General features: G+C 38.5%; 1 protein-coding gene, 1 non-coding gene and 1 pseudogene across 9 annotated transcripts; all 3 read left to right on the top strand.

Annotated features, from left to right (window-relative positions):
- The first annotated feature begins 8,532 nt into the window (after positions 1-8,532).
- BTBD8 (BTB domain containing 8) lies at positions 8,533-102,206 on the top strand. 8 transcript variants are annotated; one of them, XM_019957061.2, is made up of 18 exons: positions 8,533-8,898; positions 16,461-16,655; positions 32,685-32,920; positions 39,144-39,261; positions 51,377-51,466; positions 62,239-62,319; positions 63,681-63,777; positions 70,792-70,880; positions 71,317-71,419; positions 83,206-83,388; positions 84,039-84,176; positions 85,076-85,205; positions 87,588-87,649; positions 94,895-95,600; positions 95,820-95,907; positions 96,340-96,479; positions 97,747-100,068; positions 101,345-102,206. In XM_019957061.2, exons 1-18 carry the CDS (start codon positions 8,750-8,752, stop codon positions 101,812-101,814), a joined length of 5,397 nt encoding a protein of 1,798 aa, XP_019812620.2. In that variant the 5' UTR covers positions 8,533-8,749; the 3' UTR covers positions 101,815-102,206. The 8 variants fall into 8 exon arrangements, with proteins under 8 accessions (XP_019812620.2, XP_019812622.2, XP_019812621.2 ...); XM_070786118.1 differs by lacking the exon at positions 8,533-8,898 and adding an exon at positions 12,388-12,449; XM_019957063.2 differs by lacking the exon at positions 16,461-16,655.
- A 151-nt stretch (positions 102,207-102,357) lies between these two features.
- LOC139182195 (small ribosomal subunit protein uS10-like) lies at positions 102,358-111,787 on the top strand (annotated as a pseudogene).
- Positions 102,613-102,684, top strand: TRNAE-UUC (transfer RNA glutamic acid (anticodon UUC)). The gene has a single exon. It is a non-coding gene; the product is annotated as a tRNA-Glu (tRNA).
- Positions 111,788-117,643: the final 5,856 nt, after the last annotated feature.

Genomic DNA, 117,643 nt, shown 5'->3' with positions numbered 1-117,643 from the left:
CTTCCTATATACCTTGCCTCTTTCCACTGGATGCTTACTTGTATTTTTTATCACATCCTTTTATAATAAACAGGCAAACAGTAAGAAAACTATTCCCCTGGGTTCTGTGAGCTGCTCTAGCAGATTAATTGACCCCAAGAAGAGGATTATGGGAACCTTCTATTTCTAGGTGATTGGTCCGAATCACAGCAACAACCTGGACTTGCAATTGGCATCTGAAGGAGGGAGCAGTCTTGTGGGACTGAACCTTTAACCTGTTGGATCTGATGCTACCTCCACATAGTGTCAGAGTTGAGTTAAATTGTCTGGCATCCAGCTGGTATCACAGAATTGGTTGGTGTGTGTAAAACGCTCCACACATTTGGTGTCAGCAATGTTGCGAATGTGGTGGTAGTGTGAGAGTAAAGGAGAGACACACAAGAAGAGAAGAGTGAATATCTTCTAAACATATGTCTGCTTGGTTAGGCCATGGTACCCATATATCAGTATTTGGTCAGTCATTATTCTAGATGTAAAGGTATTTTTTTAGATGAGATTAACATTTAAGTGAGTAGATTTTGAGTAAAGCATATGACTTTCTATAATATGAGTAGGTCTTTCAGAAAGGATAATTTACATAAGATAATTAAACATTTATTCTGCCTTGGCAGTATGAAATGTATATCTGAATATCCAGTATTTCTAATAGATGAGGGAGAATTCTTCTTTACAAGATTTCCAGCAAATTTCTATCAAATAAATGTAGAAAGAGTGATAGAATTATAAAATGATTTTACTCCACAGTTAACTGATTAGAGTGAGTCTTCAACAGATAAAACTATCAGGTGAAAATTAATGATATATTTTAGCAACATTAAACTGGGGATAACTAAAAATTATGTGCCTTCTGATTTGATTCAAAATGAATTACTTCTTGTAGAAGGCAGAATAATGCCTGCTCCCTCTGCCCCGAAAGATGTCCATGTTCCTAATTCTAGCATCTGTGAATGTGTTAGGTTACATGGCAAAGGGGAATTAAGGTTGCAGATGGAATTAAGGTTGCTAGTTAGGTGGCCTTAAAACAAGGAGATTCTCCTGGATTATCTACTTGGTCCCCAGTAATCACAGCAGTCCTCAAAAGAGGGAGCAGGAAGGAGAAGAAGACTTCAGGATGATGCAATGTAAGGACTCAGCGGGTTAGCTTTGATGATGGAGAAGCAAAGCCAAGCACTGAGGAACATAGGCAGCCTTGAGAAGCTGGAAAAGGCAAGGAAACTCTGCCCTAGGGCCCTCAGTAAAGGATGCAGCCTGGCCCAAGCTGGATTTTAGCCCAGTGAGATCCAAGTGGGACTTCCAACTTATAGTAAAAAATATGTATTGTTTTTAAGCCACAAAGTCCATGGTGATTTGTTAAAGCAGCAATAGAAAACTAATATATCACTTATAAAATTGTTTTTGCTAAAAAGTTGAACTTGAATATAATGAACCAGAGATCAAATTATCAACATTCGCTGGATCATGGACAAAGTGAAAGAGTTCCAGAAAAGTATCTACCTCTGCTTCATTGACTACCTAAAGCCTTTGGCTGTGTGGATCACAACAAACTGTGGAAAATTCTTAAAGACATGGGAATACCAGGCCACCTTACCTGCCTCCTGAGAAACCTATATGCAGGTCATAAGCAACAGTTAGAAGTAGACATGGAACAACTGATTGGTTAAAAATTGGGAAAGGAGTACATCAAGGCAGTATACTATCACCCTGCTTATTTAACTTATATGCAGAGTGCACTCTCCTGCGTACTCAGTCGGTCAGTCATATCTGACTCTTTGTGATGCTGTGGACTGTAGCCTGCCAGGCTCCTCTGTCCATGGGATTCTCCAGGCAAGAATACTGGAGTGGGTTGTGATGACCTCTTCAGGGGGATCTTCCCAACTCAGAGATCAAACCTGATTCTCTTATGTCTCCTGCATTGGCAGGGGGGTTCTTTACTGCTAGCGCCACCGGGAAGCCTGTATATGCAGAGTACATCATGTGAAATGCCAGGTTGGATGAGTCAACCATAAGCTGAAATCAAGATTGCTGGGAGAAATATCAACAACCTCATATGCAGATGATATACCACTCTAAATGCAGAAAGTGAAGAGGAACTAAAGAAACTCTTGATGAGAGTGAAAGAGGAGAGTGAAAAGGCTGGCTTGAAACTCAACATTAAAAAACTAAGATCATGGCATCTGGTCCCATCACATTATGTCAAATAGAAGAGGGAAAAGTGGAAGCAGTGACAGATTTTATTTTCTTGGCTCTAAAATCATTGCGGATGAGGATGGCAACCATGAAATTCAAAGATGCTTGCTCCTTGAAAAGAAAGATATAAAAACCTAGACAGCATATTAAAAAGCAAAGGCATTACTTGGCTGACAAAGGTTCGAATAGTCAAAGCTATGGTTTTTCCTGTAGTCAGGTATGAATGTGAGAGTTGAACCATAAAGACGGCTGAGCGCCAAAGAATTGATGCTTTCAAATCATAGTGCTGGAGAAGACTCTTGAGAGTAGAGTCCCTTGGACTGCAAGGAGATGAAACCAGTCCATCCTAAAGGAAATCAGTCCTGAATATTCATTGGAAGAACTGATGCTAAAGCTGAAGCTCCAATACTTTGACCACCTAATGGGAAAAACTGACTTATTGGTAAAGTCCCTGATTCTGGGAAACACTGAAGGCAAAAGGAAAAGGGGCAGCAGAAGATGAGATGGTTAAATAATATCATGGACTCAATGGACACGAATCTGAGAAAACTGGGAGACAGTGGAGAACAGAGGAGCCTGGCATGCTACAGTCCATGGGGTTGGAAAGAAGAGACACAACTTAGCAACTGAACAACAACAACAAAAAATAAGCCTCTTATTCATTTTTTACAATTTCCATTTACAGGAAATATATGGGATAAATGAGCATACCAAATGATGCTTGCAGAAAGCAGTCAAATGTAAAATGTGGCATACTCTACAGCTCAAATTGCTTAGGCTTCTGCCACAATGTCAATGTCATGAGGGAAAATACAGGAGAGGGAACTCTTTTAAATTAGAAGAAACTCAGGAGACAAAAGAACCAAATAAAACCCTGTATCTTGTTTGAAAACTGATCCAAACAAATCAACTGTAAAATATAGTTTGTACAATAGTTGGGAAAATTTTACAATGGGCTATATTGTAAATGGAATTATTGTCAATTAATAAGGAATACCATTAGTGGTTTGGTAATATAAGGCAATGGCAACCCACTCCAGTACTCTTGCTTGGAAAATCCCATGGACAGAGGAGCCTGATAGGCTGCAGTCCATGGGGTCTCTAAGAGTCAGATACAACTGAGCGACTTCACTTTCAATTTTCACTTTCATGCATTGGAGAAGGAAATGGCAACCCACTCCAGTGTTCTTGCCTGGAGAATCCCAGGGATGGGGGATCCTGGTGGGGTGCCGTCTATGGGGTTGCATAGGATCAGACACGACTGAAGCAACTTAGCAGCAGCAGTTATACAAGAAAATGTACAGATTTTTTTAAGAGATGCAAACTGAAGTATATAGGAGTAAAATGAAATGATGTTGGGTTTTTACTTGGAAAATTTTTAGAAGAAAGGGAAGAAAGACGGAGAAAGAATGGAAAGAAGAAAGGGACTGAAGGAGAAGGGAGAAGGAGGGAGGAAGGAAAAAAGGAAGGAAGCAATAAAAGATGAAAAAGGAAAGAAAAATTGGTACAGCATATATACCCAAATCTTCATAATTGCTGATTTCTATTTATTTGTTAATAATAGCCACAGCCTTGTCTAACTCAATGAAACTATGAGCCATGCCGTGCAATCCAAGTCTCTGCCCCAACCAGTAATGCTGAAAAAGCTGAAGTTGAACAGTTCTATGAAGACCTACAAGATCTTCTAGAACTAACACCTAAAAAAGATGTCTTTTTCATTATATGGGACTGGAATGCAAAAGTAGGATGTCAAGAGATACCTGGTGTAACAGGTAAATTTGGCCTTGAGTTACAAAATGAAGCAGGTCAAAGGCTAACAGAGTTTTGCCAAGAGAACGCACCGGTCATTCCAACAACACAAGAAAAGGCTCTACATATGGACATCACCAGATTGTCAATACCAAAATCAGATTGATTATATTCTTTGCAGCCAAAGATGGAGAAGCTCTACACAGTCAGCAAAAACAAGACTGGGAGCTGACTGTGGCTCAGATCATGAAGTCCTTATTGCAAAATTCAGACTTAAATTGAAGACAGTAGGGAAAACCACTAGACCATTCAGGTATGAAGTGAAGTGAAGTTGCTCAGTCGTGTCCGACTCTTTGCAACCCCATGGACTGTAGCCTACCAGGCTCCTCCTCCCATGGGATTTTCCAGGCAATAGTACTGGAGTGGGGTGCCATTTCCTTCTCCAGGAGATCTTCCCGACCCAGGGATCAAACTTGGGTCTCCCACATTGTAGACAGATGCTTTACCATCTGAGCCACCAGGGATGCCCTAAATCAAATCCCTTAGGATTATACAGTGGAAGTGACAGATTCCAGGGATTAGATCTGATAGAGTACCTGAAGAGCTATGGATGGAGATTCGTGACACTGTACAGGAGGCAGTGATCAAGACCATCCCCAAGAAAAAGAAATGGCAAAAGGCAAGATGGGTGTCTGAGGAGGCCTTATAAATAGCTGTGAAAAGAAGAGATGCCAAAGACAAAGGAGAAAAGAAAAGATACACCCATTTGAATGCAGAGTTCCAAAGAATAGCAAGGAGAGACAAGAAAGCCTTCCTCAGTGATAAATGCAAAGAAATAGAGGAAAACAATAGAATGGGAAAGACTAGAGATCTCTTCAAGAAAATCAGAGATAACAAGGGAAAATTTCGTGCAAAGATGGGCACAATAAAGGACAGAAATGGTATGGACCTAAGAGAAGCAGAAGATATTAAGGAGAGGTAGCAAGAATACATAGAAGAACTATACAAAAACCTTTATGACTCAGATAACCACAATGATGTGATCACTCACCTAGAGCCAGACATCCTGCAATGTGAAGTCAAGTGAGCCTTAGGAAGCATCACTACAAACAAAGCTAGTGGAAGTGATGGAATTCCAGTTGAGCTATTTCAAATCCTAAAAGATGATGTTGTGAAAGCGCTGCACTCATTATGCCAGCAAATTTGGAAAACTCAGCAGTGGCCACAGGACTGGAAAAGGTCAGTTTTCATTCCAACCCCAAAGAAGGGCAATGCCAAAGAATGTTCAAACTACCACACAGTTGCACTCATCTCACACGCTAGCAAAGTAATGCTCAAAATTCTCCAAGCCAGGCTTCAACAGTCCATGAACTGTGAACTTCCAGATATTCAAGCTAGATTTAGAAAAGGCAGAGGAACGAGAGATCAAACTGCCAACATCCATTGGATCATCAAAAAAGCAAGAGAGTTCCAGAAAAACATCTACTTCTGCTTTACTGACTATGCCAAAGCCTTTGACTGTGTGGATCACAACAAACTGTGGAAAATTCTTCAAGAGATGGGAATACCAGATCACCTGACCTGCCTCCTGAGAAATCTGTATGCAGGACAGGAAGCAACAGTTAGAACTGAACATGGAACAACAGACTGGTTCCAAATAGGAAAAGGAGTACATCAAGGCTGTATACTGTCACCCTGCTTATTTAACTTATATGCAGAGTACATCATGCGAAATGCTGGGCTGGATGAAGCACAAGCTGGAATCAAGATTGCCGGGAGAAATATCAATAACCTCAGATATGCAGATGATACCACCCTTAGGGCCGAAAGTGAAGAACTAAAGAGCCTCTCTAAAGAGTCTCTTGATGAAAGTGAAACAGGAAAGTGAAAAGTTGGCTTAAAACTCAACATTCAGAAAACTAAGATCATGGCATCCATGATGGGCGGTCGATCCCAAGTGATCTGATGGACGATCTGAAGTGATTGTCCCATCACTTCTTGGTAAATAGATGGGGAAATAATGGAAACAGTGAGAGACTTTTTTTGAGGGGATCCCCAAAATCACTGCAGATGGTGACTGCAGCCATGAAATTAAAAGACGCTTGCTCCTTGGAAGAAAAGCTATGAGCAAGCTAGACAGTGTATTAAAAAGCAGAGACATTACTTTGCCAACAAAGGTCAGTGTAGTAAAGGTTATGGTTTTTCCAGTAGTCATGTATGGATGTGAGAGTTGGACTAAAGAAAGCTGAGCACCAAAGAATTGATGCTTTTGAACTGTGGTGTTAGAGAAGACTCTTGAGAGTCCCTTGGACAGCAAGGAAATCCAACCAGTCCATCCTAAAGGAAATCAGTCCTGAATATTCATTGGAAGGACTGACGTTGAAGGTGAATACTTTGGCCACCTGATGGGAAGAACTGACTCACTGGAAAAGACCGTGATGCTGGAAAAGATTTAAGGCAGGAGGAAACGGGACAAAAGAGGATGAGATGGTTGGATGGCATCACCAACTCAATGGACATGAATTTAAGTAAGCTCTGGGAGTTGGTGATGGACCAGGAACCCTGTCGTGCTGCAGTCGATGGGGCCGCAAGTAGTTGGACGTGACTGAGCAACTGAACTGAACTGAACTGAACTGATTTGTTTGTTTGAAATACTTCATATGAAAACATTTTTAAAGAAAGAAAAAACACTTTCAAGAGAATCGCTTTTCATGAAATCATAGTGCTTGGAGTGCTTTTTTGCCTTCCAAGGCAATTTTACCACATGAGGATCACAATTAAGGCCAACCCTAAATAAAATTATGAGTTTAGTACTGTTTACACTCATAGCTCCTGTTACAGTAGGACTTTCTAGTGTTCCTGATCATAAAGCCTCTGAGGGAAAAATTTTGATAATTTCACTCCTATTAAGATATGAATGACTACATATGTAAATATATTAAAATAAGAATAATATTTTAAATAAAAAATTTCAGATTGTGGAATACATAGCACCATTAACACTATTTTTGTTTTGTTTTGAAAGAGGGTACTTTTTCTTGAATTACTTCACAAACTTGACTAAGCTGCCTAAGGCAGTTTAAGAGAATTAAATTTACATGGACCAGAAACCATGTGTTTATCCATTCCCAACCAGAGAGTAGACTAATTTTAGCTTCATCAGCATATAAAGGGGCATGGTAGAGATGTTAGGGGACTTTGAACAGAAAGGATCTGATGCTGAACTGCCTGGTTTTAATACCTGTACCACCCATACTGGCTGTGTGACCTGGGCTAAGTTACTTAGCATCTCATGCCTCAACTTCCTCATTCCATCTGTAATGGGGCTCATAGCAGTACCAACATAAACAATGGTTGTAAAAATTAGTTGAGTTAATACATAGAAAGCAGGTAGAGCAGTCTTCTCACCTAAAAAGCACTCAATAAACATCAACCTATTATCTCTGACACTCCTTTCTACAGGAATAATTAAGAATCAATTAGCCACTATGTTTTTCAGAAATAAGGTGTCTGAATAATTTAGGTCATTATTCTGAGAAATGGCTACTTCTTGGCTAATATTACGGTACAAGATCCATGTATTTTCCAAGCAATTAGTACCAACTTGTTATTACTTGTTACCTTGTGCAGTTTCTGAATGAAGCACAAAGATTGAAGCTTCTTCCTTAGGAAGAAGTAATCAAATAAAAAAATACCAAAAGACTTTTAAAGTGATTTCGATTTAGCTCTCTTCTTCACTCCAAAATATTCAAAACTCTGTAGCTCATCAATCCACCCACTTCCCCGCGAAATTCAAGGCTCTGCTCCTACAATCTTACTTCCTTTTCCCACCTCATACAATTTTACAGGTTTATACGCAAACCTCTGCAATATTACTGACCATTGCTCAGCTAAAGTTCAAGGGCAGTTATATGAGCCACTCCCTGGATTAGAAGGGAAAGGAGTCTTCTAGAAGCTGTATACACCCTTTGCAGGGAGCTCAGGAGTGTTGTAACTCCTGTTGATTTTACGAAGTTCCTTCCTCAACACACTTGTGACCCCGTGGACGGTAGCCCGCCAGGCTCCTCTGTTCATGGAATTCTCCAGGCAAGAATATTGGAGTGGGTTGCCATTTCCTTTTCCAAGGGATCTTCCCAACCCAGGGATCGAACCCTAGGTCTCCTACATTGCAGGCAGACTCTTTACCGACTAAGCCACCAGGGAAGGCTTCCTCAACACTCACACCCCCAATTTTTCTTGCCCAAAGCGGGTAAATGACGGAGTGTGACTCGCCGCAGGAAACGGCCAGTGAACTTGTCTTTCCTGGGGGAAAAAAGCGCTGACACATCCAGGAAGATAAAGTGCTGAGAGACTGCACTGGCTGATTTTAACGCTGCTCTCAATAAAGCATTCATTTACCCGACTGGTTAGCACCAACCAGAAAGCAGAGGGACAGGGATAAACAGCAGAACCGGCGAGTCCCGAAGCACAGTTCCCTCCCTGGGCAATAGGGGTCGGACTGCCTGCTGGCGGAGGTAAACAGAGCTACCGCGCCTGCGCACACCCTCCCAGGTCACGTGCCGGCTCCGGCCCGGCGTCAAACATTCTCCGGTATTGAGGTCTGGCGGCCCTAAGGGACCGTCGACAAACAGACGAGAGGCCGTCAACCTTTTCTTTTAGGGGGCGGATTCCGGGTAGGAGCCGAGCGTTCGGTTGGAAACGCCCCCTTCTTCTTGAGGCTGGGAAGTGAGACCTTGTCCTGGGCCTGCGGGGTGCCGCCGTGCTTCTCTGGGACATGGCCCGCTGTGGGGAGGATAGCGCGTCCCCCGGGGTACCTCTGGGATCCCCCGGAGTTTGTAGTAAGGGGTTGCAAAGGAAGGGACCCTGTGAGCGGCGCCGGCTGAAGGCGATGGTGTCGGAGCAGCTCAGCCAGGATCTGCTCAGGTAGGAGGAGGCGGGAACTCAGGCTCCTTCAGTTCTAAACGCTCCCCTCTCTGGACCAGAAACCGTGGCTCCTTCTCTGTTTCTCCATCCCTTCCTTCTTTGTTCTCCTCGCCTCGGGCCACCGAGGGAGGCTCTCTTGTCTCTTCACTAACTGGCGGGTTCGCTCCCCCTGTATAACCAATCTGGAGACCATGTACCAGGTTCAAGAGGAAAACCAAAGTTACTATCATAGTTCTGTGCGGCATCAGTTGATGCCAAAATACTCCGAACACGGGCAGACTTAGGTCTTGAAAGGCTTTCGTTAATGTCGGGGTGGACCCAGGTTTCGGGGTCCTGAAACACAACTTTATATAAGCTTAAACGGTTCTAAGAAAAAATGATGAAATTAGGTAGAAGGGTGAGTATTTACAATGAGTAAAAACGGGACAACTCACCTGAGCGTTGGAGGTATCTTTCTTCTTAGCTTTCTTTAAACGGTTTAGCAGAAATGCTTACATAGAAATACTTCCTGATTCGAACCTGACTTCCCCTCTCCTCCTAGAGGCTCCCGGCAACTCCCAGCTCCCGTGAGGACTTAAGCAAATGCAGAGTTGTTGTGAAGCTTAACTCAGGCTGTGATGAATCTCGGGAGAGTCATCCCTGTTTTTAAAGAAAATGAAGCTCAGAAATATTCCCTAGTTTCCATTTCTACCAAAATATTGATTCTTGAACGTTAGTGTGCATCAGAATCACCTGGAGGGCTTAGCTATTCTGGGGCCCAGACCCTTGTTCTGGTACAGTTGGTCTGGGATGGGGCCTGAGATTTTTAAATGTCTAACAAGGTCCTAGGTGACTTTTGCATTTTTAACAAGGTCCCATAGGGTTGCAAAAGTCGGACATGACTGAAGCAACTTAGCAGGCACGCACCCCAGCTAATGCTGATGCTGCTGGCCTGGGTCTCTGGTTGAGAACTACTCAACCAATGTACACCTAATTACTGTCAATACTAATAACTAACAGTTGTGCAACATTTAAAAGTACTTACTGTGGCTCACAGTTAAAGCTCCAGAAGCTATTAATATAAACTGAACTTTATAAAGTTAGGGAAAAAAAAGTCCTTTTAATGTGGGCATTTCCCTGAGAGATTCTGCCTTGTCTCCATCACTGGGGGAATTGATGTAAAAGACAGAAAGAAAAAAAAAAAAAAAGAGTGATTCATCTGCTTCTAGGATGAATCTCTTAAGGATGAGGCATGCCTTTTCTTAAGTGGCTTTATTCTTCTGGCTTTATTGTTAGCCTTGACGTTGTCATGAATTTAAGGAAAGTAATACTCCTAATTTATATAAAAATGAAGTTAAAAGTATAGCAGGTGATGGATATTGCCCTAGAGTTACTATAGCATTTATGGAGACTTAGTTGTACTTCCCAATAGATAGGAACTGACTCCAACAATAAATTTGATAATAAAGAAAGTATAGCAGATGAACAATTTATCCTCATACAGCAAATAAGGATAGGATCCTGAACTCCCAAGTTCTTGTTACAAGCAAAGGTTTTGTTTTAAAAACAATAAAAAATTTTCATATGCTCACCCAGCCACCTTGAATGCTATGTTAAATTCGTCTTCAAGCACAGCAATATCATTGATTTATTCTACAAATATTAATGAAGTAGCAAGCACCCATGTACTTAACACTGTATTACGTTTTAAAGAATCAAAGGTTAGTAAGATATGACTTTGACATTATGCTTGCACTCTAGTGAGAGAGATAATAGCCAAAGAAAAGGAATGGGGAAGGGGGTGACTTGGGTGAGGCTTTATAGGTGATGGTTGAGTGATCTCTTGGGGATTGATTAAAATTTTATTAGGTAGAAATTAGGAAAGGAGAAGTTGGAGAGTATCTAAGGGAGGAGAATGGCTTTTATAAGGGCATAGAGATTTGGAAGAGCTTGATTTATTTTGGGAAAGCAAGTTATATTGGATTGTACCAAACAGCAAGGAACAGAGACACCTCTGGGTTACTCAAGGCAATAGGATATATGGAGAAGTGAGGAAAAATGGGAAACAGTTTCAGTTGTCAAAAAGCTAGATTTGATGTAGAATTGAAAAGTTGCTTGGGGTATGACAACAATTCTCTTATAAGACTTCATTGAGATATGGATGATTGTTCAAGACAATTGTAATAAAAATACCTAATACTTATTACCATCCTACTGGACACTGGGCTGACATGCAATGTTTTATTTATTCCAGTGTGAGGTAAATCTTGTTGCTGGTCCCATTTAACAGATAAGGAAACTAAGCATCAGGTTCAGTTCAGTTCAGTCGCTCAGTCATGTCCAACTCTTTGAGACCCTATGGATTGCAGCACACCAGGCTTCCCTGTCCATCACTAACTCCCGGAACTTACTCAAGCTCATGTCCATCAAGTCAGTGATGCCAACCAACCATCTCATCCTCTGTCATCCCCATCTCCTCCCACCTTCAATCTTTCCCAGCATCAAGGTCTTTTCCAATGAGTCTGTTCTTCACATCAGGTGGCCAAAGTATTGGAGCTTCCGCTTCAGCATCAGTCCTTCCAATGAATATTCAGGACTGATTTCCTTTAGGATTTACTGGTCTGATCTCCTTGCAGTCCAAGGGACTCTCAAGAGTCTTCTCCAACACCACAGTGCAAAAGCATCAATTCTTCAGCACTCAGCTTTCTTTATAGTCCAACTCTCACATCCGTACATGACTACTGGGAAAACCATAGCTTTGACTAGACGGACCTTTGTTGGCAAAGTAATGCCTCTGCTTTTCAATATGCTGTCTAGGTTGGTCATAACTTTTCTTCCAAGGAGTAAGCGTCTTTTTATTTCATGGCTGCAGTCACCATCTGCAGTGATTTTGGAGCCCAAAAAATAAAGTCTGCCACTGTTTCCACTGTTTCTCCATCTATTTGCAATGAAGTGATGGGACTGGAGGCCATGATCTTAATTTTTTGAGTGTTGAGTTTTAAGCCAACTTTTTCACTCTCCTCTTTCACTTTCATCAAGAGGCTCTTTAGTTCCTTTTCACATTCTGCCATTAGGGTGGTGTCATCTGCATATCTGAGGTTATTGATATTTCTCCCGGCAATCTTGATTCCAGCTTGTGCTTCATCCAGCCCGGCATTTTGCATGATGTACTCAGCATATAAGTTAAATAAGCAGGGTGACAATATACAGCCTTGACGGACTCCTTTTCCTATTTGGAACCAGTCTGTTGTTTCATGTCCAGTTCTAACTGTTGTTTCCTGACCTGCATACAGATTTCTCAGGAGGCAGGTCAGGTGATCTGGTATTCCCATCTCTTGAAGAATTTTCCACAGTTTGTTGTGATCCACACAGTAAAGACTTTGGCATAGTCAATAAAGCAAAATTAGATGTTTTTCTGGAGCTCTCTTTGCTTTTTCCATGATCCAGCGGATGTTGGCAATTTGATCTCTGGTTCCTCTGCCTTTTCTAAAACCAGCTTGAACATCTGGAAGTTCATCTGGAATATGCCAGCAAATTTGGAAAACTCAGCAGTTGCCACAGGACTGGAAAAGGTCAGTTTTCATTCCAATCCCAAAGAAAGGCAATGCCAGAGAATGCTCAAACTACTACACAATTGCACTCATCTCACACACTAGCAAAGTAATGGTCAAAATTCTCCAAGCCAGGCTTCAATAATATGTGAACTGTGAACTTCCAGATGTTCAAGCTGGTTTTAGAAAAGGCAGAGGAAGCAAAGCATCAAGAGAAGTGGTTAAGTTTGAATAAGAACCTTGGCAGTCTGGTTCCAGGACATTAAAGTGATTTGCCCAAGGTCTCACGGCCAGAATACAGATCCAGTCAGTGTTCTTTCTCTGAAGTATGGTAGTTATGTGAAATGATCTTCCAGTACCTTTATTCCTTCATTTCTGCTTCTCTCCTTACCCATTCCCTTTTCTTACTATACCTTGGATTTTCTTTAAAACTCCCTTAAGAGTTCCATCAGTTGGCTCTTGATTATTATAGAATATCTCTGCTAGAGTTCACTTGTTTAACTACCACATTGGCTAGTGGTTAACCTTGGCTCAGTTGCTTATCCATTCAGAGGTGACTAAGAGCTTCAGGGGCATGTGGCACAATTTGGTAGCTTTATTTGGGAGGGGACTGTGGGTATGGCAAGCAAAGTGACAGTACATGAGGGTGAATGGGTAAAACTAAGACTAGATCATAGAGACCTTTGTTCAGTGAAGAATTTGGAATGTATTCTGGAAGCAGTGGAGAATCATTGATATTTTAAAAATACAGGATTCGCATAATTAGATCTTGAATTGAGGAAAGAAATTGGAAAAAAATAAAAGGAAACCAACTAGATTTTTGTGATAGTCAGGGGATACATAACTGCAGTGAAAAAGGAAAAGATAAAATGGATTTCTGTGTGCAGTTCATGGACGTGGTGACCAATTACATGTGGAAACACAGAGAAAGAGAAACAGAAGATGGTGCTGAATCCTAGGACCTTCAAAAGGAAGGAGGATGGTGAATGTTCAGGAAACCTTATCCAGGGGACAATTGAAAATATGTCTGGAGTTTAGGAGGGAAGTTGGCATAGAAGATAAAATGGCTGGTGACATCACCAGCCCCCAGCTGTCTAAGCTAACTATGAGAGAGATCCTAGGTTATTTCCTTGCCTTCACCTTCTGCATCCAGTTACCAACTCCTGTGGCACCCCACTCCAGTACTCTTGCCTGGAAAATCCCGTGGGCAGAGGAGCCTGGTAGGCTACAGTCCATGGAGTCGCTAAGAGTGGGACACAACTGAGGGACTTCACTTTCACTTTTCACTTTCATGCATTGGAGAAGGAAATGGCAACCCACTCCAGTGTCCCAGGGACAGGGGAGCCTGGTGGGCTGCCATCTATGGGGTCACACAGAGTCGGACATGACTGAAGTGACTTAGCAGCAGCAGCAGCAGCCATTGTATTACCTAAATATATTTTAAGTTAATCCCTCATTTTCTATCACTGTTGTTTCTCTCCTGGCTCAAGCCATGTACATCATTCATTTGTGTTGGGCAGTAGTTTTTCTCCCTCCAGTCTCATTTTCCCTTAATTCCTTTTCTACACAATAATAGATAATATTTTGAAAAATAAAATTGCCCATGTTTTGAACTATTTGGTCATTCCCCATCAGCTGTGAGATAGAGTTAAGCTCTTTGCCTCTTACCCATCTTTATCCCTGCAGCTTCATCTGTCACTTCTTATCTCTCAGTACTCTATTGACCAATTTGTAGCTCCACACTCACACAAACCTTTGTGAGGAACATGGAGGCAGGAATCCCTCCTACTTTGCATTGCTTTCTTGACCAACTCTTACTCAGTCTTTAAAATTCCATATGGTTTTCCTATCCTCTATAAGGTCTTCTCTTATAACTGTCCCTGAAAAAATTTTACTAGTTTGTCCTATTGAATATTTCATACTTTTTATTTTTCAGACCTGGTCTCCATCTCTTCTATAAACTCCTTGAGGGCAGATACTATATTTTAGTCATCTTTCTGTCCCCAGTGCTTAGTTCATATTACATGCTCAATAAATTTTTAGTGAGAAATTTGGTTTGATCAGTGGACTAAAATGCTTTTGATAGGTGAGTACAGTACTTGACAGAGAAATAAGATGCAAGAAAGCTGGGTCTGGACACCACTGAGCCTTTCCTCCAACCTGTCCTTCCACTAGGGTTTATTATTAGATGAACCATAAACCTCCCCTTAGTCAGATACTGTTACTTTTAACGGATAACAGGGGCTTCCCTGGTGGCTCAGTGGTAAAGAATCCTACTGGTAATGCAGGATTTGATCAAACTCAGTTTGATCCCTGGGTCAGGAGGATCCCCTGGAGAAGGAAATGACAATGCACTCCAGTACTCTTGCCTGGGAGATCCTATGGACAGAGGAACCTGATGGGCTACAGTCCATGGGGTCGCAAAAGAGTCAGACCCAACTTAGCAACTAAACAACAGCAACAGATAACAGGATTTACTTGTAATTGATCCAAGTGGTTTTATAAAATAAAAAGCACTGCATTTTCACATTAACATTTTTAAAAACACATTGACTTTTTTATTTGACAAATACTCCTGAGCATCTATTATAAACAAGACAGATTCCCCAGTGAGCTGTATGGCTGTCAGCTCCCCCAAGTAAATGCTTGTTTATTTATTTGGAGAGGAGCAGGGGAAGGGTAGAAGATGGGTGGGAAGGAGAATAAATGGAGTATTTGTACAATTTGAGTTTTTGTTAATGTTTGGAAAATCAATACATTTTTGTGTAAATTTAACAATCACTTATGAAAATAACTTATTAAAATATTAACTAAAATGCGTCTTGTTTGGTCACTGTTTCCAAGGTTCTAAAAGCTTTGTGCTCTGAAACATTTGTTTTGTTTAGCATAAAATATAACAAAATCCAAAAAGCAGAGATTGAGCTATCTAATGAAGATACACAGTTTTTGCCTTTAGGGAGTTCATTATCTGGCAGGGAGAAAGATATATAAAAATAATAATGATGCGATGACAAAAGTGCTATGAACAGAGGTATGTACTGAGGGACCAGAGGAAAGAGCCGTTAACTGAGTCTTGGGGGGTGTGTCAGTGGCAGCATTCTAACCTTTCACTGTAATGAGGACTTTATCCATACTTGTACCTCCTGTAGTGTTTTAGTGTGATCACCAGTTATATCCTGCAATTCACAAGTCCTCTGAGAATGCATACCTTGCTGATGATAATGTTATGTAATCTGAAGTATTATTTAATGTTGCAGAGTAAAAATACAGAGTTAGCACACAGAAAAAGAGATTGTATGACAGTTTTCTCTTATGATGCTGATTTCTGTTCTTCTGTCACTTTACATGACAGCTTTACCATAACTATGTCTGCACGTTAGTTCTGTCCACATTGAATGGGCTTTCCACATGAGTCCATCATTTTGATAATAGAGATTAGGGCATGATTAGTTCTTGTTTTTTGGGGGGGGTGGTTGATGGAAAGGGGCTTAAATGTCACAGTCTTGACAGCTAAGCCTGCAATTCAGACTTGTATTTAACAATAGAACACAATAGTGTACCAGTTTCTGGTCTGAATTGTCTATTATAACCACATCTGGTTTGCTGTTTACTTTTTTGGCTTCGGTTTTAGTAAGATTTTTAAAAGTTGATTCAGTAGTCAATGAACACATTACTTTGTGTTCTCTTTCCAAAATAAATCTAAAGTATGTACATTTTAAAGGAAAATCAATCTATGTAGAAGATAACTTTATTGTTAGAAGGAATTAAAAAGAAAAGATATTTTTTGAAAAGTATTCTTTCTCTTTCAGTGTAATTACCCTTGTTTTCATTATAAATTTTAGAAAATTGCATTCTAAACCAACATTAAACAATGTTCTTTGAATGAGTTGAGAATAAGCTCATTTTCATATTATTTTGTTATCTGTATTTTTAGTGTATGTGTTATGTTAAAAATTTATTTTATAAAAATGAGTGTATTGTATGTTTCTAAGCATCACTAATTAAACTGTGGTTCCTTTTTATTCCTTATAGGCTTCTAAGAGAAGAAGTACACACAGATGTTACTTTCTCTATAGGTTGTACTTTGTTCAAAGCACACAAAGCAGTCCTTTTAGCAAGGGTTCCTGATTTCTATTTTCATACTGTTGGACATACAGATAACTTAAAAAATCAGGAACATGTCACTGTGGAGAACTTTGAAGCTTCAGAATTTAGAACATTTTTACAGTAAGTGCTTTCTTTATCTTTTTTCTCTTATTTAAATCTAGTATGTATTTGTTTATTTTTTAAACATATGTATGTGTTTATTTCATGTATTTTCATAGCTGTTTTATAGCCTTCTAAGAAATCCATTCATTTAAATTCCATATTATCTTAATAATTAGTGTTAGTAGAGTCTAAGTATTAGTATTAAGAGTTTTTAGAGGATTAGTATTCAGAAAGGCTAATTTTTCATTTGAGATTGATCCTGAGAGAGGAGAAACGGTACTGTTGTCCAGTAGTTTGAATGAATTACTCTATGCTGAGGTTTCTTAACCCTGGCACTATTAAGTTGGATAATTCTTTGTTGGGTGGGAGCTGTACTGTGCATTTTAGGATGTTTAGCAGCATCTCTGGCCTTCAGCCACTAGCTGTCATTGGCACTTCTTCTCCCTAGCCTTCCTGAGCCCTGACCCCAAGTTGTAAATATCAAAATGTCTTCAGATCAGATCAGATCAGATCAGTCGCTCAGTCATGTCCGACTCTTTGCAACCCCATGAATCGCAGCACGCCAGGCCTCCCTGTCCATCACCAACTCCCGGAGTTCACTCAGACTCACGTCCATCGAGTCAGTGATGCCATCCAGCCATCTCATCCTCTGTTGTCCCCTTCTACCCCTGCCCCCAATCCCTCCCAGCATCAGAGTCTTTTCCAATGAGTCAACTCTTCACATGAGGTGGCCAAAATACTGGAGATTCAGCTATAGCATCATTCCTTCCAAAGAAATCCCAGGGCTGATCTCCTTCAGAATGGACTGGTTGGATCTCCTTGCAGTTCAAGGGACTCTCAAGAGTCTTCTCCAACACCACAGTTCAAAAGCATCAGTTCCTTCGGCGCTCAGCCTTCTTCACAGTCCAACTCTCACATCCATACATGACCACAGGAAAAACCATAGCCTTGACTAGACGAACCTTTGTTGGCAAAGTAATGTCTCTGCTTTTGAATATGCTATCTAGGCTGGTCATAACTTTCCTTCCAAGGAGTAAGTGTCTTTTAATTTCATGGCTGCAGTCACCATCTGCAGTGATTTTGGAGCCCAGAAAAATAAAGTCTGACACTGTTTCCCCATCTATTTCCCATGAAGTGATGGGACTGGATGCCATGATCTTCATTTTCTGAATGTTGAGCTTTAAGCCAACTTTTTCACTCTCCACTTTCACCTTCATCAAGAGGCTTTTTAGTTCCTCTTCACTTTCTGCCATAAGGGTGGTGTCATCTGCATATCTGAGGTTATTGATATTTCTCCCGGCAATCTTGATTCCAGCTTGTGTTTCTTCCAGGCCAGCGTTTCTCATGATGTACTCTGCATAGATGTTAAATAAACAGGGTGACAATATACAGCCTTAACGGACTCCTTTTCCTATTTGGAACCAGTCTGTTGTTCCATGTCCAGTTCTAACTGTTGCTTCCTGACCTGCATACAAATTTCTCAAGAGGCAGATCAGGTGGTCTGGTATTCCCATCTCTTTCAGAATTTTCCACAGTTTATTGTGATCCACACAGTCAAAGGCTTTGGCATAGTCAATAAAGCAGAAATAGATGTTTTTCTGGAACTCTCTTGCTTTTTTGATGATCCAGCGGATGTTGGCAATTTGATCTCTGGTTCCTCTGCCTTTTCTAAAACCAGCTTGAACATCAGGAAGTTCACGGTTCACATATTGCTGAAGCCTGTCTTGGAGAATTTTAAGCATTACTTTACTAGCGTGTGAGATGAGTGCAATTGTGCAGTAGTTTGAGCATTCTTTGGCATTGCCCTTCTTTGGGATTGGAATGAAAACTGACCTTTTCCAGTCCTGTGGCCACCTGCTGAGTTTTCCAAATTTGCTGGCATATTGAGTTCAACACTTTCACAGCATCATCTTTCAGGATTTGGAATAGCTCAACTGGAATTCTATCACCTCCACTAGCTTTGTTCATAGTGATGCTTTCTAAGGTCCACTTGACTTCACATTCCAGGATGTCTGGCTCTAGGACAGTGATCACACCATCGTGATTATCTGGGTCATGAAGATCTTATTTGTACAGTTCTTCTGTGTATTCTTGCCATCTCTTCTTAATATCTTCTGCTTCTGTTAGGTCCATACCATTTCTGTCCTTTATTGAGCCCATCTTTGCATGAAATGTTCCTTTGGTATCTCTGATTTTCTTGAAGAGATCTCTAGTCTTTCCCATTCTGTTGTTTTCCTCTATTTCTTTGCATTGATTGCTGAGGAAGACTTTCTTATCTCTTCTTGCTATTCTTTGGAACTCCGCATTCAGATGTTTATATCTTTCCTTTTCTAGATTGCCAGATGCCCTCTGAGAGGTAGAATTGCCCCCTGTGGAGAACCATTGCAACATACTGACTTCTGTATTATTGTTATGTAAAGCATTAAATTCGGAGAAGGCAATGGCACATAATCTAGTACTCTTGCCTGGAGAATCCCATGGACGGAGGAGCCTGGTAGGCTGAAGTCAATGGGGTCACTAAGAGTCGGACACAACTGAGCGACTTCACTTTCACTTTTCCCTTTCATGCATTGGAGAAGGAAATGGCAACCCACTCCAGTGTTCTTGCCTGGAGAATCCCAGGGATGGGGGAGCCTGGCGGGCTGCTGTCTATGGGGTCACACAGAGTCGGACATGACTGAAGCGACTTAGCAGCAGCAGCAGCAGCAAAGCATTAAATTAAATATGTTTACAAAAATATGAGGTCATAACTTTTTAATCTTCTGGCTTGTGTGTGGTCAAAATTTTTGAAGAGGACATCCATCGAACTTCTTAGTAATTTGGGGTACTCATGTTTGGTGAGTTGTCATTAGCTAAATCATGGGAGACACTAAATTAATCCCTGTTCTAATTAAATAGAATTCCATTTTAATGCTTTACTGTTTTCTTCATAGATGTGTAATGATTTGACCCTCATTTTTGCCAAATGTATCCATAAGGGAAATACGTTCTAAGGTAGTTCTTCAGAATTACATCTCTTTTTAAAAAAAAATCTATTTCAGTTACTTTAGAGGGGACTTTTAACACTTTAGAGTTTAAGAACATGTACTGTAGAGCTAGATTGCCTGGATTCAGATTCCCTGCTCTGCTCTTTGGTAGCTGTGTGCCTCAGACTTCATCCCTCTTGCCTAGAGTTTCCTCATCTGTAAAATGCCTGGCACACAATAAGCACCATAAAAATTGTTAACTAAGTTTTTGCACTTGTGAAGTTTAAGGTGCTTATCTGTACCTCATTTCAGTTATTTAATTCCTGCCCTCTCACAATTTCTTACCTTTCTCCAATATATGAAAGGTAGTATTGTTCTAATGATATTCTAAGTTTTTCTGTCACATCCCCATCACATACACTTATTCAGCAGATATTTATTTGGCCCTGTTTGTGAGGTCTAAGTATGTATTGATTAGTGATTCTTGATTTTAGTGTTTAATAATGGTGTTGTGTAAATGTGGAACTAAGTTTTGAAGCCAGTACTGGCAGTTGTGTCATTGTATAGTACTATAGGTTTGTCAATTACTGGTTTTTAAAAGCATCTTTATTGAGGTATAATTCATATAGCTCAGATGTTTCACTTGTATAATTCAGTGATTTTAGTATTTACACAGAGTTATAATCACAATTTAATTTTGGAGCATTTTCAGTATCCCCAAAAGAAACCCCTTATCCGTTAGCTATCACTCTACACTCTCTCACCTCTTGCCCTAGGTAACACTAATCTATTTTCCGTGAGTGTTCTGGACTTTTCACATAAAGGAAATCATGCAATTTATGGAGTTTGAGCCTGGCTTATTTCATTAAGCATAATGTTTTCTGGGTTTATCCATATTGCTACATATATCTACTTCATTTCTTCTTATTGCCAAATAATATTTCATTGTATGGCAGTGCCACATTTTATATGTCCATTCTTCTGTTGATGGACATTTATGTTGTTTCTACTTTTGGTTAATGTTTCTATGCATATGCCTATGCAATTTGTGTGTGTGTGTGTGTGTGTGTGTGTGTGTGTGTTGTGTGTGTGTGTGTGTGTGTTGTGTGTGTGTGTGTGAACCCGTTTTCATTTCTCTTGAGTATATACCTAGGAGTGGAATTGCTGGATCATATGGTGCTATGATGGCTTCCCTGGTAGCTCAGCTGGTAAAGAATCTGCCTGTAATGCAGAAGACCCCAGTTTGATTCCCAGGTTGGGAAGATCTCCTGGAGAAGGGATAGGCTACCCACTCCAATATTCTTGGGCTTCCGTGGTGGATCAGACAGTAAAGAATCTGCCTGCAAAGCGGGAGACCTGGGTTCTATCCCTGAGTTAGGAAGATCCCCTGGAGGAGGGCATGGCAACCCACTCCAGTATTCTTGCCTGGAGAATCCCCATGGACAGAGAAGCCTGGTGGGCTACAGTACATGAGGTCACAAAGAGTAGGACACAACTGAGCACTAAGCATAGCACAGCACATTGTGCTATGAACATTCCTATGCAGTGTGTGTGTGTGTGTGTGTGTGTGTGTGAACCTATGTTTTCATTTCTCTTGGGTCAGTATACCTAGGAGTGGAATTGCTGGATCATATGGTAATTCTATGTTTAACTCTTTGAAGAAATGCCAAACTCTTTTTCCAAAGAGGCTATACCATTTTACATGCCTTCAAACAATGTATGAAGGTTTCATTTTCTCTACATCCTTGTAACACATGCTGTTATTTTCTGTCATTTTTATTATAGCCATCCTAGTGTATGTGAAGTGATATCTCATTGAGGTTCATTTGTGCTTCCCCAGTAGCTAATGATCTGGGCATATTTTCTTGTGCTTGTTATTTGTGTCTGCTTTGGAGAACTGTTTATTCACATCCTTTGTCCATTTTTCAATTGGATTATTTGTCTTTATATCATTGAGTTGTAAGACAGTTCATGTATTCTAGATACTAGGCTCATATCAGACATGATTTGCAAATATTTTCCTCCATTCAGTGGGTTGTCTTGATGGTGTCATTTACAACACAAAAGTTTTAGGTTTTTAATGTAGCCTAGTTTATCTAATTTTCTTTTGTCACTTTTGCTGCTGGTATTATTGATAAGAAACCATTGCCTATTCTAGGGTCACAGAAGATTTATTCTTACACTTTTTTCTACAAATTTTTTGGGTTTATGCTTTTAGCTCTTACATTCAGGTCTATGATCCATTTTGAGTTAACTTTTGTATATAGTATAAGGAAGGGGACCGACTTTATTCTTTTGTATGTTGAATATCTAGTTGTCCCAGTACTATTTTTGAAGAGACTGTTCTTTCCCCGTTGGATTGTCAATATATCCTGTTGAAAATCAGTTGCCTATTGCTGTGGACTGAGTTGTTTCCCCTGAAAATTCATGTATTGAGGCTCTACTGCCTAATGTGATGGTATTTGGAGACTGTGCCTCTGGGAGGTATATTAAGATTAGATGAGACCTCATGATAAGAACCAGAGAAGGCAATGGCACCCCACTCCAGTACTCTTGCCTGGAAAACCCCATGGACGGAGGAGCCTGACAGGCAGCAGTCCATGGGGTCGCAAAGAGTCGGACACGACTGAGTGACTTCACTTTCACTTTTCACTTTCATGCATTGGAGAAGGAAATGGCAACCTACTCCAGTGTTCTTGCCTGGAGAATCCCAGGGACAGGGGAGCCTGGTGGGCTGCCGTCTCTGGGGTCACACAGAGTTGGACACCACTGAAGTGACTTAGCAGCAGCAGCATGATAAGAACAGTACCATTATAACAAGAGACACCAGAGAGAGAGTTGTTCTCTCTTTGTTTATGCCATGTAAGGATACAGTGAAAAGGTGACTAACTGCAAGCCATAGAGAGTTCTCACCAGAACCCCGCATGGTGGCACCTGATCTTGATGTCTAGCCTCCAGAACTGTGAGGAATAAAGTTCTGTTTAAGTCACCAGTCTGTGATTTTTGTTATGGCAGCCCAAGGTGACTAATACATAGACATTAGGGTTTATTTCTGATCTCTCAATTCATTTCCTTTGGTCTGTATGTCTATCCTTAATACTAATACCAATTATAAGTTTAACTTTTATGAGAAATCAGAGTTGGATTTTTGTGTTGTTATGTCCTGAGTCCTAGGTATTTTTTAGATGCTAGTCTTTTAGTTATTTGCTAACACACTTTTTGCCTATAATAAAAATCATGTTGACTTTAGTGTAGAAAATTCTTTTGGATAATTAAACTTTAAATATATGTGTGTGATTTGGCTTATTTTTCTTCATTTTATGGTCTGACAGTTTCTTGAATAATCTGTTTTTATTATTTCAGTTTTTTCATATGAAGCTACAATAAGCATAAACAGAAAATTGTCTAACTTTGGCTTTCTGTTTGTAAGAACAGTATGATATGCTGTAATTTAAACAGATACTTTAAGTGTAATTTAGAAAATCATTATCATTTTCTAGTATAGATCATTGGTTCATTGTTGAGTTCCAACCATCAATTTAAAAATACTGTATACACTTTTGTGTTTCTAGTAGGTGGTGGTGTAGTGGCTTTGTTGTAGAGTAGGCGCTGTGGTAAGCAGGTCTACCATTTCTAACTGTGTGAATGTGGATCACACTAATTGCTTCTCATTAGTTTTATCGCCTTAATAAAATGGATATAATGACAATACCTACCTCATAATGTTGTTGGGAAGGTTAAATTAGATGCTTTTAAAGCACTTAGCACAGTGACCTGGCATATAGTAAGCACTGAATACATTTTAGTAAGTATTATTCCTAGTAATAGCCGTATGAAATTATACATTTCTCCAGCTACTGAGTGTATGTTTAGAAGAAGATGCTTGGGAAAGGTCAAATTTTGTATACTAGAGAAAGAGAAATTATATTAATGCTACCCTTTATTTATTATCATTGAAGTGTTAGGGAAAAAAGATCAAATGAGAGACAATATGGTAGAGTAGAGGAAGCACTGAGTCTGGCAACAAGACAGAGCTGCCTTTTGCCTCTGCATTACCTTATTTTATGATTTCTTTGAGTCTCGGTTTTCTCATATTTAGAATAATAAAGTTGGAGTACATGACTTTGTGCGTCCTAGCACTTCACAACCCTCTATTTTAAGTGTTAGATTTCTGTTTCGTGTTAGATTAGTGATGTATGTCTGAAGTATGTTAGGTAAGGTCCTTGAGATTAAATCTGCCCATCAATGTGAACATTGCTAATGATATCTCATCAGATCAGATCAGATCAGATCAGTTGCTCAGTCGTGTCTGACTCTTTGCGACCCCATGAATCACAGCACACCAGGCCTCCCTGTCCATCACCAACTCCCGGAGTTCACTCAGACTCACGTCCATTGAGTCAGTGATGCCATCCAGCCATCTCATCCTCTGTCGTCCCCTTCTCCTCTTGCCCCCAATCCCTCCCAGCATCAGAGTCTTTTCCTGAGTCAACTCTTCGCGTGAGGTGGCCAAAGTACTGGAGTTTCAGCTTTAGCATCATTCCTTCCAAAGAAATCCCAGGGCTGATCTCCTTCAGAACGGACTGGTTGGATCTCCTTGCAGTCCAAGGGACTCTCAAGAGTCTTCTCCAACACCACAGTTCAAAAGCATCAATTCTTCGGCGCTCAGCCTTGTCTTGCGTATACAAAGTTCTTGTAACATGCCTCCTCCCCCTTTTTTAAAAATTTATTTTTTTATTGAAGGATAATTGCTTTGAAGAATTTTGTTGTTTTCTGTCAAACCTCAATGTGAATCAGCCATAGGTATACATATGTCCCCTCCCTTTTGAACCTCCCTCCCATCTTCCTCCCTATCTCACCCCTCTAGGTTGATACAGAGCCCCTCTTTGAGTTTCCTGAACCACACAGCAAATTCCCGTTGGCTATCTCTTTTACATATGGTAATGTAAGGTTCCATGTTACTCTTTCCATACATCTCACCCTCTACTCCTCTCTCCCTATGTCCATAAGTCTATTCTCTATGTTTATTTCTCCACTACTGCCCTGTAAATAAGTACCATTTTTCAGTACCATCTTCAGTACCATTTTTCTAGATTCCGTATATATGCATTAGAATATGATATTTCTCTTTCTCTTTCTGACTTACTTCACTCCGTATAATAGGTTCTGGGTTCATCCTACCTCATTAGGACTGACTCAAATGCGTACCTTTTTACAGCTGAGTAGTATTCCATTGTGTATATGTACCAAAACTTCTTTATCCTTTTATCTGTCAATGGACATCTAGGTTGCTTCCATGTTCTAGCGATGGTAGTTAGTGCTGCAATGAACAATGGGATACATGTGTCTCTTTCAGTTTTGGTTTCCTCAGGGTAAATGCCTAGGAGTGGGATTGCTGGATCATATGGTGGTTTTATTTGTAGTTTTTTAAGGAATCTCCATACCATCTTCCATAGTGGCTGTATCAATTTACATTCCCACCAACAGTTCAGGAGCGTTCCCTTTTCTCCACACCCTCTCCAGCATTTATTGTTTGTAGACCTTTTGATGATGGCCATTCTGACCAGTGTGAAGTGATATCTCATTGTAGTTTTGATTTGTATTTCTCTAATAATGAGCTGTGTTGCGCATCTTTTCATGTGTTTGTTAGCCATCTGTATTTCTTCTTTGGACAAATGTCTGTTTAGGTCTTTTTCCCACTTTTGATTGGGTGGTTTGTTTTTCTGGTATTGAGTTGTATGAACTGCTTGTATATTTCGGAAATTAATCCTTTGTCAGTTGTTTCATTTGCTATTATTTTCTCCCATTATGAAGGTTGTCTTTTCACCTTGCTTATAGTTTCCTTTGCTGTGCAAAAGCTTTTAAGTTTAATCAGGTCCCACTTGTTTACTTTTGTTTTTATTTGTGTTACTCTAGGAGGTGGGTCATAGGGGATCTGCTTTGAATTATGTCATTGAGTGTTCTATGTTTTCCTCTAAGAGTTTTATAGCTTCTGGTCTTACATTTAGATCTTTAGTCCATTTTGAGTTTATCTTTGGTGTTAGGAAGTGTTCTAATTTCATTCTTTTACATGTAGCTGTCCAGTTTTCCCAGCACCATTTAATGAAGAGGCTGTCTTTGTCCCATTGTATATTCTTGCCTTCTTTGTCAAAAATAAGGTACCCATAGCTGCATGGGTTTATATCTGGGCTTTCTATCTTGTTCCATTGGTTTATATTTCTGTTTTTGTGCCAGTATCATACTGTCTTGATGACTGTAACTTTGTAGTATAATCTGAAGTCAGGAAGGTTGATTCCTCCAGCTCCATTCTTCTTTCTCAAGACTGCTTTGGCTGTTCAGGGTCTTTTGTGTTTCCATATGAATTGTGAAATTTTTTGTTCTAGTTCTGTGAAAAATGCCATTAGTAATTTGATAGGAATCACATTGAATCTATAGATTGCACTTGTTAGTATAGTCATTTTCATAATATTAATTCTTCCTACCCAGGAACATGGAATATTTCTCCATCTGTTTATGTCATCTTTGATTTCTTTCATTAGTGTCTTATAATTTTCTGTGTATAGTTCTTTTGTCCCCTGAGGTAAGTTTATTCCTAAATATTTAATTCTTTTTGTTGCAATGATAAATGGGATTTATTCCTTAATTTCTCTTTCTGATTTTTCATTGTTAGGAGGATATAGAAATGCCAGTGACTTCTGTGTATTGATTTTGTATCCTGCAACTTTGCTAAATTCACTGATTAGCTCTAGTAATACCTCCTCCCCTTTTAAAAAGAAGATTGTATTGAAATTTGTCTGTGTTAATATAAAGCTTAAGGAGAGGAATATAAAGTATTGAGATTATGATTTTTTAGTAAAAATTCTGATCAAAGAGTCTTTGAAAAAAAATTTTATATATAGCAACTTCAGATACGGCTCAAATGATTGGCAGTGGAAAGTACTGATAGTTTTTTCTTTATGACCTCGTGATAAAAATCTTTGATTTCTTAAGACTTACCACACTATAGTTGTCTGAAAATGTGTGTTCATGTTTTTGTGTGGGTAAAAAGGGAAGACCTTTAAATTTTCAGTTTAACATCAATGCTAGGATAAAATGTCAACCAAGTAAACACATAGAACATCAGCACAGCATGAACGATTCCATTTCCCCTACAGCTTTCTCAAATCCCTTATACTAGTAGGGCTGAAGTGGGTGAAACAGGTACCTTGTAATATTAACTATGTGTATAGACAGCATGGCAGTCCACTCCAGTATTCTTGCCTGGAGAATCCCATGAACAGAGGAATTTAGTGGGCTGCAGTCCACGGAGTAGCAAAGAATTGCACACGACTGAAGCGGCTGAGCACAACAGAGCACATATATATAACTTGGACCCTCACTGACTGGGGAAAGACTGCCCCTCCCAGAGTTAGCTAATTCCCATAGTGTGCCTTTGATATGCAAACCAAGTAATCCTGAATCCATTCCTACACCCACTTTTCCCTCTGGTTCTTACACTCTAGAAGGCAACACTCCTCTGCCCTAATCATCCCAGAGCCAGATACCAGACAACCAGAGACCACCTTTATAGCTCAGAGCCCCCTCATACCCAAATTATTCAAACTCTTTAGTCCTAAACTTGCTCACTTGCTTACTTTGCCTCACTCATTCCTTCCTCCCAAAACCACTTTTGCTCCCTCCTTTTGCCTCCAAATCGATCCTGTTGCTCAGTTCTACCTGTTGAGTACTTTGCTTCTGACACTTCCGGTCACCAGATTTGTAGTTTTTTCCCCCTCGCCAAGCAATTCTCAGGTTCTCCAGATATCAGTTGGGTGTCCTACAGATTTAATTCAATTCTGACACTGTCTACCTGGAGATTATTACCTGTGCTTCTGACCATCTGAATGCAGATTCTTAGGCCCCTCCCTCAGGTTCACCTCATTTGCTGGAGCAGCTCCTAGGACTCATGAAAATATTTTACTTGACATATTATTGGTAAAAACTCAGAAACAGCCAGATGGAGGTGATGCATAGGGCACGGGTTATGGGAAGGAGCTTCCATGCCCTCTCAGGGTTCACTACTCTCCCAGTACCTCCATGTGTCCACCAACCCAGAGGCTCACTGAAACCCATCTAAAGATGCAGGCTTCATTACATAGGCATGATTGATTAGTGTGTGTTAATAGCTCTGCTGCTGCTGCTGCTGCTAAGTCGCTTCAGTCATGTCTGACTCTGTGTGACCCCATAGACTGCAGCTCACGAGGCTCCCCCATCCCTGGGATTCTCCAGGCAAGAACACTGGAATGGGTTGCCATTTCCTTCTCCAATGCATGAAAGTGAAAAGTGAAAGGGAAGTCGCTAAGTCGTGTCTGACTCTTAGCGACCCCATGGACTGCAGCCTTCCAGGCTCCTCTGCCCATGGGATTTTCCAGGCAAGAGTACTGGAGTGGGGTGCCGTTGCCTTCTCCGGGTTAATAGCTCAGTCGTGTCCAAATCTTTGTGACCCCATGGACTGTAGCCTGCCCAGTTCCCATGGAATTCTCCAGAGAAGAATACTGAAGTGGGTTGTCATTTCCTTCTCCAGGGGATCTTCCTGACCCAGGGATCGAATTGGGGTCCCCCACATTGCAGGTAGATTCTGTACCGTCTGAACCACCAGGGAAGCCCAATCATTGGTCGTTGGTGGTTAATTTAGCCTCTCCCCTCTCCAGAGGTGGAGGGAAGAGCTTAGTTCCAACCTTCAAAGCACTTGGTTGGTTTTCCTGGATTCCAGTTCCCATCCTTATGGGCTTTCTAAAAGTCACCTACCTCCCTAATGTAAACTCTGATGTGGTTTAAAGGGGCTTGCTATATAACTAAAGACATACATTTCATTTTTATCCTTCTGGAGATATTTCAGGAACTGGGAGTAAAATTAAGTGCTGTAATAAAGTCCATGCCCCAACCAGTAATGCTGAAGAAGCTAAAGTTGAATGGTTCTATGAAGGCCTACAAGACCTTCTGGAACTAACACCCAAAAAAATGTCCTTTTCATTACAGGGGACTGAAATGCAAAAGTAGGAAGTCAAGAAATACCTGGAGTAACATGCAACTTTGGCCTTAAAGTACAAAATGAAGCAGGGCAAAGGCTAACAAGAGTTTTGCCAAGAGAACACACTGGTCATAGCAAACACCCTCTTGCAACAATGCAAGAGAAGGCTCTACACATGGTCAATACTGAAATCAGATTGATTATATTCTTTGCAGCCAAAGATGGAGAACCTCTATACTGTCAGCAAAAACAAGACTAGGAGCTGACTGTGGCTCAGATCATGAAGTCCTTATTGCAAAATTCAGACTAAAATTGAAGACTGTTGGGAAAACCACTAGACTATTCTGGTATGACCTAAGTCAAATCCCTTACGATTATACAGTAGAAGTGATAAATAGATTCCAGGGATTAGATCTGATAGACAGAGTCCCTGAAGAACTATGGATGGAGATTCTGACATTGTACAGGAGGCAGTGATCAAGACCATCCCCAAGAAAAAGAAATGCAAAAAAGCAAAATGGTTGTCAGAGGAGGCCTTACAAATGGCTGATAAAAGAAGAGAAGCAAAAGGCAAAGGCAAAGGAGAAAAGAAAAGATATACCCATTTGAATGCAGAGTTCCAAGAATAGCAAGGAGAGACAAGAAAGCCTTCCTCAGTGATCAATGCAAAGAAATAGAGGAAGACAATAGAATGGGAAAGAAAATTAGAGATACCAAGGGAACATTTCATACAAAGATGGGCATAATAAAGGACAGAAATAGTATGGACCTAACAGAAGCAGAAGATATTAAGGAGAGGTGGCAAGAATACACAGAAGAATGATACAAAAAAAGATCTTCACGACCCAGATAATCACGATGGTGTGATCACTGTCCTAGAGCCAGACATCCTGGAATGTGAAGTCAAGTGGGCCTTAGAAAGCATCACTATGAACAAAGCTAGTGGCGGTGATGGAATTCCAGTTGAGCTATTTCAAATCCTGAAAGATGATCCTGTGAAAGTGCTGCACTCAATATGCCAGCAAATTTGGAAAACTCAGCAGTGGCCACAGGACTGGAAAAGGGCAGTTTTCATTCCAATCCCAAAGAAAGGTAATGCCAAAGAATGTTCAAACTACCACACAATTGCACTCATCTCACATACTAGCAAAGTAATGCTCAACATTTTCCAAGCCAGGCTTCAATAGTACATGAACCGTGAACTTCCAGATGTTCAAGATGGATTTAGAAAGGCCAGAGGACCCAGAGATCAAATTGCCAACATCCATTGGATCATTGAAAAAGCAAGAGAGTTCCAGAAAAGCATCTACTTCTGCTTTATTGACTATGCCAAAGCCTTTGACTGTGTGGATTACAACAAACTGGAAAATTCCAGACCACCTGACCTGCCTCCTGAGAAATCGGTATGCAGGAGCTGACTGTGGAAGCAGCAGTTAGAACTGGACATGGAACAGACTGATTCCAAATCAGGAAAGGAGTACGTCAAGTCTGTATATTGTCACCCAGCTTATTTAACTTATATGCAGAGTACATCATGCAAAATGCCGGGCTGGATGAAGCACAAGCTGGAATCAAGATTGCTGGGAGAAATATCAGTAACCTCAGATATGCAGATGACACCACCCTTATGGCAGAATGTGAAAAGGAACTAAAGAGCCTCTTGATGAAAGTGAAAGAGGAGAGTGAAAAAGTTGGCTTAAAACTCAACACTCAAAAAACTAAGATCATGGCATCCAGTCCCATCACTTCATTGCAAATAGATGGGGAAACAATGGAAACAGTGACAGACTTTATTTGGGGGGGCTCCAGTATCACTGCAAATGGTGACTGCAGCCATGAAATTAAAAGACGCTTGCTCCTTGGAAGAAAATTTATGACCAGCATATTGAAAAGCAGAGACATTACTTTGCCAACAAAGGTCCGTCTAGTCAAAGCTATGGTTTTCCCAGTAGTCATGTATAGATGTGAGAGTTGGACTATAAAGAAAGCTGAGTGCCGAAGAATTGATGCTTTTGCACTGTGGTGTTGGAGAAGACTCTTGAGAGTCCCTTGGACTGCAAGGAGATCAGACCAGTAAATCCTAAAGGAAATCAGTCCTGAATATTCATTGGAAGGACTGATGCTGAAGCTGAAGCTCCAATACTTTGGCCACCTGATGTGAAGAACGGACTCATTGGAAAAGACCTTGATGCTGGGAAAGATTGAAGGTGGGAGGAGATGGGGATGACAGAGGATGAGATGGTTGGTTGGCATCACTGACTTGATGGACATGAGCTTGAGCAAGCTCCGGGAGTTGGTGATGGACAGGGAAGCCTGTCCTGCTATGGTCCATGGGGTTGCAAAGAGTCAGAAATGACTGAGCAACTGAACTGAACTGAACTAAACTGTAATAAAGATAGCCTATGGCTTTTACATAGGAAGTTAGAAGGGTTTTGGAATCTATGTGCTGGGAATGGTGTACAAAGTTCATATTATAAATCACAATGTCACAACACCCCTGTCAAAAATCAGTTGCCTATAAATGTATGTTCTAGACACTCAGTCCGGTTCCATTGATCCATACATCTGTCCTTATGCCAGTACCACACAGTATTGATGGCTGTAGCTTTGTAGGAAGCTAAGAATTCAGAAAATGTGAATCTTCTAAATTTCTTCTGTTTAAAGATTGTTTTGGCTATCCTAGCATTTCTATTTGAGGATTGGTTTGTCAATTTCTGCAGAAAACTAGCTGAATTTTGATAGGTGTTGCACTGAATCCATAGATTAATTTAAAGAGTATTGCCATTTAAAAATATTAGATTATCAGTGGAATGTATTTCCATTTAATTGCTTTCAGCATTGTTTTGTAGCTTTCAGCATATAAGACTTGTGCTTTTTGTGAAATATCAAGATATTCCTAAGTATTTTATTTTCTTGTTGCTGTTGTAAATGGAGTTGTTTTCTAATTTAATTTTGGATTGTTTGTTGTTTGTGATTTTTGCATATTGATCTTCTCTTTTGCAACTTTGCTGAATTTGTTTAGCAAACAAATTCATTAGGGATGAATTTCCAAGGATTTTCTATGTATATGTTTGCTATTTGTAGTTGAAGATAGCTTTACTTATTCTTTTCTAATCCAGCTATTTATTTTTCTTGCTTAATTGCTCTGGCTGGAATCTATTTAAATGTTGAACAGAAGTGGTAAGAGCAGACAGACATCCTTGCTGATCTTAGGAAGAAAGTATTCAATTGTTTACTGTTAAGTCTGATGTTAGCTGTGGGTTTTTCATAGGTATGCTTTATCAGGTTGAGAATGTTTCCCTCCATTCCTAGTTTGTTGAATGTTTTATGACAGGGTGTTGGATTTTGTCAATATATGATTTTAGGGGACATAAACGTTCACACTAGAGCATATGGTATATAACTTTGATTTTCATGTGTTTAATTACCCTTGAATTCCTAAAATAAAACCCAGTTGATCATGATGCATAATTCTTTTTATATGTTGTTGGATTCACTTTGCTATTATTTTGTTGAAGATTTTTTTCTCTACATTAATAAGAGATATTGGTCTGTAGTTTTCTTGTGATGTCTTTGTCTCCTTTTGATCCAACATAATACTGGCTTCACATAATGAGTTAAGTGTTATGTCTTATATTTTTGGAAAAGTTTGTAAAGGATTGCCATTAATTAATTTTCTTTCATTTGGTAATGTTCACTAGGGAGGCCACCTGGTCCTGTGTCCTTCTTTGTGAGAAGTTTTTGAATACTAATTCAATCTCTTTACTTGTTATTTGTCTATTCAGATACTCTTTCTTCTTAAATCAAGTTTCGTAGTGTGTGTCCTTCCTAGGAATTGTCCATTTCATGTAGGTTATATAATTTGTTGGCAATTACACATTCCTTTTTAACATTGTTTCTTTATACACTACTTTTCAAACTTCCTGCTATTTTAGATGGACCTTTCTTTAGTGTAGATTAAGAAGATTTTCCAACTATGTGGCTGTTATCTATGAAAGCCACACATTGGGAAATGAGGTTTTAAGAATAACCAACATTATTTTTATTAATATTTTGCATTTTGTCTTTTAGGATTGTATACTCATCAAACAGAAATATAAAAAGCTACGAAGAAGAAATTCTTAGGAAAAAGATAGTGGAAAGTGGAGTACCACAAAAGAAATGTGACTTCAGTGTTGGAAATTGTACTGACCATGATAGAAGGTTATCTGTAGAGTTCTTAAGTAAAAGATCATCTGATCATTCTCTTCTGAAACATGAAATTCCAAAAGATATCAACAGCAAAGAGGAAAATGTAATTTCCACTGGTGAGGTATTTTTTGTGGATTTTTATAAACTTTTATAGCCATGAAAGTAATTATATTCTAAACACTTAGAGAAAAACATACTTCAAAAATCAGCTCTGTTGAACATTTTTTTATAAGTAGATGAAAGTCAGTATAAATGAAAGTATATAATTTATGAGTGAATGGAAATAATAATATGGCCTACTCCCAGTTTTCCCAAGTAATTAGAGATGGAGTTATTATTAATAAATACAGACATAATTCACAATTTTCCTTTTAAGCTTCTATATATTTTCACTCTTATTCTAATCTACACAAGCAAAAGCTTTAGCACACTGTAGAATCAGTTCTAACACAATGTATACGTTCCTTAAAAAACTCCATGCAACACAAAAATCACCAATACATTTTGTCGTGACACATTTTTAAAAGATCGGAACCTAAAAAAACTAGGAACATAGTTTTATCCATGTTAAATGATTCAGCAATACATAAATACTACAATAAATATGGCATTTGACCTTGAAAAAGAGGTCTAGTTTGTTTGTAGAAGTGGGTGTCAAAAGGGTTGCAGCTTGTGAATTGCTGTGAATTGGTGGAAGGAGTATTTTAAGGATGTAGATATAGATACAGTAGATATTCCAACAGGAGACTCAAGAGCCTTGGATAAGAGAACAAACTGTTTATTACTTATAGAGCGTCTCAGAACCACTTCTCAACCCTCAGTCCCCATGAGGGCTTAATGTTACCTGCTGTTCACATGCAATGGAGTTGCACCATAGGAGGGGAACCCCAACTTTATGAGACTTTTACAGGCTGCCGGCAGACCTGCTCATCCTCCTCCACAGAGGGAGAGACCTTTACTTTGGAAGGTAGATAAATCTTGTCTGGTGAGGGGAAGGTAGGAATGTAAGGAAATGATTTTGAGGAGAGGATAGTCTCTGAATCTTTCTGGAGCATCTCATTATCTCTAACTTCCAAGATGTATTTGTTGTTTAATCACCCTTGATCCAAATTTGCCAGTGCTCTGCTCAGAAAGGACAGACCATACAAAAACAAAAATATTCATAGAAAATGGTCTCCCAGCAGCTGTTATCTGAAATCAGATGGAAATTTGTAACACCAGAAATGAGTAGGCATGGGTGAACTGAGGTTTCTGGTAGGTGTCTTAGGTATTTATGTTTTATGTATATTCTTTCATGGCTCAGTCCAACTGGATACAGTTCCTTGCATTGACTTAGTATTTCTTATGGATTACCTTGCACCTAAGGAAAGGAAAAATTCCCGTTATGCAAAAATTGTTCCCTAATATGTCAGTTGTGTTGGATCAAACTCATGTTTTCAAAACATGTGTTACAGTTGAATTGACTGTACATGATAGTATCTGTTAACTAAAAGATTTTTATTACTGATGTTTAGTGCAGCAACAATAAAAACAAACTGATTTAAGCTCAGTTAGGTTTCTTTTGTATATGTTCACCATATTGTATTATGGTAAATGAATGCATGCATGCATGCATGCCTCTTTTAGGCTTGAGATAGATCTGTTCATTTTTTAAACTATCTCATTTAGTCTCAGCCCTACAAAGAAAGTGGTTACAGACTGATTTTATAGATGAGGACAGTAAGGCTCAGAGAGTATAAGGGACTTTCTAAGGCCACACAGATGGGGCAGTTGACCGAGCTGATATTCGATACCCATTTTTCTTGCCTCTAGCCTAGAACTCTGCCATGGGCCCACAATAGCCGATTAAAGTGGCCAAACAGATTTTTAGTGTAGATGGAAAGAGTTCATTTACCCCTCAACCCCTTGCCTTTATCTATTTTCTCCTCCATCACTCCATGGAAATCCCACCCCGCCCCGCCCCACGTTGATCAGTTTAATAGACACTTGTTTGCCGCATCTTATAAAGTCCTTTGCCATCCTCCATACTGTCCGTGCCACCCTCCTTGAAACTTCCTCTGTCTTCTTGACTCTGTGCTATCTGGATTTTCCCTCTCAGTCACTGCTCAGTCTCCTTCACCAGCACTTCCTCTTCAATTTTTTTTTTTTGAGGTTCATATCCGACCACTGACCAGACATATCTGTCTAAATATACCTCTAAATATAAATATCTCAAAATTTAACCTGTGTCAGACAGATCTAATCACCTGCCTTTCCCAGCCTGCTCTTCTTTTAAATACTGCATAATGTGAATTATATTAATTATATTACTATCTTTCTTTCTTCCTTTTTTTTATACACTCTTTTATTTCTTTATTTTAGACCTCACCATGTGACATTCGGGATCTTTGTTCCCAGCCCAGGGATCAAATTCATGTGTTATATTGTTTCCCACACTTCTACCAACCCAAATTTTGTGTTAGAAAATTGTATATAAAATATTTGTTAATGTTGCAGGCTTTATGGTCATATCTTTTTGCCTTGTCATGCTGTTCATGGTGTTCTCAAGGCAAGAATGCTGAAGTGGTTTGCCATTCCCTTCTCCAGGACATCATATACCTTCCAGTTATATTCATTTATTGATGCTTTGGCTTATAGGACTAAAAGTTAGTAAACAAGACTGATAATGGCATTGGAACTTTAATAATTCCTTCCTGTTATTGCACTATAAGTATTAAAGGGGGGTAGATTCTGCCCCCACGATTATGTGTCTTTGGCATAAGGTTTATCATGCACCCTGCAGTGGAATCATGGAGTCCTAGCCACTGGACTGCCAGGGAATTCCCTATATTAACTATCTTTCTTCTCAGTTACTCTTTTATCCTTCATTCAATTCATGAGCATGTCTGTTGATTTGCCTCCTAAATATTCTTAAATACTTCTCTCCTTTATCCTCCTGCCATTTCTTTATTTCAGTAAGTTGCTATTTTCTTTGAGAATTTGAACCTCAACTGGTCACCTGACTTCTTGTGCCACCTTCCATTTCTATTGTATAGAACAAAATTTGTTCATTGCAAGCCTGACCATGGCACTTGCCTTATTAAAACTCTTTAGTAGTCTCCCACAGCCTTAGTATAAATCCCAGCTTCTTTCCCATGGTATAAGGGGATTTGGGGAACTGACTGCCACCTAGTACTCTGCTGCCTCCTATCTTCACAACCCCTCACACCCCCTGAGCTCTGCTCTTACTGACTTGGCATTTCATCTGAAAGAACAGTATTTTGTTACTTCTGTGCTTTTATACTTGCTATTTGTTCCTGGAATGCCCTTCTAATCAGCACATTATTCAAATACAAACTTTTGAAGATTTGATACAAAGATTGAACAAAAGATTTGATACAAGATTGAACAAAACAGATAGTGTTACTGTCTTGCAGTTTAGAGAAGGTATAATCAGGTTGGTTATGTACCAAGTGTGTTAAGGACTCAAATAGGGCACATTAACCTAGACGTAGGCCTTCAGAAAAAACTACATGGAAGGAATAATAGGCCTTCAGAGAAAGCTGTGTGGAAGGAATAATATCTGAACTGAATCCTGAAGAAAAAGCAGATGTTGACCAGACATAGAGAGTTTAGGGAAGAAGTAGTCCAGGCAAAGGAAACGACACTCCTGGAGGCAAAGAACCAGGCACATAGCAAATTTGGAACACCATGCATGGTTTGTTGTGGGTCTAGAGTAAAGGAGGGGATAAGAATAGTCACAGTAAGGGATGAACCTGGATATATAAGCAGAAGACAGACAATGAAGAGCCTTATTATATAAAGGATGACTTTATATTTTGTGGTCCAAACAAGGATTCTTTTGAAAGAGTAAAAAATGAAAAATTATCATTGCTGTTGAATGTTATTCTAGGGGAACAGGCATTAACTGGACTGCCCCCAGGCAAACCAAGAGATGTGGTGGCCTTATTCATAAGGCATTTAAGTGGTACTATTTTGCAGGCTTAAAGAGTATGAACAGAGCAAGTTTAAGGTAGAATGGAATGATGACTTCAGGTTGAGGAACAGTTTTGGGTTTCTGTAATTGTGTGTTGTTGTTTTCTTTTCTGGGTACCACTTCTGACTCCAAATGTGTGTGGGTTTTTTTTTTTCCCCCACACAACCAATTCTCCTAACACCAGCTGGGCATCCAACAGTTCAATTCTAATGGTAACTATCCAGAGTTAGCAACAGATAAATGCCACAGGTTAAGGGCTTAGTGCTGCAATATTCTCCCCACTTCAGATGGTAAACGCAAGTCGGGTGCCTAGGCTACTGTCGGGGAGGAAAGAGTTCTTTCTACCCTCTTAGGTTCTGTGACTGGCCTAAGAATTAAATTGAAATAAGACAGATTAACAGGAGGGGGGAGAATGGTTTTCATCACTTATTTTTGCACCAGGAGTTTCACCAAAAAAAGGAGATTCAAGAAGATGGCTAGATAATCGAGGGTTATTTATCATCTTGACTTTCCCTGGTGGCTCAGCAGTAAAGAATCCTACTGCATGAATCCACCTGCAATGCAGGAGACGTGGGTTCAATCCCTGAGTCAGGAAGATCCCCTGGAGAAGGAAATTGCAACCCACTCCAGTATTCTTATCCTGGAAATCCCATGGACAAAGGAACTTGGTGGGCTACAGTCCACAGGGTTACAGAAAGAACTGGATGCAATTTATCGACTAAACAACAAAATATTATCTTAGGCTAAGTGAAAGAAAGGCATTCTGGGCTACTAGATGGTGGAGGCAAGTTATGGGAAGGTGAGAGGAGAAAATGTATGGTAAATAAGGGTTGTCTTGTTATACAGATAATAGTCAAGTGAAGAGAATAGTTTCTTCCTAAGAAGGAGATAGCTTTGCACATGGAAATTTCCTTTACAAAAGGAAAATTTTTTACTTTTATTTTTAGGCAGTTGGGGGATGTAAATAGCTTTCCCTGCATCTGCTCCCTCTCAAGTACCTTTAGCTCAAAATAATCCTCATGCCAGAGTGGCATGTTTTGGGGTGACATATCCCCATTACTACCCACTCTTGTGCCCAGCGACTACAAATTCCAGAGTTCCCATGACCACCCTCCTACAAAGTTCAATAATTTTCTAGAATGACTCACAGAACTCAGGAACACATTTCACTTATATTTACCTATTTGTTATAAAAGATATAATTTAGGAACAGCCAAATGAAAAAGATACAGGGCTAGGTATGCGGGTTGGGTAGAGAAGGGAAGGTATACAGAACAAATATCCATGCCCTCTCAAGGTGTGCTATCTTTTCAAAAGTCGGTATGTTCACCAACCCAGTAGTTCCCTGAATCTTATTGTTCAAGAATTTTTATAATTCAGTCTATAGCTCCCTTTCCCTCCCTAGAGGTCTGGGGAAGGGCCTGAAACTTCCCCCTCCCTGATGACATATTTGTCCTTTCTGGTGACCAGCCCCCATCCTGAAGCTCTTTAGGGGCCTTAACCCAGAGTCACCTCATTAGCATTCTGGTTTCTAAATATATACATTTGTAAATTGGTTACTGGGAATCTGTTCCCAGGGACCCATCCTCAACAGTTATACTAACAAAAATTTCCAGACTGATAGAGCTATAATATACAATGTAGTATTTTTCTTTTTAAATATATATACATGTTTTATATTTCACTTCCCAAAGCCTAAATTATGAATCTTTTGAAGTAGAGGTAGTTCTTAAAATATTTTCTATAACTCTTTATACTGTATATGGTACTAGACTCATAATAAGTGCTCTATAAGTCCCATTGATTTTAGTTGAATTTCTGTTGGTTCACAGATCATCCTAGCCATAAATCCATGAACAGAAACAGGAAGAAACTAAGTGATGAAAAAGAATATCAAACTTGGGAAATTTTTTAACTTTTTAAGTCAGATGTTTGTGAAGTGGCTTCAATTTTGGTGTATAATTTATAATAGTATTACTATATTTAAATGTGTATCTATATTTAAAGGTATATCTACATTTAAGTATAAGTAGAAATATATATTTCAGAGCAGAAGGAATTGATGATTTTAAAGTTTCATTTAACTTTGAATTTACCACTTAAAGATTTCACTCACTGTTACTTTCTTTCAGTAACTAATCAAGATAACCATGTGGAAAAACATTTTGCTAGTTTTAGAATACAATGGACATGAGTTTGAGCTAACTCTGGGAGATAGTGAAGGACAGCCTGGCGTGCTGCAGTCCATGGGGTTGCAAAGAGTTGGACACAACTGAGTGACTGAGCAACAACAAGAATACAAAATTTTGAAATATATATACTATTAAAGAAACTATTTTTTGTCTTGTTTTTCTCTTTTAAAGATATTTATGACTTGGAACCTGCATCTGAATTAGGAGAAGATTTACTGAAGCTTTATGTGAAACACTGTTGCCCAGATATTGATATTTATGTTGACGGAAAAAGTTTTAAAGCTCACAGGTAAATAGGCATGTGATTAATTTGGTATTCTGGTTGTGACAGTAAAGTGTCAGGGTGGCTGTCTTTTTCTAACACAGTGGTTTTCAAGATCTGATTCACATAGGCTGCAGAGGTTCCATGGAGATGCCTCAGGAGGTCTCTGACGGGAATTGTTTGGACCATAGACAGAATTTTCTATCTGCAGTTTCACACATGCACAGATGACCCACTGAGACATGTGCACATGCTCAGCTAGAGCAGATCTGTGCTGTGCATTGGGCATGAACCTAAGATTTCATTAGAAGAAAATATACTGTTGCCTAAAATGGATTTGAAAGCCACTGAAAATGTCATTAAATGCAGTTTTTAATTTCATAGTCATTATGGTATTGAAAATGATTATTGCTACATGAATGACATTTTCTCTGAATGCATTTTGGCTCAAAGTCTTTAATTCTAAATAGATGATTCTCATGAATAGCATTGATTAGGAGGTTTAATTTTTCAGTGTACTTTTTAAAAACCATTATTCTGTAGAATTGGGTTGCTTAGGCATTCCAGGCTTTTAGAGTTTAAATTAAAGCCTGCTGCCTGTTTAGGTCAGGCTCTTTTTTTGTAAGTAACTAAAATCTGCTTAAAGAAAGAAAAGATGTTAATAAGAAATAGAGATTTTTTTTTCTTGGAACTCAAGGGAAAGAGGTACAGCTGGGCCTCACAACAGACTAGAATTGGAAAGCTGAGGAACCCAGAGTTATCCTCCCTGCCTCTTTATGTTTCAAATAGAATGTTAAGTTATTCTGGTACTGCGGAAGAGGAAGAAACAGACTATTTTTGCAGAGGCTAGAAGCAGTCTTGTAGGTTCAAGGGTGCACAGCCCTTAATGAAGTTAGCAGTGGGTTTAGATTACAGAAATCCAAGCCAAACAGTAGCAATGTTTGTACTCTCATACTGGTTTTGCCACTTAATTGACTGAAGTACATTGCTAAACTCTTAAGACTGCCAGTTTCCATCAGACTGCCATCCAAAGTTTGAATTCTTCTTTCTGAGAACACATATTTTTAAAATATATATACACATTTTCCTATTTTTTATGAAATCCCCATTATGTATAGTAAAATACAGAGTGTGATAGAGATTTATTTATATATTTTCCATATTATGGATCTGTATTTTCCATATGTGGGAATATAAATATACATATTCCCAAATGGTATGTGTGCATGCCTTTCTTTCTTCTTGGTTAGTGTAGAGCGACAACACAATTTTACTTTTAAAATTAATTTGCTTTGAGTTTGTTTTATGCCAGATTTTTCTTGAAACTTATGGAACCCTAGGACTATTGTTGTCATACTGGGAAAGCAGGACTCTGTGACCATTTGCATTATGTTTTCCAACACTGTCTATATTTGGCTTCTCCCTGTGTACTGCCTGACAGTGGACTGTTTTAATAGCTGCATCTAGAATATTAGGACAGCTCTTGCTACATTTCTGGCTTATTTTGTTCACCTAGTGATAAAAAAGAAATTTATATTAACTAGAAAGGCAATTTCCTGAGGATATGTTTCAAGAAGATCTGGCTTAAGTTCTCTTACTTGGTTGGCACCCTTATATGAGTTAAAGTGACAGATTCTAAATCCTAAGATTACCTTCCTATTCCAAACTTGAACGTTTTTCTGTTTGTACCTAAAATTTTATTATTCAGTTCAAAGATTATTATATCAGTAGTTCAGAAAACACAGGCATACTTTGTTTTCCTTTATTGCACTTTGCAGATAATTGTGTTTTTTATGACTTGAAGATATGTGGCAGCTCTGCATTGAGCAAGGCTGTCAGCACTATTTTTCCAACAGCATTGGCTCACTTCATGACTCTGTGTCACCATTTTAGTAATTCTCACAACATTTCAGACTTTTGCTTGATCCACAGCCCAATACCTGGAGTCCTTTATTTGCTGCAAGATGATCTGATGCCAGTCACTTGCTTGTGGTGGCACAACTAAGCTAAAGAAGTCATTTATAACTGGGTAATTACGAGTGTGTGTTCTGTGTTGGAACCTGTCTGCCTGGGTTTGAATTCCAGCCTCACCATCTTTAGCTGTATGAATTTGGGGAAGTTATTTAATCATTCTGTGTTTTAGCATCCTCAGCAAAGATGGAGATTATAATAGTACCCATCTTAGAGAGTTATTACTGGGTTTCCCTGATGGCTCAGTGGTAAAGAATCTGCCTGCCAGTGCAGGAGACTCAGGTTCAATCCCTGGATCAGAAAGATCCCCAAGAGAAGGAAATGGCAACCCACTCCAGTATTCTTGCTTGGGACATCCCATGAACAGAGGACCCTGGTGGGCTGTAGTCCATGGGGTCACAAAAGAGTTGGACATGACTTAGCAACTAAACAACAATGTATAGGGTCATTATGGTGATTAAATTACTAAAAGCATTTAAAGTACTTTGAACAATGCCTGGCACGTAGTAAGTACCATGTAAGTGTTTGCTGTCATCATCCAGGTAATAGGCCTTTGATATGAGCTTTTGTATAGATAGTAGCAACAGCTTGAGTGTCCTTTATTTATGTGGGACATGCAGAGAAAGGTGATTTGAATCACTTGCATTTCTCCCCAACCCAAGGAGCAAAGGGATAGCAGTAGACTTCCTACACTGTTCTGTCTCTACACAGGCCTTACCCTCATCACAGTGTTACTTCTCCACTCTTCCCACATCTTAGTTCTTGCTTATCTCCAAAGGAGATAAGAGAGCTTTTTTCTCCTGCTCAAAGGAGAAAAAGAGAGCTCTGTTTATTTGCAGGCAGAGAGATTATAGTAAAAGGACTCATTAGAGTTCATGGATCCCATTTGTTAGTTACTGCTTTTCTGAGTGTTGCTTCCTGGAGTACTACAACACATTACTCCTGTTGTGGATTTCTGTGACATCACTTTTCTGCCTGAATTGCTGTCAATCACCAGATGAATACCATCTGTATACTTGGCATTTCTCTCTACTTGTATTTCCTCCTGTCATCTTTCAGTTCAGTTCAGTTCAGTAGCTCAGTGGTGTCCAACTCTTTGCGACCCCATGAATCGCAGCACGCCAGGCCTCCCTGTCCACCACCAACTCCTGGAGTTTACCCAAACTCATGTCCATCGAGTTGGTGATGCCATCCAGCCATCTCATCCTCTGTCGTCCCCTTCTCCTCCTGCCCCCAATCCCTCCCAACATCAGGGTCTTTTCCAATGAGTCAACTCTTCGCATGAGGTGGCCAGAGTATTGGAGTTTCAGCTTCAGCATCAGTCCTTCCAATGAACACCCAGGACTGATTTCCTTTAGGGTTTAGCCTACCTCAAATTATCCACCTGATCTCTCATTTTATCGTGTCAATTATTATCCTATTATTTTCTTAATGAAATTTAATCTATATTTTTAAACTCATTTATTTGTTGTACTTCATTATTCCATAATTAAGATTCTCTCATATTACTTTATTGAAAAAGCAGGGCAGTGATTTCCTAATTTTAACTTTCTAACACTTAAGATCCTATATCCCTTCCAAATACCTTTTTTATTTTTTTCTTCAGTGCCTGATATTATACCATCAGACTTTCATTCATGGGGTTAAGATGCTATCAAATCTCCCTTTAAAATGTAGATTCTCTAAGGCTTCTCTGGTGGGTCAGTGTTGAAGGGTCCACCTGCCAATGCAGGGGACACGGGTTTGATCCTTGGTCCAGAAAGATCCCACATGCCATGGAGCAGCTGAGTCCATACACCACAATTGTTGAGCTTGTGCTCTGGAGCCTGGAGCTGCAACTACTGAGCCCATGTGCCACAACTACTGAAGTCCCTGTGTCTGAGAGCCCGTGCTCCACAAGAGAAGCCACCACAATGAGAAGCCAGCACACTGCAGCTGGAGAGTAGCCTGCTCACCACAGCTAGAGAAAAGCCTGTGCAGCAACTAAGACCTAAGGACAGCCAAAAATAAATAAAATTATTATTTTTATTTTTTTAATGAAGATTGTCTGAAACTACAATTTAATAAGTCAGCACTGAGTTAGGAAATGAGTGTCCTTCAGTCAGTTCAAGACACTAGAGTCACTCAGTCGTGTCCAACTTTTTGCAACCCCATGGACTGTAGCATGCCAGGCTTCTCTGTCCATCATAACTCCCAGAGTTTGCTCAAGCTCATGTCCATTGAGTCGGTGATGCCATCCAACCATCTCAATCGCTGTCATCTCCTCCTCCTGCCTTCAATCTTTCCCAGCATCAGGGTCTTTTCCAGTGAGTCAGTTCTTCACATCAGGTGGCTAAAGTATTGGAGTTTCAGCTTCAACATCAGTCCTTCCAAAGAATATTCAAGACTGATTTCCTTTAGGATTGATTGGTCTGATCTCCTTGCAGTCCAAGGGACTCTCAAGAGTCTTCTCCAACACCACAGTTCAAAAGCATCAATTCTTTGGCGCTCAATTTTCTTCACAGTCCAACTCTCACATCCATACATGACCACTGGAAAAACCATAGCTTTGACTAGATGGACCTTTGTTGGCAAAGTAATGTCTCTGCTTTTTAATAAGGTTGGTCATAGCTTTTCTTCCAAGGAGCAAGTGTCTTTAAATTTATGGCTGCTGTCACTATCTGCAGTGATTTTGGAGCCCAAGAAAATAAAGTCTGTCACTGTTTCCATTGTTTCTCCATCTATTCACCATGAAGTGATGGGACCGGATGCCGTGATCTTAGGTTTTTGAATGCTGAGTTTTAAGCCAGCTTTTTCACTCTCCTCTTTCACTTTCATCAAGAGGCTTTTTAGTTCCTCTTCACTTTCTGCCATAAGGGTGGTGTCATCTGCATGTCTGAGGTTATTGATATTTCTCCCGGCAATCTTGATTCTAGCTTGTGTTTCATCCAGCCTGGCATTTCACGTGATGTACTGTGCATTTAAGTTAAATAAGCTGCGTGACAATATACAGCCTTGACATACTCTTTTCCGAATTTGGAACCAGTCTGTTGTTCCATGTCCAGTTCTAACTGTTGCTTCTTGACCTGCATACCGATTTCTCAGAAGGCAGGTCAGGTGGTCTGGTCTGGTATTTCCATCTCTTTCAGAATTTTCCACAGTTTGTTGTGATCCACACAGCCAAAGGCTTTGGCGTAATCAATAAAGCAGAAGTAGATGTTTTTCTGGAACTCTTTTGTTTTTTCAATGATCCAGTGGATGTTGGCAATTTGATCTCTGGGTCCTCTGCCTTTTCTAAATCCATCTTGAACATCTGGAAATTCACAATTCACATACTGTTGAAACCTGGCTTGGAGAATTTTGAGCATTACTTTGCTGGTGTATGAGATGGGTGCAATCATGTGGTAGTTTGAACATTCTTTGTCATTGCCCTTCTTTGGGATTGGAATGAAAACTGCCCTTTTCCAGTCCTGTGGCCACTGCTGAGTTTTCCTGATTTGCTGACATATTGAGTGCAACAATTTAACAGCATCATCTTTTAGGATCCTTAGTCTATGCAGTATTAACTATTATAGACCTGTGTGTGCATGCTAAGTTGCTTCAATCCTGTCCGACTCTTTGCGACCCTGTGGGCTGTAACCCATTGGGCTCCTCTGTCCAACGGATTCTTCAGGCAAGAATATTGGAGTGGGTTGCCATTGCCTCTTCCAGGGGATCTTCTCAACGCAGGGATTGAACCCTCATCTCTTTATGTTTTCTGCATTGGCAGGTGGTTCTTTACTACTAGCACCACTTGGAAGCCTAGTCTGACTAATTAGCTATATAATCCTGAGTTGCTGTTTAGTCACGAAGTTGTGTCTGACTCCTTTGCAACCCCATGGACTGTAGCCCGCCAGGGTCCTCTGTCCTTGGAATTTCCCAGGCAAGAATACTGGAGTGGGTTGCCATTTCCTTCCCCAAGGGATCTTCCCGACCCAGGGATCAAACATGAATCTCCTGCATTGGCAGGTGGATTCTTTACCACTGAGCCACAAGGAAGGCCATATTCTTGAGTACATCAGCTGAAAACTTTTTTCAGAAGTATACACTTTAGTAGTTCAGAAGTTAATCTGAGTTTTGATTCTGGTTGCACCATTTATTAATTGTTGAGAAGTTACTTAATCTCTCCAAGTCTCAAATTCTTTATCTGTAAAAGAAATAATGATAGTAATTATAGCATAGGATGGCTGTGAGGATTGAATCAGGTAATGTACATAAAGTACTTAGCATGGTACTGTGGCACATTGAAGCATTCAGTGAACATTAGTTGCTAAAAGTATGTATTAGATATCTGAGAGGCAGGCATTTTGTTGTCTGTTCTACCTTATCTTACAGTGGAGGTTGGCAAACTGTGGCCCAACCTAAAGAATAATATGCAACAGGGACCTGAAAAACCTAATATACTTATATTTTTATTTACTATCTGGCCCTTTGCAGAAAATTTTTGCTGTTCCCTCCCTTACTAGGATTGCCAGGGAGCATTAATGAAATAATTATAATAAAATTCCAACTTATCATGCTATAAAGTGGGTTATGAATCTCTCAGTATTAATTACTTTATTAATGATAAATGGTGAACCCTATCTCTTAAAAGGTTTAAAATAATAAGTTAGATGTGGGAGCAATAGAGAGAAAAGAGGTGAGATTCTAGAGTACCATGGGCCTTTGAGAGAGGCTGCAGTGGGGAACCAAAGCCAGAGAGAGTGGATGCCTAAAAGGAAAGAAGTCACCTAGAGTAGAAGCGCCTTAACGGAACATGACTAAACCTGCTTTTCACATGGTCTCTGCAGAACATGCTGACATGGTAGGCAGAACTCTCAAGACTAGGATGCCATTCTCTAGTATATCTGTAACATTTCCATTCCTATCATTGAGTTTGTGTCTCTTGAGTCACTTGAGTTTATTCCCAAACCTGTTTGATGCCATTTGAATTTCTTATTTTGATAGCATGACTTCATGATATATCATATAAACCAATGATACATGAAATATAAAAGAATTGTTGTTCCAGTGAAAACTAGAGTGAATGTTTTAGAAAGCTTAATAAGGGAGAGGCATTTTAAAAATTGTTATTGAATTCAGTTTAGATGAAACAATACAAAAACTTGAGGGGAAATTATGAAAATCTTAAATGATTCTATACTTCAGATTGCTTCAAAAAGTTTTAAATTTCTTTTTTCATTTTAGAGAAGTTTGAATTTGAAATCATAGACAAGGTGTATAAGTGTAGTTTTTGCAAGACATAAGGGGCATAAATCAGCGAATTCACATTAAAAAAAATAGATTGGCTTTATGGTCAAAGATTTGTGAATAAATGCATACTTATTTTCTAAGTTAGAATAAAATGAATATGATATAGACAAATCATTTAAAAAATTCGCTTCTAATTTTTTGATTAACCAGACAACTATCAGTCTTCATTGTACTAGATAACAAGGCATCCACTCTATTTTTACAACTCACTTTTAAAACTTAGGTAATCCTATGAAAGCTGTAGTCAGTGTATGTTAAGATGAATGTCTCAAGAGAACGCTGACTTACCATTTTTAAAGTTTACATTCTTTAAAATATTTCCAGAGTGTCATGGGTGACAGCTCCAAAAAGTTTGGATTCGCTGATGTGGGTTTAACCCTTATTCAGTTATGTGGAACTGACAGAAAAAAAAAAAAATATATATATATATATATATATTTTTTTTTTTTTTTCCTTGGAGCAAGAGTACTTAAAAAATAGTCCTAGTGAAAAATTCTATATTTAGAGTTTCTCTGAGTAATCCAGGCCATTATTATGCCTGGAGTAATGAATCTGGTTGAGCTAACATCAAGAAGTATTGAATAGCAATGTACTATAAAGCGAGAGTAAGGGGGAAATTAGGGCACCTCTATAGAGCCAGAAGCAGCCTTGTCAGTTGAGATTACATTTAGTCAAAAGGAGAAAATAGTTTTTGGTGTGTTGGAAAATAAAAAATCTGCTAAAATTTTAACACATGTATCTACAACATATTTTTTTTTTTAAACTGAGGCTTGAATCCAATTAAATAGGAATGTTTTCATAAGTTTCTATCTTAAGAACAGTGTAATTGTTTAAGCCTCAGTCGCTCTTAGTCTTACTTAAATGGAAATGGCTAGCATGCAGCAATTAGTTCAAGTCTTCCATTTAACTGATTTTTTTGTGTACTTGTCCTGTTAATTACTGAAAAGAATGTTGATGTCTCCATCTCATCCTCTGTTGCCCCCTTCTGCTGCTGCTGCTAAGTTGCTTCAGTCGTGTCCGACTCTGTGCGACCCCATAGACGGCAGCCCACTAGGCTCCTCTGTCCCTGGGATTCTCCAGGCAAGAATACTGGAGTGGGTTGCCATTTCCTTCTCCAATGCATGAAAGTAAAAAGTGAAAGTGAAATTGCTCCGTCGTGCCCAATTCTTAGCAACCCCATGGACTGCAGCCTACCAGGCTCCTCTGTCCATGGGATTTTCCAGGCAAGAGTAGTGGAGTGGGGTGCCATTGCCTTCTCCTCCTCCTGCCTTAAATCTTTATACTCTGTGACAACCTAGAGGACTGGGAAGGGGAGGGAGGTGAGAGGGAGGCTGAAGAGGGAGGGGACATATGTATCGATTCATGTTGATATATGGCAAAAACCATCACAATATTGAATTCTGTATGGAACAACTAATTGGTTCAAGATTGAGAAAGTAGTACAACAGGGCTGTCTACTCTCACCCTGTTTAATCTGTATGATGAGCACATCATGAGAAATGCTGGGCTGGATGAATTACAAGCTGGAATCAAGATGGGTGGGAGAAACATCAACAACCTCAGATATGTGGATGATACCACTCTAATGGCAGAAAGCGAAGAAGAACTAAAGAGCCTCTTGATGAGGGTGAAGGAGGAGAGTGAAAGAGCTGGCTTAAAACTAAATATTAAAAAAAAACTAAGATCGTGGCATCCGGTCTCATTACTTCATGGCAAATAGAGAGGGAGAAGGTAAAAATAGTAACAGATTTCCTCTTCTTGGGCTCTAAAATTACTGTGGATGGTGACTGCAGCCATGAAATCAAAAGACAGCAGAGACATTACTCTGCCAACAAAAGTCCGTATAGTCAAGTCTGTGGTCTTCCCAGTGGTCATGGATGGTTGTGAGAGCTGGACTGTAAAGAAGCTGGAGCACTGAAGATCTGATGCCTTCAAAAACCGTGGTGCTGGAGAAGACTCCTGAAAGTCCCTTAGACAGCAAGGAGATCAAACCAGTCAATCTTAAGAGAGATCAACCCTGAATACTCCTTGGGAGGACTGATGCTGAAGCTGAAATTCCAGTTTTTTGGTCGTCTGATGCGAATAGCTGACTTGTTGGAAAAGTCCTATTGCTGGGAAGGATTGAGGGCAGAAGGAGGAGAGAACGTCAAAGGATGAGATGGCTGGATGGCATCACCGATGCAATGGACACAAACTTGGGCAAACTTTGGGAGATGGTGAGGGACAGAGAGGACTGGCATGCTGCAGTCCATGGGATTGCAAAGAATCAGACACAACTGAGCAACTAAACAACATCACAATATTGTAAATTATCCTCTATTAAAAAAAAATGAACTCGAAAAAGAATTCATATACAATCAAATGCACACAACTGAGAGTCTAATTTGATGAGTTTTGACAAATACTTAAACCTGTGTAACTCCCACCACAATCAAGATACAGAGAATTTTTATTACCTAAAAAACTCTGCTGTGTCCATTTGCCATTAGTACTGTCCTTCTCTCTGTTGTTGTTATGTAGTTGCTAAGTTGTGTCTGACTCTTTTGGGACCTCATTGCCCACAAGGCTCCTCTGTCCATGAGATTCTCCAGGCAAGAATACTGGAGTGGGCTGCCATTTCCTTCTCCAGGGGATCTTCCTGACCCAGGGATTGAACCCATGTCTCCTGCATTGGCAGGCGGATTCTTTTCCACTCAGCCAGCAGGGAAGCCCTCCCTCTCTCTATCCTCAGGCAAAAACTGAGTTTCATATGCTTATTTTCCATCTGTATTTCTTTGGTGAGTTTTCTCCTCATATCATTTGCCCATTTTTAATTGGACTTCTTTTGTTTTCTGATTGTTGTGTTTTCTAAATTATAGTTTATTTTACCTGTCCTAGAATTTCATATAAATGATCTCAGACATATTATTGAACTTCTTTTGCTCAGGAAAATGTTTTTGAACCTCATCCTTGGATATTATGTATATCATATTTCATTCAGTTTTTATTGCTGAGTAATACTTACATTGTGAGCTTCCCTGGTGGCTAGCAGTACAGAATCCACCTGCAAATGCAGGAGACATAAGAGACACGGATTCAATCCTTGGATCCTGGAGTAGGAAATGGCAACCTGCTCTAATATTCTTGCCTGGAAAATTCCATGGACAGAGGAACCTGGTGGGCTACAGTCCCTGGGGTCACAGAGAGTCAGACACGACTGAGCAGCTGACATACACACTGTATTTAGGCTAGGTGTAGATCACTTTAATCCAGTCAAGGATTGAGCTCATTCAAAGCTGGACTTCAGTTCTAAAAGCGGCTTATCTATTTCCTGTTCATTCTTCTTTCAAAGATGTAGTCCTTCAGAGTCCAACTGAAATTCTGGGACATCCACCAAAGTCTCTCCTCTTTTTTGTTGCTATTGTTCAGTCACTAGGTCCTGTCTGACACTCTGTGTCCCCATGGACTGCAGCATGCCAGTCTCCTCTGTCCTCTACTATCTCCCAGAGTTTGCTCAGACTCATATCCATTGTGTTGGTAGTGCCATGAAATCATCTCATCCTCTGTTGCCCCCTTCTTCTCCTGCTCTCAGTCTTTCCTAGCATCAGAGTCTGCCTGTGAGTCAGCTCTTCACATCAGGCGGCCAGGGTATTAGAGCTTCAGCTTCAGCATCAGTCCTTCCAATGAATAGTCAGGATTGATTTCCTTTAGGAGTGACTGGTTTGATCTTCTTGCAGTCCAAGGGACTCTCAAGTGTCTTCTCCAATACCACAGTTTGAAAGCATCAATTCTTCAGCACTCAGCCTTCTTTATGGTCCAGCTCTCACATCTGTACATGACTACTGGGAAAATCATAGCTTTGACTGTATGAACCTTTGTCATCAAAGTGATGTGTCTCCTCTTTGCTGGATCCCAAATTCCAATTTGTGTGCCTCCAAGTCTGTAAAGATTGCCAGAAGCAATCTAGATTCAGCTTCTTAGCTTCTCAACCTTACTTTTGCTTTCAGATTGTGTGTGTGTGTGTGTGTGCGCGTGCACGTGTGCGCATATATTTTTTTCCCCCTTATCTTTCCAAGCTATTCAGCAGGAGGGTTAGTCAGAGACAACCTAGTAAGCCATTGCCAGAAGTGTCTTTTTATTCTTCTTCTCCCCTTCCCCTCTTCAATCCCAGCCCCTGCTAGAATATTCACATTTTAGCTGTACCTAATTTACTGTTATAGTCCTTAGACTAGTGCCTAGCACAGAATAGAAGTCAGTAGGTATTTGTTGAGTTAAATAATGGATGAATTAACATTCTATCTGAGGAGATAGAATGGACATTCAAAACAAAATATTTTTCCTATAATTTTTAGAATTTAATAGAAAGGTATCCATGAGCATAATTATGCTGAGTTTTGAACTGGTACTCAGGACTTTTAGAGTTCTAGTCTCTTATTGATATTTCCCCAAGGTCTTAACATCATTTGGTCTTTATTTATCCATTTGTAAATAATCTGTTATTCTCTCACTCATGAAAATTGTTATTTAAATTTAAGAGCTTTCAATAGAAAAAATTAAATGGGATTTCCCTGGTGGCCTAGTGGTTAGGATTCTGGGCTTTCACTGCTATGGCCCAGTTTCAGTCCCTGGTCAGGGAACTGAGCTTCTGCAAGCCACATGGTGTAGCCAAAAAGAAAAAGAGAGAGAGAAAAATTTAAAAGATGAAAAAAAAAACCTGGAATTAATATTCTAATGAAGCCATCAAAATACTTTGGTATAAGTTTAGGCTTGTAATTTCTATTATTAAAACCTACCAGTGAATACAAATGACAGGTAAATTGTTATCATGTTTTAAGAGATAAAGATGAAAATTTTCATAAAAAATTATATTTTGCAATTATGCATAAATGTTTGTCTGTGTTTTCTCCCCCTCTTCCTTTAGAGCCATTTTAAGTGCCAGATCTAGTTATTTTGCTGCAATGCTGAGTGGCTGTTGGGCTGAAAGCTCCCAGGAGTGCGTTACTCTCCAAAGGTAAGCATAATTTTACAAGGAAGCTTGACTGCAAATGATTGCAAATAATACTTCATACAGAGCGCTTTTCATGAATCTGATTTCCCTGTCTGTTCAATGAAATGTTTCTCATGTGATGGAATTCAGCAGGTACACTTTCTGAAAATGAGAGGAAGTTGGGAGCATTTAGTGATAGAGATAATGTATTACTTTTCTCAGACATCCATAACAAAATACCACAAACTGGTTGCTTTAAGCAACAGAAATTTGTTTTCTCACAGTTCTATAAGGCACCACCCAGCAAGGTTCGTGCCTGATGGGAGCTCTTACCTTAGGTCCGTTGAATGTGGACAGGCACCTTCTGCTGTATGCTCCAGTGACCCTGTTTTTAGTGCATGGGGCTGGGGGGCCAGAGAGGGGAAAGGAAGGTGGAGGGAGAGAGCTCACTCTCTGGTGTTTCTTATAAGGACACTAATCCTATCAGATTGGCTAGGGCCCTACCCTTATTACCTCATTTAACCTTAATTATTTCCTTAGAGAGCTTCCCTGGTTGTTCAGATGGTAAAGAGTCTGCCTGCAATGCAGGAGACTGGGTTTGATCCCTGGGTCTGGAAGATCCCCTGGAGAAGGGAATGGCTACGCACTCCAGTATTCTTGCCTGTAAAATCCCATGGACAGTGGAGCCTCGTGGGCTATGGTCCTTGGTATTGTGAAGAATTGGACACAACTGAGCGACTAACACACACACACACACATTTCCTTAGAAGCCCTATTTCCATATTGGGGTTAGGGCTCCAATATGTGAATTTAGGTGTATGGGGGAACACGGATTTTCAGTCTGTGATAGGTAATTTCTTTATTAAAGAATAATTTGGATAGGTGTGGATTTCAGTGACCTATGATAGTGCATTGGTGAATCTACACAATTGGTGCAGTTTATATCAACTGCTGAGACAGTTATTAAGAGATGAACTACCTCCTTACATGTGAAATGGAATATTTTTTGGTCACAGATGATCACTGTGAGAATCCAGAATGTACAGTAGTGGGGAGGGCTTTTTCAGTAGGAAAACTGCCTGGGAGTTCTGAGGGAGAATTCCCGGCTTTCATCATTCTCACTGTGGATGGTTCCTCAACTGGGTCAGTCTTGGCTAGAAGCTTCGATGTGGAATGGTGGTAGTGATGATTCCGTAACAGTGGATGTGTGAAAAATATTGATAAACTCTCACTGTTTTTCCCACTAGTCTATAATCTTGAGCCTTGTAGGTTACACCTGTCTGGTTTCCTTACTAACTAAAATCAATCCCCAAATGCCTCTCATTTGTAATTTCTCACTCTATTGAAAAATGGAAAAATGGAAAATTAAAACATTATTTTTAAGAATATGTTATATGTTTTTATCTCTTTTCATGTTTCATTTATTTAATAGAAATGAGACATATGCAGAAGAACCTAAACCTCTTTTCTTTCATACCACGGTTTCTAGAGAGTTATGCTTTAGTTATATCACCTACTGTTTTGATCTGGCAACCACCAGGTAGTTCTTGATTATGGAAGATTTTATATGCCAAGCAAATAGTTTATTAGCCTGTGGGTAAAAAGAATGTGTAGTTGAGTCAGTCAGTGAAATTTTATCATCACTGTTGAAAAACCCTGTTGAAAAACAGCCTGAAAAAATATGTTTCCTGCCAAAAAGATTTCTTCCTTTATGGTGAATTTAAAATATCTGCTGAATATTGGAAGAGAAATAATGCTTGCAGAGGCCAGAATTTCTGTAAGTGTGTCAATTCTAGAGGTAATCATCATTCTAGTGTATTTTGGAAATGTGTCCAGGGATTATGTTTCAGATGTTTTAGATATCTTTTATAAAAACTATCTACTCTCATTAGAGGTGAAGTCACTAAAAATTTAAATGGAGAGGTAACCATGTGATTCTGTGTGGTGAGATAAATGTCAAAAGAAGTGTATGATTATTGGACCTTATTTGACAGCAGGGGAAACATAGCTTTGATTCTATGGACCTTTGTTAGCAAAGTAGTGTCTCTGCTTTTTAATATGCTGTCTAGGTTGGTCATAACTTTCTTCCAAGAAGCAAGCATCTTTTAATTTAATGGCTGCAGTCACCATCTGCAGTGATTCTGGAGCCCAAGAAAATAAAGTCTGTCACTATTTCCATTTTTTTCCCATCTATTTGCCATGGAGTGATGGGACTAGATGCCATGATCTTAGTTTTTTGAATGTTGAGTTTTATACCAGCTTTTTCACTCTCCTCTTTCACCTTCATCAAAAGGCTCTTTAGTTCCTCTTACTCTCTGCCACAAGGGTGGGTTCATCTGCATATCTGAGGTGATTCATATTTCTCCCAGAAATCTTGATTCTAGCTTGTGCTTCACCCAGCCCAACATTTCACATAATGTACTCTGCATATAAGTTAAATAAGCAGGGTGACAATATACAGCCTTGACGTACTCCTTTCCCAATTTGGAACCAGTCTGTTGTTCCATATCTGGTTCTGTTGTTACTTCTTGACCTGCATACAGGTTTCGCAGTGGGCAGGTCAAGTGGTCTGGTATTCCTATCTCTTGAAGAATTTTCCACAGTTTGTTGTGATCTATACAGTCAAAGGCTTTAGCGCAGTCAATGAAGCAGAAGTAGATGTTTTTCTGGAATTCTTTAGTTTTTTTCTATGATCCATTGGATTTTGGCAATTTGACCTCTGATTCCTCTGCCTTTTCTAAATCCAGCTTGTACATCTAAAAGTTCACAGTTCACATACTGTTGAAGCCTGGCTCGAAGGATTTTGAGCATTACTTTGCTAGCATGTGAGATGAATGCCAATTGTGTGGTAGTTTGAACATTCTTTGGCATTGCCCTTCTTTGGGATTGGAATGAAAACTGACCTTTTCCAGTCCTGTGGCCACTGCTGAGTTTTCCAAATTTGCTGGCATATTGAGTGCAGCCCTTTCACAGCATCATCTTTTAGGATTTGAAATAGCTCAGCTGGAATTCCATCACCTCCACTAGCTTTGTTCATAGTGATGCTTCCTAAGGCTCACTTGACTTCCCTTTCCAGGATGTGTGGCTCTAGGAGAGTGATCACACAATTGTGCGTATCTGGGTTTTGAAGATCTTTTTTGTATAGTTCTTCTGTGTATTCTTGCCACCTCTCCTTAATATCTTCTGCTTCTGTTAGGTCCATACCATTTCTATCTTTATTGTGCCCATATTTTCATGAAATGTTTCCTTGGTATCACTGATTTTCTTCAAGAAATCTCTACTCCTTCCTGTTCTACTGTTTTCCTCTATTTCTTTGCATTGTTCATTTAAAAAGACTTTCTTATCGCCTTTCTATTCTCTGGAACTCTGCATTCAGATGGGTATATCTTTCCTTTTTTCCCTTGCCTTTCACTTCTCTTCTTTTCTCACCTATTTGTAAGGCCTCCTCTGCTGCTGCTGCTGCTAAGTCGCTTCAGTCGTGTCCGACTCTGTACGACCCCATAGACAACAGCCCACCAGGCTTCTCTGTCCACAGGATTCTCTAGGCAAGAATTCTGGAGTGGGTTGCTGTTTGCTTCTCCACAGACAACCATTTTGTCTATTAGCATTTCCTTTTCTTGGGGATGGTTTTGATCACCGCCTCCTATACAGTGTTACGAACTTCCATCCCCTTCAGGCACTCTGTCTATCAGATCTAGTCCCCTCTTGTATTACATATCAAATTGACTGTGTCAAATTACCACCTAAAATGTTATTAGTGTCATGGTGTATAAAGCTGTCAGAAGGTTAAAGCATATTTAGGAATTTTACTGTTTTAAAAAATCACATCTTTTAAGAATTTTTATAATGTAACAAAGTAATCTATAAAACAAATTGCCTTTTCACATTAACTTGTAAACCTGAGTAGATGTTTCAAGGGGTAGTGTCGTATAGTAAAAAGATCATGGACTCTGGTGTCCTTATAGGAAGTCCTACATCCAGGCCCAAACTGTTACATGACTTTGGGACATTGCTTACCTTCCCTGAGGTTGTTGAAAGGAAAAACTTGGCATAGTGTTTGGTGTATAGTCTGTAGTGCTGATTATTATTTACCTTTTTTTCTTTCCCTAAATGGTGCTGTGCTCATTTTTCTAGAGAGTAAAGTGTTCAAGTGAGCACCATTTCTAGGACTAGGACAGCAACACCTGCTTTGCTTGGTCAGTAACCTCTTTTGGAACTGTGCCACTGTTGCATATCTGTAGGATGTTCTCTGCAATAGATTAAAATTGAAATCTTATCTGTCCTTACGGAAAAGAACCAATTGGTTTTTGGTTCTTTTTTGAGTTGGTAGCTCAAAGATGTAATGCATGTGACATTTTAAAATGAGACAGCCTTCAATAAATTAAGGTAGGAATAGTGGAATCCTATTATCCTAGTTTTAGGGCTTCCCAGGTGGCGTAATGGTAAAGAATCTGCCTGTCAGTGCAGGAGATGCAAGAGACATGACTTCGATCCCTGTATCAGGAAGATCCTCTGGAGAAGTAAATGGCAACTGGCTCCAGTATTGTTGCCTGGAATCCCATGGAACCTGGTGGGCTATAGGCCACAAAGAGTGGGACATGACTGACCAACTGAGCACACACGTTTAATCCTAGTTCTACCCATGTCCCAGAGTTGGAAGGTGGGAGGATAAAGCTGAAAGGAAGTTCCCCTGGTTGGCAAGGGGACGTTTTCCACATCCAGTACTGGAAGTTGAACAGCCAATATTTCCATAAAGAAACCCCACGTGTTTCCATTTTATGTAAACAGAAGTCTTCCGGTGGTGGCTTGAGACTTTAGAGTATAAATTTGGATTTTTTCATCTTCCTTCAGAGACTCCTGGCTTGCTCTGAACCTTCAGGATGACCTTTTCAAATGTAAATCAGGTCATATTTCTCTTCTGGTCAAAATTCTTCAATGCCTTCTCATCACAAATTAGAATTAAACCCAAATCTTTATCATAAGCTATAAGAACCTGTATGATCTGACCCATAAGATTCTCCCAGACTTCCCCACCTAAAGGAGCTACAGCCCAACTCTCCAGTTACTTTTTTCTATGTTATTCTGTTAGATTGTCTTCACTTTTCACTGTTAAAATTATCTTCGTATATTTGTTGACATTGGCTTCCCTGGTGGCTCAGACAGTAAAGAATCTGCCTGCAATACATGAGACCTGGGTTCGGCCCCTGGGTTGGGAAGATCCCCTGGAGGACAGCATGGCAACCCACTCCAGTATTCTTGCCTGGAGAATTCCATGGACAGAGGAGCTTGGTGGGCTACAGTCCATGTGGTCACAAAGAGTCCAACTTGACTCTTGAGTGACTAAGCACACACATTTGTTGACATTTATTGTCCATGTCCTCTCTCTAGAATGTAAGGTCCAGAATAGCGCCTATCATTCAATAAATATTGAATGTAAATGAATGATGAATGAGTGAATGAGGCCCTATGTTACCTTAGCCCACATATGTAGAAACCTAAAACTTTAGGAAGCACATATATAGCATAGAGGTTTTAGACTGGGTACATGTTATCTCTGAGCCTAGTGCTCTGTCCTCTCATGGTCTTTTATTTTTTCTAACTGTTGAGTGTATGTAATATTTTCATCTCCTATAGGATTTTATTCTGATTTGCCTAGAGGGTCCCATGGACAGAGGAGCCTGGAAGGCTGCAGTCCATGGGCTTGCTGGGGGTAGGGCACGACTGAGCGATTTCGCTTTCACTTTTCACTTTCATGCACTGGAGAAGGAAATGGCAACCCACTCCAGTGTTCTTGCCTGGAGAATCCCAGGGACAGAGGAGCCTAGTGGGCTGCCGCCTATGGGGTTGCATAGAGTTGGACACGACTGAAGCGACACAGCAGCAGCAGCAGCAGCAGCAGTGCTTTAAATCTTTTCATTTATTTAAACTGTGGGTTATTGCAGTAATTTGTTTTTTGGCAAGTCAGTTGATCATGTCTTTATAAATACTTTTCATAAAAATACAGATGACTTATAATAATGAGGCTGCAGTTTAATAAAACAGCTGTCAAGACAGCAGGAAAACAGTTTCTTGCTGTTTTTATAGCTATCATATATATTGATATATAAGCTCAAATGTCCAGATTTTGCTGTTTATTTTAATAAAAGTTTTATTTCTACCTAGTCATTATTTTCCTTTGCTTAAATATGTCAAGTCTTAGAAGAAACTATTCTTATAACATAAATATTCAATCCTCATTAACACTAATAAGAATGGCTCTTGAAATTTCAAGGAAAAGTGCATGGAATGTAACTATTATGCTACTGTTTTATATGAACAGACTACAGATAATACAGCATAATTATACTGAGATCAACTCTTGTCATATCCATGTATATAAATGAGCATATTTAGAGATTTGACTTTTTTCTAAATATTAAAGAAGAGATATGGAGTTTTGAATCAGCAGAAACCATTGTATAAGCCATACAATGTTAGCCATTGTATAAGCCAGTAAATATATATTAAGTAAACTAAAAAATATTTATATGTTTTCAACTCAATATTCTTTCTGAAGGTTCAGGAGATGCTTGTAACTACCCTAATAAGCCATTCATTAAATATTCATTAAACATTTATTGAGCATATATTATTTAAGGCCAAAGAATCAAAGCAAACACCTTTCTGAGTCCTACCCTGTGGAACTCCCTTTCTTTTCTTCTTGCCTTTCTCCTTGTCTCCCTTTAGCAGACATTAGATACTGTGCTTAACAAACTGTGAATGTCTTATCAGCACTGTCCCCAGCCTGCTTCCATGCAGAGCTCCAGTATTATGCAGGGAAAGGAAATTTTGATCCTGGGGATATTGAATCAATGCTGACATTTGCTTCTACTAGAGATGCAAGGGTAAATAAGACACAAATCCTGCCCACACAGAATTCAGTTTAGAAGGAGAAACAAATATGTAAACAAAGATATTATAAATCCGTTTGATAAATGTGATAATGGAAGTGTGTGTGTGTGGGGGGGGGTGTATTATACTGCTTAAGAGCCCAGGCATTGGAGTATGGATTTAAATTCCAAATTCCAATGCAGTTTGCCTGGATTTAAATTCCAGTGCATCACTAGCCATTTGATGTTGGGCAATTAATTTTTTTCCCAGCACCCACCTCCATGAGCAAGTTACTTAATTTCAGGTTTTTCATTTGTAAGATGAGACTAATAATAATAACCTCCCATTGAGTTGTTACGATTAAATGAGCTAATTGCATTGAAAATGCTTATTAGCTCAGTGACTAAATCATAATAAATGCTCAATAAATGTTAGTTATTATTTATGTTTAACGTTCAGTGATTTCCTTTTTTCCCCCCCTTGGGAGTGTTAAGGAAACAATCAGAGGTAAAGAGCCACGTGTCTTGTATCTAAAAGATGAAATAAATAGAGAGGGAGAGAATTTTAAGCAGAGTGAACAGTATGTGATAAGGAACGGATGTATAAGGAACTGTAAGTCGTTCAGGTATAGGAAATGGTAGTTTGCTTATCCTGGAACAGCTGCTAGAGAAACCAGAGATCATATAATAAAGAACATTCTGTACCAAGCTAAGGAATTTGGGCTTTTTTTCCTAGGTCCTATGGAGAATTGCTAAAGGGTTTTAGAAGTCAGGGACTGTATCAGATTTACATTTTAGCAAAGTCACTCTGATTGCAATGTGTGAAATGGGATGTGAGGAGGTAATTTCAGGCAAGAAGCCCTCAGAGTACTATGATGAAGTATAGTACAGATGAAAGAAACTGAGAGGCTAAACTAGGGCAATAAAAGGGGGAAATATATAGCAAAAGGGCTTCCCTGGTGGCTCAATGGTAAAGAATCTGCCTGCCAATGCAGGAGACAAGGGTTTGATTCCTGGGTTGGAAGATCCCCTAGAGAAGGAAATAGCAACCTACTCCAGTATTCTTAGGTGGCTCATCGATTAAGAATCTGCCTGCAATGCAGGAGCCACAGGAGTCCTGGGTGCCAACCCTGAGTCAGGAAGATCCCCTGGAGGAGGGCATGACAATCCACTCCAGTATTCTTGCCAGAAGATCCCTTAGACAGAGGAGCCTGGCAGGCTACAGTCCATAGGGTCTCAAAGAGTCAGACATGACTGAAGTGACTTAGCACACACCAGTGTTCTTGCCTGGGAAATCCAATGGACAAAGTACAGACCGTGGATCACAAGAGTCAGACACGACTTAGTGACTAAACAACGACAGCAACAGACGGCAGAGGCTGAATTAAAAAACATTTGAAGGTATAAAATGATAGGATATAATGAGAGAGAGGATTAAGATGAACCTCCAGCTCTGACTTAGGCAGACTTATTCTTCAGTCTTCTTTTTGTTATTTCTGTTTTGTTCATAGCACTGTTACAGGACTCCTTGCATTTGTCCCACCTTCTATTCCTCTGTACCAAGAAGAGTGAATTACTTAGTAACCACTGGGCATTGGTCAGGACGAACTCTGACCTGAGGGTTAATTTGATGATGAGAGGTAATTTGATTTCTTTTCTCCTTTCTTCTCTGCTGAATCTGTGGAAAGAGGTGATGTAAAGAAGGGTATCTGTTATCCATCTTAGCTATCTATTGGAGTTCTGAGGGGGGCCCAATAAATAGTATACTTTCTTCCTGCTCACAATAAGACAAAAGAATCAGCAGGTGAAATTAGAAAACATTTCCTTAATTTTTGATAAGGCAGTAAAATGTGGTTTTACGCAAAAGCCAAAGTTGATTTGCTTGCTATGTCTACTCTAAGACAGCCTAGAGAGAAAGTCTGAATCTGGATAGCAGTACGCTTCTCTCTCACCACCTCTTACTGCTGGTTCAGCAGCGAAAAAAGGAGAAAAGAAATCAGTTTACCTCTCATCTAGAAAGCTGAGCGCCAAAAATTGATGCTTTTGAACCATGGTGTTGGAGAAGACTCTTGAGAGTCCCTTGGACTGCAAGGAGATAAAACCAGTCAATCCTAAAAGAAATCAATCCTGAATATTCATTAGAAGGGCTGATGCTGAAGCTCCAATACTTTAGCCACCTGATGAGAAGAGTCAACTCATTAGAAAAGATCCTGATGCTGGGAAAGACTGAAGGCAGGAGGAGAAGGGCATGATGAAGGAGGAGATGGTTGGATGGCATCACCGACTCAATAGACATGAGTTTGAGCAAGCCCTAGGAAATAGTGAAAAACAGGGAAGCCTGGGATGCTGCAAGCCAAGGGTTGCAAAGAGTTGGACACTACTAAGCAAATGAACAACAACACGTTCCTCATGATCAACAACCAGTGGTTGTTGTCCACCAATCAGATAATTAATCTTCCTTGATACAGAGGAATAGGGGAGGGCCAAGATGCAAGAAGTCCTGTAACAGTGCTATGAACAAAATATAAGAGTAATAGAAGACTGAATCTGGGGTGCTGGGAGAAGTCATGAGAGTCTGAGATCTAGTAGTCCATGAAACATAAATATTATCACTTCAGACTACTTCTTTAAGTTATGTCTTTTAAATCTGTAATATGAGGATGTTGGCAGAGCTAGAGCTGCTGGATAGGTATTACAAATTAAGAAATATGTATGCACAGCAAGAATCTTTCTAGTGAATGGAGTAGTTGTCCATCCCAGGCTTTAAGCAAAATGAGAGGCCATTTTTCAAAGATGCTGAAGAGGATTTCTTAAGGAGCCAGAGATTGAACTATGACCTCTAAAGTCCTTTCTAACTTTGTCTATCATGGAAGATGCCCAACAAAGAATTAATTATTTTATCATATACTAATCACCCTTATGGCAGAAAGTGAAGAGGAACTAAAAAGCCTCTTGATGAAAGTGAAAGAGGAGAGTGAAAAAGTTGGCTTAAAGTTCAACATTTAGAAAATTAAGATCATGGCATCTGGTCCCATCACTTCATGGCAAATAGATGGGGAAACAGTGGAAACAGTGTCAGACTTTATTTTTGGGGGCTCCAGAATCACTGCAGATGGTGATTGCAGCCATGAAATTAAAAGACACTTACTCCTTGGAAGGAAACTTATGACCAACCTAGAGAGCATATTAAAAAGCAGAGACATTATTTTGCCAACAAAGGTCCGTCTAGTCAAGGCTGTGGTTTTTCCAGTGGTCATGTATGGATGTGAGAGTTGGACTGTGAAGAAAGCTGAGGGCCGAAGAATTAATGCTTTTGAACTGTGGTGCTGGAGAAGACTCTTGGGAGTCCCTTGGACTGCAAGGAGATCCAACCAGTCCATTCTAAAGGAAACCAGTCCTGGGTGTTCATTGGAAGGACTGATGCTGAGGCTGAAACTCCAGTACTTTGGCCACCTCATGTGAAGAGTTGACTCATTGGAAAAGACCCTGTTGCTGGGAGGGATTGGGGGCAGGAGGAGAAGGGGATGACAGAGGATGAGATGGCTGGATGGCATCACCGACTCGATGCACATGAGTTTGGGTGAACTCCAGGAGTTGGTGATGGACAGGGAGGCCTGGCATGCTGCAATTCATGGGGTCGCAAAGAGTCGGACACGACTGAGTGACTGAGCTGAACTGAACTGAATAACATTTTACAATATATAAAAACCCATGGCTGCAGTTATAACTTCATTTTTTTTTTTATAACTTCATTTTTAAATTAATGGCATACCTCATGGATGTTATTTGAAAATTGTATTCTTCAGATAAAAATGAGATTAGAACTTTATCTTGACTGAAAATTTATGGGAAAATGGAATGTATCATTGATATCAGTTAAACCTTAATTATTTCTGGATTTGAGTTTAGTTTTCTTTTATTTTTCAGTATAAGCCATGTAGAAATGAATGTTATGATGCACTTTATATACGGAGGAACTTTGGACTTTCCAGTCAAAGCTAATGTTGGGTAGGTATTATTTTTTAATGATTTTAAATATAAAAATATTGATATTTTGTGGCTTCTGCTTTATTGAGCTTTGTTTAAAAGTGTCAGTGAAGTAGAAGTTTCATTTTTATTATTTTGCTGAATGTTGTACATATTTTGGCAATATCTAAAAACAGTAAGTCACCTTATTTAGAAGAAAAGATGATCTAGCATCTTTTAGATAAGATTAAGATTAGATAGATTAAGATAAGATAGATAGATTAAGATAAGAATAAGATTAAGAAAAGTCTTTATTAGACTTAAATAGAAGGAAATGGCCACCCACTCCAGAATTCTTGCCTGGAGAATCCCGTGGACAGAGGAGCCTGGCAGGCTACAGTCCATGGCATCCCAAAGAGTTGAACACGACTAAGTGACTAATTGCTGCTGTGTTTGAAAAACTTAATATTTGTTTTGGAAAATAAATGACAGATTTTATAAAGTTAATTCAACTTTAGTCAAATTTGGAATTTTATAAATTTTTTTGCTACTTTATTTTTAAATTTTAGGATGTCAAAAGAAAAAAACCCAAAAGTAATTTGAGAATATAGGCATCCTAAAGATCAACAATGGTATGGTTCTTTAGTACTCTATGGCGACATGCCATCATCTAAGCTGCTGAAATCCTAAATACATCTTGCTCGTCTAATTTTCGGGATGTTCTCTCCTTTTATTGCTATTCTAACATCACACAAATGAAGGCTGCTCTTTTAATTTTAAATATTTATTAGTTCTTTTAGTTATAAACTGAATGAATATGATTTGAGGGTGAAAGTATCCTGAGTCACAGGGATTAAATACTGGAAACCCGTATGAAACTTTATCATGGAATTGAGACTTGTAGGTTTCCTGAGTACCTAGCGTATGTGTGGGTGCTTAGAAATACTTGCCAATTGAAAGAAGCAACAGAAGCCCTCTGAGTCATTGGATGCCACCTCTAATCTCATGGTACTCTGTAGGCATTTTCAATATGATAAACATCAATTAGTTGCCCTCCCCCTAAATTTTTATTTATTGTGAAGAGTTGTAACTTTTATAGCCTTTGAAGCAGTTTCCTGGGCCTTGTTGTATATATCACTGAGAATATGAGGGGAAGTTGTAAAACATCTCCAAATTTACTTTGTGTTATTCTCCACAATTCAAATCAAGTTACAGTGCTTTCAACTTTTGACCTATGTTCTTCTTATAACCTGTAAAGAGTACTATGTAGGGCAGAAAGTTAGAATTAAAATAGTTAAGATTATTATTTTCTCTAAACAAACTATTTATCATTAAGAAATTATTGTGTATTATGCCTTGGTATTTAAATTGAAGAATTAACAGTGCATCTATTTTTATTTTAGTCAGATACTCAATATGGCTGATATGTATGGACTAGAAGGATTAAAAGAAGTAGCAATCTATATTTTAAGAAGAGATTACTGTAATTTCTTTCAGAAGGTAATTATTGAGTCTCAGAAATCTTTTACCTAATACCTAAAGTAATCTATGATTACCTCCTAGATTCTTAACTCTGTTAGTATTGTCGTTTTAGCTAATGGTAACTCTACTGAGAAATAACTCTTAGGATGTGCTTGTAGAAAACAGAAATCAATTCAGATCATTTTAAATAAGATAAAACTGAGGTAGGGGTTTACTGAAAGGATATGGCAATATCCTATATAATTCAAAAGTGGAGTACACAGTTGGAACTCTGTTAGTTAGGGTTTGGAACTGAGAGAAAGGAAGCTGGCAACTAGGGTTACTTTCTCCATTTATCAAAGGGCACCACAGTGCTTCATCAGTTTTTTCCCCTGAAGGAAAACTCCTCCTTCCTACCACTTCTCTTTATAGCATGTACTTGGAGTGGGATATAGTTCTCTTCTACTTCTCCAGGTGCTATATGAATACTGACTTTCTAATTTTAGTTTATGCAAACTTAAATTTGTTGTCTAAAGAAAGGTATTGTACTATTTATTTCAAAGCCATTTGTGCATTGTTTTAATTTTCTCTTATTTTTAATTTTCTTATTTATGCTTTTCTTTGTAAACAATGGTCATGTATTATGTTTATAATCATCAAAAAACAAGTATTAAAAGGATTGTTTACATAAATAGTCCCCTCTTATTGGATACTTGAACCAACAATATGCATTGTAATGAGGTAATTTTAATAATTTTAAGCATATTTAAATTTAGATTTTTATGTTGGGTAGGACTTTTCCTATCTCTTTATAAGTTGTATCTGAGGTATCACCCCATGGGTTAAAACAGAGGCATAAACTGGGTCTACCACCACTACCAACCCTTCCTGTTTTACTGAGAAACGGTTAAACTCCTCAGGTAACCTTTATCAAGCCTTTAATCAGTTACCGTTCATTCCAGCTTTTATAAGGAAGGGAACTAGAAGAAGGGGCATAGTCTGTGGTATCCTCAGCACTGTAGAAAGTAAAGAATCCTAGTAAAAAGACTTTTCCTTCTCTTTCATATTTTTTCCTCATCTTCCCTGCCAAGTGAAAGTTAGCAGGGAGATCCAAGACTATCCCAGATAAACATTAAAGATAGGGATATTTGCAATGAGGATATAGTGTCCTCTCAGCCCTGAGATGGACATCTACCATGGACATCTATATAACCGGACCACTCTGGGATTTCTATCAAAGAAGAAAATACTAAGGGATTTCTTGGAAGAGCCTAGAGTATATCTCAGGAACCAGTGAGAATATACTTGAATATGGAGATTTCTAAAAGGAGGAGGAGGCTTGCTGGAGAAGCCAGTACTACCCTGGTGACTAGAGACAGTAGTTATTGTCATAGACAGAAAAAAAATAAAAGTCCATTCCATACCCCAAGTATACACGATATGCAAGAAAAGAAAAGGACCTTAGTGGTTCAGTGAAGATTAGAAGAGGCTGATACAGGGTCAAATAACACTGTGTCCCATGTAGGGAGGCATTGAGCATCATGAATCCTAGAAGGTTCCTTCGTCCACCGAGAGGCTGGGGAGAACTTCAGTCTGTCACTTAATGAGCCACCACATTAGCAAAGGCCACCAACATCTGGATTAGAGCGTTCAAGGACATCTTCCTATTACCCTGCTGGTCACTGGTTAGTTACTTAAAGTGACCATACCCAACCACAGCCCTATTCCAAAGGAGTTAGACCCACTAAATGGCAGAGCAAGGGATCATGCTCTATTTGCATTCCAGATCTCCCCAACTAGAAGTGTAGTCAGTGATGGGGAACAAAAGATTTAAATTAAGTGTGAAATAGGTGTTTGATTTTAAATACCAAAAGTAACCAGAAGGTACTAGAATGCACCTGTAATCATTAAAGGATGGAAAAAAAGTGAAATTGACACAGCTTGGTTGATAGCACTAACTGGGGATAAAAAGTTTGATGTTAGTATCTGCTTTAAACTGAGATTCCTCAATAAACCAATTACATGAAACATTTTAAGACCAATCTCTATTATGGATTGTCCTTGGACCATTGCTTCTACTTTTTAGTATGTTCAAGAGTAGACATAGGTTACGTGCAGCTTCCTATATGTTACTTTAAAAATTCCCCTTAATTTTAAAAAATACAACATATTTGTTGTCATTAAAATAACAGAAGGTGAAATTCTTTTGAATTATCAACATGGTGTTTTGTTGAAAACTTTTTTATTCTATTTTAATATAGTCTATATTACTGTAGTAACAGATATTTAAGAGCAAACTTTTTATTGATCTGATCTTGAAATTGTTTGCTTTACTACCTTAACACTATATATTTTAATAAATATATATTTTTGAATATATAATTTTTAACTTCTAGATCTCAATGATACAGTTTCTTGGCAGTGACTTAAATATAGTAAATCTATAATAGCTCATCCCACAGTAATATATGTAGGGGTATAATGTGGTGGTGAATTGGCCCCAGAACTCTTGGCAAGCTAGCTTCAGTCATTTCATTAACGTCATAATCTTGCCATTATTCAACTAAATTTTAGAACTTCATTTATATGATTATAGTGGGTTTTACATTACATGCTATTTGCCACTGATTTACATATATATTTTAGGTTATGATTTAAATAGATGTCCTCCCAAATTTTATACGCAGGTTTTGAAAATGACTATAAGACCTGTTATCCTATTATAAAAATACTTAGGAAATCAGCATTTCCATATAAGTAAAATTCTTAGAAAGCTACAGTTATCACTTTAAGTCAGGGATCAGTAAACTTTTGCTGTAAAAGGCTAGATAATTAGTATTCTAGGGTTTATGGGCCATACAGCCTCTATCACAGCTACTCGGCTTTCTGTTGTAGACCAAGAGCAGATATGGACCATCTGTAAATGGAACAGCATAGCAGTGTTCCAATAAAACTTTATTCACAAAAAGAGTGATGGACTAATTTTGGAGCACAAGCTGGTTTGCCAGCCATTGCATTTAAACAGCAAATTATTTTGCAGTTTAATATTTTTTATGGAATATTATGGAAATTATGGAATTTTATGGAACCAACATCTGTTGGATCATAGAAAAAGCAAGAGAGTTCCAGAAAAGCATCTACTTCTGCTTTATTGACTATGCCAAAGCTTTTGACTATGTGGATCATAACAAACTGTGGAAAATTCTTCAAGAGATGGGAATATCAGACCACCAGACCTGCCTCCTGAGAAATCTGTACACAGATAAAGAACCAACAGTTAGAACTGGACATGGAACAACAGTCTGGTTCCAAATCAGAAAGGAGTACGTCAAGGCTGTATATTGTCACACTGCTTATTTAACTTATATGCAGAGTACATCGTGTAAAATGCTGGGCTGGATGAAGTACAAGCTGTAATCAAGATTGCCAGGAGAAATATCAATAACCTCAGATATGCAGATGACACCACCCTTACGGCAAAAAGCAAAGAGGAACTGAGGAGCCTCTTCATGAAAGTGAAAGAGGAGAGTGAAAAAGCTGGCCTAAAATTCAACATTCAAAAAACTAAGATCATGGCATCTGGTCCCATCAGTTCATGGCAAATAGATGGGGAAACGATGGAAACAGTGACAGGCTTTATTTTTGGGGGCTCCAAAATCACTGCAGATGGTGACTACAGCCATGAAACTAAGAGACACTTGTGCCTTGGAAGAAAAGCCATGATCAACCTAGACAGCATATTAAAAAGCAGAGATATTACTTTGCCAACAAAGGTCCGTCTAGTCAAAGCTATGGTTTTTCCAGTAGTCATGTATGGGTGTGAGAGCTGGACCATAAACAAAGCTGAGCACCAAAGAATTGATGCTTTTGAACTGTGGTGTTGGAGAAGACTCTTGAGAGTCTCTTGGACTGCAAGGAGATAAAACCAGTCCATCCTAAAGGAAATCAGTCTTGAATACTCATTGGAAGGACTGATGCTGAATCTGAAGCTCCAGTACTTTGGCCACCGCATGTGAAGAACTCATTCGAAAAGACCCTGATGCTGGGAAAGATTGAGGGCAGGAGGAGAAGGGGACGACAGAGGATGAGATGGTTGGACGGCATCACCAACTCAGTGGACATGAGTTTGAGCAATCTCCGGGAGCTGGTGATGGACAGGAAAGCCTGTTGTGCTGCAGTCCTTGGGGTTGCAAAGAGTTGGAACTGAACTGATGGTGGAGGCATTTCTGAAGAAGCTTTTGCCCTTCTCTGAGGGCACAGTATCTTCAGAAGTACATATTTAGATACTATATATACAAATGGGCTGATTGCTGGTCTTTATTAAGTGTATAAATTCAGATCACAACTAGTGAATGCGTACAAAAAGAAACTGAATTGTATTCACCCCAAAAGGGCAATAGATGTGCCTAGGAACATAGTCCAAAACCTGAAAATACATGGCACAGGCAGTATGTAGCACATATTAAGGCTTACCATTCAACTATGACTTAAATTAAATCCCTTACAATTATACAATGAAAGTGCCAAATAGATGCAAGGGGTTAGATCTGATAGAGTATCTGAAGAACTATGGACGGAGGTTTGTGACATTGTACAGGAGGCAGTGATCAAGACCATCCCCAAGCAGAAGAAATGCAAAAAGGCAAAATGGTTGTCTGAGGAGGCCTTACAAATAGCTATGAAAAGAAGAGAAGCCAAAGGCAAAGAGAAAGGGAAAGATATACCCATTTGAATGCAGAGTTCCAAAGAATAGCAAGGAGAGAGAAGAAAGCCTTCATCAGTGATCATTGTAAACAAATAGAGGAAAACAATAGGATGAGAAAGACTAGAGATCTCTTCAAGAAAATTAGAGATACCAAGCGAACATTTCATACAAAGCTGGGCATAATAAAGGACAGAAATGATACACAACCCAACAGAAGCAGAAGATATTAAGGAGAGGTAGCAAGAATACACAGAAGAACTACACAAAAAAGACCTCCATGACCCAGATAACCACAATGGTGTCATCACTCACCTAGAGCCAGACATCCTGGAGTGCGAAGTCAAGTGGGCCTTAGGAAGCATCACTACGAACAAAGCTAGTAGAAATGATGGAATTCCAGTTGAGCTATTTCAAATCCTAAAAGATGATGCTGTGAAAGGGCTGCACTCAATATGCCAGCAAATTTGGAAACCCAGAAGTGGCCACAGGACTGGAAAAGGTCAATTTTCATTCTAATCACAAAGAAAGGCTATGCCAAAGAATGTTCAAACTCCACACAGTCACACGCATCTCACATGCTAGCAAAGGAATGCTCAAAATTCTCCAAGCCAGGCTTCAGCAGTCCATGAACTGTGAACTTCCAGATGTTCAAGCTGTATTTAGAAAAGGCAGAGGAACCAGAGGTCAAATTGTGAACATCTGTTGGATCACTGAAAAAGCAAGAGAGTTTCAGAAAAACATCTATTTCTGCTTTATTGACTATGCCAAAGCCTTTGACTTTGTGGATCACAACAAACTGTGGAAAATTCTTCAAGTGATGGGAATACCAGACCACCTGACCTGCCTCCTGAGAAATCTGTATGCAGGTCAAGAAACAACAGTTAGAACTGGACATGGAACAACAGACTGGTTCCAAATCAGGAAAGGAGTACATCAAAGGCTGTATATTGTCACCCTGCTTATTTAACTTCTATGCAGAGTTAAAATGCAAAATGCTGTGCTGGAAATAAAGCACAAGCTGGAATCAAGATTGCCAGGAGAAATATCAATAACCTCAGATATGCAGATGACACCACCCTTATGGCAGAAAGTGAAGAACTAAAAATCCTCTTGATGACAGTGAAAGAGGAGAGTGAAAAAGCTGGCCTAAAATTCAACATTCAAAAAACTAAGATCATGGCATCTGGTCCCATCAGTTCATGGCAAATAGATGGGGAAACAATGGAAACAGTGACAGACTTTATTTTGGGGGGCTCCAAAATCACTGCAGATATGACTGCAGCCATGAAATTAAAAGACACTTGCTCCTTGGAAGAAAAGTTATGACCAACCTAGACAGCATATTAAAAAGCAGAGACCTTACTTTGCCAACAAAGGTCCGTCTAGTCAAAGCTATGGTTTTTCCAGTAGTCATGTATGGATGTGAGAGTTGGAGTATAAAGAAAGCTGAGCACCAAAGAATTGATGCTTTTGAACTGTGGTGTTGGAGAAGACTCTTGAGAGTCCCCTGGACTGCAAGGAGATTCAAACAGTCCATCCTGAAGGAAATAAGTCCTGAATATTCATTGGAAGGACTGATGCTGAAGCTGAAGCTCTAATACTTTGGCCACCTGATGCAAAGAACTGACTCATTGGAAAAGACCCTTATGCTGGGAAGGATTGAAGGCTGAGGAGAAGGGTATGACAAAGAATGAGATGGTTGGATGCCATCGCCAACTCAATAGACTTGTGTTTGAGCAAGCTCCAGGAATTGGTGATGGACAGGGAAGCCCTACATGCTACAGTCCATGGGGTCACAAAGAGTTGGACAAGACTGAGCAACTGAACTGAATTAAACTGACTGACTGAGGTTTAATACGAAGAACAGTGAGTTTTTCAATACTTGTGTCTACATTTTATTTATTTATTGTTTTAGTTCATTACTTCTGTATATGTACTTTTTAAAATATGTTCATATAATCATGATCTAATTAAATTCTGTCATTTTGCCTGAGGTCAGTGTAGGATCTCCCATTGCACGTGTACTTACATTTCTACTTTAGGAAGCAGATTAGACCCTATGGTTGTGTTGCATTGTGATGTGCTAGGAATTATTATACTACATTTAGTCTAGAAAATATTTATGCTAAAAGAAATTAGAATAAAAACTATTCATTCTGGCAGCTAAAAGAACTCAAATGCTATTAAAACTAAAGGTTATCAGTGATACTTAATTTTAAAAGAATAAATACTTTGTATTACATATATTTATTCTGTAGTTTAGGTATATAAATCAGATCATTTTTATGAACCACTTTTAGCCTTATAAGTTGATAAAGAGTAAATGTAGTGTTTTCTGTCAATTTTAGCCTGTTTCCAGAAGGTTGGCATCTATATTAGAATGCCTGATTATTGCTCATTCAGTTGGAGTGGAAAGTCTTTTTGCTGACTGCATGAAGTAAGTGATCTGAAATAGTACTGATACTATTGATTTAGGGGTTTTGTTTTTCCATTCTCCTAAGTTTCTGGGAAATTTTAGACTTGGCCTATTTTCTTAAGCACAATGTAAATAGCTTAATGCTCTACTAGTTACAACAATTGAGAAGAAGTATTGACTTAGATATTACTCAAGATGCTTGGGATCGACTTTTTTAGCTGACCCATGGTTACTTACATTAAAATCCATGCACATAACCCAAAGTGCGTTTAAAATATGTGTTTACAGAAAAGGAAACATACTTAAGTCCATTACAGCACTCACAAAATTAACTGTTAGGATTAGTTAAAACATACATATTTAAAATTTATATCATTGAAAACCAAAATGTTATTGAATATATTATAATGAAAAATATTTTCATTTCTTTAACTTGAGATTCTTTTATTTTCAATAGGTGGATTGTAAAGCACTTTGCAAGGTTTTGGTCTGAAAGAAGCTTTGCAAATGTACCTCCTGAGATTCAGAAAAGTTGTTTTAATATGTTGATTCATTCTTTAGTAAGTATAACCTGAATACTTTGTGTTTGTCATCAAAAAGTTTACTCAATTTTATATAAGTACTTTCTCAGTGTTTTAAATACACAAGTAAAATTGTGTTACAAAAACAAGATGAAAGAGCCAATTCCAGATAACCCAGAACCAATTCTCAGAACCTGTCTTTAAGACTGTTCCTCCATACCAAATGGAGAATTCAATCAGAGAAGCATAATCACTAGAAAGTATATATTTGTTGATGAACAAAAGGGGCAAGGGGCATTGTCTCCGTAATATGGACCTCCACTTACTAAGGTAGTTTAGGGGACAACACTGAAACAGCGGCACCATTCTCCAAGAGGTGGCAGATTAATTACATGCCTTTCATCATGGCAAAGGCAGTGTTTCTGGTAAAACTGCTGTCCATGGACTTACTGCCTTTTTCACCACCGTACTATTCTACACAGCATCATTTCTGACTAAAAAACTCACTTCACTGCAAATGAAGTGCAGCAGTGGGCCCGTGTTTACCAGTTTCACCTGTCCTAGCATCGCCCTGTCACCCTGAAGCAGCGGGCTTGAGAACATGGAGGAATGGCCTTTTGAAGACTTGGTTGCAGTGCAGCCAGGTGGCAGAGCCTTGTAGGACTGGTGCAGTGTCCTCCAGGAGGTTGTATATGCTCTAAATCAGTTTTTGATTTATCGTGCTGTTTCTTGACATAACTAGGATCCACAAGTCCAGAAGTCAAGGTGTGGAAGTGAAAGTGGCTTCACGTGTAATTATTCCTCGTGATCCACTACCAAAATTTTTGCTTCCTGTCTCTGAAACTTTAGGATCTGCTGGTCTAGAGGTCTTAGTTCCAAAGAGATAAATGCTTCTACCTGAGGACACACATGATACCATTGAAGTGGAAGTTGGGACTGCCTCCTTATGGCCACCGTGTAAATCAACAGATAGAGAAGAGGAATTCTTGTTAGATTGAGCCTATTAGGGAAGAATTGGGTTGATGCTATATAATGTGAGTAAGGAAGAGTACATCCGGAATGCAGTACTCCCCTGTCTTGTGATTAAATCAGTTAAAAACCCCAATTTAAATAGCACTTCAGGAATAAAAGTTTGGGCCACCTTACCAGATAAAAGAGTTATAAATAGCATAGGTACTTGTTGAGGGCAAAGGAAACATGGAATGATTGTGGGAAAAGGTAATTATAAATACTCGGTATGACCACGTGACCAGGTTCAGAAATGAGCATTGTAGTAGTTGTGATATAAACATATTGATTCCCCCCTGTTTTTTTTTTTTTGGCTGTGCTGGGTCTTCATTGCTACATGTGGGCTTCCTCTAGTTGTGGTGAGTGGGGCTGCTGTTTAGTTGTGGTGCATGGGCTCCTTATTGCAATGGCTTCTCTTGTTGCACAGCACAGGCTGTAAGTTCTTGGGCTCAGTGGTTGCTGCTCATGGGCTCTAGAGCACAGGTGCAGTGGTTGTGACACACAGGCTTAATTGCTGGGAAGCATGTGCAATCTTCCCAGACCAGGGATTGAATTCGTGTCCCCTGCATTGGCAGGAGGATTTTTAACCACCAGGGAAATCCTCATTTCCCCTTTTTATATGAATGTTTTTGTATATATTAACCAAGTATTTTTGTTTTCTACCACTGTCTCATTTCCCTACCATTTAATATAAGACATGTTAATAATAGTTAATTTTATATATCTTAGTATCTCAGGATACCAAGGGGGAGTTTGGATCAGTTTGAAGAACGTGAACATCACCCAAAGGCAAAACAAGAGACTTTGTTTCCTATTTTAGGGAAAGCGTTAGCGTATTTGTTGTATAGTTGTATTTGTCAGGCTTTAGCATGACTTTCTGTCTCCATTTAGGAGTTAACTATGATTTAAAGAAATTGTATGGGTGCCTAATTAACAAGGGATGGACTGTGGTGTCTCTGCAGTATGTCAGCTTGGTTAGGATAAACTGTGCTTCCCAGAATTTCCTTCTTTGCACTGCTTCACTTTGCTCCCTATCCTCTTTGCTTTCTCTTACCCCTGGGCCAGGGACATGTTTAGCTCTGTGATGAAGGGTCCTAGCATCTCCTGAAGGACACTCATTGCATCCAGGTTGGAGGCAGTGAGACCTGAAATGAGCCCATCCATGTGGGTTATAGCGTGTGCTCTTGGGTGTCAGCTTGTCCTTATCCCTCCATCATCCCTTCTCAACTGCTTTCCTTGTGGACTTCAAACTACATCATCATATACAAAGATTGCTCAGCCAGCTCCCATAATAGCATACGGTCAAATCCCTTTAATAATACTTTATATATATATGTATGTGTGTATATATATATATACCAGAGAAGGCAATGGCACCCCACTCCAGTACTCTTGCCTGGAAAATCCCATGGACGGAGGAGCCTGGTGGGCTATACAGTCCATGGGGTCGCTAAGAGTCAGACACGACTGAGCGACTTCACTTTCACTTTTCACTTTCATGCATTGGAGAAGGAAAAGACAACCCACTCCAGTGTTCTTGCCTGGAGAATCCCAGGGACAGGGGAGCGTGGTGGGCTGCCGTCCATGGGGTCGCACAGAGTCAGATACGACTGAAGCGACTTAGCAGCAGCAGCATATATATATACACACCTCTTAGTGGTTCTGTTTCTATGTTGAACCATGAACAGTATGTCATACTGGGTTATATAGAAGATGATATCTAAATCTATCTAAAGAAATAAGTTCAGGCCATCAGCTGATGAGATACCACTGTAAAAAGTAAATCTAAATCTGTTTTATGAAGGACTTTATAGTTTTGTTACTTAATGTTTTGCATCATTTGGTATAATTGTTCTGCAGTTTGTGGGTCTTCTGCTCAGCAGCTCTATGGTGGGGTTAATGGCAACCTCCTCCAAGAGTGCTTTTGCCATATGCTCTATGATCCAGGTCTGCTGCACCCAGAGCCCCTGCCCCTGAGGCAAGCCACTACTGACCCATATTGCCACAGAAGACATTCAGACACTCAAAGGCAGGTCTGGCTCAGTCTCTGTGGGGTCTCTGGGTCCTGGTACACAAAAGGTTTTGTTTGAGCCCTCCTAGTATCTCTGGTGCGTATGGGGTTTGATTCTAAACGTGATTTCACCCCTCCTACCATCTTGCTGGAGCTTCTACTTTGCCCTTGGACGTGCTGTATCTTCTTTTGGTGGGATCCAACATTCTCCTGTCGATGATTGTTCAGCAGCTCGGTGTAATTTTGGAGCTCTCACCGAAGATGAGCGCATGTCCTCCTACTCTGCCATGTTGTTTTTAAAAAAACAAGAACTATTTTTGAGGTATTTCAAATCCTAAAAGATGATGCTGTGAAAGTGCTGCACTCAGTATGCCAGCAAATTTGGAAAACTCAGCAGTGGCCACAGAACTGGAAAAGGTCAGTTTTCATTCCAATCCCAAAGAAAGGCAATGCCAAAGAATGTTCAAACTACTGCACAGTTGCATTCATCTCACACGCTAGTAAAGTAATGCTCAAAATTCTGCAAGCCAGGCTTCACCAGTCCATGAACTATGAATTTCCAGATGTTCAAGCTGGATTTAGAAAAGACAGAGGAACCAGAGATCAAATTGCCAACATCCTTTGGATCATTGAAAAAGCAAGAGAGTTCCAGAAAAACATCTACTTCTGCTTTATTGGCTATGCCAAAGCTTTTGACTGTGTGGGTCACAACAAACTGGAAAATTCTTCAAGAGGTGAGAATACCAGACCACCTGACCTGCTTCCTGAGAAATCTGTGTGCAGGTCAAAAAGCAACTGGACACAAAAGCACAGACTGGTTCCAAATGGGGAAAGGAGTATGTCAAGGCTATATATTGTCACCCTGCTTATTTAACTTCTATGCAGAGTTAAAATGCAAAATGCTGGGCTGGAAATAAAACACAAGCTGGAATCAAGATTGCCGGGAGAAATATCAATAACCTCAGATATGCAGATGACACCACCCTTATGGCAGAAAATGAAGAAGAACTAAAGAGCCTCTTGATGAAAGTGAAAGAGGAGACTGAAAAATCTGGCTTACAGCTCACCATTCATAAACCTAAGATCATGGCATCTGGTCCCATCACTTCATGGCAAATAGACGGTGAAACAATGGAAACAGTGACAGACTATTTTGGGGCTCCAAAATCACTGCAGATGGTGACTGCAGCCATGAAATTAAAAGACGCTTGCTCCTTGGAAGAAAAGCTATGACCTAGCTAGACAGAATATTAAAAAGCAGAGACATTACTTTGCCAACAAAGGTCCGTCTAGTCAAAGCTATGGTTTTTCCAGTAGTCATGTATGGATGTGAGAGTTGGACTATAAAGAAAGCTGAGCACCAGAGAATTGATGCTTTTGAACTGTGGTGTTGCAGAAGACTCTTAAGAGTCCCTTGGACAGCAAGGACATCCAACCAGTCCACCCTAAAGGAAATCAGTCCTGCATATTCATTGGAAGGACTGATGCTGAAGCTGAAGCTCCAATACTTGGCCACCTGATGCAAAGAACTGACTCACTTGAAAAGGCTCTGATGATGGGAAAGATTGAAGACAGGAGAACGGGACGATAGAGGATGAGATGGTTGGATGGCATCACCAACTCGATGGACATGAGTTTGACTTGAGCAAGCTCTAGGAGTTGGCGATGGACAGGGAAGCCTGTCATGCTGCAGTCCATGGGGCTGCAAAGAGTGTGACACAACTGAGCGACTGAATTGAACTGACTGATTTTGTATTAGTTTCTTTAGTCATTGAATAGTTAATCTCTATTCATGAAGGCAAATAAATGGCCCAGTTGTAATTCAGTTCAATAGAAGTAAAAATGTCATTTATTACTATTGCAACTATTATTATTATTTAGTGGATTTTTAAAGGACCTCTGTGGTTCAAAGTATACTTTTTATTTTTTGAAATCATGTATAACATAGGTACTATTACCTCCATTTTGTATATGAAAAAACGAATCAGAAAGGTTAATGCTTTATTCACATTCACAGTGTTGGTAAATGACAAAGCCAGGTATTAAAACCAATTGCTGCCATTCTAAAGGTAATATAATAGATGTTCAACATGGGCAAAGAAGCTTTTTTTGGAAGTGTGGGCCCTGACTTCAAGGAACTCACAAATCTCTGGAAGAATAGGCACTTAAATAATGATGCAAAGTACAAGTTAGACTATGATGAATATGAACATTAAGTTCCATGTGAGTCTTATTTACCTTTGTAGCGCCAGCCTTAGGGTAATGCCTAGAACATTGTAGGTACTTGGTATATATTGATAGGTAAATAAATGAATAAGTATAGTTTATAATTCAGGTATATACATGGAATTACAGAAGTAAAAAACAATTGATTCTGATTAGAAGGATAGAAGTAACATGAGATGAACCGGAAGACAGAAGACAGTTTCAAAATTAGAAAGTATGTTAGGGCATTCCTGACAGAATTTTAAAATGTGACCATGGCCCTGGAGACCAAGCAGTGCCAATATTGTGTTGTAACTAAAATAATGAGAGAAGATGAGTCTGGGGAGAGGCTAAGGCCAGATTGGGAGGGATCTTAACTGACTGTCTCAATAAGTTTTTTTTTTTAAACAAGTGTTAAGTATATTTGAAGAATAAGCTCTTCATACTGTGCCTCTCCCTCTCCTACAATATTTTATTTTGGTTTTATAGCTCTAATCAGTTTCTTGTAAGCTTTGTAAATCCTTGATTTTTCCTTTTAAGACATATAAAAATGACCATCAGAACAACCAAACATTCCATATGATTAAAAGCCTTTTGACATCACGGTGATTACAATGAAAATGTAAACTTTTGTCTTTCTTTGTGGATATTCAAACCTTAATGTAATCTTCATATTTTATTATATAAATAAAATATATTTGCTTTTTTTTTAATAAAATAGAATATTTTTAATTTTTTCAAATTAAAATTTAAAATATGTTATCCAAAAAAATGAAAGGTTAAGCGGTTTTCTTTTCTTTGGCTCTAATACAGTTCAATGGCAGGGACATTACTCCATCAGTAATGTGCCAAACACTGTCCTATACCAGTGGAGGTAAGAATGTGCTGCATTGGACTATTTACGGAGAATTTTTTTTTAATTTTAATATGAGGGACTTCTTCTTGGTCACTATGTTGCAGTTCGGTAAGAAACGGCTGCTCCCTCCTACCAAGTACAAACTATTGCTTTGGGGAAGAAGAGACAGCAGGGTAGAGAAGTGAGTAGAAGGAGAAAGGTGTGTGTTAGGGCTTCTGACTACTTGAGCTATTTCAAAGCATGATTAAATTTTCTGTTTCAAATGTTTTGTTTAAGCCCTTTTTAAAAAAAGCAAATTATGAATCATTCTTAAATATAGAAAAATTGAAACAAAAATAGTTACTGGGGTAAAACTGAAGGGGTGTATGTGTGTGTGTGTGTGTGTGTGTATACATATATAAAATGCTGTTAGTCCTAAGACCAAAAGATAACTGAAGGCTATTTAATTGACACAGTATCAAAAGAATTAAATAGTATGAGTCAGTGTTTATTCAGTATATGATGTTAGGACAACAACCAGGAATTTTGCTGCAAAAAAGCTGGATCTATATATCACATCCTGGTATGCCGGTATACATTCCAAATGGATCAAAGATTTGAAAGTAAAGAAAATGAGGCCATTAAAATACTACAGTAAGCCCTGGAAGAATTAGTTTATAACCTCATCAGGGCAGTGAGGATACAAAATTTAGAAGCTGTAAAATAATTTAGTTCCATAAAAATGCAAAATTTCTATATATTAAAAATTATCATCAGTTCAGTTCAGTTCATTTCAGTCGCTCAGTCATGTCCGACTCTTTGCAACCCCATGGACTGCAGCTCACCAGGCCTCCCTGTCCATCACTAACCCCCTGAGTTTACTCAAACTCATGTCCATTGAGTTGGTGATGCCATCCAACCATCTCATCCTCTACAAAATCAAAAGGCAAAAGACCGTTTATATCATACTCTTACTCTAATTTTTCTTTTACAGAGAGTTCCTACTGGTTGATTTTTTAAAAATAGCTAAATGTAGGATAAGATTAGGTAGTTCACAAAGCAAATACATTGCCTCTTATTTGATGAACAGTCCTCAACTTCATTTAAGAGAAATGGACATTAAAATTACAGTGTCTCGACTTCCCTGGTGGTCCAATGGCTATGACTCCATGCTCCCAATGCAGGGCACCCAGGTTCAATCACTGGTCAGGGAACTAGATCCCACATGCTGCAGCTGAGACCCAGTGCAACCAAATAAATACATTTTAAAAAAAATTACAGTGTTAGACCATATTCTATAAATGCATATCTATCTATCTATCAATTTAGTAGGGAGCAAAATAAAGGAAATTTGTACTATTTTAACAAGGATGTAGGAAAGAAGTACTCCATTCCTGGAAAGGGAATATATTGGTACAATTTTCGCTGTGTTTTTCAAACTTTTTTGACTGACCCAGAGCAAGTTCTTTTTATATTATAACCCAGTACACTCACACATGTAGAACTGAAACAAGTTTCCAAAATGAATACATGCCATATTAAATATGATGTTCTGATATTTTATATTTTTCTCCTTTCTCTTTCTTGTTTTCTAATGCTGATTGTAAGCCACTAAATATATTTCTCTAGGTTGCTAGGGGAGAAAACTACAGTTTGGAAAACAGCACTGCGTTGAATATGTGCTAGCAATGTTTATATCCTTCTGGTGCCCCACCTCCTGTCCTCTTGACCCATGTGTGTTCAGCCATTGCTGCAGCGTGCAGCTGCACGCGGGTGTGACCTGACAACACTTTCCTCAGCCACATCACACATACTTCTCACTTCCTGTTCTGAGGCTTCACCGCTGCTCCACCCCGGGTACCCACAGTTATGCAAACCGTGAAAGGGAATATCCCAGGGCACAAACCTTGACCAACAGGAGACGGGAACCAGTAACTAAGTATATCCCTGATCTAGCCCTTTAGGTGAATAATTCAAATTGTATTCTCTGTAGCTCTTCAGGGGATACCAAGCAAGACTGATCCCCTGTTGCCCGCAACAACAATTGCTATATATTATTGCTTCTCAAACTGTATATACAAACACTTCAGGATCAGGAATTCCTTGGCGGTCCAGTGGTTAGGACTCCATGCTTCCACTGCAAGGGACACAGGATTCAATCCCTGGTTGGGGAGCTGAGATCCTACATGCAGCATGGCACAGCCAAAAAAAAAAAAAAAAACCACTTCAGAGTCTTGGTCAAATGTAGATTCTAAATCAGTAAGTCAGGGGTGGAGCCTGAGATTCTGCATTTCTAACAAGCTTCAGGTGATGGGTATTGCGGATCACACTTTTGTTAGCAATCAGCTAGGAAACATATCCTTCCATTGACTTTCTCTCCTTCCCTATTTCACTCTCTTGGGATCACTGGCATCCAAGCCTATTCCTTAGGCTCAGTTATTAGGCAGTTCCTAGATAAGACTAGTATTGATCCAGCAATATTGACCCAGCATATTAATTTTATCCCATAGATATATTTACATTCATGTGAAATAATGTTATCTACATGGTTCTTCATTACAACATTGTAATAGCAAAAACTGGAAACAACATAAATATCTACAAGTAGAGGTCTGGTTGTATCTTATGTCCATATTAGGGACTGTTCTGTAGATGTTGAAATAATAATAAGGCTCTTTATATTCTGATAACAAAAATATTTAAGGTGTACGCTCAGTATAAAAGCAAAGTACAGAGTACTGTGCATATTAATGCCTCCATTTGAGGAAAATGAGGGAAAAATTACCTTTTTTATTTGTTATACATAAGATAACTCGGGAAAAATACAGAAAATAAGTAATATTGATTGGGACAAGGGAAAATAGGTGGCTCGGGACAGGAGTGGGAGACTTCTTAGTAATGCCTTTTATATATTGTTGAAATTTGAACCATGTAACTATTGAATTTAAAATTTTATGTTTGATCTAGCAGTATATTACATTTCCTTCCTTCTTTGAACCTCAAGCTACTCTTAACATTTAATATTATTATATATTCAGATCAGTATGGAATAAGATGACATACCATCTGTTAGCATTTATGTCCATATTTTAGTTTTCCAATAAATTTCAAGCTAAATTATGACAACTATACATCTATATTTTTTAAAAAGATTACTGTCAGAGCACATAACATTATGAATATAGTAAGCATTTAATAGATACCTGCCAAGTTTATTTGATTATACTTGTCTCTAATACTAGAACAGTCCCTATAATAGAACAAATTTGGTTTATTGCCTAAAACTCTTAGTAATTGCACAATTACTCAGGAAGTCATCAGTGGAGGAAAGGATAACAGTAAATTATAATAAATATGTAAATTTTTTAAAGACTTGAATTATAGCATATTACAATTTTTTTTACTCTAAATAAAGCAGGGGAAGTATATAATATGTTTTGAAAGAATTCTTAGTAAATGGGTGAAATTTTTAAAGTTTTGATGTTCAAAGTTTAAACTTAATTTAGCTTAAGAATTCACTTACAGACTCTAAGTCTCTGATGTGCTTAGAGATCAATAAACATTTGAGTGTCTGCTATGACCCTGTTCTATACTAGGCCCTGTGGATACAATGATGTGTAAAAGGAATCTGGTGTAGGTGTAGAGATCAGGGAAAATTTCCAGGTTTTCTAGTTATTTATTGCTGTGTAGCAAATCACCCCAAAACTAAGTGGCTTTAAACTATTGATAAAATTTATTCTCCTCTTGAGAAACCTGTTATTTATGTCAGGAAGCAACAGTTAGAACTGGACATAGAACAATAGACTGGTTCCAAATAGGAAAAGGAGTACGTCAAGGCTGAGTATTGTCACCCTGCTTATTTAACTTATATGCAGAGTACATCATGAGAAATGCTGGGCTGGAGGAAGCACAAGCTGGAATCAAGATTGCCAGGAGAAATATCAATAACCTCAGATATAAAGAAGACATACCCTTATGACAGAAAGCGAAGAGGAATTAAAAAGCCTCTTGATGAAAGTGAAAAAGGAGAGTGAAAAAGTTGGCTTAAAGCTCAACATTCAGAAAATGAAGATCATGGCATCTGGTCCCATCACTTCATGGCAAATAGATGGGGAAACAGTGGAAACAGTGGCAGACTTTATTTTTGGGGGCTCCAAAATCACTGCAGATGGTGATTGCAGCCATGAAATTAAAAGACGCTTACTCCTTGGAAGGAAAGTTATGACCAACCTAGACAGCATATTAAAAAGCAGAGACATTACTTTCTCAACAGAGGTCCATCTAGTCAAGGCTATGGTTTTTCCAATGGTCATGTATGGATGTGAGAGTTGGACTGTGAAGAAAGCTGAGCGCCAAAGAATTGATGCTTTTGAACTGTGGTGTTGGAGAAGACTCTTGAGAGTCCCTTGGACTGCAAGGAGATCCAACCAGTCCATCCTAAAGGAGACCAGTCCTGGGTGTTCATTGGAAGGACTGATGTTGAAGCTGAGACTCCAGTACTTTGGCCACCTGATGCGAAGAGCTGACTCATTTGAGAAGACCCTGATGCTGGGAGGGATTGGGGGCAGGAGGAGAAGGGGACGACAGAGGATGAGATGGCTGAATGGCATCACCAACTCGATGGACATGAGTTTGGGTAACTCCGGGGGTTGGTGATGGACAGGGAGGCCTGACGTGCTGTGGTTCATGGGGCCGCAAAGAGTCGGACACAACTGAGCAACTGAACTGAACTGAACTGAATTCTCGGTGAGTCGACTGGGTGATTTTTTTGCATATCTTGCCTGAGCTCAGTCCTGAGTCTGCTTTCAGCTGATGGCCAAGTTGGAGGCTGGGCCTCCTGCACCCTTGGGCTTTCTTACCAGGCTTCTTTTTGGCTTTGTGGTCCCAGAACCAAGAAGGTAAAGATACAGGCTACAAGGGTATTTGAGATCTAGGCTCTGAAACTTGCACAATATCTTTGTTTGTGCCAGCAAGTGAACTAGCTAGTTTAGAATCAAGGGATGAGGAGTCAAGTCCACCTCTTGAAGAGCTGAGCTACAAAGAATTTGTGGCTATGTTTTTCAGTCTACTACAATTGATCAGATAACTATTTATTCAGTAAATAGGTATGTTCTATTTAAGGATTGTTTAAGAATTAAAAATGAAATGAATAAAATACAGTAATTTATAAGTTGCCATTTTTTCGTTTTCCTTGGAGCACATGGTATTTGTGAATTGTCATTCCATTTTTTTCATAGAGATAAATATTCATAATATTCTTTCCTATGGTGTAAAAATGAATCATTATTAAATAAATAAAATATAAAAAGAGTCTTAGGAAGAAGCAAGTCACTTGGATTTGGAAGTAATTTTTACCCTTTCTAAATTTGTAATAAAGAACATGTATTTTATAGTCAGAAAAGAAATAATACTGTGTCAGTGTATCTCCATGCAGCTATGAATATCTGTAAGCACAGAAATTAATTCAGTAGTGAAAAATCTCAGGGAAGTCAGGCTTTTCTTTGTAGTTATTTTGTAACTTTGCTCTCATGTTTCTTTTAACTTTGCTTTAAAGGTGATTTGTTTCCAGCTCAAAGTTTGCCCTTTTAGGATAATTTTGAATGAATGAATAAATATGTAAAGCTAATGACAAAGATATTAGCTATCTGGAATTTTGGTTTTTTTGCAGGAAGCATCACAAGAAAATGAAAGTATTTAATTTGCTTGGAAAGTTTTTTTTATGAGCAGTAATCTAACTTTTTCCCCCAATATTTTCAAAATTATAAGAATGATAAGAATGCTGCTTTTCTTCTGATGGAAAGTGACAGGCTAATCGTCAGTTTACCCAGAGTGAAGTGGACAGAGTCAGCATTGATCATGGCATCTCAGCTCCAAGAAGAATGCATTGCATTTATTATAGAAAATTTCTCCAAGATCATTCAAAGTGAAAATTTTGCTCTTCTCTTACAGGTACTATGTCTAAAATTATATCCTATATTTAGTCCCATCTTTGTGTTTTGATTATAATTATGTAAGAGTTTTCAAATGCAGGCTCCCTTTGATTAAATTAGTATGACTTAAGTAAATTCCATACCAGCTGGCATGTTTGCCTAGGATTTAGGGCAGTGATGGACAGGATTTTTGGCTCGTACATAAGATAATGAAGGGAGGAAGGGACAGGTTGGAGTGCCCTGGCAAGGCACAGTGTAACTATAGCCAACTCCAGTCCTCAGTCAGCTAAGCCGTACTTTAGAAATTGAAGTCATAAAGATGTTTTGAGCAGTAATACAATTATGGTCCATGAAAAATTCTCTTACTGGGACCCACATTCTCTAAATTTAGTTACTAAAGGACTTTTATTACTTATTTCTAGGCTCTGTCTTAGTACTGTTTTGGCTCTTAAGAAGTGTGTGTGTGTGTGCACACGCAGATATTTTTAACAGAGGAAAGGGTTTAGTATAATATTTATTATTATAATTATAATAATTATATTATTATTAACAGAAGAAATAAGTTTTCTGATTGAATTCATACAACCAGTTATGAATGGCCAGATGCATGCCAGACTTCCACATTTCTTACACATATTCCTATTATATGTCAATTTCTGTGTTTTATAGTCACAAGCAATGAGTAGCACATCTGATCTGTTGGACAAAATTTTTAAAGCTGTTGAAGAAAACATTACCACTGAGAATAGTTGCTCGCTTCTTATGGCTCTGGACACATTACTGAACTCTGACAGTACAAAAGAAATGGTATTAAATATCATAAAAATTAATTAAAATGATGAAATATTTAAAGTATTATAAGATTTTTAAATATATACATATTTTAAATGTTGCATGATTCATTAAAACTAAGTGTTTGATACCTGGGGGTTGGTTATAGTCTGAAGTTTTATGTATATTTGGGATTTCTTGTCATGCATAATTTTAAAAATTTCATTTACCTCTAAATGGACTTACTATAATTATAGAAGTTTAGAAATTTAGAAGTTTGGCTGGCTAATTCTAAGCATAGTTTGGTAGCAATATTAATTGGTACAGCATAACTTTAGTATTTCTCCCCAGTCTCTCCATTAAATTTCCTAAATATAAAACTTAAAGAATTTTAAAGGATGTTTTAGAGTTTTAATCATCAGTATCTTAATTTTATAATATATTTTTTAATTCCTTTTTGTTTTAAGAAAAAAATCAGTTAAACTTGGATTGACTGGGAAAAGGCAAAATTAAAATATATTTTATTTTTAAACAATTCATGAATGGTAATAAATAAGCTAATTGCAAATATTGACAATTTTTTCAACAAGAATGACAAAAAATTGTCATCATATTTATTATTACTGCATAGGATATTTGACCTTGTAATGTCATAGTTGATTTGAAAAGGATGTGGAAGGTATTTATATAAAGGTTATTGGTAGTTTAAAACAGTGGTTAAAAGGACAAGAGTGAAAGAGTAAGGTTCGTGTTCACTATAAAATTCTGTTATTGAAGAGTAAGCCTTCATAAATATCTTGTACCCTACGATCTTAAAAATCTAAGTGATGACATCATTGATCTAGCTTAGGAGTAAGTAGATTCGGAAAGGAATAATGACTGGTTGCTATGACAATGTGGCTCTCACCAGCTGCTGATTTGTTGCCTGAACACAGGGTTTTACGTGCAAGATCCAGGCTCTGCGTGATAAGCTGTGGATCTTCCTGGTTCAGTCTTTCTATGCTGTTCGTCACACAGAAAGCTGGAAGCTGATGAGCACAGATGATCAACAGAAAATCCAAGCAGGTATGTTAGCCTTGAGATTTTTTATTCCTATAATTGTGACAAGGGATGTTTTAAAGGAATTCCAGTAAGTGGTAGGGTTAACGTTTATTTGCTTCCGTTCGATAACAGCCTGCTAATTGAAACTAGTGATAGTATGTTTAGGCAGTTTTAATAAATCATGCTTTTTTTTGTTTGTTTTTTGAAAATGAAACTCATTTCCTTTATACATACATATATAATTCTACTTTGTATTAGCAAGTGTTCTAGCAAATTTGCTTAAAAGCATTCTTGTAGAGAGATTAGAAGTATAGAAAATGTAACCCATACAGAACAGATTACCAAACATACTTTCTCTCCCTTTCAAAATATATTTTTCCATAAAGCTTTTCCATCTTCTTTTGCATAAGATACCCTTCCTTGTGGTTTTGCTTAGATTAGATGGCTTTATTTCACGATCGATTGGTTCAGTGATATGATGTGTGCTATTGCGGAGTGTCCCGCAGGAGCCGCACAGTCGTCTTTGACATTTAATAGGTACCATTTGAAATGTTAGCATTAAACAAAGGAGGTATACTGCTCAGAATGTGTTCAAAATGTTACAATAGAAAATTGAGGGTGTGGAACTAAAAATGGCTTCATGACTATTTTTGGATTAAAGCAGGTACCTTAGGAAAAATATTGACAGATTCAGTAAGTTTATTTTTCAAAACATTTTAAGAGACTGTATTTTATGAAGCAAACATTTCTGTACTATAAAACATGGAAGACATATATGATATAATATATTCTTGATAACACATGGATATATTAAATTCTTTAATGGTTTAGTCAGAATATGATCTGCTCTGTCTTGTGTTAGGAGTATAATATGCTAGTGTAGCTAGATGTGATCTCAGGAATACTTTGCAAAGAAATCCAACAAAATAATAAAACAACAAAATCTATGAAACAACAAAAGTCATGAGAAGGTCTTTATAAATTGAAATTTTTTTCCTGTGACTATTTCTGTTCTGATTTTTAGATGACAGTTCATCTGTATGATTCAGTGTGAAAAAATAAGATCAGCATTCCATGCGTAGGTGTCAGTCAACTCTCTTCTGTTTGAAAGTAAACTTTGTTTTTCTCCGTTTTTTAAAGGATTTCATAGTTGGGTCCCAAACAATCTTCTTTATCTTAGTTCTGCAGAGTGCTAATATAAAATACATGTAAATACAAACACATACACATACCTACAACAAAATGTTATTGGCATTCCAACTAATTGTCAAAAAGAACTTTTCAATCTACTACATCAGTGTAAAAATAATTTTTAAAATCTTAAATATGTTGAATTATAATGAGTCCTGACCTATGCATAATTACTGCATTGGGAAATCCCAGATAAAGGAGTAATTCTGGGTTCTCTTTTTTATAACACTTCTTATGTTCTAGTTTGAGTTACTGATCTTTGGGAGAAATCTTGAATTAATTTCTACCTGTATATTTTTGTACAGTCATTTGCTGACCACAAACCAGTCCTTGTAATTTTATTTCTAGGAACCTGCTTTGTCTTATAATTCCTATAGAACAGAGATAGTAGAAGGTGTATGGTAGAATTACAGATAATTTAATGTATTTTTCATCAGCTATTTTAATAAAAATAAAATTGGAAATTATATATATCTCTTCAAAATATATTTTAAAGCTATATAACCTTCAAAAGGAAAAAATCCATTAGCTAAACTATATTTACAGCTCTTGTATCATTATTCCTATATTTTTCCCTGACGTCATTTAAATTCTTATTTAAAGAATATCAACTGAGTTCCCCAATAATTTCCATATAAACCTAAATCTATAAAATGAATTTTTATGTAATTCTAAAAAGAATGATATAAAGTTTAAGGACTGTCTTATGTTTTATTTTCAACAAAACCATATTTTTTCTCTTTACTCTTTCCTCCTGACATACCTGCAAAATTAGAAAATTTTAACAGTGTTTTTATATTTTTAGGGTAGAAATTTTCTCATATTTAATAGTTTATAAAATATTACATTTGCCACAATCTGTACTTTTTTTTAATTTGGAAAACCAGCTAAAAGGAAGTTATCTCTAAAATTTCACACCTTGAGAAAATTCTAGGTTTTTGTAAATGTACAAATCTTCTCCACAAGGCTATATGTTTCTCATGTATTAATTTTAATAACATAAAATCCATAGGAACAAGAAAATAAGATTCAAAATAAATTTCTTTAAGATAACTTCTAAAGCAGATAGTTATTTAGTGTATTAGATTGTTTCAGCTTTTTAAAAGTTATTTCCATCAAAATATAGCCATTTTCTGCTGATATATTATTATCCCTTTACTTCTGTGGTAATAAGAGTGCTTCCTATAAAAATAAATTGCTATTTTTCCCCTACAGCTGCATTTGACAAAGGTGATGACCGAAGACTTGGCAAAAAGCCTATATTCAGTAGCTCTCAGGTAAACTTTTACAGTTTTATAAGCCCAGATGAAAAATAATTTAAATTTTATTATATTTCAGAATAATTTTTTAAAATTTATTCATTAACTAAAGCTGTTCCTGGATGGAAATAATTTTGACTCTTTTTTAAATCAAGTAAACAGTTTTAAATTTTTAAGTGATAATCATTTTTTATATCCAGTTGACATGGGAAGTGAAATATTGTCTACCTTTTTTATTTCCTTGAAAACCTTTTTGGCAACTAGCACAGTGGAACTATTCCAGATCAGAAATTGTCCAGAATTCTAAATCCATTTCCATGTCTATTTTTCTTTCTTTTTTTTTTTTATGTCTATTTTTCTAATTAACCTACTTCTTAAAAAGAAGATTTTAGTTGTCCCAGTTTTCTCTAAACTAAGATTTTAATCCACATAAGGTATTTTTGGTGTGCAAAAGGCAATTAACATCAAGAGTACAGTTGTGTTCACTTTAAAAGTTACTTGGTGTACTTACATGCTGCTGCTGCTAAGTTGCTAACCAAAATAGTCAAACTCTCTTTTTTTTATTTATTTTATTCATTTATTTATTTATTTTTGGCTGTGTTCGGGTCTTTGTTGCTGTGCGAGCGAGTAGGGGTAACAAAGTAGAATGGTGGCTGCCAGGGTCTGGGGAGACAAGGCAAAGGGGAATAATTGTTCAATGAGGATTAAGTTTCAGTTTTGCAAGGTGAAAAAGTTCTAGAGGTTTGTTGCACAGCAAGGCATATATAGTCAACCTGACTGTACTACACACTTAAAAATAATTAAGATGTTAAGTTTTATGTTATTTGTTTTTTAGCACATTTACACATACACACCGGAGAAGGCAATGGCACCCACTCCAGTACTCTTGCCTGGAAAATCCCATGGACGGAGGAGCCTGGTGGGCTACAGTCCATGGGGTCGCTGAGGGTCGGACACGACTGAGCGACTTCACTTTCACTTTTCACTTTCATGCATTGGAGAAGGAAATGGCAACCCACTCCAGTGTTCTTGCCTGGAGAATCCCAGGGACGGGGGAGCCTGGTGGGCTGCCGTCTATGGGGTCACACAGAGTCGGACACGACTGAAGTCACTTAGCAGCAGCAGCAGCACACATACACACACATACACACACACATTATTAATGATGGTTAGAGTTTCAGTCTAGCTAACTTAATATATGTGAAAATTATACTAACCTAGACATGCATTCCAATGATATGGAGACATACACTGAGAGTTCCAGTTTGAAATGCAAAGAGTATATTGCCCTTGCAAGAATGGAATAGGGAATCTTTTGTGCCTTATCGGCTAGTAGATAGGAACTCATACAGCTTCAAGCCACAACCAGTAGCTCTCATGGCTGTGGCAGAGGTCAAGCTCCAAATGTCTAGGGTGAAAAACTGTGGGACACTGGACCTTTTTGCTAGTACACCTCCTAGCACTATTTCCCTAAGCCTATTTCATAACATACTAGCTCCATCATTTAAAAAGTTAAAATATAGTAAAAACGATGTAAAGGAATAGTACTAGACCTGAAAGTGTGTCTAAGAGGAAGGCTTTAGAGGGTTACTCTTCTTCTTTATCATATGGTGAACATTCCTAAATGGTCAATTGTATATAAGAAACATATGTAAACTTTGTAGATATAAATCACAGATTGTCTAAAAATGCATATACATTGAATTCTCACCATGTAATGTTAATGCTGAAATTTCTAAAGGACTATCAGTTCAGTTCAGTTCAGTCGCTCAGTAGTGTCCGACTCTTTGCGACCCCATGAATCACAGCACGCCAGGCCTCCCTATCCATCACCAACTCCCGGAGTTCACTCAGACTCACGTCCATCAAATCAGTGATGCCATCCAGCCATCTCATCCTCTGTCGTCCCCTTCTCCTCCTGCCCCCAACCCCTCCCAGCATCAGAGTGTTTTCCAGTGAGTCAACTCTTTGCATGAGGTGGCCAAAGTACTGGAGTTTCAGCTTTAGCATCATTCCTTCCAAAGAACACCCAGAACTGATATCCTTTAGAAAGGACTGGTTGGATCTCCTTGCAGTCCAAGGGACTCTCAAGAGTCTTCTCCAACACCACAGTTCAAAAGCATCAATTCTTCGGCCCTCAGCTTTCTTCACAGTCCAACTCTCATATCCATACATGACCACTGGAAAAACCATAGCTTTGACTAGATGGACCTTTGTTGGCAAAGTAATGTCTCTGCTTTTTAATATGCTGTCTAGGTTGGTCATAACTTTCCTTCCAAGGGGTAAGCATCTTTTAATTTCATGGCTGCAATCACCATCTGCAGTGATTTTGGAGCCCCCAAAAATAAAGTCTGCCACTGTTTCCACTGTTTCCCCATCTATTTGCCATGAAGTGATGGGACCAGATGCCATGATCTTCGTTTTCTGAATGTTGAGCTTTAAGCCCACTTTTTCACTCTCCTCTTTCACTTTCATCAGGAGGTTTTTTAGTTCTTCTTCACTTTCTGCCATAAGGGTGGTGTCATCTGCATATCTGAGGTTATTGATATTTCTCCCGGCAATCTTGATTCCAGCTTGTACTTCCTCCAGCCCAGCGTTTCTCATGATGTACTCTGCATATAAGTTAAATAAGCAGGGTGACAATATACAGCCTTGACATACTCCTTTTCCTATTTGGAACCAGTCTGTTGTTCCATGTCCAGTTCTAACTGTTGCTTCCTGACCTGCATATAGGTTTCTCAAGAGGCAGGTCAGGTGGTCTGGTATTCCCATCTCTTTCAGAATTTTCCACATTTCATTGTGATCCACACAGTCAAAGGCTTTGGCATAGTCAGTGAAGCAGAAATAGATGTTTTTCTGGAACTCTTGCTTTTTCGATGATCCAGCGGATGTTGGCAATTTGATCTCTGGTTCCTCTGCCTTTTCTAAAACCAGATTGAACATCTGGAAGTTCACGGTTCACATATTGCTCTGAAGCCTGCTTGGAGAATTTTGAGCATTACTTTACTAGCGTGTGAGATGAGTGCAATTGTGTGGTAGTTTGAGCATTCTTTGGCATTGCCTTTCTTTGGGATTGGAATGAAAACTGACCTTTTCCAGTCCTGTGGCCACTGCTGAGTTTTCCACATTTGCTGGCATATTGAGTATAGCACTTTCACAGCATCATCTTTCAGGATTTGAAATAGCTCAACTGGAATTCCATCACCTCCACTATCTTTGTTCGTAGTGATGCTTTCTAAGGTCCACTTGACTTCACATTCCAGGATGTCTGGCTCTAGGTGAGTGATCACACCATCGTGATTATCTTGGTCATGAAGATTTTTTTGGACAGTTCTTCTGTGTATTCTTGCCACCTCTTCTTAATCTCTTCTGCTTCTGTTAGGTCCATACCATTTCTGTCCTTTATTGAGCCCATCTTTGCATGAAATGTTCCCTTGGTATCTCTAATTTTCTTGAAGAGATCTCTAGTCTCTCCCATTCTGTTGTTTTCCTCTATTTCTTTGCAATGATTGCTGAGGAAGGCTTTCTTATCTCTTCTTGCTATTCTTTGGAACTCTGCATTCAGATGCTTATATCTTTCCTTTTCTCCTTTGCTTTTCGCTTCTCTTCTTTTCACAGCTATTTGTAAGGCCTCCCCAGACAGCCATTTTGCTTTTTTGCATTTCTTTTCCGTGGGGATGGTCTTACCCCTGTCTCCTGTACAATGTCATGAACCTCAGTCCATAGTTCATCAGGCACTCTGTCTATCAGAGCTAGTCCCTTAAATCTATTTCTCACTTCCACTGTATAATCATAAGGGATTGATTTAGGTCATGAAAAGACTCTGATGCTGGGAGGGATTGGGGGCAGGAGGAGAAGGGAACGACAGAGGATGAGATGGCTGGATGGCATCACTGACTCAATGGACGTGAGTCTGAGTGAACTCCGGGAGTTGGTGATGGACAGGGAAGCCTGGCGTGCTGCAATTCATGGGCTCGCAAAGAGTCGGACACAACTGAGTGACTGAACTGAACTGAATGGTCTAGTGGTTTTCCCTCCTTTCTTCAATTTAAGTCTGAATTTGGCAAAAGGAGTTCATGATCTGAGCCACAGTCAGCTCCCGGTCTTGTTTTTGCTGACTGTATAGAGCTTCTCCATCTTTGGCTGCAAAGAATATAATCAATCTGATTTCGGTGTTGACCATCTGGTGATGTCCATGTGTAGTCTTCTCTTGTGTTGTTGGAAGATGGTGTTTGCTATGACCAGTGCGATCTCTTGGCAAAACTCTATTAGCCTTTGCCCTGCTTCATTCCGTATTTCAAGGCCAAATTTGCCTCTCTTTCCAGGTATCTCTTGACTTCCTACTTTTGCATTCCAGTCCCCTATAATGAAAAGGACATCTTTTTTGGTTGTTAGTTCTAAAAGGTCTTGTAGGTCTTCACTGAACTGTTCAACTTCAGCTTCTTCAGCATTACTGGTTGAGGCATAAACTTGGATTACTGTGATATTGAATGGTTTGTCTTGGAAATGAACAGAGATCATTCTGTCGTTTTTGAGATTGCATCCAAGTACTGCATTTCGGACTCTTTTGTTGACCATGATGGCTACTCCATTTCTTCTGAGGGATTCCTGCCCACAATAGTAGATATAATGGTCATCTGAGTTAAATTCACCCATTCCAGTCCATCTTAGTTCTCTGATTCTTAGAATGTCGACATTCACTCTTGCCATCTCCTGTTTGACCACTTCCAATTTGCCGTAATTTATGGACCTAACATTCCAGGTTCCTATGCAATATTGCTCTGTACAGCATCGGACCTTGCTTCTATCACCAGTCACATCCACAACTGGGTATTGTATTTGCTTTTGGCTCCATCCCTTCATTCTTTCTGGAGTTATTTCTCCACTGATCTCCAGTAACATATTGGGCACTTACTGACCTGGTGAGTTCCTCTTTCAGTATCCTATCATTTTGCCTTTTCATGCTGCTCATGGGGTTCTCAAGGCAAGAACACTGAAGTGGTTTGCCATTCCATTCTGTAGTGGACCACATTCTGTCCTCTCCACCATGACCCACCTGTCTTGGGTGGCCCCACAGGGCATGGCTTAGTTTCACTGAGTTAGCCAAGGCTGTGGTCCATGTGATTAGATTGACTAGTTTTCTGTGATTATGGTTTCAGTGTGTCTGCCCTCTGATGCCCTCTCGCAACACTTACCATCTTACTTGGGTTTCCCTTACCTTGGACATGGGGTGTCTCTTCATGGCTGCTCCAGCAAAGCGCAGCCACTGCTCCTTACCTTGGACAAGGGATATCGCCTCACCACCGCCCCTCCTGACCTTGAACGTGGAGTAGCTCCTCTCAGCCCTCCTGTGCCCGTGCAGCCACCTACTCCATATACTATATAAATACTTTAAAATAAATAGACTCCAGGATAGAGTAAATTATGTAAGATTAGTTTTAAAGGTGGGAAGAGGTCTAACATCAGAGTCTTCCTGGTCTTAAGTATTAAAAATAGAGAAATTTATTTTTTGAGCTAAGATTTGATCAAGAAAACAAAATCGAGGACCAAGCCTATTTGAAGTTTACAAGTATTACACAGAATCCTAGTACACTGCACTGAATGGGACCAGTCTGTACCCCTAAATATGCATAATTTGAGGCCCAGAGACGTTAATAATGAGTTCTTAAATATCTGAGATTTTTTTCTTCATTTAGAAGCAAAGTTAGAGTAAGAATCTAATTATTCTTTATACCTTGCTTTTTGCTAAACTTAACTAGCTTATTATTTATGTATATATGTATGTGTATGTGAACATAAACACACACTTACCTATGTTATTTCTATCTTAAACAAATTTTCATTGTAAATAGAAGCTTTCTATATTTCGAAATAACTAGACCTTGAACTGTATATCAATATGTGCTCAAGGTAGATAACCATCATCACACGTTCTTTGAGTACCCAGTGTGTGAAGGGCCTGGTGCTAAGGGATCAAAGAAGACAACACAGGTTCTGCCTCACACCTCTACAATTTCATAACAGCCTTCCAATGGAGGGGGGGCAGTATTTACATAAAAAATGGCAATATATTCTTAAAATTTTATTCTATAATTCATACCAGTTATTCACTTCCATACAAGGTTGGTTCTAACCAAAATGATAAAGTAGGTGAATTGTCTTTAGTGCCCTTCTATTTTCCTCTTTTTACCTATTTCATTTGTTTTTAGGCCCCCTGTTCTTTTCTCCAGACAACCAATACTGTATTAAGATGCTGTGGGCGATGTTTATGGGTTTGGGGTTTTTTTGTTTTTTTTTTTTTGCTCTTCCCCTGCCCCCAAAACCAAACTTTTCAAATGTCAGTGTGTTATTTCCCAGAAGTTTCCCTCTGGCCCTTGCCTCCAGAGGACTAAATATTCAGTGATAAAGTTTCTGGCATTTGGTAAATAGGATTGAAGAGAGAATTTTTGGTGAAAAATCATTATGATGTCCCTCACAGCTTACCATGTGATGACTACCTGCTTAAAGCAGTAAATCTTGAGCTCAAGTCCTAGTTCAGTCCCTTTTCATCATGTGCATGCATGTGAGTGCTAAGTCGCTTCAGTCATGTCTGATTATTTGCAACCCTATGGATTATAGCCTGCTAGGCTTCTCTGTCCGTGGGATTTTCCAGGCAAGAATACTGGAGTGGGCTGCCGTGCCCTCCTCCAGGAGATCTTCCTGACCCGGATACTGAACCCTTGTCTCTTACATCTCCTGCATTGGCAGGTGGGTTTCTTTACCACTAGCATCACCTGGGAAGCCCATGGCCTTGGGTAAATTCCATACCTGCTTTAACCCCTGGTTTCTTGTCTAAGAAATGGAGATAGCAGCAGGAGATATCTTACAGTATTGTTGTGAGGAATACGTGAGATGATATATGAAAAGCATTTTAGCACAAAACCTGGGAGTGGGCTTTCAAAAAATGTGGGATACTATCGTTTACCCAAGGCATCCTAATACTGTTAAGTGTTCATCTCTACCGTAATTTCATAAAGTTAAATAGTATGCCTTTTTAAAAGTAGAATTTTCTATTAATTGTTGTTTGTTGTATTTCAGATTTGATTAAGGTAAGGTGATCAAAGACACATTTAAGTGATCCAAGATAATTCAAGTTTTAAGTGGCCCTAAATCATAATGTGAATTTTGCGGCTTTTTCCTCTTTGAAAAACTGGCTATTGAAACATAAAGCATTATGTGTCAAAGACTTGTCAAAATACAAAATATTTTTTTTCTTTTTTGTAGCAAAGAAAACAGGTTTCTGACTGTGGTGCTATAAAAAACAAATCCGCTGGAGGAAGTAACAAGAAAGAGTGTCTGAGTTATCTCTCTGCTCATCAGAAGATGAAATCTGATGGATTAGGAGCCTCTGGACATTCATCAAGTACTAATAGAAATTCTATAAATAAAACTTTGAAGCATGATGATTTAAAGGAAAAGGATCCAAAACCAGCATCCAAGAGTACAAAAGAATTAAAAACTGTGGAAAAAAATGTTTCTGGAAAGCCCAAAGCTATCATAAAGCCCAAAACGGAAAATAGTGATAATGCAAAGTCAACAAACCTGTCACCTAGACAAGCTGTGGAAAGATCAGCAACAGCAGCAGCAAATGAACAGAAAAATTCAGGAAATGGAAAAGGAGTGAGAAATCAGGAAGAGCAAATTACAGGTGCCAGACCCAAGGTACTCACTGGAAATTTAAATGTGCAAGCCAAAGCAAAGCCTTTGAAGAAAGTGACAGGCAAAGATTCTCCACACCTCCGAATGGCAGGGCCCTCCAGCAGATCTACAAATTCAAGTATGGAATTACTGACTTCCACTGACTCTCTAGATGAACCAAAAGAAAATGGGTCAATGAAAGAGAAGCTTCCTGGTCATAAACCTTCCTCTTGTGACTCTCGAGGACAGACTGTGAAAAACAGTGTAGAAGGTATCAAAACTTCCACTGTAGGTGAGTTTTAGCACTCTGATACTTTTATTTAGTTTCAAATGCCAAAAAGAATTTAGTTACATGTATTTATGCAAACTGAGGAAAAAGTTTTTCTCATTCTAACATTTAATTTTGTATATATTGTATTTAATTTTGTATATATTGTATGACCAGTGAATTTATACATAATTATTACATAGTTACTGTTCAATCTCATGACTCACTCATCTTCATTTACAGCAATGAAATCTCGACCTGTTTCAAAAGATACCAATGGAATTTCCAATAAAAAAAGCACTCATGAACAGGAATCTAATACACATAACAGGTAAGTCTTCATTATTTTACCTAGACATTAGCTTTCTCTGGAAGTCAATCATATACCAACTTCTAGCTAAATATTGTTAAAATATTTTTCCTTAGAAAACTTAATATATTTATATAATGATACTTTAAAACTTATTATACAAAATGATAGAAGAATAATGTATCCTTGTGGCACCTAATTATGCATTGCTTTCCCATAATTGAGCTACAGTTTTATAAACTTAAACACTTACAAACATATGACTTTTTCTATTTTCAGAAAAGAGATATTTTTTACTTCTTTGAGAAAAAGTGTTTTTCTTTTTGCTTTTTTTTTTAATTGACATTTAATTGATGTACAGTGTTGTGAAAAACTGTATTTCATGCATGGGTCTTTTAAAAAATTATGTTTCAGAGTCTCAGTGTAATACTGAACACCAATAATTTTTCTTAGTGTGCTAAAGAAGATCACCAGCAAAGGATACAGTGATCCAGTACCACAGGCAATTTTAAAAAAAAGGGGAAATGGCAATGGATGTGCTACAGCTCCGCAGAGGACAAAGAATGCCACAGCTAATCTTGCTAAAACTCAAGGTAAAGTTGAAATACTCCTAGGTTTTACTTCTTTGTTTAAATGGAATAAGCAGAACTCTGATTCTGGAACTTCAGCAACAGATAAGCAAAATATAACATGACTTCACTCATTTTACATTCATTTCATACTTCAGAGACAAGATTTTATTCTTCCACTTTTCAGACAAGTATTTTGGTATTTTGGGGTATAAGTCTACTCTTTATTTTCTTTTGTGAAAATCATATTAAGGGAGTCACTAGGCTATCTGCATTTCTGGTCCTTCTGTATATTATGCTTGTGTTTCTTCAAAGCTTCACTGATAACTCTAATTCCATCTGCAAAGCCAACACTAAAGAGCTCTTTAAAAACTAATGGTACAGTCTAGAGAGCTGTCATACGTAGGAAGGAAGAATTTTCTCTCTAGACTCTGTGCTGTGCCTGTTGTTTTCCATGTTCTAAGAAAGAGAAGAATACTGATCAGATTGCATAGTTGGCTAATATAATAACAGATTTTAAAAATTAATTTGCTTCATGCATTAAGCATTCACATATGTAAGAGCAGTTTGTAAAATGCTAAACACAGTTCTGATGTAGGTAATGAATTAATACTGAAAGTAAATTTTAAAATAAGCCAGAGAAAAATTGTTCATATTCTAATAACAGATAAAAATTAAACATTTAACAAGATTTGGTAATTCTGTTTGACAGTTTTAAATGCTCAAAATATCATCTCTAGAACTTCAACCATTATAAACAAGTGAATTCTCAAAATCAATCCTCTTTCCTTCCAGTAACCAGCTTTAGTTTCAACTGCAGATCTAAGTTGTTAACCCTAATGAGCTATAATAATAATGATCTGGTTATGAGAAATAAATTATTTTTTTACTGTTGGAAGAAAAAATTGCAACAATTTCAACATTTCTATTTTGTATTTAGTTTGATTCTCCTTTTCAGCTGTGTGGAACAGTCTATTTTCCGCCCCTAGAACTTCAAAGGGAAGACCCTTATTACTCTCTTGGCATAAGAAAACCAGATTTTTCTACCTGCATATATTTATGCAAATCCAATTCTGGCATAAGATTCAATGCTCTTTGCTTGAAGAAGAGAGAGCCTATTTTAATAATTTTACTTAAGATGCTGCAATAACTCCTAATTTGTAATTGTCCATTTGATCTTATGTTACCATTTCATCATGTTATCTTTTTGTTTCTTTTAAAGGATTTTAAAAACCATATTGAATTTCACTCACAAACTGGAAGATATATTTTTTTAATTTTCTTTTCTTAGGATCCCAAGGATCACCAAATTCAGTAAAATCTTCAGTCTCTTCAAGGCAATCTGATGAAAATGTGACAAAATTGGACCACAGTGTAACTACAGATAAACAGACGCCTAAGAGAAAAATTGTCAAGCAAGGACAAACAGCTTTGCCTAAGATTGGTGCAAAAAAGGTCACAATGCCTAAAAACCCAAATCAACCCACAAGAGGTGAAAATTTGAATAATAAAGATGCAAAACCGAAAACACTTCCTGAACAGGTTATACTGAAGACTCTGCCTTCTTCTCAGAGACCTTTAAAAAGTGAACCATGTGTTGTCCAAAAAAGTGTGTCTCTTGATGTGTGTGACAATAATAACAAAGGCAGTGTTTCTGAACAGAAGCCTCATGAACCTCTAACTAATCTCACAGCCAAAACCAGTGATGCAGAAGCATTTCAGTCACCATGCATACTCGACTCACAGAAGACACTGAACAATCAAGAAAAAGAGAAGTTGGTGTTAGAATGCCAAAATATTTCAAATCTGGATAAATTAATAAAACGTGAACTGGAATCAAAACAGATCTGTTCAGTTAAAAGTGAAACAAATGTTTCTGGCCACAAAAAAATAGATCACTGCACCACAGCTAAAATACCTTGTCATTCTGATGAGACTGATAATGTCGATCCAAAATTTTATAGTACCACTGCTCTAAAATCCATGATTTCAAATCCTAAAGAAAACTCTTTGAACTCTAATCCAGTTTGTGACTTAGACTCAGCACACGTAGAACAACTCCATTCAGAATTAGATAGGAAGAAGCAAGTAGGGAGAAAAGATACAAACCAAAAATTAAGCATTAAATGTGTGAAAGATGTTTTACCTTGGGTTCCTGAAAAGACAAATGGTACCTTAAATTCTGGTCAAGATGACAGAAAATCTAAAATTCATGTAGAAGAACAGACAGTTCCTAGTCAGTTGTCTGATGACTCTGCCATGAATGAAGACAATCATGCTACAGTAGAGTCACATATTTCCTCCAAGTGTTTTTTGGAACAAATATCAGGGAAAAATTCTAAAGATACGGAAACAACAGAAACTTCAGAGAGCCATGAAACTCCAGAAGCACCATTTATGAGTCACTGGAATTTGAGTACCAATGTTCTGCATCAGAGAGAGAGTCCTGAATCAGACAGTGGCAGTGTCACAACATCCTCTGATGACATAAAGCCCAGATCTGAAGACTATGATGCTGGAGGGTCTCAGGATGATGATGGGTCAAATGACAGAGGGGTTTCTAAATGTGGCACTATGCTGTGCCATGATTTTCTTGGAAGGAGCAGCAGTGATACCAGTACTCCTGAAGAATTAAAAATATATGATAGCAACTTAAGAATTGAAGTGAAAATGAAAAAGCAAGGTAGTAGTGATCTTTTCCAAGTTAATTCAACAAGTGATGATGAGATTCCCAGGAAAAGGCCAGAAATTTGGTCTCGATCTACAATAGTTCATCCTAGGGAAAAAGAAAATATTCCACGAGGCAGTGTCCAGTTTGTACAGGAGGTAGATCAGGTTTCTTCCTCAGCAGATGAAACAGAAGATGAAAGGTCTGAAGCTGAAAATGTTGCAGAAAATTTCTCTACATCTAACCCAGCTCTTCAGCAGTTTCAGGGGATAATTAATCTAGCTTTTGAAGATGCAACTGAAAATGAAAGTCATGAGTTTCGTGTAACTAAGAGTTTTAAAAGGTCTGTTTTACTTTCCGTAGATGAATGTGAAGAGATAGGATCTGATGAAGGGGAGGTCCATGCTCTCTTTCAACCTTCTGTAGATTCTCTCTCACCTTCTGATGTTTTTGATGGCATTTCTCATGAACATCATGGAAGGACCTGCTACTCCAGATACTCACATGGAAGTGAAGGTAGTGTTTTAGAATGCAGACAAAAGAAAAGCAATATTATATATAAAAACAAAAGCTTTCCCTTGGGTCTTAGTAGCGTTGACTCATCAAGAAAAGATAAACAGAGTGCTTCAGCCACAGAAAAAAAGGGTACAACAGATGTCCTGTCCAAAGGAGGCATACAGCTTCCTCCAGGAGATAAAGTATGTAGTGGAAGCAATGTGGATAATGACTTTGAGACACGCAGCAAATTTTCAGATAGTGATATAAAATCTCAAGAAAGACCATGTCATTTGGAACTTCGTCAAAGAGAATCCAATTCCGACATACCAAAGAACAGCTTCACAAAGTCTCTGGACTCCTGTCGGAGTCAAGTTCTGCCTCAGGAAGGTCAAGTGAAAGAAAGCCATTCTACAGCTACCGAAAAAGCTAATATTGCTTTATCTGCAGGTAATGTACAGAAATAGACATGCTAAATTCATAAGAAAATGAGTTTATAGAATCTTAAAGTTGTCGGTAGCCCCTGAATGTTATATTTTAGTTAGGATAACTGCTTAAGCAACAGATTCAAATTTTAAATGAAAACTGGAATTTCTTAATAGAATGAAAATTAGCTAGTTGCTCTTAATTGTTCACTTAAAATCTTAGTGAAAAATTAACATCTAATAAAAATTTTGGTTGTTTATAGAGCTAACCTACTAAGAGATTTTGAGTAAAGAGAAAAACATAGTTTGCTATTATTTAGTTATTTATGTCTAATTTAACATAGGAATTCTTGACTCTTAGAAATTTTATTATACATTGGATATGATTTATGAACTATGCTAATATATATCTAAGAGGGCTGTGCAATAAGTATAGTAATATGTAACTAAAAACACTGAACTATTTAACTAGATTAATTATTAAAATTTATATGCATTTTACAGAGATTAAGACTTTCAGGATCACTATAATTCAGTTCTAAAATTTTCAAGTAAAAAGATAAATTTCTTTAAAGAGATTATATTTAGAGAAATGATAACATATGAAAAAAGCCCAGGCTTATTTCATATGTATAGATGGTTTCCTGTCTAATTGTTTTGTGTGTTTGTCTTCCTTATTATTGTAATTTGAACTATGACCCACATTTAAAATATGCAATAGTGGCTGATTGAGTAGCTATTGTATACCAGAATGAAGAAAAATACTTACCGATAGTCCCTGTTCAGCAAAATCACAAGAGCAGGGAGCTCTTAAAGTTGTACCTTTTTGTTTGTCCTTGCTTGCATCCTTCTTTGCATGTGCAATGTACAAGGAAGTCTTTAGATAAAATGTATTGATTCTCCCTTTGAAACTGACTTACCTTAAACATCACCATCAAATAACCATGTCCTTTTTTCTCTTTAAGTTTCTATTGTAGTGAATTAGATATATGTGTGCATTCTGTTTATGTTTAAATAATTTTTGTTTTCTGTATCACAAGCTTTTACATTAAATTATGGAGAATTATTGTTAGTTTCTTATGTTGATTTTCCTGTTAAACATTACCTTCAAGTTTTTTTTTTAAACAGAGAAAAAGAAATGCCTCAAAAATCTTCTCAATTTTGTATAAATGTTATTTTTCCCATTCTGTGGGGGTTTTTTTGGACTATAACTGTTATATTGTGTTAATAGTTCTACAGAACTCTGAGGGGGTACCAACATGTGCAATTTTTACATTGTGTAGTATTATGAATTATTTCAGGAGACATAGATGGTTGTGACACAGTGGCACAAATCTACATGTATGACCATCGGCCTTCAAAAACCCTGTCTCCAATATATGAGATGGATGTAACAGAAGCATTTGAGCAGAAAATGGAATCAGAAACACAAGGTACAGACATGGATTTTGAAGATGAGCAACACTTTGCAAAACAAGACTGGACACTATTAAAGCAACTGCTCTCTGAACAGGACTCTAACTTAAATATCACAAATTCTGTTCCTGAAGACTTAAATTTAGCACAGTATCTAATTAATCAGACACTACTTTTAGCACGAGACAGCTCAAAACCTCAGGGTAAAGCACATGTAGACACTTTGAGCAGATGGAGTGAACTAACATCTCCATTTGATGATTCCTCAGCAAGCATTACCATGGCTAGTTTTTCCTCTGAAGAATGTTCACCCCAAGGGGAATGGACAATTCTGGAACTGGAAACTCAGCATTAAGAGTGTTAACACTTCAGAAAATGTTAAAATATGCCGCCTCTTTATTTTTTTGATGTTTCTATTGTATCCAAATGATAACCGCATTAGCCAGATTTAGTCTATCCTTACTATTGAGGAGGTCTTTCCAATTTAGTTGGTTTATTAATATGATATCATATGTAGAAAAAAGTGTTTTTTCCCCTAAAAATCTTGAGCATGTTTTCTATAATTATTGGAGAATTTAGAAGACCTATAAGGAAACCCTTGCTTTAGTTTTCCTTTCCTAACTGGTCAGTTACTTATTTATCATTCAATAATTTAAAATGTGAATGCACAAGTAGAACAGTCCCTTTTTTCTCTGCATATGGTAACAATAATTTAACAATAAAAAAAACTTATCATGCTTGTGTCAATTTATGTAGAGTTAATCTGTGACGTTCAAACTCAAGTTGATGTGGTTAGGCTGATAGCTAGTATTACGAAAAATCTTCACTTTTCCAGCCATTTAGATCCAGGAAATTGTTAAGTAAATGCATCTCAAATTTCATTGACATTTTTACTAAAACAAGAGAAGCAGAATTTCCTGTACCTCTTTTGGGGGATATATCCAGAGAAAGGCATCTGCTGTTATTCAAAAGAAGTAGGAAAACTGTCCATCAGTTTTATCTGTACAGTAATTCCTTTGGATGATGGGATATAATAGAATTGGCATCTCTCAAAGCTTTGAAACTGACTCATAATTTCTCTAAAATATATCAGAAGTAAAAAAATCTTTTGGTTTAGAATTCCTTTAGTAATTTAACAAAGTTTTGGGGGAATTCCCTGGTGGTCCAGTGGTTAGGACTCCGTGCTTTCAATGCTGTGGCCCAGATTCAATCCCTGGTCAGGGAACTAAGATCCCATAAGCCAAGCAGTGCAGCCAAAAATGAAAATAAATTAATTCACAAAGTTTTCAACAAATGATAACAATAGAGATAATCTGTAACTATTGTGAATATCAACACCTATTAAATATACAATCATTTGGCATTCTTACACATTAGTTAATGTTAGCTACTAACCTGTTATACCATAAATTCGGTATGCTTTTTTTTAACTAGAAGCTCTGCAGGGGGCACTCATTCATTCAGTCAAGACACACATTTGTTCTAGGCTCTGAAGTGTGAAGATAAAGTTTGATTCCTGCTCCTCAAAACTGAGTTCAGTTTCTAATGAGAGGAAACCATATAAAGTCAAAAACAGTATTATAAGAACTTTGTATCTTAAAAGCTGGATGGGAATTTAGAGGTTAGTTTAATCCCTTCAAATTCCCAAGGAGGATTCTGAAGCCCAGAGGAATTTTTAAAGTGCCCAAGGTCCCACACTGATTTGTGAGCCAGAATCCAATATTCCTTAATTTCAGTTTGATGTTATTTCTACTCCACAACATACTTCATTTGGTATATGATAGAGTCAGAAACAGCACAGATTCTCAAGACAGTGTGTTATTTTCTTTTTCTCCAAATGTGAAACTGTTATTTTAATAAACTACCTCAGAAGTTTACAAATTTATTACTGAAACTTCATTTCTTTCATGTCATACATGCAAATAGATAGTAGGGAATGAGATTTGTATAGTATGACACCTTAGGTAATTTCAGGAGTATGCTTTCTTATCATGGGCTTTTATGAACAACATATCTACCAGTCTGTTTCCTGTGGGACTCTGGACTAGTTCTTTATCATTCAGGAAACATATATTGAAAAATAATTGCTGAAATGTACTTAGCACTTATTAGATGTTAGACACTATGCTTGTTGTCGTTCAGTCACTCAGTCCTGTCCAACTCTTTGTGATCCCATGGACTGCAGCATGCCAGGCTTCCCTGCCCATCACTGTCTCCCAGAGTTTATGTCCATTGAGTCAGTGATGCCATCCAACCATCTCATCCTCTGTTGTCCCCTTCTACTCCTGCCTTCAGTCTTTCCCAGCATCAGGGTCTTCTTCCAGTGAGTCAGCTGTTCGTATCAGGTGGCCAAAGTATTGGAGTTTCCCCTTCAGCATCAGTCCTTCCAATGAATATTCAGGACTGATTTCCTTTAGGATTGACTGGTTGGATCTCCTTTTAGTCCAAGGGACTCTCAAGAGTCTTCTCTAGCACCACAGTTCAAAAGCATCAGTTCTTCAGCACTCAACCTTTATGGTCCAACTCTCACATCCATACATGACTACTGGAAAAACCATAGCTTTGACTATACAGACCTTTATCAGCAAAGTGATGTCTCTGCTTTTTAATACACTGTCTAGGTTTGTCACAGCTTTTCTTCCAAGAAGCGTCTTTTAATTCCATGCCTGCAGTCACCGTCTGCCGTGATTTTGGAGCCCAAGAAAATAAAGTCTGTCACTATTTCCATTTTTTTCCCATCTATTTGCCATGAAGTGATGGGACCAGATGCGGTGATCTTAGTTTTTTGAATGTTGACCTTTAAACCAGCTTTTTCACTCTCCTCTTTCACCTTCATCAAGAGGCTCTTTAGTTCCTCTTCACTTTCTGCCATTAGGGTGGTGTCATCTGCATATCTGAGGTTATTGATATTTCTCCCAGCAATTTTGATTCCAACTTGAGCTTCAACCAGCCTGACACTGTACTAAATGCTTTAAATATGCATTAACATTTAATTCTCACAACAGTTCTATGAGATATGTGTTCTTACCTTTTTTTTTTCCAAAACAAGAGACACCGTGGGAAGGGGCACCTGGCCAGAGAGCAGCAGGGTGAGGGAACCCAGGAGAGCTGTTCTCTTCATCATTTTACACCTGAGGAAACTGATGTAGCATCCTTACCTGAGATGAGCTATCCCAGTGGAAGGAACTAAAAGAGAATTAACACATTATACTGTCGTTTGGCGGATAACAATTGTGTATGGTCAGAGTTGTAAGAGCTCAGAGAGAAAAGCTATGAACAGATTGTCAGGAAGGAAAGATTAGAGAAAGCTTCTTAGGGCAAATAATATTCAGTGAATGACTTTATAGAATTTATTTAAAGAAAGGGCTTGATGGCTACAATCTTATTGGAAGTGTAAGTCAGGCAACCTGACTTGAAGATGCACTTTTATTGAAAGTACTTTGCTTTTTCTTAGATTGTGTGTTACAGTCAATAAAAATATTGAAATGTTTTAAAAAGATGCTTTTATCCATAGTTTACCTAAGACTCAAAAACTCCATACCCCCCCAAAAAAAATCTAACTTTAAAAAAAATTTGAGTTCTTGGTACAGAACTGATAAAGATTGCCAAGAGAGAAGCAACCAAAACTCATATACTTTATGAGTATATGAGTTTGAAATGTCAAGGTGCACACTGAGACTAGTCCATTGGATTTGGACATGAGGACTTTATTCATAGTTTTTGTCAATTTTCTTTAAAGTAGTAGCAAGTACAGTATATACTCATATTGTGGGAATGCAATCTGGTACATTCTCATTCAAAAACTGACAGATATAACTAAACATATTCAAGAAAAACTAGTGCATACGCTGTAAATAAAAAGTACCTGTACTAAATGATTTGCAGCAGTAATGAGGTATTGCCTCACACCAGTCAGAATAGCTGTTATCAAAAAGTGTACAAATAATAAATGCTGAAGAGGGTGTGGAGAAAAGGGATCCCTCATACACTGTTGGTGGGAATGTAAATTGGTGCAGCCACTATAGGAAACAGTATGGTGCTTTCTTAAAAAACTAAAAATAGACTATGGGAAACAGAATGCTGTTTCCTTTAAAAACTAAAAATAGGCTAACATACAAGGGAGGAAGAGTCCAGAGAGTAGAGTAGCAGGAGGATCGGGTTTGCATTTTAGAATGATCACTGTGGAAGCAGTATTCAAGGCAAGGAGACTAGTGATGACTGTAAAAATAACCAAGGCTTCAACTAGGGCCATAGCTGTGGAGACAGGAGTGGACATATCTGAGAGATTTAAGATGTGGGTTGGAAAAACTTACTGATTTGGGGACAAGAGGAGGGAACCATCTTAGAAGACTCAGGTTTCTGACTGAAGTGCCTGGGTAGTGGATGATATCATTAGCCAAAAAAAAATTAAGCAAGCTCAGGAGTGAGGATGAGTTTAATCTAGGACATACTGAGTCTGAGATGCCTGTAAGACATTCAAGAGGCTTGACACTATACTGTGGAAGTGTCAGAAAAACATGAAGACCAAAAAGGAGTGTTCAGAAGTAAGAGAACTAGGGAGCCAAGGATAAGAGGAGACAAGTGGTGAATATATAATCACCACTCATTGGAGATGGGCAAATCAAGGCTGAGATTCTACTCTAGCCTATCAAAGTGGCAAGGACTTTAAAAGTAATTTGTAAAAACAAATTCAACGTTAGCAAGAGAATTAGTAAGTTTGGGGTCTTCCAAATGTTGGAATGGGAGTGTAAATTACCTTTCCAGGAAGTAGTTTGGCAGTCTATGTTAAGAATGTTCATAACTTCATATCCTTAACCTAGTCCTTTCCCCTCATAGGATCTACCATTAAGAAATAAGAATTTGAGACAAAATTTGTCTACAAAATATTTATCAGAGAGATCTATAAGTGAAAACTGAAAACCAGCTAAATGCCAACAGTAGGAGAAAGGCTAAATTATGATACAACTATATAACACATTATGCAATGATTAAAATTGCTTTCAAAAAATTCTGTTTAACGTCAAGAGAAAAATACAAGAAAAAAACCAAAGTATTTATTTATAAATAAAATATCCAATTTTGTATACTAACAAGTACATAGAAGGGACTAAGTGTTAACAGTGATTGTGATTAAGTGGTGATTACTGTTTTTTATCTTTTAACTCATATTTTCCATGTTTTCTACAAGGCACAGAAGAATAGGTAGGGTTTTTGTTTGTGTTTAAGTAAGTTGTAGTGGTTAATAGTGCCAAACGCTGTTTGAAACGTCAAGGTGCACACTGAGACTAGTCCATTGGATTTGGACATGAGGACTTTATTGATAGTTTTTGTCAATTTTCTTTAAAGTAGTAGCAAGTACAGAAACTAGACTACAGTGGGTTGAAGGGTGAACAGGAAGTAAAGAAGTAGAACTTATCTTTTCAAGGAGCCTAACTGAAAAAGAGACAGTGGTAGCTTGAAGTTACTGTTGTTTTTAAAAGTAATTTTAGCACTTTGAAAATAAGAGGTTGAGAATAATCAATGAATCGGGAGCAATCAAGGAAGAGGCAGGAGGAGGTGGGATCAAGCACAAAGAATACTAACTGATGCAGGGCATTTCAAGGAACTTCAGGTGTTTAAATAAAGCACTGGACGCCTGCGGGACAGCAGTGGAAGGCAAAGCTGGGAAAGTACAGGCAGGCCAAGACACGAGGAACCGGAAAGCCATGCCAAGGTCTGTGGGAAAGCCATTAGGCAAAGACATTAAATATTTCAATTTATTCTCAACGGCAGACATATAACTATTTTCTAAAGATTACTCTAGCTGCACGTGTGTGCGCTAAATTGCTTCAGTCGTGTCTGACTCTTTGCGACCCTGTCAGGGGTCTGTCCATGGGAATTTCCAGGCAAGAATACTAGAGTAGGTTTCCATGCTCTCCTCCAGGGCAACTTCCCCACACAGGGAATGAACCGTTTTCTCCAGATTCTCCTGTACTGGCCTACAGGTTCTTTACCACTAGTGCCACCTGGTTTGGAAAAATAGAGAAGAGACTGCAGGAAGGAAGAGTCATGCTGTGCTGTGCTTAGTCACTCAGTTGTGTCTGACTCTTTGCAACCCAGTGAACTGTAGCCCACCTGGCTCCTCTGTCTATGAGGATTGTCCAGGCAAGAGTACTGGAGTGGGTTACCATGCCCTCCAGTACTCCCGAGGGGAACCTCCAGGTTCTCCCCAGGGGAACCTCTCAACCCAGGAATTGAACCAGGGTTTCCTGTATTGCAGGTGGATTCTTTACCAGATGAAGCCCATTGGAATAATTAAGGAGAAAAAGAGGCCCAAACTAAGGAAAAAATGGCCAAGTTGGAAATAAGAGGATGGATTTAAGAGATAATTAGGAGGAATTTTGATAGAATGAACAAGTTCAGTTGAGTTCAGTTTGGTTCGGTCACTCAGTCATGTCCAACTTTTTGCCACCCCATGGACCGCAGCATGCCAGGCCTCCCTGTCCATTACCAACTCCCAGAATTTACTCAAACTCATGTCTGTACAATGAACAAGAAGTGGTTACAGATTGAGTGTGAAGACCTGCAAGAGGGGATGAAGGGGACCCCTTCTCATATCCCAGATTTTGAATAGGTAAAAAACAGAAGGCTGATGGTTTGTAGTTGGAAAAAAGATAATTTTCAACTTGAATACGTCTTATTGGAGATGCAGTTGAGATAACCAAGGTATGCAATATGTCTTTAAAAATTCAGAAACCTAACTAGTGGTTACCAGGGGGGGAGAGGGGAGTGGGGAGGGGCAAGATAGGAGTAGAACATTAAGAAGTACAAGCTATTATGTATAAAATAAGCTATTATGTATAAAATAAGCTACAAGGGCTCTTTGAGGAAATCACGGTCGCTGCTGCCACAGCGTCCCAAGGCCACCCGCTCCTGCTCCTGACTCACCGCTGTTCGGGCAGCCATGGCTCTTACAAATACTTGCAAGACTCCTGTGGACCCAGAGGTGGCTGTTCACCAGATTAGGATCTGCCTTACCAGCTGCAACTGTGAAGCCTCTGGAGAAGGTATGTGCTGACCTGATCAGAGGCCTGAAGAAAAGAATCTCAAAAGTGAAGGGATGTGTTCAGATGCCTACCAAGACCCTGAGAATAGCTACAAGGAAAATCCCTTGTAGTTAAGGTTCTAAGACCTCGAGATCATTTCCAGATGAGGATCCACAAGTGACTCATTGACTTGCACAGTCCTTCCGAGGTTGTCAAACAGATAACTTCCATCAGTATTGGATCAGAAATGGAGGCTGAAGTCACCATTGCAAATGCTTAAATCAACATTTTTAATAAATGAATAATCAGTTATCCATAATCTACAAGGATACACTATACAGCATGGGAATATAGCCAATATTCTATAATGACTATAAATGGAGTATAATCTTTAAAAATTGTTAATCACTGTATTGTACACCTGTAACTTATATAATATTGTACATCAACTATGAAAAGTGAAAGTGAAAGTTGTTCAGTCATGTCTGACTCTTTGCAACCCCATGACCTATACACTCCATGGGATTCTCTAGGCCAGAATACTGGAGTGGGTAGCCTTTCCCTTTTCCAGAGGATCTTCCCACCCCAGGGATCAAACTCAAGTCTCCCTCGTTGCAGGCAGATTCTTTACCAGCTGAGTCACAAGGGAAGCCCATACATCAACTATACTTCAATAAAAAGAAGAAAAATAAAACATGTAACATATGACACTTTAATATAATCTTGCAATAAGAAAGCACATGAAACCCAGAAAAACACATAGAACTCCAAAACAGAAAACATAAAATATGGGGTCTTTCCTTGTGGTCCAGTGGCTAAGACTGAGTTTCCAATGCAGAGGGTCTGGGTTCAAAGCCTGGTCAGGGAACTAGATCCTACAGGCCAAGACTAAAGATCCTGCATATAGATCTCTCATGCTCCCAGCACAGCCAAATAAATAAGATATAAGATTGTTCATTTGGTTATTTAAACTTTAGAACTAATATATGTCCGAGATATCACAAACAGAATGAAGGGGCAAAAGATAAAATGAGGGGTAATTTTTTCTTTTTAAGAAAAGTTAAAGGGCAAATAGTTGGTAAATGATCAAAAGATGTTTAACAAGACTCAAAGAAACATCAGAAAAAGAACCATAAAAGTTTTTGAAAATAACTGTAGATTAATAAGTAATAAATTTGATAATTGAGACTATTATTACTGACTACCCACTAAACATTTTAATTACTTAGGAACTATAAATGAAAACTAGACACTTAGGCAACATAAAAAATTATTGGAGTTAATTATATTTAACTGAGCAATTGAAATATATTAAAGTAGAAAAACAATTCCAAGTATTATTATAGTATACAAGTTTACATTATTGGTCAAATCAGATACCTTGCTTGCAATTCAATTTCACTTCTAATTTTGAAAATCAAGCTAAAATTCTGGGCAGATTACATTAAAATCAATCCAAGAACAGTGTGTGGGGTGTATTTTTCATTGTCAATGAGACAAGAAGATCTACTAAGGAGGAAATGAAAGCATTTTGGGCTGTTGTGTGTGGCACAAATACCTGAGTCAGTTTGTATTACCACACAGATCTACTTACAGCATATCAGTTTCGAACAGCTATTACTGCCATCACGGATTTAACACCCGTATTTACTGCTTTTAAATATTTTTAAGAAACAAATAAATTATAAGATCCTTGTTCAACTCCTTTTGCCATAATTTTTTTTCTTAAAAATTACTGGTCAATTTAAACTTTATTTAGACATAATGTTGACTTAACAACTTAGAAACAATAATTCAGTCAGTAGACCCTAAAGTTAGTAATACTACTGCTAACTGAAGAAAGATATTACATAGGTAAGAATTCTTAGGGGAAAAACATGAGTTTTCTCAAATGCTTTTTTTGGAAAAATATGACTAGATACCTGACTCATCTGTGGGAGTGATGTTTCATTTGTGTATGAAAATATAAGTCATCTCATTATCATGTTTCAGTCCCCTTTATTTTAGTCACCAATAATATGACTGTGTCTTTATCAATTTTTATTGACTATTTACCCTAAGTGAAAAGTTGAAGTATATATAGTTTCTTTCTTTAAGTAATTTGTATCCTAAAAACTTCATAAAGAAAAAAAGTAGGAAAGCAAATTAGGAATATTTACAAGAGATGTGACAAAGATTTATCTTCTTAATATATATATATATACAACTCATTTATCAATCAGAAGAATGCTAACAGCCCAATAGAAAGCTAGCTTAAAAGTATAAAAAAATTAAGAAAAGAAGAAATAGATGGTCAATAAAAATACAGGGATGATATAATATATTCAGTTCAGTTACTCAGTCATGTCTGACTCTTTGTGACCCCATGAATCGCAGCACGCCAGGCCTCCCTGTCCATCACCAACTCCCGGAGTTCAACCAAACTCATGTGCATCGAGTCGGTGATGCCATCCAGCCATCTCATCCTCTGTCGTCCCCTTCTCCTCCTGCCCCCAATCCCTCCCAGCATCAGGGTCTTTTCCAATGAGTCGACTCTTTGCATGAGGTGGCCAAAGTATTGGAGTTTCAGCCTCAGCATCAGTCCTTCCAATAAACACCCAGGACTGGTCTTTAGGATGGACTGGTTGGATCTCCTTGCAGTCCAAGGGACTCTCAAGAGTCTTCTCCAACACCACAGTTCAAAAGCATCAATTCTTCGGAGCTCAGCTTTCTTCACAGTCCAACTCTCACATCCATACATGACCACTGGAAAAACTATAGCCTTGACTAGACAGACCTTTGTTGGCAAAGTAATATCTCTGCTTTTTAATAGGCTATCTAGGCTGGTCATAACTTTCCTTCCAAGGAATTACATACTAGTTAGTTCAGTTAAGTTCAGCTCAGTCATGTCCGGCTCTTTGTGACCTGCAGCATGCCAGGCTTCCCTGTCCATCACCAACTCCTGGAGCTTGCTCAAACTCATGTCCATCGAGTCAGTGATGCCATCCAACCATCTCATTGTCTGTCATCCCCTTCTCCTCCTGCCTTCAATCTTTCCCAGCATCAGGTCTTTTCCAATGAGTCAGTTCTTCGCATCAGGTGACCAAAGTGCTGGAGTTTCAGCTTCAACATCAGTCCTTCCAATGAATATTCAGGACTGATTTCCTTTAGGATTGACTGGTTGGATCTCCTTGCAGTCCAAGGGACTCTCAAGAATCTTCTCCAACACCACAGTTCAAAAGCATCAATTCTTTGACACAGTTTTCTTTATAGTCCAACTCTCATGTCCATACATGAGTACTGGAAAAACCATAGCTTTGACTAAACAGACCTTTGTTGGCAAAGTAATGTCTCTGCTTTTTAATATGCTGTCTAGGTTAGTCATAACTTTTCTTCCAAGGAGCAAACGTCTTTTAATTTCATGGCTGCACTCACCATCTGCAGTGATTTTGGAGCCCCCAAAAATAAAGTCTGTCACTATTTCCACTGTTTCCCCATCTATTTGCATGAAGTGATGGGGCCAGAAGCCATTGTTTTAGTTTTCTGAATGTTGAGCTTTAAGCCAACTTTTTCATTCTCCTCTTTCATTTTCATCAAGAGCCTCTGTAGTTCTTCACTTTCTGCCATAAGGGTGGTGTCATCTGCATATCTGAGGTTATTGATATTTCTCCTGGCAATCTTGATTCCAGCTTGTGCTTCATCCAACCCAGCATTTCTCATGATGTACTCTGCATATAAGTTAAATAAGCATGGAGACAATATACAGCCTTTCCCAATTTGGAACCAACACTGGAGTGGGTTGCCATTTCCTTCTCTGATGCATGAAAGTGAAAAGTGAAAGGGAAGTCGCTCAGTCGTGTCCGACTCTTCGTGACCCCATGGACTGCGGCCTACTAGGCTCCTCTGTCCATGGGATTTTCCAGGCAAGAGTACTGGAGTGGGGTGCCATTGTCTTCTCCTAAATCAAAGAGGACACTAATAGATGGAGAAATATACCATGTTCATGGATTGGAAGAATCAATATAGTGAAAATGAGTATACTACCCAAAGCAATCTATAGAGTCAATTCAATTCATTGTCTTTAAAAGATAGATGATAGTCTTTAATACTATCATTAAAATTTTATGCACTCAAAACAAGTCAAATGAGTTTAAAAGCTTAGAATTAGGAAAAGAACCCATTCATTTCAGTTATTTTCATCAAAGTTATGTATGCATTTGAAGATTGAAATAGTTCTGCAAATTTTAGTAAAAAACAATCAGTCCCCTGCTCTCCCCCACCTTGCCAAATCCCATTTCCTATAGCAACCACTTTCAATTGTGTGTGTCTTAGTCACTCAGTCATGTCCCAATTCTTTGCGACCCCATGGACTGTAGCCTGCCAGGTCCCTCTGTCCATGGGATTCTCCAGCAAGAATACTGGAGTGGGTTGCCATTTCCTTCTCCAGGGGATTTTCCTGACCCAGGGATCAAACCTGGGTCTCCTGCATTGCAGCCAGATTCCTTACCATCTGAGCCACCAGGGAAGGTAAGCTATTACTTGTTTGCTTCTGTTTTCACAAATAACATGAACCACCCCCACCCTACCCCACCCCCACTATGACAGAATTGTTATGTTACAAATTGACTTTAAAATTTCAGGTATTATTTATTGTCTCACTCCAGAAAATGAGAATTTGGTTCTCATTTACCCACACCTATTACCCAACATAGTGGAATAGTAATTTTAATTGTATCAGAATTTATAACTTACATTATTATAATTATGAAAAAAACTACTTACTGCTAAGTAAGTTAGCAGTAAAGAAAGTAATATTATTACTTTCCCTTCCATTTGGCTTTTTTTTTTCCCCTCTGGAGTTTTAACTGTTGCTCTTGTTGAGAAGTCTGATACTATTCTAGTTCTTGATTCTTTATAAGTAGTCTGGAGAAGTTTAGGATTCTCTCTTTGTTCTCAGTGTTGCAGAATAGTATGTTCCTGTGCTCGATGTGGGTATATATTCATCTGTTGTCCTAAGCATTTGGTGAGCCTTTTCACTTTGGAAACACATCCTTCAGTTCTAGAAATATTTTCTAAATTAGTTGACACTTTCTTCCTCCTCTGTTTTTTCTGTTCTGTGTTTTGGGAACTTTTAGACATGAGAACATTAAATACCTTTTTCTTCATATTAATCTCTCCATGTTTGTGCTTTACTTCTTGAGGTATTTCCTTGTTTATCTCCCAGTCCTTCCATTCAACTTTTAATTTTTCATTATTGCTATAATACTATATTTTTTATTTTGTTCTTTGAAATTTCTCTTCCTAATAGTATTTTGTTCTGAATCTTTGGATGTAACATTTTCCCTACCTATCTGAAGATATAAATTATCTTTTTACTAGAATATAATTTCTTTACAATGTTGTGCTAGTTTCTGCTATACAATGAAGTGAATCAACTTATATGTATACATATATCCCCTCCCTCTTGACACCCCTGCCCCCGATTCCACCCATCTAGGTCATCACAGAGCCCCAAGCTGAGTTTCCTGTGCTTATTAGCATGTCCCCACTAGCTATCTGTTTTACACAAGGTAGTGTATATATGTCAATGCTAGTCTCTAAATTCGTTCCACCCTCCTGTTCCCCCACTGTGTCCATATGTCCATTCTCTATGTCTGCATCTCTATTACTCTCTGCACAATGAGTTTCTCCAAATTTTCTTTTTTCTATATATCTGTTTCAGTCTCTATTTTTCTTTTTTCTTTTTTTAAAAAGATTGCCCAGACGTGCGCGCGGGGATGCCGGACTCGGTCGGGGGTTGACGAGAACGGCGGGCCTCAGGGACCGGCCACAGGGACCGCGACTCGGCGGCTCAAGCGCGGCGCTTGAGGAATCTGGGAAACGCCGCTGAGGAGCCTCTATTTTTCACATTAGAGAAGTTCCTAGGCTGTTTGCTCGTACTTTAGGGACTCAGAAGCTTTTCTGAAAACTATGTGTGAGTGAGTGGGGTTGCTGCTGACAGCAGGCCTCTCTGTAGGGTCAGTGATGGGGCTCAATTGTTGTGAAACACCAATGTCTGCATCTTGAGGTCTTTTCACCCAACCTGGTTCAACTCCTCATAGAGCAATTTTCCTATCTCCTGCCTGGAGGAAATGACTTTTGATATGAATATTCTAGGATGTGACTATAGAAGGGCTGGGGTCTCACTTGCCAGGTGTAAATGTTCTCTTATCCTTCTATTTTCAGCAAACTCCACTTCCAAGCTTACCTGTAGGGTCCTGGTCAGAGACCTTCACGTTACCCTGTCCAGAGAAAGAACCTCTGGCTCTGCTGAAGCGAGGGAGGTAGAGTCACCTGGGTGCGAGGAGGGCATCTTAGGTTCTAAGTGCTTCTTAAACAGACTTTAAAAAATTCTTCTGAATTTCTGTCACACCTCTAGTACACCAGAACCTCTGGGACAAATTCCTAAGCCTTGGGGATTTCTGAGTTGCTTTTTGACTCTCCCCATTGCTGGCCTAGTTTTTAGCTTTCTTGAATTTATTAGGTTAGTTATCATTCCCTTTGTGTCCAGATTCACAAACGTGGTTATCATCCCCTCTACAATTCTCTTTAGTCTTTGCTAGTGTATATTTCTATTCTTATTTAAATATCTTAAACATCATTTATAAGATTTAAATGTATTACTTTTGTCATTTTATTTTAGATTAGTATGGTTTATGGTTCCTTCTTGTTTTCTTGTCTTTTTCTGTATAAGATCAGATTTTATTTGTTTTTTTCTAGTTTTTGAAAAGTCACCATTCTATTTTTTTAAATACATTTAATTATTTATTTTGGTTGCACCAGGTCTTCATTGCAGCATGTAAGATCTTTAGTTGCAACATGCAAACTCTTAGCTGTGGCATGTGGGATCTAGTTACCCAACCAGTGATCAAACTCAGCTCCCCCGAATTGGGAGTATGGAATCTTAGCCACTGGACCATCAGGGAAGCCCCTTAATATTCTATTTTTAATTCTCCAATCAGTTAACCTTATTTTCCCGAAAACACTCTTGGACTTCTATTTCTCCAATTTACAAGAATCAAATGTGTAAGTCCACTTCTTTAGTTTCCCCTATTTAAGATAAGGAATTAGTACACCTCTCTCTCCATCACTCTCCTCTGTTATGTCCTTTTCTTCTTTCTCTGATACAGAGATATTTTGAATGTTTAGATCCTGATTATCATTCAGAATTTTTACATATCTTCCCTTTTAAGAGTATTTTGACTTGTTTTAGCCCAGCTCCCCAGAAAACAGAAGCTAAGGAAAAGCTTGGGGAATTAATGTTTTGTTGGAGGGTTCAATCCCAGGCAAGCAATAATGAGGGAAAAAGTAAAACAGAGAAGGAAGCAAACAGAGGGTGGCAAATTGTGCTCAGCTTTATCAGAAATGGGTGGTTTCTTGGTTACACAGGACAACTTTGGAGAGGCTAAGGGAAGTTCTGATGTTTGGAACAATCAGGGAAGAAGAGTGAACAATTTATGTGCTCACTCCCATCTTTTCTCCCATTGCTCAAAATATGCTCAGTGGGGGCTAACTACCCCTCAGTTCTGGATTGTGACAGGGCCCCTACTGGCAGCTACTGGAGAATCCAATGCCTACATGGATACCACTGGGCCTTACAGCTCCCACTGCAGCATGTATGACAGAACCCATGACAAAGCTGGCCTGAGAAGGCTGAACCAGCTGGTGTTGTCAGGAGACAGAATGCAATTGGAGCAATCAGGATTTATTATTGAGGGAATGGTGAGAGCCCTTAACAGAGTTGCTTGGGCTGGGAAGCAGAGCAAGTGTTGAGCCTTGGGGGACAAGAAGTGGAAAGGATCTGAAGTTGTGCATAAGTGAGTTGCATTACATTTATGCAATGCATTTATATCCTCATTTAAGTTGTCTAGTACCTCTTGTCAGTCCTTCTTATCCTTCAGTTGACAAAAAAATAGCATGTAGTAATTAACTTGGTGTGGCAGCAGAGAAGGGCAAAGCTAACATGATTTTTTGTTCTTTCTAGGTATAATTTGTTTCCTTCTCAGATGTCTGAACTGCTTATTCTATAGCACTGTAATTTAAAAATCGTTGTCAGGCCATGTCTAGATGTAGGTATCTGTCATTTATTTTTGCAAAAACATTGCTATTCCTCTCTGCATCGATGGGCTTTTTTTCTCATCAGGAAACCATTCTTCCCATCAGACATTTGATTTTTCTCCCATTTGTTTGGTTTCTTTTTCGTGAATACCGATTATCTTCTCTCTCTTTTCTTGCCTTTATGTGTATCACCTATCTCTGACCTTTCTTTCTTCATACTGGAGTATTTCAAATAATCCTCATTATTTATTAAATATTCCACCAAAATCAAGTCTTTTTAAATTTTTAATTGGAGGATAATCGCTTTACATTGTTGTGTTGATTTATGCCATACAACAATGAAAATCAGTCATAAGTATACATATGTCCCCCACCTCTGAAGCCTCCCTCCCCTGCCATCCCACCACTCTTGGTCATCACAGAGCACCAGCCTGATGTCCCTGTGTTATACAGCAAGTTCCCATTAGCTCTCTATTTTACACATGGTAAAGTATATGTTTCAATGCTGCCTTCTCAGTTCATCCCACCTTCTTCTCCCCAGAATCAAGTCTTTCTTTATTGCCAAGGCGGTTTTTAATTCTGTTGTTGCATACATTTTGTAGCATTCCAATCCTCCCTTATTTTATTCATAACTTTCTATTGACTTTCCATTGCAGCCTGTTGCTTATTTCTTTCTTCTCATACTTTGGTTACATATTTATAGAACAAGTATGGCTTTTTGTACTCTAAGGATGCACGTCGTCTCTTTAAGTTTTCTTTTGGATCATGCTTTTCCTCTGAGTCTTTATGATGCCATTTCCTTTCCCTCGTTCTGAAATATTTTGCCATAGGCTCCACGTTGATTTTTTTGTCTACTCATAAGTAAAAGTCCTTAGACTTAGTGATTATCAGCAGACAAAATATGTATATTTCTCTTAGTCCTGTTCCCTACTCACTTGTATGTATGCCATTTCTTATTTCAATTCACCTACTGCTGTTTTGCTCTAGTGACTTTTCCTACCCCACTGTTTGATCATCTGTTACTCTGAAATGATGGAGTGAGCACGTGAAAAATTACAATATTCTCAGTGTGACTGCTCTTAG

This window comes from Bos indicus, chromosome 3 (assembly GCF_029378745.1).
Source record: "Bos indicus isolate NIAB-ARS_2022 breed Sahiwal x Tharparkar chromosome 3, NIAB-ARS_B.indTharparkar_mat_pri_1.0, whole genome shotgun sequence".
Classification (NCBI taxonomy): Eukaryota; Metazoa; Chordata; class Mammalia; order Artiodactyla; family Bovidae; genus Bos; species Bos indicus.
This window is presented reverse-complemented; position numbering and strand designations above follow the sequence as displayed.

Excerpts from the sequence above, each read along its gene's own strand:
- BTBD8 (XM_019957061.2), top strand. The coding sequence starts at position 8,750 with ATGGCCCGCTGTGGGGAGGATAGCGCGTCCCCCGGGGTACCTCTGGGA. Across the intron at positions 62,320-63,680 it reads CCAGTCAAAGCTAATGTTGG|TCAGATACTCAATATGGCTG; the intron begins GTAGGTATTATT and ends TTTTTATTTTAG. Across the intron at positions 85,206-87,587 it reads TCAACAGAAAATCCAAGCAG|CTGCATTTGACAAAGGTGAT; the intron begins GTATGTTAGCCT and ends TTTCCCCTACAG.